This window comes from Scardinius erythrophthalmus, assembly GCF_964197995.2.
Source record: "Scardinius erythrophthalmus genome assembly, chromosome: 4".
Lineage (NCBI taxonomy): Eukaryota > Metazoa > Chordata > Actinopteri > Cypriniformes > Leuciscidae > Scardinius > Scardinius erythrophthalmus.
In genome coordinates, this window is record NC_138224.1 from 41,712,688 (window position 1) to 41,855,882 (window position 143,195).

A 143,195-nucleotide genomic window follows, 5' to 3' on the forward strand; every position below is an offset into this window, starting at 1 on the left:
AAGAAGATTTCAGGTGGAAGCCCATCCACACCAGGGGCTTTGTTTTTCTTCAGAAGGCTTATGGTTTTTTTAACCTCATTGAGAGTGATGATGTTGTCAAGCTCAAGTATTATTGGGAGTTGGGGAACAGCAGATACTATAGCAGCTTCACTAGCTGTTACAGGCTCAGCATACAGTGAACTGTAGTGTTCCACCCAGCGATTTAGCTGATCGTCGAGGTTTGTGAGTATTTCACCTGTTGCAGATCGAAGAGGGGAGGACTTCTTCACAGGAGGACCTAGAGCTTGCTTAAGTCCCTGGTACATACCACCAGTATTACCAGTGGCAGAGCAATGTTCTACACGTCTGCAGATGCTTTCCCAGTAGAGGTGTTTTGCCTCCCGTGTTAGGCGCTGCACCTCTGAGCGGGTCTGTTTCCAGTGAGCAATGGTATGAGGGGAGGAGTCTTGTTTGACAGCCAGGCGTGCCGCACGCTTATTCGCAAGAGATGGAAGGAGAGTGTCTGCATGACACCTAAACCAGTCAGGCTGTTTTCGGGTGCGTCTGCCAAAGCTGGAAAGTGCGCAATCCCTAACTATGTTACGAAAGCGCAGCCAGGCCAATGTAGCATCCTGGGTGGGGGCGGACAGAACAAAATTGGCTTGCAGTGAAGCCTGAAACTGTTGGCAGATTTCCTTTGACTTGGTTGCAAGAATGTCGAACGTCGGAGACGGCTTTGGACTAGACAGGTGGATTCTCTTGGGATTAAGTTTAATCTTGCAGCGCACAAGTGAGTGATCTGTGTCACAGTCAGCAGAGTGCATAGACCTGACATGAGTGAGGTCCTTGAGGTGGTTTCTTTGGATGATCACATGGTCAAGTTGATGCCAGCGTTTAGAGCGTGGGTGTTGCCATGTCATCTTGGACCATGTTGAGCCTTCAAAAAAAGATGATGGGATGCACAGCTTATGTGTAGCGCAAAGCTCGAGGAGGCGCTGTCCATTGTCATTCAATGAGCCCACACCATGTGGACCCAGCACGTCTGGCCAGGCGGTGGTGTTACTACCCACACGAGCATTGAAATCGCCAAGGATGAATATGCGGTGGCCACGACTAATGTTGGAAAGAGTTTCACTCAGCAGGAGATAGAAAGAATCTTTCTGATCGTCTGACGAAGTTAGGGTCGGGGCGTAGGTAGAAAGTAATGTCACTGGACCCGCGGTGGTGTGTAGTCGCAGTGACGACAGCCTGGGAGAGATGGAGATGGGAGTTTCAGTGAAACATAGCAGCTTATTGCAGATGGCAAAACCCACTCCATGCTTTGGTCTTTCATTGTCGGGATAGCCAGTCCAGTAAAACGTAAAGTTAGCTTCACGTATAGAGCCACTTCCAGTGAGCCATGTCTCGCTTAATGCTGCGATGTCCACTCTGAGTCGTAGGAGTTCCCTGTCTATAACTGCAGACTTCCGAGGATGGACTCCGTCGAGACAGGAAGTCACCCCGAGAGAGCGGACATTCCAGCAAGCCAAACGCAGTTGGGAGGCAGTAGCAGGATGACGATCGAGACGTGCCTGCCTAGAACGCGAGCCCTGCCGAGCAACGACAGCACCCCTGTTTACAGGGGGCTCCCGAGTTGCCAGTCGCTGAGAGTTTTTTTCAGACAATTCCATCGTAGTTGCTTGAAGCGTCAAACGCCGGGGCAGAAAAGTTAGTGGATGAATGCATGCCCAGAACAAATCATCCACCTCTGGACCCAGCACTGCAAGCACCAGCGGAGCACAAGTGTGCGACAGCTGGAGCAGTGATGGGTTGCCCCGCAGTACCCGCTAACTGGGTGTTGATCCCTGATCGTTGATCGTGAGACAATTCTTCCGCTCAGTTATCTGCCATGGGAGACCGGTAGCTGAATCCTTCAACTGCGCTCGCACCATGACTGCCAACTCCTGCTGCCAAGATGGCATATAGCTATTTAACCCATAGATGGGATCTGGATTGGTGAGAGTCAGGGCATGTCCACACGCCGGTGGGCCATGAACTCAGCACCTCTGGGGTTCCAGACTACTCCGAGATCCCTCATGCACTTAGCCTGGGGCCGCAAGGAACCCAGTTTGCCATGGTGCACCACGTGGAGGTGGCATGAGAGTCTTGACCGACGAGACGCTCTAACCATCAGTGAGTTGGACTTACATAACTGCCTCCCCTTCACTCCCTTGAGTATAGATGGCGGTAGCTGCTGGAAGCGAGAGAGACGAAGCACCTGAGAGCCAAGCAGCTAAGCACTCTACGCAACTGCGCTGCGACACTACACGCTCGAAGGCCCTGTGTGACCAAAACACACCACACCACAGGGGGTGCTAAGCGGCCGCTTACCTTGCTTATTGGTCAGCCTCTGATTATAACATAGTTAATTATTTTAAAACATTCACCTCAGTATCTCCAGCTGATAGTTTGGACTCTTCAGTCCATCAGAAAGAAGCTTCACTCCAGAGTCCTGCAGGTCATTGTTACTCAGGTCCAGGTCTCTCAGAAAGGAGTTTGAGGATTGTAGAGCTGATGATAAACTCTCACAGGACTGAGCTGTGAGATTACAGCTGTGTAGCCTGTGTAGAGAACCAAACAAAGAACAGTAGTAATGCTTATTTACGTTTATAATTTGGAGCTTGAAAAAAACTTAAACTGTAGTGAATTAAGCACAGATAAAACAATTATCTCTTCATAAAACATCAAACCAGCATTTATTTTCACACACATTACTTTTATTCATTTTTCTGAACTGTCTAGGCCTGTGAGATGTTTTTAATTGACCTTTTTGAGAAAAACTCACCCTCTTGGCTTTTTGTATTGACCCCTTGGAACAACTGGAGTTACAGTTTTGGAATAACTTTATCATTAGCCTTCTACATTCAGCACTCACAGCCTAGCTCGAACCTTGGTCCTTACAGTCAGAATGTATATTTATATTAATACAGCCATATCCTGTTCTCTCAATAATGCATTGTTAGTATTAATTTAAAAAAAAAAAAATCCCAGCAAACTGATAAGTAACTCTGTTTCAGTTAATTGCCATTTGGTGTGTGGTGTTAATTTTGAACCCTGGCTGAGATGCTAACTGTGTCCTGTGCACAGCCACTAGATGGCGCTGCTAGCTTGTTCAGTGCTGTCAGAAGCAAATCATGCTTGAAATAGAAGCATTTTACACTTTTAGTAACTATTGCAAATTCAATCTTCATACAGTCCATTCCCTTCCCCTCACCCCAAACAATATTTTTATTAAACTTATGCAGTCCATGTGGGTCATAAGTCTGTATAAATATGGAAAAATATCACTTTCCTGCAAATGTTTTGTCTCTTGGGGGTGCTAAGCGGCCGCTTACCTTGCTTATTGGTCAGCCTCTGATTATAACATAGTTAATTATTTTAAAACATTCACCTCAGTATCTCCAGCTGACAGTTTGGACTCTTCAGTCCATCAGAAAGAAGCTTCACTCCAGAATCCTGCAGGTCATTGTTACTCAGGAGTTTGAGGATTGTAGAGCTGATGATAAACTCTCACAGGACTGAGCTGTGAGATTACAGCTGTGTAGCCTGTGTAGAGAACCAAACAAAGAACAGTAGTAATGCTTATTAGCGTTTATAATCTGGAGCTTGAAAAAACCTTTAACTGTAGTGAATTAACCCTCTGAGGTCGGCAAACGCGCCGGCGCGTTTTGCCGGATTTTCTCCACATTGTAGCACTATAAACTTAAATTACTCCATCATTTATGGTCATACAGAAAAAAGAAATATAAAAAAAGAATCTGTGATATTTCTCCTTTTGTATGTGTCCACTTACAATCAAATCAAAACATTGTGCTTTTGTAAAATAAAGAAAATAAACAGGGTGTGCGTTCTGCCTCTCTGTCGCGGTGAACTTTTTTTTCTTGAGCACGTCTATAAACTGAAACAAAACTCAGCGAATACTTGTCACACATTTATGAGCCATATACCTTTATAAACATTTAAGTGTGTACTTTTAAATAATCGGATTCAAAACGAAAACAAATATTCTCTGTTTAAGTAATTTGTATAAAACCAACAAGATGTCCAGCTTCTCAAACGCTTGCTCATTACAGTTAATTTGGCCACGCCTACTCGCGCAAAAGATATTCACATGCAAATCTCCACATAGAACGCGAACACGCTCGTTACCTCAACAACAAAACACTTCACTTCACTTTTCGTCAAGTTTGAAAGACGTGCCTGATAGGGCTGTACCAGAATATTCGAGTATTCGAATATTCGTTCGGTGGGTTGGTATTCGATTTTCAAATTTGACATTCGAATATTCGTTTTAATTTTTTATTTTTTATTTTTCACACTTGGCATCCCCCTAGAAACGGTTCCCATTCGCGCTTGAATGGGGCTGTCATGCGTTTTCTCAGATGGATAGCTCTCTCTGATTTGTCAATATGAACAATGAACACATAAATGTGTTTTTGCAAAACGGATATGAATCCGAACTTCAAATCCCGCGCTATAGGCAGATGTAATGGAGTGCACGTCACCAACAGCTGCATTTTACTGATCGTCAGCTAAAATTTCTAAATCAAAGACCGCAATAAGAGAGCGGCAACAGCCCTGGTAAGATCATTTCGGTTCTTTACTTTTAATGAAGTTGATTGTGTGTTAAAGCATCTGCGACCCACTTTCACTTTGATTAGTTTGCACGTTGGCTTGATGAATAGATGCTGATCTGCGGTGACGCGTGCTGTAAGCGTCGTCATATCTGGCTATAACATGATAGCCTATAGCCTAAAACGCTCTCACACGGTTATTTTTTTAGCATTTTTGGGCGAAATACAATACTCTTATTTTAGAGCGCAGACAAGCGGAGTTTGTATGGGCAGAAGTGCATGCCTGAGCTTGTAGGCTATAAGCTGTGTTGCTTTGACATTGTGGAAATAGAATAGAAACAATATATTAGCCTACCCTTTACTGTGTCAGTAATTACTGTGCTGCTGATTTCTGATTTGAGAGTTATTTGTTACTCAGAAAAATATTAGGCTGTGTTTTGTATCACTAGTGCAGTGTCCGTTCTCGGAGCCCTGCGCGTGAGGCACGCGCGCTTCCCGCTCGCGCTGTTCTGTATTAAAAGTTTATTAATTCTGAACGTGTCACGTCTCGCGTGTCTATATTGCACCAAATGTGACACTGCACTCGTGAAGTCGATTGGATGAACGGTTCAAAATGCAAGATAAATAATCTAAATGCAAACAGACAGACACATAGAGATTCCTGCCTTTATTAGAGAGAAGAATATGTTCAGCCCCCTCCCTCCGAAGCTTCGAATATTCGATGTTAATTCCTATCGAAGCTTCGAAGCTTAAAAAATGGTATTCGGACCAGCCCTAGTGCCTGAGCTTACATTGGATTTAGGCTACCTCAGAAGAAGAAGAACGCGATTTGAAGACAAGAAAGATAAGGTAAGAAATTCTTACATAGCCTAGTTTGTTATTGTTGCATAAATGTCACGTTGCAGTTGAACTGTTGCTAGATAAAGGTGGAATATTTTAATATTTAGACCCGTGTTTACTGTGTTTGTGGATATCTGCTCAAACATAGATATGTTTATGGTAACCATAATGTTTTATATTTGAGCGTGATCGCGTTTGAATGTATCACATTTTGCAAACGATTGCGTTTGAATGTATCATATTTTGGATGAAAGCAAAACGCACCAAACGGCTTCATGTTTTTATTATTATCTCATTTCATATCATCATAACGGATGGAAACATTTGAAGTAACATGATAATCAATATATTTTTCTCTAGCTTAGTTGTTACTGAAATCTTTTGGAAGATTTATAGGCTGCTATAGGCTATTTATTGTTATTATTATTTTATCCGCACTGTGCATATACTGTACCTTATGCCTACAAGGCACAACAAACCTGGTGTTCATTATATTATATATCGTTGGAAACGTGTGTGTGTGTGTATTCTGTGAATTTTACAAAGGAATTTTAAAAAGCAATTTTAACCAGAAAAATCTAATATTTATTTCCAAAATCGTGCAGGCCTTTCTCTTGATATCAGTATGTTCACTTTTTTTTTTCAGGGCCCAGATGCCACTGAGGATTTCAACATTCACATGAGTCTCAGTACGTGAACATGGTAAAGTGAAAATCTTGAAAATGAAAGGTATGTACAATGTTTTTAGGAATGGCACAAAGGTCTCTGTCTTTGAAGTGCTTTTTGGCATTTGTTGTGTATCTTTGGATTATGTTGTGTTGTAAATAAATCCAAACAATTTAAAAGCCATTCTTTTTTTAATAAATTGAATAAATACACGTGAATGCTGTTCATTGAACTTTATATTCATCTGAAACTGTTCTGGTCAGAAATAGCCCAGAAACTCACTGAGACTTTTTATTTAACATGTGATCAGCCAAAGGTGGCAAGAGCGTGGGCAACTCTGGAGGACGCCTTTAAGAAAATTAAACACGAGAATAAATCCACTGGACGAGGTGTCATTAAATGTGAGTTTTACAGTGAGATGGAAGAATTGATCGGATATAATCATGACGTTGACTTCACAGAAAACTTTACACACTTCTATAATCATTTCTGGAAAAGCAGTAGAACGAACGTGTAACTAACAAAATGTTAGTTGTTCAAAACCTTTATGATTCTTCTGTTCAACACAAAAGAAGATATTAAGAAGAATGTCAGTAACCAGACAGCAAAATAAAGAAATTCATACAGGTTTGGAAAAACTGTAAGTAATGACAACATTTTCACATTTAAGATAGAGTTCACAGTGTTGAGCAGACCAACATTGTTCTGTCATTTTCATTTACATTGTTTAAAGTGCAATAAATGGAAATGCAAAAAGTGAACAATAGTTTTAAAGAAGTAATAAAATAGTTTCTTCCATTACAGAAGATTGTTCAACACCTTTTGACATCACAAAAATGATAAATATTCTCTGCTACAAAATTGACAAATTTCAGGAAAAGCCAAAACAATTTGAACCGTTGGGTCAGCAAGTGTCAGATGTTCTAGAACGGCTACAGCACCTTTAATGAATGTTCAATTAAATACATTTGCACTGTTTATAAGAATCTAACTGTAACACTAACCTTAACCCTAAGTGTGGATTTCTTTCTCCACCAGATTGTTGAGCGCCAGATCCTCGAGGCAACTTGGAGATCATTGGAGTGTCAGAAGATGACAGGATGCTCATCCTTCTGGACAGTGAATTGGAAGATTACACTGTACCAAGTCATTTTTACTCGGGCAATATTAATGACTCGGTACAGCAACATCCAAATAAATAAAAAATTTGGCACATTAATAACCGTATGCTGAGTGTTCAACACCTTGAGTAAATTCAGACCGCAGAATCCCTGGATACAATTCGGGACAGTGAAACAAGTAACAATGAATGAGGCTTAACACTGGTTAAGTTTATGTCATGATCATTGACTTTTATTTTTATTATGTTTTGTTTTCTTAAGTTCTGGTTGCTCTGTTTATGGTTTCCTTCGATTCTGATTGTGTTCTCGTTTGTTCCTTTGGTTACATATTATCTGCATCTGTCTGTCATTGTGTTAGCCTTGTATTTTTAGTCTAGGGGAGAGCCGGGACAGTTGAAACACTTTTCAGATAAACGTTGTTTTTTAGGATAAGGTTACAGATAGATTTTTTTTTTTTCTTTTTTTTGTGATCAACAACTCACATTTGTGTTCTCTTAGTATCATGTGTTACTTGGTACAAATATAGAATGATTTAAGTAAAAATTGACTTTGAAAGGTAGTTGTGCTTCAGGCGGGACGATTGCAACACAGGGGTGGGACGGATGAAACATAACAGTTTAAACGGTACCTATTCATCTAATGCTTGTTTTTATGAACAATACCTGACAAGTAACTTATGTACATATTGTTACAAACATATTTTGTAATTTAATTTAAAGGTTCATATTAACATTTTTGTTCTGTCGCCCAATAAACAATAGGCAATAAGCCCATGCGCATTTTGCGTAATCTTTCTAATAGGCTATTTTGACGAAGACAGACAAATCCGTTTACGATTCATTTTCTTACATTTCTTCCTTGATTTTTTTTTTTTTAATTGTTTATTTAAAAGGGACAATGCACATCAATTAACATTTTTTGTTTACACTCAAAATGTAAATGCGCCAGAGTTAGCTAGAGAGCTAATTTTCATCTGAGTCATATTGAGTGTTTGCTACAGTTAGTACTCAACCAGAATAATACTTTTACCAAATTGGGGATGTGTATTTGCTGCCCTTTACTGCCAAGTGGCGCTGTAATCACAGAAAAGCGTCAGTTTATTCTCTCTATGACGTAATCTGCCGCGGCTCATTGAGAGCTGAGGTCGCAGATAAATGCAAGTTAAACATTATAGCTAAACGAATTCATAATCACAGTACTGAAAAGAAGTACAAATTTAGAACTGAAAAAAAAAAATAGGTTTCTATTATTGCATCAAATTTAAGCAAAGTAGGCCTAGGCACACGTTAACATTGTGTGTCCAGTTTTTCTATAATTTAGAAAGGCTATGCATGTCAATAGGTTACTTGTCTTTTACTTCATGTTATTTTAATTTGTTAGATGATTTAATAACTGAAACATAACAGTGAAATAAATTAAAATAAATGATCGATAAAATTAAAACATTGTCAGGACTTGCTAACTTTGTGTTTTTGGATTAATTAAGAATTAAATAGACTTACTTATAGGTTGTTATTATTTGCACAATTTTCTTTAATAAATAATGAAAACATTTCAACATAAACATTACAATAGAAAAATGTCACATCAATGAGGCTTTGTGTAAGGATAAGACGATAAGCTCACGCTCATGAGACAGCGCTCAGACGATAGCTGTGTGGTCAACGCTTCAACAAATGCCTCGCGGTGCTTCAAGCGTTCTGAGTTTGAATCTCAGCTCTGTCATATTCATAATTGTGTTTCTTGTTTAATATGCTATTTGGCAAAAATAAAAACTTCTGAAAAGTTAATTTATTGATTCTAAACACTTTTCAGAGCATTGTTAGCCTATTCATTGTCTGTCCTTATTATTTATAGGCATTTACATGACATTGTAGCCTACATGATATAACCGCTGTTAGCCGACAGCGTTTATGTTTTACCGTTCTTAAAGCTTAAATAGAACAGATTCAGTAGAAATAGAACAGAACAGAAGTCAAGCATTTTGTTTAATTAGTAATGGCACATCACAACATAAATTTGCTACATTCAGTTGAGCCTCTGTTGCGCTGTAGCCTACAGAGGACAAAACCCGAAGGTGCTGTTGAAGGAGATTAGGCTATCAGCCGATCGCACTAGAAAATGAAGATGACGAGGCTCGAATTGAGACGATTGACAATTCGATTGACAGTGATACCAGGCCATAGCAACGAAAGAACATTTTCAAAACAGATTTGCAACATTTTAAATTTGTATTGACAAAGAAATTGCAGCTTTGTTGTGTACAATTAAAACAGTACAAAATGAAAATAGTAGTCTACAAAGCAACATTTAAGAACGGGCGTTTTTTTCTGCCTCTCTCTCGCTGGATCTCTTTTTAGCAAGTTTCTTTAGTCTCCCTCACTGCGTGTGCCGGGTGTCTCTCGATATTAAATGTTTCAGGGTAGAAACACATCATAAAGCTGATAATACTGTATTTCGCTGCGTGTCATCCACACCAATTACAAAAAATAACTGTAAAAAATGATTTAGCCTTTGTTGCTTTAAAGAAAAATAATGCTTTTTTGAATTCACCCACGAGGTTGATCGTGAATTAAAGAGCTCTGTATCTGCTGCTCACTCGCATTCATTTAGGCCCCGTTTACACGTACATGGTTATTTTGAAAAACTGAGACATTTCTCTTCGTTTGCGCCCTTCGTTTACACGCAAACGGAGGATTCGCCAATGAAACCGATTCTTTCTAAAAACTCCGGCCAGAGTGGAGATTTTGAAAATCTTCGTTTGCACGTTTGCACGAGAAAAACTGAGAAAAACAGAGTTTTAGGCAGCGACGTCACAGAATGTGACTATTTTCGGGATTCTGATTGGCTAAAGTGGGCTTGAGCTTCTCGTTACACTGCCACCTACAGGTTTGGCATGCTCTTGACAGCATATACACAGGTTCGTGTGCACGATGTTATTTTTGAAAAAGAAGAGGGGTGAAATGTCCGTTTATGAAAATAGCCATCCACGTGTAAACGTAGCCTTAGTTGGCATGAACTAGTTTCGTCAACAGGTCATGTTTATACAAGGCCAGATTGTTGACAATCATTCACACTGCTTCTAAAACTCTACAAAACCAGTTGAAACAACTGGATTGAACCCTTCAATTTATTTATTTATTTATGGAAAACCTATTTGGACACATCGAGAGATTTATCCTGAAACGAATTTTGCCTTTGCCTGTTCTGTATCATTAGGCTGGCTATCCGACACTGTCCATATGAAAGACGGGACATTAACACTTGGCTATTGTCCTGCACCCCCACGATAACTGAACTGACCAAACCCCCCACAGGCTCTGAGAGGAGTCTGAGAAAAAGAAAAGTCGCAGACAGTAGCATTATTTAAGTGTTGATAATGAAGGAATAAAATAATTTAGGCTGCATGTAGTAATATTTCTGTCATAAAAAAAGTTTATTAACTAAATATTTTATTATTTTAATAGGCTAATTGAATTAAAACACTACTTCGGTTTAGGCCAAGCAAAACGAAACACAAACATCAAGCTCATGATCACTTGTTGTCATGAAAAAAAATTTAAACTCAATATTAAATTCCACAGGCATCTTTCAGTCGGGCTGGATCTTTGGATCCTTAAAACCAGGGTGTGATTTGTGAATTAAGCAGAGGAATAAATCTCAAAACACAGTGGGTATTTCGTGCTGCTGTTAAACTAAATAACATTTAGGCCTATAGAATAATTATGAACTTAAATGAAACAATATTGCAATATTTCGACAAAGAAATTATTTGTTGAGGTTGTTTCATAATTGTACAGTGAATATCAATAACTCTTTTTTTATTTTTCATGTTTGTTGTAGGCTTATAGGGAAATTACCATAGTTGCAGTATTTCATCCTTACTGTTAATTGACATTAGCCCCACTTACGTTTCAAAATGCAGCAATTGCTGCTGTTTTGCACAATGTCCCCTTGCGCCACCTCATTTCATGAATGACTTTGAAATGCGACTGGTTTATTTTTGCCACGGTGACTTTGCCGCGGTGACTTAGCGCGGCGGTAATAGGTATTCTGGTTGACTACATACTGTAAGCGTCCTCAGGTTCGCTCCTGAGCGAAGCTGAGGACGCTATATGTGAAAGAACGCTATATGTGAAACGCGTTGTTCACTTTGAATAAAATAAAAGAGTCAACAGTGTGCGGTAGAGTGGTCTTATTTTTGTCATTTAAATCCGTTCCTGCTATCTACCTGCACCTACCAGGCTGTGCTTGGACCTTGGTTTGAACTGAAATATAAATGAAAATGATTGTGACAGATGTGAAGGGGGAGGAGAATTTATACGTGCATCACGTTTAGTCAATAAAACTCTTCTGCATAGGATACACCCGTGTATCCTCACTCATGACTCCTCTGGAAGCTCCTGTCACAGGTCAGGATGGGCCAAGCCAGACTGCGCCCACCCCTGAACCAGGACCACCTCGAGCAGCGTGTCAGAGGGAGGAGTCGGAGACACAGAATAAATTCAACAAATTTTTATTTAGAAGTAAAAGCAATTTGAAAATCCTAATCTAAAATCTTCCTTCTTGCCCTCAGGGATCGAAGGTGAACGGTGCAACAGCCGGGGTCTCTCCCGCTCTCTTCCTCAGTGCGGGCCCTGTAGTGGATGGGACAGTGAACAGGTAAGTGGTCAGGTAGGTCTTTCACAGGTGGGGATGCAGTGAACAGGCGAGCGGTCCGGTAGGTCTCTTCTGGTAAGTAGATACTTCCAACCTTCCTTCCTTCTTTCACAGGTGCAAGATTTGAGGCAAATGGGTATCAGTCGAGTACGTATGCAGCAGGTACACGGTCGTGTGATGGGGCGGCTGGGGAGTCTTCCTTGGGTAAGTGAATGATTCCCACCTTCCTTCCTCCACAGGTACGAGATCTGGAACAGATGGACGTCGGTCAGGTACGTATACGGCAGATTCACAGTCTGATGATGGGGTGGGGAGGGAATCTCCCTGGGGTAAGCGAATAATTCCAACCTCCCTCTCTTCACAGGCACAGAAACTGGAGCAGATGGACACTCCAGGCAGAGTGTACCAACCTCACGGTCGTGACAGAAGGACAGCCACTTCTCTCAGCACAGGTGGCTATAAGGATACAGTAGACTCGAAGTCGACAGGCTGCACAGGGCTTCTACTGAGACAGACAGAAGGAATACTTCAAAGCAAGCATAGAGTTCACATGAGTTGGAAGGGGACGAACACTTCTCACGATACAGATGAGTTACAGGAATACAGCAGACTCAAGTCGACAGGCTGAACAGGACTTCTTCTGGCATAGATGAGGTGGATATTCCAGACAGAGCGGGCCAGCCTTACGTTCACGGCAGAGGGACAGTCACTTCTCCCAACACAGGTGGGTTCCAAGGATACAGCAGACTCAAAGTCAACCGGCTGCACAGGACTGTTACTGAGACAGACAGAAGGGATACTTCGAACAAAGCATACAGTTCACATGCGTTGGCAAGGGCAAACACTTCTCACAATACAGATGAACTGTAGGAATACAGCAGACTCAAAGTCGACGGGCTGAACGGGGTTTCTTCTGACATGGACAGAATGGATATTCCAGACGAAACGGGCCAGCCTTACGTTCGTGGCGGAGAGGACGATCACTTCTTCCAGCACAGGTAGGCTACAGGGATACAGCAGACTCGACGTCGACAAGCTGTACAGGGCTCCTACTGAACAGGCAGAATGGATGCTTCAAACAAGTATACAGTTCATATACGTGGCAGGAAACGAACACTTCTCACAATACAGCTGAATCGCAGGAATACAGCAAACTCGAAGTCGACTGGCTGAACAGGGCTTCTTCGGGCACAACAGAATGGGTATTTCAGACAGAGCGTGCCAGCCTTACGTTCGTGGCGGAGGTACAGTCCCTCCTCCCAGCACAGGTGGACTACAAGGATGCAACAGACTCGAAGTCGATAGGCTGCACGGGGCTTCTACTGAAACAGACAGAAGGATGCTTCACACAAGGTATACAGTTCATATGCATAGAAGGGAGCGAGCACTTCTCACAGTACGGCTGCGTTGCAGGAATACAGCAGACTCAAAGTCAGCGGGCTGCACGGGGCTTCGACTGAGACAGACAGAATGGATATTTCAGACAGAGCATACCAGCCTCACGTTCGTGACGAAGAACAGTCACTCCTCCCAACACAGATGGGCTACCAAGATACAGCAGATTCGAAGTCGACAGGCTGCACGGGACTTCTACTGAGAACTGAGACCATTTCAACAGGGCATCTCCTCTCCTATTAGCTCAAACAGAGGGGTTAATTCAAATTCCAGATGATAATTCTCCAACATCCACACAGTTAGAACAGATCAATGACACAGAACTCTCACTATTGACAGTAGACCAGCGTAGCACAGGGAGAGTGCACGGCAAAGGGAATGTATCTTCCACACACAGCAATTCCACTTCTAGCATATAATGTGGGGGAAACGTCAATCTTAAGCACTGCAACTCACTTCACAAAGTGCAATTTAAAGCCTGCACTCACCCTTGAGTGGGGGGGGGGGGCGTGATCATCAATACTGCTGAGGATGCTTTAGGATATTTTTCTTCACATACACAAGCAGAGTTCACATTACCATTTTTAATGGAGAGAGAGATACAAGACCGGTAATGAATCCATACAATCCACTCAGTGATATTTATGATCGTGATCCAAACACTCCCAGCCACATCCAATTCAGTGTCAACACATGCAATTACGAGACTCAGTTCTCAGTTACTTAGCTCTTCTCCAATGCAAACGGGGTATTTCACTCTCCCTCTATTGTCCTCAAGTCTCTCATCAGCTCACACTCTCCTCTTCGTTCGCCCGTCCTCAAATAACTGCAACCGCCTAATAAAACAACTTCTCACGGGGGAGAAAGAACCAACCTCAACCACCTCTCTCTCTTGCTTTTTATCCTCTCAAATGCTGGCGGGGTTTCTTCCAGACTCTCTGGGTAAATTCACCACACCTGTTGCCAATCTGTTCAGGTTGTCATGGCAACAGACGTACACACAGGCCTGTGGACGGAGTTTCACCCATAAGTGTCCCACCGGAAACACTTCTCAGCAAAAATAGGTTCCATATACTTTTTGTCACATCGTGACACTCCTCGATCCTCGCGGTGCAATTAGAGAATTGAGATGTCCTTCAAGATGGCTGAGCTCGATAGGTTTCCAGGTCATAGGATGGAGGACGGAGGAGAGAGGAGACAAGGAGGGATATTGAGAAGCACCCAATGTGTCTCCTCTGACCGTCTGTCTAATCCTGGCCTGTCCCTGCTCTCTTGACTGCATAGCAGGCTCATAATTATATGGCTGAGGTCCGTCATACGAGCAAACATTTAGGCTACAATTTCTTCAGCGTCCGAACTGTCATTGCGAACTTGTTTAGCGATGCTAAATAGCATTTTATAAGTATATGTTTAAATTTAATTCCTACATTATTTTTCTATACATTGGCTCACTGGGTACTCTAACCTGCAATGTGCCCTTTAAAGCTGATGGCCAGGTCAGATATTAGATGATTAGTGCATTGCATTTAATTGATTAAACTCGCAATGGGTTAGCAAAAGTTGCTTTTATGCATGTTTGGCCTGATTGATTTTTTGTTGCATTTTCACTCTTCTGACCAGCAGGGGACACCTCTGAATCAACCAACAATTGGTTCAACTGATTCGGAAAAGCATCATTTCTCCCATCACTACTATGTAGTCTTAACTCACAGTGAAAATACATTATTAAATGTTCCAGTAGCACTTTATTTTACAGGCCTGTTCCCCATGTACATACCTTGTACTTATTATAATAATTGCAATAAATGGGTAATAACTAAATACTAACCCTAAACCTACCCCTAAACCTTACCTTAATCCATGTAGCTACCTAATATTAACCAATATCTTCTTAGGTAAGTATACTATAAGTACATGTAAGTGCACATACTGTAAAATACAGTCAACCAATGTTCCATACATGGAATAGGGAGAAAATAGACATTAATAAATGATGACGTGGCCCGTGCTGTTCTCTGTGCCAGGAGTTGTATTGACTTGTAACAGACAAAAAGTTACTTGTTAAATTATTGTATTTTAGCACCTCTGTTGTTGTTGATTTCCTAGTGTGATGTATTTGGGTCACATGTATTACCACTAGGAGCAGCTGGACGGCGCTATTGGCTGGAGGTAATAGGATATATAAGCTTGGCCACCATAGAGTAAGTGAGTTTGTTTGGTAGAGGGAAACCACATGGTTGAACTGAAGCTACCTACTTATTCATCTAAAGTAATTTATAGAGAACTCTTCGAGTTTTGAGAGCAAAACCACGAGAAAAACAGAACCGGAAGCAACCATAACATGTACAAGAACTGACAAAGTAACAAGTGAAACACAAGGGCTATAAATACACTGGGGCAAACAAGCTTAAAGGGGTGGTATAATGCCCTTTTCACAATGTAAATTAAATCTCTGATGTCCCCAGAGTGTGTGTGTGTGTGTGTGAAGTTTTAGCTCAAAATACCACACAGATATTTTTATATAGCATGTAAAAGTTGTCACTTTTTGAGGGTTAGTAAAAACGAACCGTTTTGTGTCTGGCCCTTTAAATGCAAATATGCTGCTTCTCCCGACACAGAGGGCGGGGTTTCAAGAGCTTGTGTGTTAGCAGCTCCGATTACCTCACGCAGACACACACTAAAATGATAGAAACTGTTCTGCCTTTTATGTTTAAACGGAGTCAAACAAAGATGGGGAGACTCAAGAAGAAGTGACGCAGAATGCAACAGGACATTTCTTAATGGTTAGTTGATGAATTTATGTTGCTGATGTGGAGTTAACTATCTTCAATTAGCATATTCTGTCATGATAAGCTATAAATCGCTCGTATAGGAACTGTTGTGAGATTCACACAGAGTGACTTTCTATTGCATGTGAAAAGACTGATGTTACAGTTTGAGCTGACTCACAAGTGTGCTTGACTGTGTGTTCCTGGGGGTGGGTTTATGTAAATTTCAGGGTTGGTGATGTCACTAACCCGTGAGGAATGTCGTGTAGTCCCAACCAGCCATTTGTTGTAGTCCTTAAAAAATGATTTCTTTAAAAGCAAATATGTCCCTTTGCTTTGAACTTTGGGTGTTGTAACTTTGCATATGTTGTTTATTAGGGGTGTAAATCGGACAGTTCATCACGATACGATTCGATATCGATTCTCTCAGCGAGCGATACGATTTTTTTCGATACTTAAAAAAATTCTTCGATACGATTACGATTCGATTCGATTCATGGCTATATCGATCGATTAATCGATATTTAGATATTATGCGCCACTTTACACAACCAGTTTCATTTTTATTAACTCACAAATGCAACCAAAAGATATATAACATGAATGTTTAATTAAACACTTTGAAAATGGCACCCTCTTTCCCAATTGGGACATTTACAACAACACAACAAAAATAAAAATAAATAAAAATAAATAATGGATGGGGGATTGATCAAATCAATCAAGCTTATAATGGCAACAGTCAATAAAGCCTTCCAGTCTTTTGTGCCAACATGTGCAATAGTGCAAATAACTGAGGTACTCTAGTTAAATAAATAACTTTTAAATTGTTAAACTGTTTAACTGTTAAACTTATCTGACATTTGATCTTTCACACAACATAAGATCTATGAATCAAACAAGTGCTACAGGGCAGTGGTCTCTTTTGAGAGATTTTTCTTTAAAAAAATCAACTGATCAACATGTTCAGGAGAGAGGACACTGCGTTCTGAATTGACAATGTCACCTGCAGTGCTAAACACGCGCTCAGACGGTACACTGGTACCAGGAATGCACATGTATGTTTTGGCAAGGTTTGCCAGGAGGGGAAACTCAGTTTGATGACTTTTCCACCACTCCAACACCTTACCCCCCAAGTTCAAAGATGCAGTGTCTCTGTACTTAACAACTTCAGCATGGGCCAGCTCTTTAGGGGTCTTGACAGTCTGGCTAGGGTCCACAGTGCAGAATGTGTCACCAAAGAGATCTTCAAAGGGTTTTGACTTCTTGAAAGGAGGGACATGTTCTAAAATTACAACAACAAAAAAAGCATGGCTTAGTTATGTCAGAGAAAATATAATGTGTGCCTCTTACAGTTGTTACTTGATAAATAAAAGCACATATCACATTTTCAGGCTGTTAACAGCAAAAAAGAATAGAATAAATGTTTAACTACATTGTGTACATACATACCTTCTTCAGTGGTTTCAGCCTGGAACACTGGCATCAATTCAGGGTCATCGTCACCATCATCATCAGAAGTTTTGTCAGCAGATGAGTGAGCTGTTGCATTCTCAACCTGTGACACTGTGTCATTCTGTAGATTATAACACAGACATACATTCTCACACACATAGCAAATGGAGAGGCAGTGCATTTTAATGAATTTATAAAACATTGCGGAAACTAAAAAAATATATTCTTACTTTCTGGATCATCAATTCTGCAGCCTCATGGATGAGAAACTGTAAGGTTGCATCTCTTTCCTCTTCACTTAAAAAAGGCAGCTTTTTAAATCTGGGATCCAAGGCAGATGCTCTATATAGAACTTGTCTCACATCAATATATCGACGTTCTAGATCCTCTGCCATTGCCTGCTTCATCTCTGTAATCACACTGGAGTCTTCAGCCGTGACAGTGAAATGTTTCAACAATTTAGCTTGAAGAGGTGCAATGACAGATACAGTTGGCTGCTCTTCCTCGCACATTATGGTGGTGGCAGTTTTCACTGGTGAGAGTAGCTTAACCATATCTTCAGCTACAGTGATGTTAATTTCATTGAGGGTATGCTGCAGGTCATTTGAGAGTTTCCTTAGTTTTTTGTCCAGCAGTGAAGCACACACTGCAGCTTGTTGCTCCAAAAATCGTTCCAGCATATCAAAGGAGCTGTTTCAGCGAGTGATCACATCTTGTTTAAGCTTGTGTTCTGGAATTCCGAGCAACCCCTGCTTCTCTTTTAAAACAGTGGTACCAATCGTGCTGCGGTGAAAAAATGACACGATTCGTCTCACTCTTCCCAAAAGACGTGTTGCACCAGCACATTTCAGGCCTTTCTGTGTTGCCAAGTTAATGGTATGCGCAAAGCATTTAATGTGAGGTGACAGATTTGCCTCTGCTCCAGCTATTGCCATATTGCTGGCATTATCGGTGACCAGTGCAGGATTTTTGTCAAGTATATTCCACTCTTCACAAGCTTCCCTCAAGACTTTACCAAGATTTACCCCGGTGTGTGAGTCATTTAAAACACGTGTCTGCAGAACATAATTCTTCATTTGCCAGTCAGTGTCAATATAATGACAGGTCAAAGTTACATAACCTTCGGTTGTACAGGATGTCCATCCATCTGTTGTGATTGCGACTCGTTCTGCATCAGTTAGTGCATGCTGTATATTATCTTTCACGTGTCTGTACAGCTTCGGAATGCAACTTTCACTGAAGTGCTGTCTTGATGGAATGCTATATTTCGGCTCCAGAGTATGTAGTAGGTGACGAAAGCCTTCGTTTTCAACTACACTGTAGGGCCTCATATCCTTGCATATAAAAAAAGCGATCGCGGACGTAATGCTAGTTGCTCTTTTGGAGTTGTGGGCTAATGTCGGGGTGAAGAAGTTCTTCATGGGGGGTGACAGAGGCTGTTTTTCGTCAGCCAAATTACTCTCCTCGATTCCATGTTTTCTTTTCAGATGCGCTGACAAGTTTGTGGTGTTTCCCGAATATTTTAGCTCGTACTGGCAACGTGAACACATAACATGGGTTTTATTTACCTGACCATCTTTTTTGGAAAATACAAAATGTTTCCAAACCCACGATTTGCGCCCGACAACAGTGTCAAAATGTTCAGCGTCTGTCTTTTCCATGGTCTTTTCGCTGCTACAGCCGCTTTGTTGCTGCATCTCATTCGCAATCCAACACACACAAGTGGCTGGCGCAGGCAGTATGGTGAGAAAAACAAAACGCGCACTTTGGCGGAAATGCGTAAACGGATGTTACGTGAGGACGTGGAGACTGTCAAAATAAAGGTACCTCATATCGATATTTTGCGTGTGGCATCGATGCATTGTATCGTTAGACGTTTGAATGATGCATCGATCCATATCGATGTATCGTTACACCCCTATTGTTTATGCTCAAAAAGCAACACTACACACTAACTAAAGTTAGAAAAGTGAAATCATAATCAACCACCCCTTTAACAAAGTAATGAGGAAACAAGATACTCCTGGGGAGACTGATCAACATGAAAAACTACAAAGAAGTACAGAACATGACACGAGACAGGAAATATCAAAAGACAAGGAGAACACAAGACAGGAAACATAGAAAATCACCAAGCATTATTGAAAAATCCATATTAAGGTCAAAGTCATATGGGGATTCGGACAATTTTCAAACTTGATCAGACAAGTAAAAAAGCATCTGTTATAAACTCAGCATTTCATTATTTATATACAGAGGACCAAGTCATTCATAGAGACTATACCTATAAATCAAGAGACTGTAGAGAAAATAGCAAAGTAGAAAATCAAAAAACCATATTGATATTTGAATCATCCATTAATTTAGAAAAGGTCTAATATCAAAATCCTCATTGAGGCCTCTGGGAGCTAAAGTGTTTAATGTGTAAATCCAGAAAAGTTCCCTTTTTAAAAGCAAATTATCCACATTACCACCCCTTCTAGGACATTTGATATTCTCAATTCCCACATATTTTAAACTAGATACATTGTGTTTGGCATTCATGAAGTGTACAGCCACAGGGCTAGATGTCACACCATTTCTAATCGCACTACGATGTTCTGAGTTTCTAGTTTTTAATGCTCTAGTGGTCTTGCCTATGTATGATAGTCCACAAGGGCATGTCAACATATAAATTACATTCATAGTAGAGCATGTGATTATTTCTTTTATCTTGTATTTAATGCCATTATGCGGATGGTTAAATGTATTAGTTTTGTAAGTAAAGTGGCATTGTTGGCATCGTCCACAAGGGTAGTTACCTGTAGGTAGATCGTTTAAGAAATGAGGTGTAATCAAAGAAGGTACATCAGCTCATACTAATCTATTGCGTAGATTAGCTGTTTTTTTAAAAACCACTCGAGGAGGAAATTGAAAACAGGATTGTAATGCTGGATCTGTATTAAGAATGTGCCAATGTTGTTTTATGGTACCCTCTATAGCTTTAGCTACCGGTGAGTACTGAATGGCACAAACTATTCTATTCTCATCCCTCCTGATCTTTTTCTTTTTTAAACAGTCTGATTGTGATACATTTTCAAAACGTGTTGATGCCTCATCTATCCAGGATTCCTTATATCCCCTTTCTATAAAACGTTTTTTCAAAATCGATCCCTGACGCATAAAATCATCATCAGAACTACAGATTCTTCTGATCCAATTAAATTGAGAAATAGGTAAATTTCTTTTAAGGTGAATAGGATGGTATGACTCACCATGTAAGATGGAATTTCTGTCTGTGGGTTTTCGATAGAGATCAGTTTTCAACCTGCTATTCTCCTTAACAATCAAAATGTCCAGAAAGTTCGTTTTTTATTTATCCGATGCAATAGTGAATTTTAAATGTTCATTCTTGGAATTGACAAAGGAAAAAAATTCTTCTAACAGTTTTTCAGATCTCGCACACCACCATTGGTCGGTCGGTCATGTAAGTAAGGCAAACATTGGTCAAACTGCATCTCAGTCATTACCCTCAGCAGAGAGCACAAGGGAGAGACAGAGCAGCGCTTGCTTATCAACAGTGGCACATGGCTCCTGAACGGTGTAAAAAAGCCCAAATGTAAATTCACAGATGATTTACAGAGAAAATTCTGGTGTTTTCGTTTCGGTCGGGATCCGTGTAAAGCAGAATGCATGACCTGCAAAGCTGGCATGTACGTGTCAGTGTCAAATAAAGGTGCTAGCGACCTAGAAGCCCACATAAGGAAAGTATACAAGAGAACAAGGTTAGGGTTAGGAAGTGGTGGAAATCAGGAGATCAGGAGGATTTAAATTATTTGTTACTGAAATAGTGTAGTAGATTTTTTATTTTATTTTAACCCATGGCCATGAAAAGAAAGAGTGTCATGTAAAAGGTATTAAAAGCTAAACTATTATTATTGTTTCTCTATATTATTCTATTGTTGCGGGCCAAACGTTGAATGGAAAGGATGTATTACTTTATGTATAGTTGCAAGGTTGTGAATGCATTTGTCAAGTATTTTTTGATGCATTCATCCATTCAATCCTGTTTCCTTGCTGCTGCAACCAGAAACTTAACAAAAATATGGTCACTCTATTATATATATATATATATATACCTCAATTAAATATGTTTTGAAAAATATTTAAAAAAACCAGCAAGGCTCAATCTGTCACGGAACGCACGACAGCGCCTCCTCCTGGTTTCACTAGGTCCCTCTCTCCTGCTTACTAGGACTGCGATTCATCCGTTTCACCTGTGCACCCTCAGCTCCCCTTTATCTGGACTGTTCAGTTCTGTTCTCATTTGTGAAGTCTTGTTTTACCAAACCTCTGTCTCAGTTTGTTTCTCTTGCTACTCAGTATTTTGACTTGATCTTGTGTATTTGAACTTGGACTCTGAACTCGTTTGTGAACCTTTGCTGCCTGCCTCTGACCATTGCTTGTTTGACTACGATTCTGGATTGCCCCTGTCATCTTTTGAGTTTGTCATCATCTTTAATAAATATCTGCACATGGATCCGACCGTCTCTGCCTCTCCGTCACACAATCGTCCATTTCATAATATATTTTAGCACTTCCGTCAGTGAAACAACACACTACAACCTGTAAAACCTTGAAATAAATGTAAGTAAATAATAGTAATCTAAATAAAATAAGATTATTATTTACATTAAACATTTGTAGGGCTGGGCGATATGGAGCAAAAAATTTATCTCGATATATTTTGCTATATCTCGATATACGATATATATCTCGATATCTTTACAGGAAAAATAACCCCCCAAAAACTACTGCAAAAACAAATATGCCAAATACCACAAAGTCTTTTTTTATTGAAGTGCAAATAGGTAGGCTGTTCATGTAGGAACAAAGTGCTTCTGCGACATTTAAAAAATAAAAATCCCTGTATACAAAAATAATATTTTTAATAAACCTGTATAGAAATATCATTACTAATTTTGGCAAAAAAAAAAAGCCATATATCCCCCAAAAACTGCACAACTGTAGAGTAAAACATTAATTAAAAAAAAAAGTGATAAAAATGCATCTAAAAATTGACATGATTGTTACAAAATCACACTGTCTGGGGCCTCTGGGGAACTCAGAACAACTGCTAGCATAAAGTTTAAGGTAAAAATAACTGCCATTAAATTACAGTATCTTACTACTATGCAATTAGATAAACTGTTCATTCATTACATCACTTTACCTCTGTCTTTATCCACCTTTATCCTCTTCTCTTCTTTTTGGCACTGTATATAGCAGAATAGGTCACTTAGGCTAATGCTAATTTATAATGTGTCATGTAAATTCGGCCATCCGTCACAACCAGGAAACTTTCACCGTGTCTAGACCTTGCGCGAGCTGCTAGGCCCGTTTCTAAAGGGGAGCATGTTAAGTGTGAGTGCGCCCCAAGCGGCAACCTCTCCGTCTTTCTCTTGAAACCAACACGGAAGTGAGTTAAACTGCAATTCGTTGACTGGCCGCTTGAGGCTGATGTCAGAAGTGAGTCAAATCTGTATCTCCCCCATGTTAAAATACCACATTTTACAGCAGAAAAAAACGTGTTTACAGCCTGGTGTCTGTATGTTTTTTGGTCTATAAAGCTATTTTTGCCCTTCATGACAACTGTGAGAGGGGTGAATTTTTTTATAACTCATCCGTTTAGTTGATTAATATTTAAAGTTCTGCATAATTAAGGGTGTGGCCACTTGAGTGACAGGTGGGTTGTCGCTGATGTCAATGCTAGCCGCTTGTCTGTTGTTACTAGCCGTCACTTCACCTCAGCAAATGTTAGCTGCTGAACTTGCCATCTCTGCCGTGTTTTGTGCTTTTTTTCGGGATTATTTCATACTATTGAATACACCCATTAAGTAACGTTAACTTCGCCCACGGCTTAGGATTGTTGTCGTCGAGTATCGTTCGAGAGAACAACCAGCGCTGTATTTCAGTTTTCCTCTGTGAACATGCACTAATGGATGTCTGACAATTTCGTTGCTTTTTGGAGTTTTCAGATTTAAAAACGTCAATAAAGGTTCGTTCGTTCTGATCTCACGGAACAGATATAGATTATAATATGCTTATGTACCGTCAGATGAAATCATGCAGGCGTCGGCGCTTTCTCCGTCCATGCTATAAAATAAATGCACATCCATGAATGAGCGCGGATTTTCTAGCGCATTTACTTTAACTTCATAGTACAGAATCACAATACACAGTCTCACTTGTAGCCGTGTCTTTTAAATATTATAATATTTCGAAGGGCAAAAACAGGAACTTTTAATTGGCTTTACATCATCAGCTAACTCAATCACGTCGAGCCATAGATATAAACAGTGTTTATAGATATATCATAGATATAAAACTGTGTTTATATCTATGACGTCGAGCTAGGTGATTTCGGCTCCTCAGCTCCACTCACGCCCCGCCTGTTTGCCTATTTTCTGTTATCCGGGAGTGACGCGAGGCCAAGATGGCGACGGCCGGCTCCGCCTACTTTAGGCTTCAAAAATGCTCTTCAGAAACCTACGGGTGACGTCACGGACACTACGTCCATATTTTTTTACAGTCTATGGTGCGCCCTCAAACAAAAGCAATGCGGCGAGAGGCGACGCTACACAAAAAATTACCAACAACCGATCGCGCGCGCTGTTTCTGACGCACTTCAAGCACTCGCTGGGCGGGGAAAGATTGATGTGCCTGACCGGACTCGGGGGACTTGGTTGAATGAGACAACATGCGAGTGGAGGGGGAACAAAAGCAAGGAGGCGGAGGAGGGCGGGGGCGAGCACAGCACAGAGAAGGCAAACAAGCAAATTGGCGAAATCAGAATTAAATATAAACAATATATCGATATATACGATATGCCAAAATCCATATCGAGTTTAAAAAATATCTCGATATATCGTAAATCTCGAGATATCGCCCACCCCTAAACATTTGTTTTATATTTCCCCACAAGATGTGTAATATAGCTACCGCTCTGCGCTTTGAGAGGGATGTGGGACACGAGCAGTAAAGACCATATCTAAGTTTTCTAATATCTTCATGTTTTCTCCTGATGTTCCAAGCAACTGTGACACTTATTGTAAAAGGTCTAAAGAGCAAATTTTATCTTCTGCACATTTAGGCTATTTTTGCACATTTTTGCACACTGCACATTCAGTGTTTATTTTTGTGCTGCCATAGAAAGCTAAACTAAACTGAAACTAAAATCACCATTGTGTGTGAAATGCGCTATACAAATAAACTTGACGCCATGTCTAACAACCCATACACAAAAAAAAAAAAAAAAAAAATAGGTGAGATGTGAGTGAAGATTTGGAAAAAGAAAGGATTTCATGTCCAGTGAAATAACTAGCCTAATGGAATACTGTTAAATTCGCTGATAATCGGGTGACCAGATTGCAAAACAGAACAGAAAGCCGACAAAGCTTAAATTTATGGGCTCACGTGACGTACCTCTCTTATTCGGCATGAATCCAAATGTTTCCATGGCTCTGATGTAACATTTAATTGCTAACCTATTATTTCTTTTGTAAACAAAGTTTTGTGCTGTAATCTCATTATGACGCAGAGTTGCCATCCTGCAGTGTTTATATAAACTGCCGAGCACGATCGATCACACAAATCACATGACATGCACTTGGTTGGAAGACAAAAATTTAGTAAATAATATTATTATAATATTTAGTAAAAATACAGCTCTTATTAGTGGTTAAAAGTATACTAATTACTATTTAATCCAATGTCAAGGAAGATAAAAATAGTTTTTGTGCCATAAGGTGAAGTGAGAGCTGGGTGAGCAGGGCATGGCAGGGGGCAGGGTGCGTTCGGATCGACATGAGTATCGCGGTTCTTACCGTGGGTGGTGTATTGCATTTTTTCGGTTTGGTTTGAATATCGTTACACCCCTACTTATATGTAATGCTGGGAGTCAGATGCAGCCCATCGTTTGGCAAACTTCCCATTAGAGGCTGAGTTAGTGTCAACCTTCACTCTTAATTGTACATTCTGTGGAAAATACTTCAGAAGTGGCCCTAAGGTGCGAAGGACATTGGCAACGCAGGTAATTCTAAATTCATAGACTATCACATGAAAATCATTAAGAAATGATTTGCTTCTTGCAAATCTACTCTTTACAAGAAGATTCCACTTGTTAACATTAGTTAAATCTTAATGTTAGTTAGTTAATAGACCTGTTTTGGGCTAACATGAACTAATAATGAACAGTTGCATTTGTATTAACAACTATTAATGAAGATAACTTAAAGCAATAATAAGATAACTTAAAAGGTGACAGTGTTGATACATTGACGCAGCGATCCTAGAGGCGATTTTAGGATTTCAATATTAGGGGAGCTCAGCCCCCAATGAGGGTATGATTTAAATAATGTTTATATATAATTTAATATATTGTTTGTATACTAGGGTAGGCATGAACAATACAGTAGGTTCAACACTAGCTATCAAGTTAATACCTTAGTATTGAATTATTTTCTAATCATTTTAAATAACCAGCTAATATTCATTGATATTTTTTAAAGAATATAGACAAATGTTATATTACTGTAATTTTCAAGACTGGCAAAATGTGCGTAAAATTAATACATTTAAAGGAGACATATCATGCTTTTAAATCGTTCCTTTTAACATATAAATCATACATTTGTAGTCTATATAAAGCAGAACTGCAATGCTTGGGTCTGAATTCCTCATTATTATAGCTCCACAGGCCCCCTTTTTACCCCTTTTCTGGTGTGCGTCTGACATCAACTCGTTTTGGTGCGGTCTCTTTAAATACAATTGAGACACATCATACCCCGCCCCCTCTCCAGTTTGTAGAGGTTCAACTCCACCCCGTTCGGCCATTTTTGTAGTTTAATAGCAGAGATACGATTATAGCGGCACAGAAACTTTTTATTCACACGTTATTAACAAAATGTCAACAACGGAAGACTTGTCCAGCCAGCCTTACATGTTCGAGCCAGAGTCCGGAGACGGAGCGAGATGAAAATGAAGACGACGAACCTGCAGAAGAACGTCTTCATATGGATGTATCGCAATGGTGTGTTACTTACTGTATTTACACATGAAACTTTGGTCTTCCGACCTTTTACCACCGTGTCGATTTATTTTGATTAATATGTGCGAGGGAGAGAGAGCAAGACAGCGTCTAGTATGGAGAAGGTTTACACTTTCGCCAGGGTCTGAAGAGAGAGAGTGAACGCGCGCGCGACCGGGTCTCTCTCTCTCTGCTCGTTCTTTCAGTTAAACATGCGCACTGTCATAAGCGCGGCAGTTCATCTACATTAGACGGTGTAATGAAGCGTATGGGTTACTACATCCAACAACCGAACATTTTAACTTACCCTCTCGTAACTTCTGCATCTTTTAGCTTGGACTACAAAATTGCAGCGAGAAATAATAATGGCGGATCGCTCGAAGTGTTGGGCTGGAAGTCAATGTCCTTATTTGGCAGTTCCGCTGCAAATACTGTGACGTGATTGTTCACAAAACGTCATAGATAACAGAAAAATCTGAACAGGTTGAAAAATATGACCAAAACAGAATATAAAGATATCAACGAAGCACCTGAAGAGAATAATTTCAACTTTTCTGTACTTCTAAACACTCCAAATATACAACAAAATGCATTTAAGGGCTAAAAAAGTGGATTTAGCATGATATGTCCCCTTTAAGAGTGTTTTAAGACCGTTGCAGTGTGTGTTGAAATAATTTGCCCACAAGATTGTTCTGTGTTTTTATTTCCTGTCGTTGTGCAGGCTCATGGCAGTTTAAACAGCCCCCTACCTCCATTTCATTTGATACCACTGATGTCTGTTCTAGGATGCAATAGCGTATGTTCCGCATCACTTTTAACAATAAAACCCACGTCAAAATGTTCTTCCAGGAACCAGTAACAAGGCCCATACTTTGAAATTGAGATGGAAAACTATGCATATATATATATATATATATATATATATATATATATATATATATATATATATATATATATATATATATATATATATATATATATATATATATATATATATATGATTTAGTAACAGGACATATATTTTGGATTAAAAGTCATGTGTAATTTTATGTTGTTGTTGTTTCAGCAAAATGCTATTATTATTATTATTACAACTACTACTGACAAACGTGAAGGGAACTTTTGCTCAATCATTTTTTTGACAGATTCAAACACGTTTTGTCATTCATGGATAATTATTTAAGACCCATATTTGCTCAGTGGTAATGTTTTCTCGTTGAATATGAGGGATTCCCTAATCCAACCAAATAGAACATTTCATGACTTTTTATAACTCTACGATATATAACTTGAGCCCAATGTCTGATTGGCGTTTATGTAAAGTGTAACTATGCTTGGACAGATCATATGTTGTTTAACTCCAAAAAATAGAAGGTTACAGGAAAAGGATGAGTGGCACTCTCCTACTATTGGCCAATCACAGCCCTCTGCTGTCAGGATAGACCAGTCACAGTCGTGATAATACTTGTTATTTGATCCTTCAGATCCTTTAAGCTTAGAAATCGAAACCAAAAGTATTTGGTAAAACGCCATTTTAGACTCCTGCACCAACGACTACAAGTTCTATCATATTTATTGGTAAGTCCAGTAATGTCCTTCTCATAACTTCCATGACGTTTTCATATAAATATCTTGACGTGTGTGTGCATGCGTGTGCGTGTGGTATTTTTATTTATGATAAAACTCGATTGAGAGTTTACTGCAGGGTATACTCGAGGCATGAGGCAAAAGAGAACGTTTATCATATGTAGTACATTTCTGCAAAACATGAATCAGTCCAGGTTTTAATGAGGTTTTCCCAACATTCACATCGAGGTCAACATTTTTTTTCTATTTCCCTCAGTGTAGCCACAGGTTGGGTTGGGCCTTCCGAGGAAACGTGCTTCCATTCTTTAATTGTTTGCTGTTACCATGCTACATTGTCACCATGGAAACATTTGGATTCGTGCTGAATAAGAGAGGTACGTGAGAGCCCATTAATTAATATAGAAATTAAGCCATATGTCGGTTTATTCTGTTTTACGATTTTCCACAAATTTAACAATAACCTATTCCATGAATTAACCTGTTCCCCTGGACATTGACTCTCGTTTCTTTTCCCAAATTGTCACGTCTCCTTTGGGAGAGGATTATTTTCGTTTATTTTTAATCCCTGCATTTGCTATGGCAAAGGAGGAAAACACTATCTTGTTAGTTTCAATCTTTATTTCACATCCAATTACATTTTTATACAGTTTGTGCTTGTTGAACACAGTAAGGTATTTCAAGTTTATTTGTATAGCACAGTGCATTTCATACGCACAGGTAAAAACATTTTTTTTTTGTTTTGTTTTTCCGTCAGCGCAACAAATAGCTATTCATATCTTGCTCAAGTGGAAGATAAAATTCCCTCTTTTGACCTTTTACAATCAGTGTTCATTGCTTTGGAAAGTTGGAAGAAACCGCAAAGATATTAGACAAGAGATGGGCTCTGTCCTTGGCTTACTTCCAACATTTTCTATTGTTTCCCTATTCAATGACTTTGCCTATTGTTTTTATTTTTAATACACTTTTAAAGTTTGAATCACAATAAAAGCGTAATTCCATCATTGTTCATTTCTGCATTGCATTCTGCATAACCATTGGTGGTTGACTCTTTATATTAATGTTTACTAATGTGTTCGAAAAAAAGTTTTTTTGAAGTGTTGTTACAGGCCTATGTGTGCGGGTGTGTAGTCAAAAACCTGTTTCACATTTAAAAAGAAGATCTTTTTATCTTTTTTCTTTATGTATCTGCAGTTGGTTTAGCCAGTCTATCTGTTTTTTTTTTTTTACCTGGGCCCCTGTCAGTCAAGTTTCAAGTTCAAGACTACGTCCCATATACTAGAGAGAAGAGCGGCACCACACCTGTACAGTGTTATACAGCCTTGTTGGGCAGGCATTCTTCCTCAGTGGCTACGTTTACATGCACAACTTTTGTTTCAATCGGACTGAATTCATTCCAAATGATAAATCCGAACGTAGTGTTTACATGAACTCTAAACATGTGATCGGGTTAATGTGCGTTTATATGTCACAAGCTTCAAATCGGAATATATTTTTGACATGCGCACACTGTGCGAATATACAGTTTCCTGCTGTTTGCGCATAATAACCATTCTCCTACATTGGTTCTTTATTTGTTTTAAACATGCGTGCGGACAAGCCCTGATAAGTGAAGCCAAAACGTCTCGATCGCCCCCCAGTGACTGGTGCTAGTATAGGTCATAAGCCCCGCCTCCCTGTGTTATTCAACGGGACGTGAGACCAACAAACAATTAAATACACTTCAAATATCTTTTTTCCAAAGGTGTGTTCTTTCATTTGCTGTCGTTTTTATCATGCTGATGTAAGTTCAAGTGTCTGTTTCAAAAATAAGTTTGTTTTTTAGTTACGTGATACGGTGGTGTAACGTCATGGTTGACAGCTGTGATTGACAGGTTCTCTGAGCGAAGTAATCACTGAAGCACCAACAGACTTTTTTTGGGGATCTTATGGACTGAGGAGATTGTATTTACTTTATTTTAACAAGCCTCTTGTCGTACTGCAATCAATTTTTAAAAAAGTGTGCAGAAAGCACTCTCCCTGAGTGCATTCTGCGAGAGTGAGGGCGGAGCGTTGATTTCGCGGCTTTACTTCCTGCTCACTACTGCGTAGGTCTGGTCCCGAGATCGCTACTGCGCAGACTCAAGTTCCAAGATGTCAGCGCCATATCGGGACACTGGCGGCTTCAGTTCTCATCAATGGAAGAGAGCGAAGGGGCGTCGTCCATCTTTTTTTGCAGTCTATGGTTTTAAACAGCAGACTTATAGTAATTTTAAGGCGAGACACTACAGGTGAATAGGGTAAAATTTTAAAATAATAGATATCACCATGAAACTTCCTCAGTTGATTACTTACACAAGTATATATAAAAAAAATTACAAGTTTTAGAAATTTGTATGTTTAATTATGCAAATTAGGCAAACAGATCTCATTAAATATGCACTATTTTGCATATATTTTCCGTAGATAGATCTGAACATATGATAAAGCCAGGTGCAAAATTCTTTTTTCATTTTGTTTACTCACATTTTGTTTTGTTTGCACTGTTAACGATTTTCTTGTATTTTTACAGTACAGTACTGGCAGCAAGGTTGCCAGCAAGTTACTGTATTTTGATTTACAGTAACTGTAATTTACTTTACAGTATACAAGATCAGTACTGTAAACTACAAAACAGTACTTTACTGTATTTTTACTGTATTTTTGTAATGTTTCTGCTTCTGCTGTAATTAATTATACAGTATTGTACTGTAATATCTATATTAATAAATTAATGCTAAATATAATAATTTTCAAATTACTAATAATGATATGATATGATCCTCCTATGATATTATATTTATATAATAGGAAGATATTTAGGAGAATGTCAATAACCAGACAGTTTCTGGTCTCATTGACTTCCATAGTATATAATTTTTCCTACTATGGAAGTCATTGAGACCAGTCTGGTTATTGACATTCTTCTAAATATCTTCCTTTCTGTTCAGCAGAAGAAAGAAATTCATAAAGGATGAAACAACATGAGGGTGAGTATATGATGACAGAATTTTCATTTTAAAGTGGAGTATCCCTTTAAAGGGATAGTTAAAGGAACACGCTGACTTTTTGGGACTTTAGCTTATTCACCGTATCCCCCAGAGTTAGATAAGTCCATACATACCCTTCTCATCTCCGTGCGTGCCGTAACTCTGTCTTACGCACACCCACCGCTAGCCTAGCTTAGCACAAAGACTGGAGGTAAACGGCTTCAGCTAGCATACTGCTCCCAATAAGTGACAAAACAACACCAACATTTTCCTATTTACATGTTGTGATTTGTGATAGTCACAGCGTGTACACATAACAAGGTCATAAGAGTAGCAGAGTATCCAGTAGCAGACTACCTCCAGTCTTTGTGCTAAGCTAGGCTAGCGGTGTGGTGCGTAAGACAGAGTTACGGCACGCACGGAGATGAGAAGGGTATGTATGGACTTCACTTATCTAACTCTGGGGGATACAATGAATAAGCTGAAGTTCCAAAAAGTCGGTGTGAGAGGTTGAGAAACTGCATGACCTGCAGCTGTAGCTGGACATACTTTAAAATTTGGCTGGGACTTTGAGGTGGTACTGGAACCTGGCGGTGACCAAAACTGAAAAAGACATGACACACAAAAACACGAATGACAAAACCTGTTATCCACAGCACCAATAAAGATGAGCAGACAGTGTAAGAGAGAAATTGTAAAAGAAAATTCTGTAGAAATAAAAAAACTAACAAAACAGCCAATTAAAAAAAACAAAACAAAATTTAACCTTTAAATTTTAAAACGTACTCGGTTACTAACGTAACCTCGGTTCTCTCTAGAAGAGGGAACGAGTACTGCGTTTGAAAAACGCTATGGGAAAAGTCTCTTTTCACGAAACACTGAAGCAAAAATTATCCTTTAATTTTCATATATGTAAAACGCGTTGCGGCAGCAGCAGACAGCTGAAGCAAGACGGCTTGTCCGCTCATTGGCTGCTCTGCGGCAACTGCATAAGAGCGCGTGCAGATCGCCTATGCGCTTCACTGAAGCGAGAGCCATCAAAAACACTGTTTTGAAAGACAAATGTTTGAGGCTGATTGACTGGATAGGCTCGAAAGGGGCACCTTTCATGGCCGCCAGGACCGTAGAAAGGTCCCACATAGGGACTGACGGAGGTCTGGGTGGATTCAGTCTCCTAGCTCCCCTGAGGAAGCGGATGACTAAATCATTCCTTCCCAGTGACTGACCCAGCGTTGAACCGGAGAACGCTGAAATAGCCGCCACATACACTTTGAGCGTGGAAGGGGATCTGCCCTTATCCAACAGCTCTTGTAGGAAGGAGAGAACCTCCGTTACCTCACATTCGAGGGGTGAAAGGCTCCGAGCTGTACACCAGCCGGAGAAAACCGACCACTTTGAAGCGTAGAGCCGCCTGGTCGACGGCGCTCTAGCCTCCGTGATGGTATTCATGACTCCCTCTGCGAGACCAACGGGTATCCGTTGAGCGCCCACACATGAAGGGACCACAGTTCCGGGTGTGGGTGCCAGATCGAGCCCCTGGCCTGCGAGAGGAGATCTCTCCTCAACGGCACTGGCCATGGAGCGATGTCTGCTAACTGCATCAGAACTGGGAACCATGCCTGGTTCTTCCAGAACGGTGCTACAAGCAGCACTGGGCATTTTGTTTTCCTGACCCGTTCCAACACCTGAGGCAGGAGGGAGATGGGGGGAAAAGCGTATAGCGGGCAGCGCGGCCACCTTTGGGACAGCGCGCTGTCGGTCTTTGAAAAGAATGCGGGACAGTGAGCGTTTTCGTGGGACGCGAATAGGTCCACCTCCGCTTTGCCGAATCTCTCCCACAACAGCCGGACTGTTTGTGGGTGTAGAGACCATTCGCCCGTAGGAACGTTGTTCCTGGACAGTCTGTCCGGGCCCACATTCAGCAGCCCGGGCACATGTACTGCTCTCAGCGAGCGTAGGTTGTGCTGAGCCCATAGTAGGAGGCGTTTCGCCAGCCTGTACAGGGATATGGAATTCAGACCGCCCTGGCGATTTATGTAGGACACCACTGCCATGTTGTCCGAGCGGACTATGACGTGCTGGTCCTTGATGTGGGGACAAAAACGCGTCAGCGCGTTGTGCACTGCCAGCATTTCTAGGCAGTTTATGTGTTGGAGCTTTTCTCGTTCCGACCATAGGCCGAAGAACGGTCTGCCCTCGAGCAGCGCTCCCCATCCCGAGGTGGATGCGTCCGTAGACACCATCCTCACCCTCGAGGAAGTCCCTAGGCTTACACCTGATTGGTAACAGTCGTTCGCCATCCAAGGCACCAGGGCTGTGACACAGTCCTGATCGACCTTGAGGTGTAAATGACCGGACACCCACGCTCTGCGCGGAACCCGCGCTTTCAACCAGAACTGCAGCGGGCGCATGTGGAGCAAGCCCAGCCGGAGAACTGACGATGCTGAGGCCATGAGACCCAGCATCCTTTGAAATTTTCTGAGCGGGGTGAAAGCGCCGCGGCGGAAAGACTTCGCCGCGCGCTGAATGTTCAGCACGCGCTGTGGCGACAGCCGCGCTGTCATAGACTGTGAGTCCAGAACTATACCCAGAAACGGAATCGTTTGACTGGGGTTCAGTGAACTCTTCGCCCAATTGACCGTGATACCAAGATTCTCGAGGTGATTGAGTAAAATGGCTCTGTGCTCTATGAGCTGAGATCGTGATTTGGCTAGGATCAACCAGTCGTCCAAATAGTTCAGCACTCGCATGCCTCTGAGTCTGAGAGGAGCGAGCACTGCGTCCATGCATTTCGTAAATGTACGAGGTGCCAGGGACAAGCCGAAAGGCAGGACTGTATACTGGTATGTCTGACCCTCGAAGGCGAATCTCAAGAATCGCCTGTGATGTGACGCTATCTGTATTTGAAAATACGCATCCTTCAGATCTATCGACATGAACCAGTCTTCTCGGCGAACATGCGCGAGAATTTTGCTGGTTGTGAGCATTTTGAAACGGCGTTTCACTAATACTCTGTTCAGTCGTCTTAGATCCAGAATGGGTCTGATACCGCCGTCCTTTTTGGGGACTAGAAAGTATCTGCTGTATATCCCCTGTTCGCTTTGAACTCGGGGAACAACCTCTATCGCCCCTTTGCTTATCAGTTTTGATATTTCGGCGCGAAGTAGGTGTGCTACATTCAGCGGTACCGAAGTTTCGACGCGCGCTGTGAAGCGCGGAGGGCGTCGATAAAACTTTAGCGAGAAGCCTCTCTTTATAATGCCTAAGACCCAGTCCGAAACCCCTGGAAGTGCTGCCCATGCATCTGCATGGTTGGCTAAGGGCCGGATACAGAGCGCGCTCTGTTCACCGTGCGACAGAGGTGCTACGGGGCTCACAAACATAGGCGTTATGCCTGCGGCATTTGAGGCGGGGGGCGCGCTTAATACAGCGGGCGGAGCGCTCGCCCTCGACCTTACAACAGTGTTTGGCTGAGTGAGGGAGGGCTGCGCGAGTCCCGTGGGACTCATGTGTGCGAGTAGATGTGGGCTGGGAGCGGGCACATTTACTGCTTGGGGCGCTCACAGGTCTCGTTTTTACAGAGAGCCTGTGATCTGATAGACATAGTGTTCGTGGGCACTGAGTAGTGGGCACTTTTACTGTGTGGGGAGCGCAATCGACCTGAGTCGATTTTATTTGCGCGAGCCCTGAGTGCAGGGCTGTGCTTATGTGTAGGGATGGGCACAGAGGAGTGGGCATCGACACTACATTTATAGCACCATCGGCCGTGGCCGGGACCCCAGAAATCACACTCTTTTCGAGATATATCTGGGTAGCCGTAAAAACGGCTTTTGAGTGCAGGCAAGCGGGCACTTGTACAGGCTTGCGCTTTGCAGAAAATGCTGGAACAGCCGCGAAACTTGGGGCTGAAACAGCGAGGCGCTTGGGTGGGAGGCCGGCCGCAACGGGACTCACACACCTGCGCTTTCCTAGGCGGGCTAGGATTTCTTCGGGACCTCTGGTTTCACCGCAATCCTCGGTCGGGGCACCGGGCGCTCGATCGAGAGCGGGGTCTCGAGCTGCGCTGTTGTGGCTGCTGCGAAGAGGAGGCCGAAGGCTGAGGCTGTGAGGTTCGCGGGGTCCGTTTATCTCGACCCGCCGCGGAACCAGAGCGCCTCGGTAGGAAGTGCTTGAAGGCTTGGGACGCTTACTAGGCTTCGGTAAATCTCTCCACAAACTCAGAGAGAGAAGAACCAAAGAGGCCAGCGGAAGACAGCGGGGCGTCGAGAAACGCGGTGCGCTCGGAATCGGCCATCTCCGTGAGCGTCAGCCATAAGTGCCTCTCAGCGACAGTGGCGGAAGCCATACAGCGTCCCATGGCTTGTGCGGCAGCTTTGGTGGCTCGGAGCGTGAGGTCCGAAGCACTCCTCAAATCCGCAACACAGACAGCATCAGGTCCAACCTCGTCCCATTTACGGAGGAGATCACCCTGGAAAGTCTGTAATGTAGCCATGGTGTGTAGCGCTGACGCGGCCTGCCCAGCGGCGGAGAATATTCGCGCGAGCAGCGTCGACGTCATGCGGCAGGCTTTTGAAGGCAACACCGGTTTAGTCCGCCGTCCAGCAGAGGGTCGCTATAGCCTGTTCCACCGGCGGCAGAGAGAGGTAGCCTCGTTCATTCGCCTTGTCCAGTGAGGAGAATGCAGGCGACACAGATGAGCGCGTATGCGCAGAGTAGGGCGCGTTCCAGGCCTTCGCAACTTCTTCATGTAACTCAGGAAGAAAAGGAGCGGGCTTAGATTCCGGAGAAGTGCGCTCACCAGGGAGGAAGCTACCATCGAGCCGGGTGCGAGAGGGGGGCTCCGGTGCAGACCACTCGAGGCCGAGGCTCGCCGCGGCCAACGCGAGTACTCGCATGAGCTCCGTCTTAATGCTGGCTCTCGCTGAGGGCTTTCGGGCAGGAGGCGCGAGATCCTCAGAGCTCGCCCAATCCTCGCTGCCTGAAGCCAGGAGAGAACAGGAATCCTTTTCCCCCGACGCGGCCTCTGAAACAACTTCCTCTGATGAAGCGGCGGCAGGCTGCGGGCGCTGAGCATCAGGAAGTGATTCGGGCGAGGCCGGTGAAGCTGGCGGGCGAACCGGCGAGCTTGGTCGGGTTGGAGTGGGTTCCGGGACCCGCTGCGAGCGGCGCTTCTTACGGCGCGGCATCGCGGCGGAGAATGCAGGCTTCGAGAAGGATGCCAGGCGGGTCCTCAGAGAGGGCAGCCGCCGTCAGCGAGCGCGAGCGCTGCATGGTCCTCACCGAGGCAGGAAACACAGATGACGTGGTCGTCTCCCCCGGCGAGTGGGGCTCTGCACGAGCCGCAGGATTTAGGCATCTTTAGAAAGACGCCGCTCTTTTAGGGGGTGAGTGCTACGAGAACACTCACACACACACACAAAACAGAGCACAGTAAAGGATATGGGCGTCGGAAAGCGCAGCAGGTACGGCTGTAGAAGGCGGCGTTGGGCCAGCGGCTTCGAGGGCTCGTCCCGCTGAAGTGCTTGCTTCGAACGACGCTGCTTCCGTGATCCAGCGATGCGTGCGCTTCGCTGAAGAGATTAAAATCAAGTGAATCAGCCTTCTCGAGCTCCTTTTATAGAGGTAAGCCACGCCCGCCTCGGCGGGAAGTGGCGAGGAGGGCGCGAAGCGCCCTCATTGGTCTGATGTTGCATCAGCCTGCGCTCGATAGGCTTATGCAGTTGCTGCAGAGCAGCCAATGAGCGGACAAGCCGTCTTGCTTCAGCTGTCTGCTGCCGCAACGCGTTTTACATATATGAAAATTAAAGGATAATTTTTGCTTCAGTGTTTCGTGAAAAGAGACTTTTCCCATAGCGTTTTTCAAACGCAGTACGAGAGAACTCTCGTAAGAGAACTTTAAGTTTAAAACATTGTATTAACATGGCTAATACTTACAGAAAACTCCTTCCCAGGCTGCAAATAAAATTGTCCCACACTGTAGAGCTGTAAGAAATCAAAATACATATTATTCAGTTAACTGTTATGTTTCTTGTTGAGGGCATATATTTCATACATCTGCTTACAATACATCTAGTTAATAAAAATAAGCTTCACTTTAAGCTTCACTTGACCTCTCTAAATATTCTAACTTGCTTTTTTTTCATGCATTTTACTTGTCTTTGTTGCCTAATAGATCATTATTTACTCTGATAGTTTTTTTTTATTTAACAATTTACACCTTTATTCATATTTTTAATTATTATAATAATCATTATTTGTCATTACAGATCACAATGCTACAGAACTGGGTCTCTAGCCTAAATAGAAATTAAATAAAAGGCTAAACTGGTAGGCTACCAATAGCCAATCTCTCTTAGCCCAAATCACCCATTTTGCGTTGCAAAGGAAAGTGCAGTATTTTTAACCCTAGTTTTCGCGTGTTTTTGCGTCTAAACGACTTATTAAATTTGGTCCAGTATTTATCATAAAAGTTCGTAAAATCATAAAATCATCAAGTTCGCCATCCGAGAAACGGACTGCAAATATAACAGTTTGAGCAAAATAACGTTAGCTGCTATGTCTATTATGCTTGTTTTTACCACTGACGGGCTCGGATGTTATGGAAAGGATCCCTAAAGATAGATAACAGTTAACGTTAGACATTTTTGTTATCATAAGATCCTTCAAACGTAACATGTCAAATGCAGTAATTTTATCTCGCAGACCATCGTATAACACATTTAACGTTAATTAACCACCTCGATTTGTCCTTCCACCGTTCCAACAATCACCAAGTCGAAGGCCAGTGTGCTGAAACGCGTTGGAGTCATTTTAAAAGTCTTTTTTTGACTATGCCATAAAATAAAGGCATTTTTAATATTCCAGGAGAGTGCCTTGGAGTTTTTCTTTTGTTTAAATCTATTCTACCTCGTCCAAAGAGCACCTCTACCAAGATAAGTGAATCCGGGAAGCGCTCCTGATCTACATGTTTTAAAAATCACCAAGTCTGTTTTGGTCGAAATAAACCGTAAGGTAATGTTAATTCAATGTTCAAATCTCGAGTTAGATTTGAAAATGTTCGGACAAGCAACGGGGTGAAAGAGCAGATCTAACTAATGGTGTTTTTGCAACAGTCTCTGGCTAAACTCCCACTGTCATTTGTACACTATAGTGTAAAATCCTAAAACCTTATTATAAAATTCTAAATTAACTTACCAAATTTCCAGATATCCGCAGAGTGAGATCCATCCATCCAGCGAGTGATCTGCGTCTGCCTGCAGTTGTGCCCTGACGTCAGTCGGGCGGCGCGCGCGCGCTCTCTGTTTACAGCAACCCTGTATTATTGCCTGGCATATTACAGCCAGCTTACAGCTAGGTTACAGCAACACTGAAATTTACTGTAAAATGTTCCCGCTCAAACAAAATTACCCACAATACAATGCAAATTACGGTACTTTACTGTAATATAGAAATGCAGTATTGTACTGTAGGTTATTACAGTACTGTACTGCTAAATCTACAGCAACATTTAACAGTGTGTCCATAGCCTTAAAAAATTGATTTTCGCCATATTTTTTTTATTAAAATGTCACATAAATCAGGTCTGGAATGATTTATTAACAAATCCTTCTGAAAATATCTTCAGAATACTGCTAAGTGTATAACTGGAAAGTTTGGTGTACATATGTGCTACATAGGCTGAGATGTTTGTACTGGAGAATGACAAAAAACTCATTTTGAGAAAACGGCAGTTAAAGATTTAAATAGCTCTAAATGAGATTTCGTCATTAACTTTAAATCCCCCTTTGGACATTCACGATTGGTTACTGATAGAAAGGAAATGCCCATATTTGGTTTACATAGCGTTGTGCAGGAGACTCAGAGCTTTACAGCGATGCCGGTCATGACAGACTTCAGTAAACAGACGGATCTCAGCATGTCGCATTGGAATGCTAACTTCTTGGTAAATTCGGGAGAAACTTACTGCCGCAAGTAAACAAAATGTAATAAAATAAACATCTTAATGTATATTTTCAACGTTTTCTTTTTGAAAGAAATAACAGTAAAATACTTAATGTTAAGGTCTAAATGGAACCCATTTAGGCTACCCATGAGCATTAATACATAGAGGCAGGAAGAAGTACTTTAGAAACCAGGCTTTATTAATTATTATTGCAGAGATGGGGTTTGGGGCTGGGTCCGTGGGATTGTTTCTGGGGATTTACTTTTTATTTATTACTTATTATTATTTTATTTTACCTTTACCACTTTTGTCTTCTGCATTCTCCTTACCATTGTCTCCTGTTCTTGCCTCAGACTCGTCCCCCAGAAACAGTCCCACGGACCCAGCCCCAAACCCAGTCTCTTAAAAATGAATAAAGGCTAGTTTCTAAAGTACTTCTTCCTGCCTCTATGTATTAATGCTCATGGGTAGCCTAAATGAGTTCCATTCAGACCTTAACATCAAGTATTTTACTGTTAAGATTCAACAAGACATTTTCCCCTGGCTATACCCAATGTTTAGATCTGTTGTGGTATTTATGCAAATTAGCACATACATAATTAGATTATGCACCGTTTGTCCATGTTAACAAACAATTTCAAATAACTTGTAATACATTTTTTGTTTATCTTGATGTAAGTAATCAACTCAGTAATTTTCATGGTGATATCTAAAGGTTAAAATTTATAAAAAAAGAAAATAAAAAAAAAAGAAAAATTATGAATAGGCTATATTTGGGTCTTTTTCGAATCGTTCCCCAAATGGGATTCTTCTGGGCTTTTTTTTCCTTACTCAGGACATATTGAGGATACAAAATCAGTTGAGTTTGACTTTTCTGTTGCAATTTGTTTAACTTTTTTTCATAAAATGACTGAACTATTCATATTTATCCATTTCTGGTCATAATTTGGAGTAAATGAGCATATGAACTGTTCTGTCGTGCTGATTATGTTTATCACACAGTAAAAAATGCCCCTTGTCATCTGTGGGACAAACAAGGACTGGTGGAACATTGTCCTGCTCAGTTACTGTCCACTTCACAGACGCAGTGAAAGGAGAATTTTAGAATGACAGGACACACATTTATATGACACTTTATTCTACAGGGAAAAACAGCTCGTTTTGCGCGTCATTTGTCATTACGCTAGTTCAGCGTCATTGCACATGCGCAGTCCTTTCAGTTTCGGTTTTCTTTCCGATCAAGTGTTTACATGTTCTCTTGATCGGATTAGAAAAGGAATAAACCAACCACTTACAATCCGATCGAAATTTCATTCGAAATTACAATCCGATTACAAACGGATTATTTGGTTGCATGTAATTGTAGCCGGCGTTGGTATTGACATTATTTAGGCTACTTAATTCAATGTTTTAATAAAATAAATTAACTTCATTACCAAAATCTCTCGGCATATCTCTGATCTGCTGCACTTCTCCTCTACTCTCCCCCAAACAACCACTATAATTTCGCAATAGACAGGTGAGTGAGGGTACTAGAACTCAGAAAACAATAAAAATAAAGAAAAATCTAACTTAATCTAACCATATTTTACATATGTTGTCGGCAATAAAACAAATGCATGTATAGAGTAGCATGCGCATTCCATTGATCCAGTATATGGAGCTTTAGATTCCATTAAAGGGACAATAAGTAACTTTTTAGGTATTTTATTATCTAAAATCAATATTTTTATTCATAAATATGTCCTCAATGGTGTCCAAATACCTCTGCCAATGATCTGACTTATCCTCGTAAACGAAGAATTTATTATCTTTATATACATGGGACGGGTAGGTCCACGGAGGCTTCAATGTAGTTCCGCCATCTTGAAAAACTATAATAGCAGAGAGGGACAAAAAGTACTAGGCCAACGCGTTTCCACAACGCGTTTTCGTTCAGAGCCCGCGTCAAGTGACTGAAACCAGCAGAAACGAAGCAGAGCAGTGAGAGGCTGGTGAGAGGCGCTTTTGTCACTGCCCCGGCAAGTTTAAAAGGCTGCACTGCACGGTTAAGTCAAAGGATAACGAGTCCTCTTAGTCGAAAAACTCCACAATAAGACCGTAAAAGGAAACGTGATCGGAGATTACAAAAACAAGGGTTATTAGCTATAATGTCGGGATAGCTAATGCAGGAGAAAGCTTTCAAAAGAGACGCTGAAGTTGCCTGCTTTCTTCTCGACAGGTAAGTCAATGTTAAGGTCTTAATTACAGGCTTTTTATTTTTTTATTAGCCTATATAGACCAGCGTTTCCCAGCGGGAAACTGTGTAAAAAAAAAAAATCTTTACCATCAATCTCGGATCGTCGGAAGTCTCTAATAACAACAAATAATGCGCACAAATGTATAATACAAATGCAAATCATAAGTTTTTGGCGTTGAATTGCGGAGGTTGCGCTTGCATGTGATTTTATTCCCGTGCCTCATTCCCAGTGCGTCCACATAAAGCTGCCTATTTTTCATTGATGCGCTTACAGTCAAATACACACGAAAACATTGTCACAACGTCCGTCTTGCCGCGTATTCACATAAACACATCGGTTGTGCTGCTGTCAACGCAACGCGTGCGATTAATATTTTTCAGTTTAACAGGTTAAAAATATTTAACGCAATTAAAGCAGCATTTTTTTTCTGTCATCCTTTGGCTAGCGTTACATTATATAATCACGTTCTTCTTCATGCAAATGCTTCTAACCATGCAAGCGAGAAAATACAAAAGAGAATGCGCTGTCCTGTGATGCTGACACGACGCGCGCCAGACTCGACTTCTCTTTCACGCTTTCGCTTTGAGTATCATGAGAGCAGTCTTAAATTAGTTAAATAAAGTCTTAAATGAACGTTAAGAGTTGTAAGAAAATGGGACGCTTGTGGGATCCACATGTGACAGTGCAGCAGTGACATCAGAATCAAATAACACTTCATTCATAAAAAGATGCCATTAAACAATTATTTGAAATATACTGTCTTTATGATGTTTCTACATTAATTTGGAGATTTACTGTGAAATTATTAGGCTACATAAAATATAGTAAAAACAAGCTATCTTGTGCAATTATAACAAAATTATATATGATATAAAATTAAAAATGTTTAATTCATTCATTCATTTGTAACATGCATGAACGAAGAAAAAAAAAGGAACAGGAAGAAGAAAATCTTATGGTAGCCTACCTTTCATTTATTTGTGCACATCAAAAATAATGAAAAAAAAACAAAACCAGCACATTTCAAAGTATAGTATCAAAGTAGTATCGTGACAACACTAGTGTAGGGTGCCACACATTTTTTTTTTTTAAATTTCAAAGGGTGCCTTGACTGAAAAAAGGTTGGGAAACACTGATATAGACAGTAGAACATAGTTAACAGTTAAACAGGCTCTTTGATGAATAGCAGCTATTGAGTAAAGTAGAGATGGTCCTATAAACAAGGTTGTAAGTTTTGTTTGTTCAAAACTGTAACATTCGTTTGTTCGTTGTGTCAAGTTGTAGTTTGTTTGAAATAACTAACCAGTTCACCAGAAGGAAAACTCGACGAGGTGCTATTAGAAGACATCCTGTCAAAGCTTTTTGGTACATATCGCTTACCGTAGATGCAACGCGCATTTGAAAACGCGAGGCGCTGGAGAGCAAAATTAGTTTGATTGCAAAATACAAATTCACCACTAGATGGGAGTAATTCCTACTTACTGCCCCTTTAATACTTCATCTCTAATTTATATACTATAACAAAAGCAAAATAATATTAAATGAAGGTACATAACCCATTAATCCTAGAATTATTTTTTAGTGGGTTACGTTAGTGACAGAGGTTCTTCATGCCACAGTGGATTTATTCTACTAATCCACAACAAAATTACCACCTGCCTGGCATGTGATACTGTGAAATTCACAGGACAAAGATAACAATTCCCTGGCAAAAACACTTTCTTCATTTTCTTCATGTAATCTGTCATGCTGTTCACAGCTAGTTATGTAGTAGTCACTTTGCAGAGTGCAAAGAAATTTGAAAATCCTATGAGCAGATTTCTTGATTTATTTTTTATTTGTATTATTTGTTTTCTTGTTAATTATGTGAGATTCAGGAACCCTGCATAATAGAAAGATGTTGTTTATTAGAATTGTTTTTAATTTTCCTCTTATGTATCATTTATGTTCTCAGTGTTTCTAAAGGGCTGAAAACCATGATTAAATCGTAGGAGAACACCGCTTGTTAAAATGAGTCTCTACGAGGAGAGAGAGGAGGGAGATGTGGTTCAGAACCAGAGAGCAACATCTCCAGAGCCCAGCTGTGTATCTATGAAGAGTGATAAATCCATGAAACTCCCTGTCACCTTCAGTGATGGAAAAGAGATCCCCAGGTGAGACAATAAGACAGTGAGACAGTACTGTGGACAAGAGAAATAATTATTCATTAAATATCAGTGCCAAATAGAGATCATCGGAATTACTGATGTTTTGTTAGTATCAGAATGCATCATGTTCAGTATCTAGCTGTGTCTATGAAGAGCAGGATTGGGAGAACTGGGTATATGATGTAATTACTTTTGGATTCCTTCAAGGTCACATATGTAAATAAAGTCAAGTATAAAGCAATATCATAAAAGTACTTTTATTAAATATGAATTTTAAAATAAAACTAATAAAAAACTAGGCTATTAAAGTCCAACTGAAATCAAAATTGACCCTATTTAATTGTTAGCGCATATTACTAATCTTGTGGTGAAAAATGAATCCGTGCAAGTTAATACACAGAAAAAAATAGTTTGCCGTCGTAATCTTTAATCAAAGTCTGAAAAGTTACTTCCGGTCTGGAAACGCTTAACCACTCCCCTCAAACCGTTAGTCTGCTATGAGCAGAGATATGGAAAGGAGGAGCGCTAAAGTAAAACCCTGCCCTCTGTTCAATATTCCTTTTCACTGGGAAATACGTCACAACACTGGAGAAAAGTCATTTGCAACTTCCGGTTCACGCAGACTTTAAAACTAAGCAACCGTGTCTTGTTTCACCAACTAGAGATTACACAACCCTGTATATGTATTTATATAAAAGGCTATACAGACATGTAGTGGCTACAGTATTATATAACAGATGTTTTTTTGAATTATTATTTCTTTAACGTACAAGGAAAAAATAGTTATAGTTTAAACACATTAAAAACTCTACACCATCTACATATTAGTCTTTTTCAAAATACATGGCCGTGAACTTTATTAATTTCACTGACTGACCCTGTGGCGTTAGCGGTGGGAGTTGCCCTTTGTGGGGACTCTCGTGTTAATTTCTACATTTTCCATCTAATTTTCTGCTAGAAAGGTTACACAGAACCAGGAACTATAATCAATCAGCACTTAACATGGGCGTAGATTACGTGGGGGCGAAAATTCAAAGTGTCAAGATAGTCTATACATGACTTTCACGTTTCCATGGTAATCAGTCACTCGTGCATCACAACACGCCCATGCTCGCACCCACGCTGTATCCATCACTTTCATAGAGGTCGCAACGAGTTCAAAATGGCAAAAAACTCTTCACTCCTTTTTGACGAAAAAGTCAAGCACTGTAAGTTATCATGTGGTATCCGAAATGTGTTGCACAATGATGAATAACTCTGCCTATTTCTCGAGTTGAATAATTAACAAGTTTTGTTGGAAATTGAAAATATTCACTACCCGCACATACGTGTGATTATTTTCAGTCTTTTTTTTATTCATAATGTCTTTTATTTTCACAGATATGTTATCAAAGCCCTTCCAATTAGAATAAAGATGGTGATTGTTAATGCTGAATTTGGATTTTCATGCATTAACATCCACTATATATCTGCTTGAATCAGGCAGCGTTGTAACATGTGTAGCCTACATGATGTTTACCATATATAATTCGATAACTTTACAATTAGATAAAAAAAAGTTTGTAGACAAACTTCAAGTTGTCTTGAAAAAGCCTAACCAGAAAGTTTGAAGTAGTTTTAAAAGCTTGAAGTTTGTATAATACAGTACAGTACAATATACATAGTATACAATGTACAATACAGTACAATATACAATACTATGTGCAATATATAGTACAGAACATCTTTCTTTCTTTCTTTCTTTCTTTCTTTCTGTTTTATTTCTTTAAACATAAATAGCATATTAAGCCAATTAAGCAAAAACATGTCAACAAAGGTATAAGTATAACGCTTGATATTCTGTCTCCCTAACTTTTGAAATGATGGCTACGCCCCTGGTGCTTAATATATCATTATGTTAAAATACAATTTTTTTTAAGTTTTAAATAAAACCATTGTAATCCTGATAGCATTCCCATTTTTTACAAAATGTAAATGTAATCTGATTACTTTGTTTTTTGAAGTAACTGTAACGAATTACAGTTACTTTTTTTGTATCCTGATTACGTAACAGCGTTACATGTATGGTCAACAATATTATGTTAAAGGCCATTATGAAATTAAAATAATGTATATATTGTAAGTTATGATTGCACGGTACAATTAAATACATTTTAAATTCAAACTGAGGTACATGGGGTGACAGAAGGGGGTATGCGAACAAAATGCAGAGTTTTACCATTCATTTCATTTTACCCGACCTTAAATAAAAGTAAAATGCTGTGAAAACATGACATCCAATCAAATTACCTCATATTTTGCGGTCAAAACTGACTGCATTCATACAAGCAGCATGCATATGATAGGTTGCGTGCAGATTACGCTGCCTTCCCTTACGAAAAAAAAGTATACTTCAAGTTAATTTTATGAAATATACTTGAGTAATGTTCAAGTATATTTTTAAGTATACTTTATGTAGTAAGTATACTAATGTCAATATGTACTAGTAGTAAACTTGTAAGTGTACTATTTTAATACCGCTTGGGACTAAATTGGCCCACTTGAAGTATATAAAAGTATATGTTTAAGTGTACTACAAGTGTAACAGTAGTAAACTTTAAGTGCACAACTAGTTCATAATTATGTTTCTCATTTGTACTGCAAGTGAACTTATGAGTATACTAGTAGTTTACTATTTTAATACTTGTAGCAACTTTGAAGTGTACTCTCAGTAAACTACTAGTTTTAGTAGTTTTATACTACAAGTTTTCTTTTAATGTACTCTCAGTAAACTACTAGTTTTAGTAGTTCTCTTACGAGAGTTCTCTCGTACTGCGTTTTATCAAAACGCTACGGGAAAAGTCTCTTTTCACGAAACACTGAAGCAAAAATTATCCTTTAATTTTTCATATATGTAAAACGCGTTGCGGCAGCAGCAGACAGCTGAAGCAAGACGGCTTGTCTGCTCATTGGCTGCTCTGCGGAAACTGCATAAGCCTATCGAGCACAGGCTGATGCAACATCAGACCAATGAGGGCGCTTCGCGCCCTCCTCGCCACTTCCCGCCGAGACGGGCGTGGCTTACCTCTTAGAAGGAGCTCGAGAAGGCTGACTCACTTGATTTTAATCTCTTCAGCGAAGCGCACGCATCGCTGGATCACGGAAGCAGCGTCGTTCGAAGCAAGCACTTCAGCGGGACGAGCCCTCGAAGCCGCTGGCCTACGCCGCCTTCTACAGCCGTACCTGCTGCGCTTTCCGACGCCCATATCCTTTATTGTGCTCTGTTTTGTGTGTGCGTGTGAGTGTTCTCGTAGCACTCACCCCCTAAAAGAGCGGCGTCTTTCTAAAGATGCCTAAATCCTGCGGCTCGTGCAGAGCCCCACTCGCCGGGGGAGACGACCACGTCATCTGTGTTTCCTGCCTCGGTGAGGACCATGCAGCGCTCGCGCTCGCTGACGGCGGCTGCCCACACTGCCCACAGTTGCGAAGGCCTGGAACGCGCCCTACTCTGCGCGTACGCGCTCATCTGTGTCGCCTGCATTCTCCTCACTGGACAAGGCGAATGAACGAGGCTACCTCTCTCTGCTGCCGGTGGAACAGGCTATAGCGACCCATCTGTGCCCGCCCTCTGCTGGACGGCGGACTAAACCGGTGTTGCCTTCAAAAGCCTGCCGCATGACGTCGACGCTGCTCGCGCGAATATTCTCCGCCGCTGGGCAAGCCGCGTCAGCGCTACACACCATGGCTACATTACAGATTTTCCAGGGTGATCTCCTCCGTAAATGGGACGAGGTTGGACCTGATGCTGTCTGTATTGCGGATTTGAGGAGTGCTTCGGACCTCACGCTCCGAGCCACCAAAGCTGCCGCACAAGCCATGGGACGCTGTATGGCTTCCGCCACTGTCGCTGAGAGGCACTTATGGCTGACGCTCACGGAGATGGCCGATTCCGAGCGCATCGCGTTTCTCGACGCCCCGCTGTCTTCCGCTGGCCTCTTTGGTTCTTCTCTCTCCGAGAACGTGGAGAGATTTACCGAAGCCCAGAAAGCGTCTCAAGCCTTCAAGCACTTCCTACCGAAGCGCTCTGGTTCCGCGGCGGGTCGAGACAAACGGACCCCGCGAACCTCACAGCCTCAGCCCCCGCCTTCGGCCTCCTCTTCGCAGCAGCCTCAACAGCGCAGCTCGAGACCCCGCTCTCGATCGAGCGCCCGGCGCCCCGCGACCGAGGATTGTGGTGAAACCAGAGGCTCCGAAGAAGTCCTAGCCCGCCTAGGAAAGCGCAGGTGTGTGAGTCCCGTTGCGGCCGGCCTCCCACCCAAGCGCCTCGCTGTCTCAGCCCCAAGCTTCGCGGCTGTCCCAGCGTTCTCTGCAAAGCGCAAGCCTGTACAAGTGCCCGCTTGCCTGCACTCAAAAGCCGTTTTTACGGCTACCCAGATATGTCTCGAAAAGAGTGTGATTTCTGGTGTCCCGGCCACGGCCGATGGTGCTATAAATGTAGTGTCGATGCCCACTCCTCTGTGCCCATCCATACACATAAGCACAGCCCTGCACGCAGGGCTCGCGCAAATAAAATCGACTCAGGTCGATTGCGCCCCCCACATAGTAAAAGTGCCCACTACTCAGTGCCCACGAACACTATGTCTATCAGATCACAGGCTCTCTGTAAAAACGAGACCTGTGAGCGCGTGCGCTGCTTACACAAGCGGCGCGCCCCAAGCAGTAAATGTGCCCGCTCCCAGCCCACATCTACTCGCACACATGAGTCCCACGGGGCTCGCGCAGCCCTCCCTCACTCAGTCAAACACTGTTGTAAGGTCGAGGGCGAGCGCTCCGCCCGCTGTATTAAGCGCGCCCCCCGCCTCAAATGCCGCAAGCATAACGCCTATGTTTGTGAGCCCCGTAGCACCTCTGTCGCACGGCGAACAGAGCGCGCTCTGTATCCGGCCCTTAGCCAACCATGCAGATGCATGGGCAGCGCTTCCAGGGGTTTCGGACTGGGTCTTAGGCATTATAAAGAGAGGCTTCTCGCTACAGTTTTATCGACGCCCTCCGCGCTTCACAGCGCACGTCAAAACTTCGGTACCGCTGAATATAGCACACCTACTTCGCGCCGAAATATCAAAACTGATAAGCAAAGGGGCGATAGAGCTTGTTCCCCGAGTTCAAAGCGAACAGGGGATATACAGCAGATACTTTCTAGTCCCCAAAAAGGACGGCGGTATCAGACCCATTCTGGATCTAAGACGACTGAACAGAGTATTAGTGAAACGCCGTTTCAAAATGCTCACAACCAGCAAAATTCTCGCGCATGTTCGCCGAGAAGACTGGTTCATGTCGATAGATCTGAAGGACGCGTATTTTCAAATACAGATAGCGTCACATCACAGGCGATTCTTGAGATTCGCCTTCGAGGGTCAGACATACCAGTATACAGTCCTGCCTTTCGGCTTGTCCCTGGCACCTCATACTTTTACGAAATGCATGGACGCAGCGCTCGCTCCTCTCAGACTCAGAGGCATGCGAGTGCTGAACTATTTGGACGACTGGTTGATCCTAGCCCAATCACGATCTCAGCTCATAGAGCACAGAGCCATTTTACTCGATTACCTCGAGAATCTTGGTATCACGGTCAATTGGGCAAAGAGTTCATTGAACCCCAGCCAAACGATTCCGTTTCTGGGTATAGTTCTGGACTCACAGTCTATGACAGCGCGGCTGTCGCCACAGCGCGTGCTGAACATTCAGCGCGCGGCGATGTCTTTCCGCCGCGGCGCTTTCACCCCGCTCAGAAAATTTCAAAGGATGCTGGGTCTCATGGCCTCAGCATCGTCAGTTCTCCGGCTGGGCTTGCTCCGCATGCGCCCGCTGCAGTTCTGGTTGAAAGCGCGGGTTCCGCGCAGAGCGTGGGTGTCCGGTCATTTACGCCTCAAGGTCGATCAGGACTGTGTCACAGCCCTGGTACCTTGGATGGCGAACGACTGGTACCAATCAGGTGTAAGCCTGGGGACTTCCTCGAGGGTGAGGATGGTGTCTACGGACGCATCCACCTCGCTATGGGGAGCGCTGCTCGAGGGCAGACCGTCCTTCGGCCTATGGTCGGAACGGGAAAAGCTCCAACACATAAACTGCCTAGAAATGCTGGCAGTGCACAACGCGCTGACGAGTTTTTGTCCCCACATCAAGGACCAAGACGTCATAGTCCGTTCGGACAACATGGCTGTGGTGTCCTACATAAATCGCCAGGGCGGTCTGAATTCCAAACCCCTGTACAGGCTGGCGAAACGCATCCTGCTATGGGCTCAGCACAACCTACGCTCGCTGAGAGCAGTACATGTGCCCGGGCTGCTGAATGTGGGCCCGGACAGACAACGTTCCTACGGGCGAATGGTCTCTACACCCACAAACAGTCCGGCTGTTGTGGGAGAGATTCGGCAAAGCGGAGGTGGACCTATTCGCGTCCCGCGAAAACGCTCACTGCCCGGCAATTCTTATCAAAGACCGACAGCGCGCTGTCCCAAAGGTGGCCGCGCTGCCCGCTATGCGCTTTTCCCCCCGTCTCCCTCCTGCCTCAGGTGTTGGAACGGGTCAGGAAAACGAAATGCCCAGTGCTAGTTGTAGCACCTTTCTGGAAGAACCAGGCATGGTTCCCAGTTCTGATGCAGTTAGCAGACATCGCTCCATGGCCAGTGCCGTTGAGGAGAGATCTCCTCTCGCAGGCCAGGGGCTCGATCTGGCACCCACACCCGGAACTATGGTCCCTTCATGTGTGGGCGCTCAACGGATACCCGTTGGTCTCGCAGAGGGAGTCATGAATACCATCACGGAGGCTAGAGCGCCGTCGACCAGGCGACTCTACGCTTCAAAGTGGTCGGTTTTCTCTGGCTGGTGTACAGCTCGGAGCCTTTCACCCCTCGAATGTGAGGTAACGGAGGTTCTCTCCTTCCTACAAGAGCTGTTGGATAAGGGCAGATCCCCTTCCACGTTCAAAGTGTATGTGGCGGCTATTTCAGCGTTCTCCGGTTCAACGCTGGGTCAGTCACTAGGAAGGAATGATTTAGTCATCCGCTTCCTCAGGGGAGCTAGGAGACTGACTCCACCCAGACCTCCGTCAGTCCCTATGTGGGACCTTTCTACGGTCCTGGCGGCCATGAAAGGTGCCCCTTTCGAGCCTATCCAGTCAATCAGCCTCAAACATTTGTCTTTCAAAACAGTGTTTTTGATGGCTCTCGCTTCAGTGAAGCGCATAGGCGATCTGCACGCGCTCTCCGTGAGCCCGACGTGCTTGGAGTTTGGTCCTAATGACTTTAAAGTCATACTCAAACCTAAGCACGGCTATGTGCCGAAATCCCTCAACACGCCTTTTCGGGCTCAGGTCATTTCCCTGGCTGCCCTGCCGGCGTCGAGTGAGGAAGAGGACTCAAGTTTTCTTTGCCCTGTTAGGGCTTTAAGAACTTATATGTCCCGCTCTGCTGCCTTTAGACAGACAGAGCAGCTCTTTGTCTCGTTCAGCGGACGTTCCAAAGGAACGGCTGTTTCGAAACAAAGTCTATCCAGATGGATAGTTGACGCCATAGCGCTGGCTTATACTGCCAAGAGCATTCAATGCCCGTTGGGAGTCAGAGCGCACTCTACGAGAGGCGTTGCCTCCTCGTGGGCTTGGTCCAGCGGGATTTCCTTACAGGATATATGTACGGCGGCAGGCTGGGCCTCTCCGTCTACATTTATCAGGTTTTATAACCTAGAAGTTCCCGCCTTACAGGCTAAGCTTTTGTCGGTGTAATACTATACCGACTATACTGGGCTGAACTGTGTAAGACCCACGTTTTCCCACATTAGTGCAGGCTCCCTACCCTGGCTATGTGATGTCATATTCGCGTCTGTGGACATGTCTATATAAGGACGGAGGAAACCCCTCCTGTCCTGTAGACTCTCCCTGTGAGGTCATGTTAAGCCTGCGGACGCTACAGTATAGGGAATTAAGGCTTCCCCCCCTTATTCCCTGACTCTGTGTGAGTCTATCTGGTGATTATGCACTGTATGCCTGAAATAGCTTCCGGTGATCAGTGTTTTTATCCCAGCACGCGCGGCGTTTTGCAAGGGGTTCCCGTAGCGTTTTGATAAAACGCAGTACGAGAGAACTCTCATAAGAGAACGTACTCGGTTACTAACGTAACCTCGGTTCTCTCTAGAAGAGGGAACGAGTACTGCGTTCCCTTGCTGTGCGTTTGGTTCACTCTGGTTCGCTTCGGCGATCAAAATAAAGTGAGTCAGCCTTCTCGAGCTCCTTTTATAGAGGTAAGCCACGCCGTCTCGGCGGGAAGTGGCGAGGAGGGCGCGAAGCGCCCTCATTGGTCTGATGTTGCATCAGCCTGCGCTCGATAGGCTTATGCAGTTGCCGCAGAGCAGCCAATGAGCAGACAAGCCGTCTTGCTTCAGCTGTCTGCTGCTGCCGCAACGCGTTTTACATATATGAAAAATTAAAGGATAATTTTTGCTTCAGTTTCGTGAAAAGAGACTTTTCCCGTAGCGTTTTGATAAAACGCAGTACTCGTTCCCTCTTCTAGAGAGAACCAAGGTTACGTTTGTAACCGAGTACGTTTTATACTACAAGTTTTCTTTTAATGTACTCTCAGTAAACTACTAGTTTAGTAGTTTTATACTACAAGTTTTCTTTAAGTGAACTTAACATTATACTTATAGTTTACTATTTATATACAATTTTTGCACTTGCAGTAGGCCCCTATACTACTTATGTTCAAATGTTATTTTTTATACTTGAAAAATACCTTTGACTCTACTAATTTTAAAAACATTTTATTAGCTTTATGCATTCTTTTTTATCAACACTTGAATGTCGGTAAGTTTCATAAAGAAAGGCAACATTTTAAACAAAATAGTTGAGAAAATCACATTTTTGTCAAAGACTACGCCTTGATCAGATTCTGAACGATGATCAAACACAGATGGAGTAGATCCAACACCCCCACAGCTTTAGTCGTTTTCTCTTCATGGGTTAGGCCTACGCTTCATTTCATTTGGAAACATTAAGCAGTTTTGATTTACAAGCTGTTTAATGTTTGATGATCACATTATTTTACATTTGAGTGAGCAATCTTCTATCGCTTGGTTCAGTTTCTTCTTCTCCTGTGTTTTGATCTGGATATTCTGTACTAGAAGATGTGTCATAGCGCCCCCTACTTCAGTCAATGGTGGGGATAAGTTGAATTAAAGTAAATTCATATGCACACCAGTGGACTAGCCTACACAAAAATTCAGATACGCAAAAGAGTTAACACAACTACAAGCCAAGTATACTTTGAATAATTAAACTTTTAAGTATATCTCGATCAAAAGATTGAGTACAAGTATAGGCCAAATATTCTTGGACTTTTCTCTCAGTATAAGTCAAGTACACTTAAGTGTAATTAAGTATATTTTTGAGAAGTATATAAAATTTAGACTGAAAGTAAACTTTCTTCTTTTTAGTTGAAAAGTATACTAATAGAACACTTGAATAAACTTATTTTCCATGCTTATTTTATTTACTCTATAAGCTATTCCACCCGAAAGTTTGATAAAGCTGAACATGTTAGTTTATAAGACAGTGTGTAATATTATGTTTTTAAAAAAGTATTTAATAGGCTACTCAATCAAAATAGTAAACACAAGTACAAGCCAAGAATACTTAGAATACTTTATTATACTTTTAAGTATATCTCGATCAACAAGTATAGGCCAAATATACTTAGACTTTTCTGTCAGTATAAGTCAAGTATACTTAAGTGGAATTTGAAGTATATTTCTGAGAAGTACATAAAGTATATTTCTGAGAAGAATATAAAAATTAGACTGAAAGTATACTTTCTTATTTTAAGTTTAAAAGAAGTACACTAATAGCACACTTGAATAAACTTCTTTTTCGTAAGGGTTGGTAACTCGCACTATACTGCCGTTCTCGACAGTGTACCTTTGTAAAAGTGGGGATTTAGCACTTACTAGCACAAAGAACAAATATAGACACAGACTGCATAGAGATCGATTTAAGATTCAATCTCTATTCAATACAAAAACATACCCTGTGTGAGTTCCTGTGTTTAATGTTGATCACATTATACGAATATCCACACGATTGCAAATGTGACATTGATTTTATACAACAGTTAAATTAAACGAAAGGTATTAATATTAAGTAATGTTCATTACACAGAACATAAACACAGTATTGTCAGTATTTTTTGCAACAAAATAGTAAACCACAAAACGAAAGCCACAGCAGAACTGCAGCACACAGCAGTGTTTGTGAACGAATCTGCAGCTTTGAACAATTGTGAGTCAATGATTCATTCATAATTAGAGCTACTTGCTTCATTACTGAATGAATGACTCGATGACTCACTCGTAAAGACAGTGACTTGCCACCACCTACTGGCGGTTTTAATTTAATATTTAAAAGCATAATTTCGTTTTTACCATCATTGCCTATTTCTCTATTGAACATTTTTGTATTTATTTAAAGCATTATTTTTTTTATAGAGGTATTTGTAAAGGTAAAAAAATGCACTGGGAAAAATTGATTTATGGGGGCAACTATTGTCACTTATGCCGAGTTCACACTGAACGATTTTAGGCCAGATTTTTGCTCGCCGACAGGTTTTGGGAGATTGCAGACAAATGCCCGAAATCATAAGCAAATCGGTGCTCGTTCACACGAGTGACAATCACGCAGTGTGCATTATCAAAGACGTTATCTGAAAGAATCGTTGACAAGTTGCCGATGCCTGTGAGATATTTGCCATGCTAAATATCTGGACCTGTCGGTGATACAAAATCCTGCTGTTTGAATGTGTTCTGACTGAAACCGTCTCAGGTTACGTATGTAACCCTGGTTCCCTGATAGGGAACGAGACGCTGCGTTTGAGACGCGGTGGGAATGCCCTGCTTGATTGCATCGTGAAGCACGTGTATAATCAGTCCAATGGAAAGACGAGACGTCATAGGCCGATGACGTCATCGACCAGGAAACTATAAGGCAGCCCCCGTGACACAGATTGCATTAGCTTCTGAAAAGCCTGAAGCAAGTCGATCAGGGCATGCAGGAAGTATGGCAGGCGAACGCAGCATCTCGTTCCCTATCAGGGAACCAGGGTTACATACGTAACCTGAGACGTTCCCTTTCAAGGGAACTCGAGCTGCGTTTGAGACGCGGTGGGAACCCCATACCCACTACGCCATAATGCCAAATGCTCGTTCTGTGTGAAGTCCTTGAGCACACTAAGAAGCAAGCAACCTGGCCTCAGGAGTGGAGAGGTCTAGATCATAAAATCTGACAAATGTATGTGGTGAGGACCAGCCCGCCGCATTACAAACATCTTGAAGAGAAACTCCTGAAATTAAAGCCTTAGAGGCAGTCATACTCCTCGTGGAATGAGCCCGAACAGCCAAAGGTGAAGGCTGTCCGGCCGCTTCAAATAGCCTCAACTACCCACTTGCTCATCACCTGTTTAGATGCAGGGCAACCTTTCCTAGTTGACCCAAAGCAGACAAACAATTTTTCTGATTTACGCCACAGGGCAGCTCTGTGGACGTAAGCATCCAAAGCCCGCACAGGACATAACAGATTAAGATTTTCCTGATCTGGGGTATTAAATGGTGGAGGATAAAAGGCCTGCAGCACTGTTGGCCCCGCAACACTAGTAGGGACCTTAGGGATGTAACCCGGTCTAGGGTGAAGAAATGCCTTCACCACACCAGGTGCAAACTCCAAACATGAAGGAGCAACCGACAAGGCTTGCAAATCTCTAATTCTCTTAATAGAAGAAATAGCGAGAAGAAATAAAGTTTTTAGAGTGAGGAACTTTTCTGAAACCTCTTCAATGGGCTCGAAGGGAGCCAAGGCCAGACCCTCAAATACAATGGCCAAATCTCAAGCCGGTGCTTTAGAGTGCAATGCAGGTCTCAACCTCAATGTACCACGGAGAAAACAAATAATTAGTGGATCTCTCCCAAGAGAAGTGCCCCCTAGAGGGGTGTTGTAGGCCGATATAGCCGCCACATATACTTTCAAGGTAGAAGGTGATAATCCAGCAGAGAATCGGTCTTGCAAAAAATCAAGAACTGAACCAACAGGGCAGTTAACAGGATCTAGGTGACGTACACCACACCAGGTAGAGAATAATTTCCATTTCAGTGCATAAAGTTTTCTCGTGGAAGGTGCTCTGGAATGGAGAATGGTCTCAACGACCTCAGTTGAGAGACCGGATTCTATAAGCCGGGCCCCCTCAGAGGCCAGGCCCACAGTTTCCACAACTCCGGATTGGGGTGAAATATTGTGCCCCCTGCTTGGGACAGCAGGTCCCTCCTGACAGGAATCTCCAGGGGAGAGCTGTCCAGAGGAGACACTAAGTCCGAGAACCACACTAAAGATGGCCAGTGAGGGGCTGCCTGTAACAGACGGACCCCTTCCCGGCGAACCCTCTCCAGAACACCCGGAAGCATTGATATTGGGGGAAATGCATACAGGTGTAACCTCGGCCACACCTGCACCATCGCATCCAGTCCGAGAGGAGCTGGGTGCGTTAGGGAGAACCACATGGGACAATGTGACGTCTCTGATGATGCAAACAGATCGACTTGAGCTTGACCAAATTTCTCCCAAAGGAGCTCCACCACCTCGGGGTGAAGTCTCCACTCCCCGGGCCTCAGCCCCTGCCTCGACAGGATATCCACTCCCAGATTCTGATGCCCCGGAATATATACTGCCCTCAGTGACAGCAATTTCCCCTGGGCCCATAGGAGGATCTGATGGGCCTGCCTGCATAAATGACGTGACCTCAGACCCCCTTGATGGTTGATATAAGAGACCACCGATGTGTTGTCCGTGCGGACAAGCATATGGCAACCTCTCAGGTCTGGCAGGAAGTATTTGAGAGCTCGGAATACCGCCATCATTTCTAGCCGATTTATGTGCCAAGAACGTTGATGGTTCTGCCAAAGACCTTTCGCCGAGTGCCACTCATGACCGCCCCCCATCCCGTGAGGGAAGCATCCGCCGAAAGCATTACGCGTCGACAAGAAGCCCCCAGCACTGGGCCCTGGGCGAGGAACCAAGGTTTCTTCCACATGACCAAGGCATGAAGGCATCGCCGCGTGACCTTGATCGTGCGAAATGGATTTCCCCTCGGAGAAAACCCCTTGGTCCTGAGCCACCACTGCAGAGGTCTCATGTACAGAAGGCCAAAAGTGATTACTTTGGACGCAGCTGCCATGAGCCCCAACAGTCTCTGAAACTGTTTCACAGTGAGTGACTGGCCTAGTTTTACCCCCTTTACGGCTGTGAGAATCGCAGAAATACGTGCAGGAGACATACGTGCTTGCATTGTTGTCGAATCCCAAATTAGACCTAAAAAAGTGGTCCTCTGAGCTGGGAGGAGCACACTCTTCTTGGTGTTGAGCCGCAACCCCAACCTCTTTATGTGAGACAGAACGACATCTCGATGGGTAACGTCGGGGCTTTCAGAGATGACGCTGTCTCGGGGGAGAGATGGCTCGCAAGTGTCTCTTCCGCCGGAGGCATTGTCAAATAACCATAGTGAGAAATATCTTTTATTTTACTATAGTTAGCTATCTGTGGATTATGTACTCTGAATGACACTGGTTTATTCCACGATCTCGACACCTCGGTGATAAACTCTTTCGATTTGATTCACTCTCAACTTCATCTGCTGGCCAGTCAATATTTAATTTAGCAACAGCATGAGTCAAATCCTCCATAAGCTCCTCATCAACATGGGAATAAGCTGGCGAGGACTCATATTCCCTTTCTGTATCAACACTGACGACATCCAATTCCTCAGAACTGGATAGCCACAACATTGGTGCCTCAACCTGGGAAGGGGAAGCCGCAGAGCGGGCTCCTTCCTGGGCAGAGGCACTGGATTCAGTGGGTAAGGGTTGAAAAAGGCCGGTGCCCGTCTCAAACCCCGCTACTAAATCCATATGCGAACCCCAAGATGAGAGCCTCCTCAAAGAACGCCCGGCGAGAGCAGAGCGTCCGCATGGACAGCTTTACGCAATGCTCACAGTCAGCTCCCTCGAGAACTGACTGGGCATGCTCCACTCCCAAACAAGCAACACAAAGCTGATGTGTGTCACCACCCGTGATGTAACGAGGGCAGGGAACAACACATTGCTTAAAATCTTGCTTGCTCGCCATTATATATTTATTTATATATATATATATTAGGGCTGTCAAAGTTAGCGCGTTAATAACGCGTTAACGCAAAATCATATTAACGGCACTAATTTTTTTAAAGCTCGATTAACGCAGCGCATATTTTCTGTTTAACCCATGGCCCAAAACCTAGTTGGAGAAATGGAGATACACAGTGTTGCCAACTTAGCGACATTGCAGACCCATTTAGCGATTTTTTTTTCCCTTCAACAAAGCGCCCAAACCTTATTTAGTTTCTGAGAATCTACCGGTACTGAATCTACCGCAATCCGCCGGTACTGCTCTCTCATCACGCGCGCGCCTCTCTCTCTCTCTCTCTCTCTCTCTCTCTCTGCGTCTCGCAATGGAGAGAGGAGCAGCGCTTTAATTCAGTTAAACACAGAATTTATGTTGCTTCTCTAATTTTACATGCAAGTATAGCCGAAATCAGAGCACAGATATTGTCTTTATTTTATGTGTATTTGATTTCACCAGACGACGGCTCGATTATCAGGATTTTTTTGCAGATTAACATCTTGGAAGGGAGAGCTGGTTATGTCTTAATGGGTCGCGTTTCAGTCACCATTTCATATTCATTGCATTGTTTGACAACAGAAACAGCAAAATATACCAATGAAAACAGTTTTATTGAGAATTTAGCTTCATCAAAATGGGCACAGAGAGAGACAAACTATAATGTAATAATAAATAATAAATGTACATTTAGCATTTTCAGAAGAGCTGCCCTGTCATGCAAAAATCTAAACATGTTTGTGTTAATTGCTCAGTGCAAAGAAAGAGAAGTAATGGGAACCTGGTATTTCTTTGTTCTTTCTACATGTGTCTAATAGACATGAACTAGTTCTTTGAAAAACATCTATGACCTTTGAAACATGTCTCTTCATGCTCTATGTTGACTATGGTTTCAATAATAAACATACATTTGCATAAAGCATCCATATTTATCCATGCCCACATTGATTAGAGTATTACAAACTTGAAAAGTATTAATTTAAGGTACATTTAGAACAAATAAAAAAAATGTGTGATTAATCGCGAGTTAACTCATGACAATCATGCGATTAATCACGATTAAAAATTTTAATCGATTGACAGCCCTAATATATATATATATATATATATATGTGTGTGTGTGTGCTTGAACTCTGACAGACAACAGTAAATAGACAAGGACAGATATACAGAGAGCGCTTGCTGAAGGAACAGAAGCTAACGCGATCTGTGTCACGGGAGCTGCCTTACAGTTTCCTGGTCGATGACGTCATCCGCCTATGACGTCTCGTCTTTCCATTGGACTGATTATACACGTGCTTCACGACGCAATCACGCAGGGCGTTACCACCGCGTCTCAAACGCAGCTCGAGTTCCCTTGAAAGGGAACTACATTGGCGATGATCTACAGCCAATAAGAGAGCAAAAAACAGAACAGCGGGATGTTCGGCGAGGAGTTATAGATCAGAATATCAGTATTTTAATATATATATTTACAATTATAACAAAGATAAACAAAGCACACACATTTGCTTGACCAGCAGCAACAGCAGCACATTGCAAAATTATATATTTACCCCCAACTCTCTTTGCAGAACACACAATCTTTGTTCCCCTCGTCTCCCCAACCATTTCCTCCTGCAAAATCTTTTCTTTTTCTCCTTTTTGCTACAAATCAGCACACAGACAATTTGGATCGCAAGCTTCTTGCAGGCTATAATTTTTAATAACAATTTCATTCTTGTGCGAGAGCTCCGGTCTTACACACCCATGAACTTGCGTTATTTCCTTATCACTTCTTGTGTGTGTTTGGTTGTGAAACGTAGTTTGAGGACAAGACACAAGTTGTCTGCGATTCTTTCTTTTGTAAAGTCATGCAGTGGGAAACCTCCTGTCGCTGATCAATCGTGCAGTGTGAACACAGCAGCAACTGAATACTGCCCCAGATAGTTGTGCAGAGTGAAAAGAACAGTGACCTAACTTTGAAAATTGTGCAGTGTGTACTCGGCATTACTGAAAAAGGTGTGACTGCAGAGAAGGGGGTATGCAGAAGGATGTCACACCAAGGGGGTACGCCACTCTAAAAAGTTTTAGAAGGACTTTGCCTCAGAGCATACGTTAACTGAATTAATTGAGAATCTCACCTGAAAATCCAATAACAAATAAACTCCCAAATACACAAGTAAGTGGCTGGCGAAGTGCGAGAAGAATAGAGTCAATTTTATAGTTACCTACACAATGTCGAAACACGTCATTAATTTATAATTTAAAGGATTGTTATTGCCGCTTCCACAGACATCAATATGTATTTTACGAACTATAAATGTTGTTTTACTAGTACTTGTGTATTTTAATGTCTGAAACCTAAAATAAAGCTTGTGTGGTTGAAAACACTGAATAGTTGTCATGACACAACGCTGAGCGCGTTGGCTCAGCGCCAGCCAACGCGTGAACACAGATTTGAATTTAGAAGTTGATGATCACGCGATCTGAAGTATAAGCACACCATTGTGAACAATCATATGCGTCAAAGGGTTAACTAGCAATCACATGCAATGATGATGTTTCTTACGTCCTTTTCGGAGAATCAGAGGGCAGTTATTTCAACCGACAGCTGAGGCATTAAGTGGCACTGAAATCTGCGTTTTGATTCGGTCCAGTTACATACCGGTTACTTAGATACCGGCTCTATATCGGTGCCCGGTTTCGGTACCCAACCCTAGAAGAGACAAGGTATTTTTTTACATAACTCTGATTGTGTTTGGCTGAAATAATAAAGTCATGTACACCTAGGATGGCTTGTGGGTGAGTAAATTATGGGATAATTAAATTTTTTGGGTGAACTATCCCTTTAAAGAGGACCTACTATGGCCTTTTTTTTTTTTTTTTACAAGATGTAAGTCTCAGTTGTCCCCAGAATGTGTATGTGTCAAAATATGCTACAAATCACTTATTATTCCATGTTCTAAATGCACTTTTTGTGCATGAGTGTTTCTTTAAATGAAAAATAACCTGCTGCTTCCCACCCCCCTTTCCAGAAAAGGTAAAAATATATATTTTCTTGTTTTCTTGTTGATTGTCTGAAATTCGGCAGAATGATATTGTTTATTAGAATTGTTTATTATTTTCCACTTATGTATCATTAATGTTGTCAGTGTTTCTAAAGGGCTTAAAATCCTAATTAAATTGTAGGAGAACATCAAGTCTCTACGAGGAGAGAGAGGAGGGAGATGTTGTTCAGAACCAGAGAGCAACATCTCCAGAGCCCAGCTATATGTCTATGAAGAGTGATAAATCCATGAAACTCCCTGTCACCTTCAGTGATGGAAAAGAGATCTTCAACCTCAGGTAAGACAATAACCAGTACTGTAGACAAGAGACAGAATTACTCATTAAACATTTCCAGAAAAGGGCTGTGCCTTTACAGCTCAAGCTTCAGATACATCAGTAACAACAAACAAATCATCTGTGTGTTTTTGATTATCATTTCTATCGCACTCATGCTAACATGACATCGCAGTTATTTTTCATCATTAAAGTTTATTATTTGCATGGGTTTTAAAACCTTGTTGGTTTAAACTTCTGACATGCAATTTTCTGAGGCGTGTGCACAGAAAGCCGGCTGTCACACTTCTAGTGTCGTGAGCAGTGTTGGGGGGTACGTTATGTACTTCATTCAAGTAATTAGTAAATTAATATATTACTTTTAAACTTACAATAAAATATGTTATATATTTTATATATTTGAGTTCTTTTGTTTCTTCTCCCATTTATTGACTGACTGGTTTAAAAACAACCGATGATCAGGGCTGATATCCTATCAATCAAAAGAGTGCAGGAAAAACGTAGGTCTGGCGACAGGTTTGGTAGTAAGTACACACTTTCAAGTTCCTAATGGTGATAGGCATCCATTTTTTGAATTTCGTTTAGGCCATCGCTCTACAGGCACCAGGTTGAGCTCTGCAGGTCTCCTCCCTGTACAAGAATTTTTAGTAAGGTTGGACAGTAGACCCTGTTAAAAAGTATTAGGTATGTGTTAGGTAGGGTTTTTATAGGATAGGTAAAAATAGGGCCCTGAAGTTCCCATATCTAGGTAGGCTATGCATACCTTTCCCATAAGCCTCCTCTTATTTAGAGTCGTCAGGTTTATATAGTGGGTAGTGCCAATCTGTGTTAGTGAACAGGTTGGCTTTATTATATGGAAAATTTCTAGTGAGGCCAGCGTTCATCCGAGCATCAAACAGACATTTCTGTGTGAGATGGCTTCCTCCCTGTTGGAGTTATTCTACTAAGGCCATCGCTCTGTCAAGCTCCAGATAGAACTACAAAATCAAGCGTTGGCCCTTGTCGGGCCACCTTGATAGCCACCTTGTACTACAGCAGTAGTTCTCCTCTCACTATAGAGAGTCGTTTTGAGATTATAGCTTTGAACTTCCGACAAAGCCCGCCTTTTGCATTAGGTGAAAAATGCTAGTGGTATTACAGGGTAGATAGCAGCATAGGTAGCAGGCTATCTTCAAAAAGCCTCCCATGCAGATATCTCATGGGTGTTGACAGGCCTTTCTCTCTAGAAAGTAAGAAGCAGAATGCTCAGGCCTCCACCCTTTACAGCATCGAGTATAGTAGCTGGTATATCCAGCAAGGTTCCTTAAGTTGAAAAATGATTTTTCCTCTGAGCCCCTTGAATGAAAGAATTCAAATCATAAGGTTGAATGCCGTTGACCAGTTACTGAGGTCTCCACTTCCATGGGTTTAGTAGAGAATATAAAATCTGTCTTGTAAAAAATACAAGATAATAGGCCTTGACCCTGATACATTCCTCTGGGTCATGCTGATAGGGTCATTAATTAGAGTACTTTGCTAACCATAGCTCGTATGTTATCATCCTTCACCACCCAGACTCAGAGACAGATTAGTTAGTCCCTCCCAGTTGGGATGTTTGAGTATGCTCCCTTAGAGCAAAAGCACTCCCCGGGCTGACGCCTGTGGCATTCAAAGCTGTAGGACTTACAATAGGCCTCCTCGATAGTCCGGTAGCATAAGATTGTACTCCCCTTGCTTTAAAGGGTCGATAGCACTTCTGCTGAGTACACTGCCTCTTGGCAATGTCAACTCTAGAGATCCCCTTTTTAGAGTGCCCAGCCTCTACAGGCACTGTGTAGATCCAGGATCGAGTAGAGTTACCCCCCTCGTTTGCAAGGGTTAGAAAGCGCTGCTGAGATCTACTCTCCAGGATGCCCGTCTCTATGGTCCGGTCTGTGAGAGATTACTGCTACTATCTGCAGTCCTCCCTATCAGATGCCTCCAAAAGTGAGGCATTTAATGTTAGAGACTCTGTTGTAGAAGCTGTAGGCCTTACAGTAGGCCTCCTCGATAGTCCGGTAGCGTAAAATTGTACTCCCCTTGCTTTAATCTTCTGAGGTTTGAGGTGTTTTGAGGTGTTCTGACATGCTTTGACATTTGTGCTTATTTCTGTTACTTGTGAAATTTTCATGGCTAAAGTCTGATTACACTGTATTCAGCACAAACTCTGCAAAAATACAAAAATATGTAAGCAGCATGTATTTAAAAGTTTGTAGTTTTGAGATAATGACGTTTATGCGTGGTTTGTGAAAAAATACAAATAAATTGTCACTGAAATAAGGTCATGAAACCCATACTGATTATTTCTTCACAAGACTTTTGAAAATTGTATCACGTAGACTAGAATATTTGCTTCAAAATTATGTGAAAATCATCCTGCTTACTGATTCAGATAAAATTATATATTGATTTAAAATTTGTAAGACATGTTTTGTGTAAGAAAGCTTGATGAGAGGAGGTGTGAATCATCATGAATATTGATGTGTTTCACACCTGAGAAAGACAGAGACCCTCCCTTATTGGCCCTATCAGGTGGAAAATATAGGGCTGCACGATTTTGGGAATACATTTTAGATTTTTCTGGTTAAAATTGTGATTGAAAAGTTACTATATATATATATACAGTGAGTAAAATAAGTATTTGAACACCCTGCTATTTTGCAAGTTCTCCCACTTAGAAATCATGGAGGGGTCTGAAATTGTCATCGTAGGTGCATGTCCACTGTGAGAGACAATCTAAAAAAAAAAAAAATCCAGAAATCACAATGTATGATTTTTCAGCTATTTATTTGTATGATACAGCTGCAAATACGTATTTGAACACCTGAGAAAATCAATGTTAATATTTGGTACAGTAGCCTTTGTTTGCAATTACAGAGGTCAAACGTTTCCTGTAGTTTTTCACCAGGTTTGCACACACTGCAGGAGGGATTTTGGCCCACTCCCTCCACACAGATCTTCTCTAGATCAGTCAGGTTTCTGGGCTGTCGCTGAGAAACACGGAGTTTGAGCTCCCTCCAAAGATTCTCTATTGGGTTTAGGTCTGGAGACTGGCTAGGCCATGCCAGAACCTCGATATGCTTCTTATAGAGCCACTCCTTGGTTATCCTGGCTGTGTGCTTCGGGTCATTGTCATGTTGGAAGACCCAGCCTCGACCCATCTTCAATGCTCTAACTGAGGGAAGGAGGTTGTTCCCCAAAATCTCGCAATACATGGCCCCGGTCATCCTCTCCTTAATACAGTGCAGTCGCCCTGTCCCATGTGCAGAAAAACACCCCCAAAGCATGATGCTACCACCCCCATGCTTCACAGTAGGGATGGTGTTCTTGGGATGGTACTCATCATTCTTCTTCCTCCAAACACGTTTAGTGGAATTATGACCAAAAAGTTCTATTTTGGTCTCATCTGACCACATGACTTTCTCCAATGACTCCTCTGGATCATCCAAATAGTCATTGGCAAACTTAAGACGGGCCTTGACATGTGCTGGTTTAAGCAGGGGAACCTTCCGTGCCATGCATGATTTCAAACCATGACGTCTTTGTGTATTACCAACAGTAACCTTGGAAATGGTGGTCCCAGCTCTTTTCAGGTCATTGACCAGCTCCTCCCGTGTAGTTCTGGGCTGATTTCTCACCTTTCTTAGGATCATTGAGACCCCACGAGGTGAGATCTTGCATGGAGCCCCAGTCCGAGGGAGATTGACAGTCATGTTTAGCTTCTTCCATTTTCTAATGATTGCACCAACAGTGAACCTTTTTTCACCAAGCTGCTTGGCAATTTCCCCGTAGCCCTTTCCAGCCTTGTGGAGGTGTACAATTTTGTCTCTAGTGTCTTTGGACAGCTCTTTGGTCTTGGCCATGTTAGTAGTTGGATTCTTACTGATTGTATGGGGTGGACAGGTGTCTTTATGCAGCTAACGACCTCAAACAGGTGCATCTAATTTAGGATAATAAATGGAGTGGAGGTGGACATTTTAAAGGCAGACTAACAGGTCTTTGAGGGTCAGAATTCTAGCTGATATACAGGTGTTCAAATACTTATTTGCAGCTGTATCATACAAATAAATAGTTAAAAAATCATACATTGTGATTTCTGGATTTTTTTTTTTTTAGATTATGTCTCTCACAGTGGACATGCACCTACGATGACAATTTCAGACCCCTCCATGATTTCCAAGTGGGAGAACTTGCAAAATAGCAGGGTGTTCAAATACTTATTTTCCTCACTGTATATATATCTCAAATGCAGCACTAAGATCAAGTAACACTAATAGAGACATACAACCATGATCGGATGATAAAAGCAAATCATTTGTAACTCTAATGAGAGCAGTTTCAGTACTATGATAAGGTATACATCCTGACTGGAAATCCTTGCAGATACAATTTCTCTCCAAAAAGGAACATAGTTGTTAGGATTCTGCTTTTCCTAGTATTTTTGACAAAAAGGGAAGATTTGAGATCGGCCTGTAATTGACTAATTCTCTAGGATCAAGTTGTGTTTTTTTAATAAGAGGTTTAATTATAGCCAGCTTAAAAGTTTTCGGTACATATCCTAGAGACAAAGAAGAATTAATGATATTAAGAAGAGGATCTATGACCTCTGGAAGCATTTCTTTCAGTAGCTTAGTCGGTATAGGGTCTAACATACAGTGCAATGCATAAGTGAATACACCCATGCTAAAGTTGACTAAAAAGAGGAATAAAAAATCATATTTTGTAAATTTAACTTAATGCCTTAATTTAAAAAATTAGGAAAAATCCAACCTTTAAGGACACCAATTTTCTTTGTGAATGAATAATGTATCGTAAATAAATAAATGTTCTTCCTTAAAATACATGGTGCATAAGTGAGTACACCCCTATGTTAAATTCCCATAGAGGCAGGCAGATTTTTATTTTTAAGTATTTTTAAAAAAAAAATTTAGGATACTATGCATCCTGATAAAGTTCCCTTGGCCTTTGGAATTAAAATAGCCCCACATCATCACATAGCCTTCACCATACCTAGAGATTGGCATGGTTTTATTTCAGTTAGCCTAATAGCTAGTTTGATTTGCATTGAGAGATGATCTTATGGAAAGTACCCCATGCCAATCTCTAGGTATGGTGAAGGTTATGTGATGATGTGGGGCTATTTTAATTCCAAAGGCCAAGGGAACTTTATCAGGATGCATAGTATCCTAAAAAATTTTTTTTAAAAATACTTAAAAATAAAAATCTGCCTGCCTCTATGGGAATTTAACATAGGGGTGTTCTCACTTATGCACCATGTATTTTTAGGAAGAACATTTATTTATTTACGATACATTATTCATTCACAAAGAAAATTGGTGTCCTTAAAGGTTGGATTTTTCCTAATTTTTTTAATTAAGGCATTAAGTTCAATTTCCAAAATATGATTTTTTATTCCTCTTTTTAGTCAACTTTAGCATGGGTGTATTCACTTATGCATTGCACTGTACATGTTGTTGGTTTAGATAATTTAATGAGTTTAATGAATGGATTTTTTCCTCAGGGACACTACAATGCACTGCAATACTGTAGTAGATGGTTGCATAGTTATAATTTTCTCTCTAATGTTATCAATCTTGTAAGTAAAGAAGTTCATAAAGTCATTACTGCTATGCTCTTTGGAAACTTCTGAAGTAGAAGCTTTATTTCTTGTTAATTTAGACACTGTGTCAAATAAATACCTAGGGTTGTGTTTGTTTTCTTCTAAGAGAGTCGAAAAATAAGAAGATCTAGCAATTTTTAAGGCTTTTCTGTACGCAATCGTGCTCTCTCTTTCCACGAAATTCGAAAAACGTCTAGTTTTGTTTTCTTCCAGTTGTATATAATAATAGATTATGATGGAATTTTAATATATGACACACACACACACACACATATATATATATATATATATATATATATATATATATATATATATATATATATATATATATATATACATACATACATACATACATACATACATACATACATACATATATATATGTATGTATGTATGTATGTACATTAGGGCTGACTTCTAATAGTCGAGGATTCGACGATTCGATTCGGAGAGGTCTGATTCGACTATGAACCTCATAGTCGAATACATGGGCGTCAGTTTGGTTTGAAATGTGCTGGGGACAGAGACGCATTCGCATTTTCAGAAGGGCTGGGTACCATTTTTATTTTATTTTTTCGCTTTCGCGCAGGTCATGTTTTGAAAGACGATGTCCTGTAGCTTACTAATGTAAATAAATAAAAATGTATTCAAAAACCTGCTTCACGTTTTCAGCAGGGCTGTGGAGCGGCTGTGAGTTGACTCCACGGTTCTCATGTGCGTTAAAAAGCTTTACGTGGTTTAATGTACCTAAACAATGATTACCAAATTCCCCTCTCATGTTGCTCCTCATAACCACTTAAAATGGTAAAAAAATCGAACCCAGAGTCCAATTATTATGGACGTTAACAGATATTAAGCGTTTCTGCTTTACATTTTCAGCAGGGCTGCGGAGCGGCTGTGAGTTGACTCCACACGGTTCTCATGTGCGTCAAAAAGCTGACTCCACACGGTTCTCATGTGCGTTAAAAAGCTTTAAGTTGTTGAATGTACCTAAACAACAATTACCAAATTTCCCTCTCATATTGCTCCTCATAACCACTGAAAATGGTCAAAAAATCGAACCCAGAGTCCAATTATTATGGACGTTATCTGATATTAAGCGTTTCTGCTTCACATTTTCAGCAGGGCAGCGGAGCGGCTGTGAGTTGACTCCACGCGGTTCTCATGTGCGTTAAAAAGCTGACTCCACACGGTTCTCATGTGCGTTAAAAAGCTGACTCCACACGGTTCTCATGTGCGTTAAAAAGCTTTACGTTGTTTAATGTACCTAAACAACGATTACCAGATTTCCCTCTCATATTGCTCCTCATAACCACTGAAAATGGTCAAAAAATCGAACCCAGAGTCCAATTATTATGGACGATATCTGATATTAAGCGTTTCTGCTTCACATTTTCAGCAGGGCAGCGGAGCGGCTGTGAGTTGACTCCACGCGGTTCTCATGGGCGTGAAAAAGCTTTACGTGGTTTAATGTACCTAAACAACCATCACCAAATTTCTCTCTCATATTGCTCCTCATGTTTATGAAATGTTATGATATATGTGTGATATATATGTGTTTTTAGCTCTTTTGTTTGAAATGGAAAAAATCTAGCTGCTATCTAAAAAAAAAAAAGAAAAAAAAAAAGGTTTGACTATCAGTCGACTATGGCAAAATCTAACGAATCAGATTCGACTATGAAAATCCTTAGTCGAAAACAGCCCTAATGTACATACATACATACATACATACATATATATATATTTGGGACCAGCATTGGAAGCGGGAGTGCTGGTGGATCAGCTACATCTGCTCAGTTTTGATTGAGAACAGCATGACTGTGTTGGTCCACTAGCTAGACCAGCATTATGCCAGCTCTAACCAGCCTCGACCAACATGAAATTCATGCTGGGTTTTTCAGTAGGGTTGTGTCTCAGTTGGTTTTGAGAGTGACACACATGGCTTTACTCGAAGATTTTGTTGCTTGTGCTCTTATTCATTCATTGTGTTTTTCTTCTTGTTTCTGCTGTGTGGATAGAGATGATCAGGCTGGAGAACTGCAGGATTCTCAACTACCAGTATATGATGAACTACAGAAAGTCAAAGACCAACACAAAACCAGCATGAAGAAAAAGTATGAGGGGTTATTTGAGGGAATACAAGAGAATCAAACTCTCCTGAACAGGATCTACACACAGCTGTACATCATAGAAGGAGAGAGTGAAGGGGTGAATGAAGAACATGAGGTTTTACATATGGAGAGAACTCCCAGAACACAACACTCACAAGACACTCCAATCAACTGCAATGAGATCTTTAAACCATTGCCTGAACCAGGATGTGAGGAGAAAAAGCAAATCAAGACTGTTCTTACTAAAGGCATCGCTGGAATTGGAAAAACTGTCTCTGTGCAGAAGTTTGTTTTGGACTGGGCCGAGGGAAATGCCAATCAGGATGTAGATTTCATGTTTGTGCTTCCATTTCGAGAGCTGAACTTGATTAAAGATTATCAGTACAGTCTTCACAGACTTCTGCTGGACGTTCATCCTGAACTTCAAGATCTGGACTCAAAAATGTATGAGGAGCGCGAAGTTGTGTTCATCTTTGATGGTCTGGATGAAAGCAGAATTACACTGATGTTTTCAGACAGTGAGAAAGTTTCTGATGTAAATGAGTCTTCATCCGTGGGTGTGTTGATGTCAAAGCTCATGAAAGGAGAACTGCTTCCCTCTGCTCACATCTGGATCACCTCCAGACCAGCAGCAGCCAGTCAGATCCCCCCCAAATACATCAACCGTGTGACAGAAATTCAAGGATTCAATGACCCTCAGAAGGAGGAATATTTCAAGAAAAAAATTTGTGATGAGCATCAAGCCAGAATCATCTCACACATTCGAAGATCAAGAAGCCTCCACATCATGTGCCACATACCTGTCTTCTGCTGGATCTCAGCCAATGTGCTTCAAAATCTCTTGAAACAAGATGACAAGGCAGAAATCCCTCAAACTCTGACTGAAATGTACATCCACTTCCTGCTCATTCAGATTAACACGAGGAATCAGAAGTATGAAGGGAGAGATCCAAAGAAACTAATGCAGTCCAACAAAGAAGTGATTTTTAAATTTGCTGAACTGGCTTTCAAACAGCTGATGAAAGGCAATGTTATGTTTTATGAGGAGGATCTGAGCGAGTGTGGCATAGGCATCAATGATGGATCAGTGTATTATGGGATTTGCACTGAGATCTTTAAGGAGGAATCTGTGATTCATCACAGGAAAGTCTACTGCTTCATACATCGGAGCTTTCAGGAGTTTCTAGCTGCTTTATATGTTTTTTACTCCCATCTGATGAAGAAAATGGAGCCATTGCAGTTTTTTCTGGATAAAAGAAAACAGAGCTACACGTCTAAGCTAAAGTCTTTGTGTGAGCTTCTAAAATCAGCAGTAACTAAAACTCTTCAGAATAAAAATGGTTACCTGGATCTTTTTCTGCGGTTCCTGTTGGGCATCACACTGGAGTCTAATCAGAGTCTCATAAAGGATCTACTGACACGTACAGAAAAAAGCTCAGAGACCATAAGAGAAACCACACAGTACATTAAAGACAAAATAAAGGAAAGTTATGGTCTCTTAGCTGACAGATCCATCAGTCTGTTCCTCTGTCTTCTTGAAGTAAATGATAAGACTCTGTACAGAGAGATTCAGGAGTTTGTAAAATCAGGTGAACATTCAGATAATAAACTCTCCCCCGGTCAATGCTCAGCAATAACCTACATTCTTCAGATGTCAGAGGAAGTGCTGGATGAATTTGATCTCATGAAATACAACACATCAGATGTGGGTAGAAGGAGACTGATACCAGCTGTGGTTAACTGCAGAAAAGCTCTGTGAGTATTTATTTGTAGACTCAGTAATTTTTTGTCAACCACACAATACAGAAAACATTAGCCACCCATCTCCTCCTCACTCCATTGTTATCCTTTGCTACAGACTAAATGGATGTCACCTGTCTATTCAGTCCTGTGAAAGTTTGTCTTCAGCTCTGCGATCATCAAACTCCTGTCTGACAGAGCTGAACCTGAATAACAATAACCTGCAGGATTCAGGAGTGAAGCTTCTCTGTGTTGGACTGAATAGTTCAGACTGTAAACTGAACATACTGAGGTTTGAGTTTTACATTGATTCATTCATTATGTTGAAATATATTAATGAATAGTTTGTTTAACCTGTTAAGCCTTACCAGTGCGTCGGCGCACTGAAGCGTTTTTTTTTTAATTTAGTTCAAAGTTACTATCAGATTTAATGTTATACCTTGACAAACTATACATCATTAAAAAGATATGACTCAAGTTTCAGTATTTGACCAATATTGTATTCTGAGAAACTTATAGTGACAGTTATGTCTTAATTTGTGTCAGGAGTTATGAAATGAAAAAATGAGTCGATACCTTTAATATGAATTATGCGCGTCCAGCCGCTTTCATTCATAAAAAACTCCCATGCTGTCGTCATGACAGCGATTCACAAAACAACGTCCTTCAGGGCTTTAGCTCAAAAATATGCAGACTTGGAGAAATATTGATATATTCTTATAGATTCACGTCATATTTCTAAAGACAGGAATAATATTTATTGAATTTATACCCAAATGCGTCGATGTAATCATTGTGAGCGCTTCTTACTGAGATGTGCTGTCTTTTCAATTCATACCAATAGCCTGAGGGCGCTATATGCACAATAATAATCCATATATAGAACATGAAGAAGAGCCATGATCATGTGACATTCCAGGACGTCACTGATACACACAAAGCTACAGAGATTGCGCTGTAATATGCAGATAAATATGTTTTGAAGACAATAAACATGATTGCTATGATATTTGATTTGCCTGTGTTCTTCAAGCCATGCCAGGTATTTTCATAATAATAGATTATATTTATAATGTAATGCTAATCGATATAGACTTTATCATCGTGCATAAAACTATAAATAATGTTTTCTGTCTGATTTTTTTTTTTATCTGAAGCCAAATTAGATCACAGAAGATTATTTAAAACACTCGATTGCGTTATGAAGTAAGTTTGGAGCACAAACATGGTTTTAATCTCATAAATGGTCGTGTATTGATGGTGTGCTAAGCTAACATGCTAGCTAGCCCAGGTGCACCTGCCACCAGGGGTTATTCTTTTATGAATTTTGTTCTAAATAAGAATGCTTACTGATATGTTTTAGTGCATTTGACCACTATTTAGTGCACTTCAAATGTGAAGTGAGAACTTTGAGAAAAGAAATTAGGGATTGAAACCCTACGAATAGCCTGTGAATAGCCAGTCGTTAGTAACTATAATGCAGACAAAAGAAATGCATATTTAGAGCCATAACCAGGCTGGAGAGGTGTGAATGTGTGCATGGGGAGACTGAGACTGAATGGGGCTTGTCTGCACCACAAAACAATAGAGACAAAAGACTGAATGGATGCTTAGATGATGACTAAACATCAGTAGCATTTTTAGAGTCTAATCAAAATAAAGTAATTTGACATGATCTTGAAAAACATTTAACTAAATACAGAGTTTTAGACTTATCATCTTCATATTTTAAATATAACATGGTCACACATGTGGCTTTAGCTGCAGTGCATTTCTAGATTGCTACAGTGCCAACTTCAATTTTATTTTCATGAATATGTTTCATAAAAAAAATTCTAATAACTTTACAAAACTTTGAAGCTATTTAAAAAAAAAAATTCATTATGACAATAATTAATTCTACATTTACAATAAACGACCAGGTGTCAGCTTTCAAATGAGATCATACTTGTGCTTTTAGTGCAAAGGGATCATGAACTGTATCTGTTTCAGTTTGGGTATGTCATTTCTGGGGATTTTTCAAAAGTGGGATTGCAGCTTAACAGGTTAAATAAACAAGTTAATGTCATACTCGCAAGTTGAAAACATGTTGCCTACCTAGATATGCTGCATTTGATTATTACAGTTCTCAATCAGATCCTCCGAACCTCATTTCCAGCTGCTTGACCATTTTTAATTTTCCTCTGTACCACAGCTCAGGATGTTCGTAGTTCCTTGGTCTTTTAAGACATCAGTAGCAGTATTAGTTTCAATGATACTGGCCTACATTCATAAAAAATTACAACAAATATTTGTTGAAATAAAAATATAAAATATACTGTCTTTAATAATTTGGAGGGTAACTGAAATTATTATAACAATATAAAAATGTGATAAATTTTTTTAATCGATTGACAGCACTAATATATGTGTATATATATATAGACAGAGAGAGAGAGAGAGCACATTCATAAGTTATGTAATGATAATGTTAAGTATATATAGTGTGTAATACTGCTTGTGAATGTAAAATATCAAGTGCATGACAAATGTCATATCTACCAAAAGAAAGAACCGATTCTGCCTGAAACGCGTTGTCAGTAATTCCATAATTCTTAAAATCATTAACTTACAGACCATTTATTTTTCAAGAAAAGTCTGGGCGAATTACTTTTATAAAGTCAGTCAATTCTTTTCCAAATAGAAAAAAAAAAAACGTTTTTCCTTCTGCCTCATTATCTCTATAATCAGCTGCGGCCGCCCCGCCCCGGCGCGATTCACATGTAAATAGTTAGGTGATCTAGTATGCATCGCATACGCCCCCCGATCAATGCCATAAAAAGTTTCTTCATCAGACTTACTGATAGTTCATCGCGTTTTGAGTATGACACGCTTCTCCAGTAATAAAGACGCCCTTCAGATGATTCTGGACAGTGAGGAAGAATGCACCTTTTCCTCAGAGGAAGATTGTAACTCAGACGACGAACGGCAGCATTTTGAAGAGCGAATTCCGCCGAGAACACAATTTCGGAGTAAGTTTTACTCAAAAGTCTTTTGTCTTTTATTTTTCGTGTTTGCATTTATGAGGAAAAAACAATATTACGTGACAGTTCTCCATTATGGACGCGAGCGCTATAAAAAAAGCACTAAAAGACTTTCAAACTTTCACAGAGACCTCAAAACTGAAAGTACAAATCCTTTCTTTAAAACGAATTTCGTTTTGTATCAATTGTATCTTACTTTTAATAATTTTTTCATTAACAAATTTCCTGGATTTAAACTGCAAATTAACATTTATATTTCTTATAATAAAAATGAAAGACCTATGTTACAGACATGAAAGACAACATTTCGTTGATTAGTTTTGGATAGATTATACATTTTTAATGTCAAATATCTGCCACCTCAAATAAGCTTTTGTTTGCCAATATTTGCTTATGTTAAATATAATATGTTTTGTCAAAAATAAATTTATCAAATAATCAATCAAATCCTTAACTTTGAAATATGTATGATAAAATGTATACTTTAGTTTTTACAAAGAAAGATTACACTTGAATTGTTGTTGTAATTTTAACCTTTTTAATAAAAAAAATATATTTACAAGGTAGATGTAAACAAACTATTAAAAGGTAAATATAAGCCTTTTCTTTAAATAACTTTTATTGTGTTTTATTATTGACAAATTTGGGGAGAGGATAAATATTCCAAAACTGAAAATACAGTATGAGAATTAACTGCACAATTACTAGACATGTTTTCCTTGGATATTATAGGCCAAATTGCAAGCACAATATGTGGAAAAATAAAAAAGAATTGAGATGCTTCCAACTGTTGCTCTTGCATTCTTGTGGCTCAGTGACTCACCTGAATGAATGGCTAATTAAGTATGCGGGCCCCCACTGTCTCCTAAGGTGTGAACCACTACATATACATGACCGTTGACGCCCACTCCGCATATTGGCTTTCCAAACAGAAAGTGCTTTGCAAAATTCAAATCAATGTATTGTGTTATGTGAATGATTAGGCAGGGTGATTTTCACTTCATTTTGAAGAAAAAACACTAGGCGATGACATCTTTTAGACAAAAGTCTTATTGGCATATATTTAGAATGTGTTTTATGGCCTTATTTCAGAAACTTTAGTTTTTAGTTTTTTCAATAACCATGCATAAACATTATTCTCTCAAAAATGCAGACATGTACATTCTTGTTACTCACATTTCATGGTTGCCCTGTTTGTGCCAAATAGTGTGTAATTTTTTTTTGCCATTAATATGTTTATAAGCAACTGAAAAAAGCAAAAATGTCAGGGCATGTCAGAACATCTCAAGGACCCCAAAAACACCTAGACCCCAGAGGGTTAACAGCCTGTCATAAAGTGTTTTTTGATTTAACTCTTTATGTGATAGTTAAAAAATGACATCTTATAATTATCATTTATTTCTATTTTAAATTACTGTACATATCTGTTGGTTATCTATAGTCCTTATCTTAACAAAACATTTATATACTAAAGTATTTTAATATCCAATCCGAAAAGGTGATTTTTGTTAATACAGATTTAGTATCACATTTTGTAATTGTGTACTCACATGTTATAATTACTTAAACCCTGTTAAATTAATAAACCCTGTTACAAATTACTGATTAATTTGTTTTTCTCCAGATTGACAGGTTGTAGATTGACTGGTGAGTGCTGTGAAAGTTTGTCTTCAGCTCTACAGTCACATCTGAGAGAGCTGGACCTCAGTGACAATTGCCTGCAGGATTCAGGACTGAAGCAGCTCTCTGTTGGACTGAAGAGTTGTCAACTGAACATACTGAGGTTTGTCTTTCACATTTAGTTCTAAATGGGAGATTTTAACAAACAATAGCTTGTGAGTAAAAAAAAAACAAATTCAGTTAAAAAAATAATTGTCACACCCATGGTTGCAGCACAGGAAGAAGAAGCAAACTGAAATGCTATTAATAACATATAATTTGCATCACACTCTGCCCAAAAAACCTACTGCTGCAATTAAATATAAAAAAGAATATAATTGGATGGGTACACACAAAATCTAGTAAAATAATATATGTATGTATTATGTATATATACTTTCCTATATGTACAGTTTCCCATAGCTTCAGCTACTGATACAGCATTTCGTCCCCTCACTGATAGGCTAGAATGGCATGCTGCAAGTCCTCCTATATAGTGCAGCCCTAAGGAGTCTAGCACTGCTGAAGGAAATTGCCAACCCTAATGCACTGGACCATAGGGGAACTTGTGGTCGACAGACTACCCTCCTTTACTTGAACCAAAGCTTCCCGCCACTCCATTACCTTCACTAAGCTCTTTCTCACCGCAAGTTATACTACTCATAATGTCAAGTTATTCAACTACAGTTCCTTTACAGAAAATTTGAAGCAGTTATCTACAGTACAAGCTAATGATGTCTAAATTAATGTTACTAATTTATGCCAAAATAAAAAAGATGTGACAATACCGTGATTGATTCCGATGCTAGGTCCCAAAATGGGATATTAGCAAAGTGAGAGGGCCCGAGCCATCTGGTGTCCCTTAGGTATCTGCTGACCAAGGGATGTCTGCCACTGACAAACTGTCAAGAAGGTCATATTCAGCTGTTATGGAGCAGCATTATATCAACAGGATAAGTGACTGAATTTCCACATATGATGAGAGGTACTCTTGAGTTAACCTTGCACTGGAGAGGTCTCATGCATAAACAGGCATGAACTGCTATCCACTGGAACATTCACATCAGAAGAGCTATGTCAGACCTTGGTCAAGCAATGCAGAATGGACTGGAAATGAGTAACAAACCCACATGATCGGCTCCGAAGCGAAAGACAACTGGTGCTTGCATCCACTTCTGTATTTATACCCGCGCTGCGGGGCGGAGCGTGTGATGCAATTCATGCACGACAAGGTTGACTGATAGTCAGGGTCGTCTTATATTCAGAACTATGCGGTAATACGCTGTGTTCTCAGTGGCTCAGAGACCGGGGATTTGTGGAGACTCTTACGTCCATTATGACAGGCAACAATAGAACAGTTATGTTTAGGTAGCTGAAACATTATATCACTAGCTGCTTTAACAAGGAGATAAACATGGCGGATTGTGTGCGGCTCACTCAGAGCGTGATCTATGCTAATAGGATAGAAATCGTCTCCGGTCGTGGGCGGGGCTTGCTCTACTGTAACATCACAGTAGGCAAAAAAACTGGGAAGCTGGTTTTGAGACATTGTTTCTAATTTATGGGATTATAAAAAAAAAGTGTGGATTTTTGCCATTATTTGGTGGTTACACACTGCGGACACACATTTAAGTTCAAACACCATGTAAAAGTGAATTTTACATTATAGATTTCCTTTAAAGCTGCACTCCGTATCTTTTTGGGGTTAAAAATTATCCAAAATAATTTTTTGAGCAAGTACATAACCAGCCAGTGTTCAAAACTATCTGCTTGCCGTAGCTCGATTCAAAATGGTAAGCCTGTAATAATGTTTTTCATTCCAGTGGTACTGGTGGATTTCCACAGGAAATTCGAGTATGTCTTTGCGTCATTACGTCACATCTGTACACATAAAGAAGGTGTCTCAGCTCGTAGGCTATATTGAGTGTGAGGATGTTGGTGGTAGAGTGACAACTGGAGATTCACCCGTTGTAAAACGCGAAAGACTTCGGACTTGGGAGAAAAAAGAGACTGCAACCGGGCCCATGCGAAAACAAGGACAAATATCGGAAGGGCATTAAATGTAGTCACGCAATGCTGATGTTGTTAATATTAACAATTTGAGAACAAAGTATAATTTCACGGTTTGATGTGATATGATAAGCGTTAGATTTAATCGGCGCGATTTACTGCAATGCTTTTTCCCCCTTAGTTCGTCAGAACAAAAGTGGATGTTACTTACTTGTTCAGACGTCATTTTCCGGTGAAAATTCTTATGTTGGTCATACTTCCAAAAAGTAGAATCTGTTATTGCGAATGACAGTATCCACACCACCAGCGCGGTGATTGACAGCCGTACATTCTCCTCAAAACATTCGATTCATCCGCACTGTGCCATGCCGAGGCACAACGCATGTAAAGTTGATAAATCCGCGAATAACTGCAATTGCAGATTTCGAACAGAGATGGCGACAAAGAGGAAAAACTGCAGACTGCAGCTTTAAGGTAGAAGTGATCACTGCAAATGCCAGTCAGAATGTGTCATTAATGGTTATTGTGACAGGAGTTTCTTACTGCTTTATTGTTTTGCTTAGATTGGTCACCTGCAATATCACTGGTCAGTCCTGTGAAAGTTTGTCTTCAGCTCTACAATCACCAAACTCCCACCTGAGAGAGCTGGACCTGAGTAACAATGACCTGCAGGATTTAGGAGTGAAGTTGCTCTCGGCTGGACTGGAGAGCTCACACTGTAAGCTGGACATACTGAGGTATTTAACAGATTAAGATGTACTCTTACATGTCAGTTTCATTAACTTCCTTAATGGTCAACTTTACAGATATAGCATATTTTCATGCATAGTATATGGAGACTGATGATTTGAGAATCATGTTGAGTTGAGCTACAACTGAGCAACTAAGCATCAGATATCAAAATGCACTCTGGACTCTTATTTTTTAGATATTTTTAAAATATACAAAAGAGATAAGACATGCACCAGATTACTAAGTTTAGTTTCATAAACAAAGTGATATTTATAATAGGGCTGTCAAAAATAACGTGTTCATTTCTGACTAATATTTGTTGTTTAATGCATTAAAAATTATTAATGCAATTAGTTTTGGTTATTTTTTGGTTTCTGTGTGCTAATGCTCCTTTCCTCACATCCTTTGACTAGCAATACTGTATTTGATCATGATCTGTAGACTCTCATCAGCTTTGTGAAGTGAGAGCGAGCAGCCATTATCAGCCGGGCACACCACGTAAAAGACCCACATATAAGATGCCTGAGCATTGCAAGGTCCATCTGGCTGCTTGTTTTTATGTCATTAACATGCTTGTCTCAATGATTAAGATACACAGGTGTTAGTTCACTTCATTTGACAAAATGCATTCATTCAGAACACCCTGCAATGTCATTAAACTAATATGAAGCTCCAATAGTGCATGTTAGAGAAGTTTGAGGTATGATGGCATATACTTTGGTGAGTAAATACAGAATACATTGCAGCTTCAACTTTTTTTTCACTGCCTTTATTTTATTCATATTTCTTCAAGTGCTGGAGTAATGCTGTTAGCAGTGCCTTTTTAACTGAACAAGAACACAGATTAAAATCTCACCTAAGGGTTTGAGAAGCACTGATCTATATGAACAATATACATCAAATTACTAAGTATGTGCCATTGTTATTGAATACCTCCAGTTTTGCAGACCACACTACATCAGAAAACAGCATTTTCCCTGGAGAAAGTTTTCTCCAGCATCCCTCCCCCTGGGAGAGTTTTTTCAATAAGCTCTGTTTTCACCATTTCAGTCTGGAAGGAAGGCCAAAACATAGAGAAAAATATGCATTTTCAAATCTATCCAGATCAGTAGTTCCCAACCTTTTTCAACTCGCGATCCAGGTTGTGAAGGTACTTGTTTAGCATTTACTAAGTGCTGCATGCAGTGCAGGCTGAAGAAAAGAAAGTTGCAATTGGAGATCAGGTTTGACATGAAGCTTATTCCAATAAAATAATGTGGACAAGCTTAATTTTTGTGATAGCTGCTCGTTCTCCACTCCCACACGTGAAAACTAGTCACTACTGTAATTTCTGTTTAGCTTTTTCGATATCAGGCATTGTTTAAGATTTATTCTTACTTGTAATGAGATTGTAGATGTATTTTTCCTGTTCAACGATATTGTTTATAACCATTATTCATGTTTAAATCTATTGTAGCCTACAATTACTGTATGTCACAAAAGTTTGGTCAGTAAATTGACGAATTATTCTTAAAGGAATAGTTCACCCAAACAATTAAAATGTTGTCATAATTTACTCACCCTCATGTCATTCCAAACCTGTATGAATTTCTTACTTCTGTTGAACACAAAAGAAAGATACTTTGAAGAATGTTGGTAACCAGACAGTTGATGGACCCCATTTACCTCCATAATGTTTTCTTTGCTACTATGAAAGTCAATGGGGTCCATCAAATGTCTGGTTACCAACATTCTTCAATATATCTTTCTTGTGAGGATGAGTAAATTATGGAAGAAAAAAAAACATTTTTGGGTGAACTATCCCTTTAACACAGACCATTTAGCAAGTTTGTAAAACTTAAAAAAAAAACACACACAGTAAAAGTTTAACATTTATCATTATTTAATTATATATTGAATTAGGATATTTAATTATGACAGTTTTACATATATTACCAAAATTATATTTATTAATAATAATAATTTCCTGCCCCCCTGCCATACCGTTGCAACCCACTGGGGGTGGGACATAACCTGTGTGAACTGCCAAGGCCAACTATGGTAGCAAGTTCCGTCGTTACCAATAGAGTTCAATGGAACTTTCGACCATAGTTGGCTAACAATGCTTTTGGGAAATGCACCCCAGGTAAGTAATGATAAGTAGTGATTTTTATTTGACAAATTGGACTGTTGTTGTGTATGTCTGTAGATTGTCTGGCTGTATGGTGACAGAGGAAGGTTGTGCTGCTCTGGCATCAGCTCTGAGTTCAAACCCCTCACACCTGAGAGAGCTGGATCTGAGCTACAATCACCCAGGAGATTCAGGAGTCAAGCTGCTCTCTGGTAGAATGAACAATTCAAGCTGCACATTAGACAAACTTAAGTATGTTGACACTACTGTGTATGCTTGTGTGTGTTTCATGAATGTATCAGATCTGCAGAATGTGTGTTTTACATTTGTGTTTTACAGTGTGGATCATGGAGGAGAGTTGAGGATTACAGCAGGACTACACAAATGTATGTCCACACACACACACACACACACACACACACACACACACACACACACACACACACACACTTACTTGTATATGTGGTTTACAGGGACTCTCTATAGACATAATGATTTTTATACTGTACAGACTGTATATTCTCTTCTCCTACACTAACCATACCCCTAAACACTGTTTAGTATTTTTAAGCCATTCGGTATACAAGGACACAGGGAGTGTTATCATAAACCATGTTTATGTTGTAATATCCATGTCATTATACACATCTGAGTCCTCATAAACCATGTATAAAAGAACACACACACACCTTTTGTGATTGTTTTATGTTTCTCTTTTTATGTTCAGATGCCTGTGATCTCACACTGGATCCAAACACAGCACACACTCGTCTCATTCTATCTGAGAAGAACAGAAAGGCAACACATGTAGAAGAGGATCAGTCATATTCTGATCATCCAGAGAGATTTGATGGGTGTCCTCAGGTTCTGTGTAAAGAGAGTCTGTCTGGACGCTGTTACTGGGAGGCTGAATGGAGTGGAAATGTTATTATAGCTGTGACATATAAAGGAATCAACAGGAAAGGAGGAAGGTGTACCTGTGAATTTGGATACAATAAAAACTCCTGGAGTCTGATATGCTTTAATGACAAATGTACCGTCTGGCACAATCTTATTTCAATTGGCATATGTTTCCCTTCACACTCCTGTCGGAGAGTAGGAATATATGTGGATGTGTCAGCTGGCATTCTGTCCTTTTACAGTGTCTCTAACACACACACACTCACACACTTACACACATTCAACAACACATTCACTGAGTCTCTCTATGCTGGATTTACTGTTTTTGATTCATTGTCTCTGTGTCAGTAAGTAACAAAAAAGCCAATGAGTAACAACAGAGGCATCCCAGAGGCATCCCACATTCCTGACTGAAAGAAAATACTCTCACTTTATATATGTTTGTTTATTTTTCCAACTGAGCTGCCTTTCTCCCTTCTGCCCCAGACTGAGTTGATGTATTCATGTGTTCTGTATGTTGTATGATTGTATTGTGATTGTGAAATCTTGACTGGAGGTAAAGTTTACTGGAACTGAAGCCCAAAAGTTGTAACTACTCTTTGCTAAGCTAATTGTTTAAAGCTTACTTGTGGTTTGACTTTTTTAACTGCGAGGAAGATATAAGGAGTTGAGCACCATTTACTTGTGTTATTTTTATTTTGCCTATTTTTTCTGTTGTTACAAAAAACATTAATGTGTGGTCTAAAAAGCTGAGATGGGAGCTTAGTAGGGAAAGCCAAATCATTTACTTATTTATTTGTTGCTTCTCCCAAACCCTAGATTAGGAAGGATGTTAAAAATATTTAACTTGAATTTGCATATATAATACAGTAAGGGGCGGTTTCCCGGACAGGGTTTTAATTAAGCCAGGAGTAGGCCTTAATCTAGAATAGTTAATTGTGTCTTAAAAAATGTCTTACGGATTAGTTACACCTAGACTATGGAGTCCTGAACTAAAATGAACCAGATTAATTTAAAACCAACTGTGCTAATCTGAATTAGCATGATAGAGGTTGCCTTTAAAACATGGAATGAACCAAGAAAAGCTTAAAATTGCATGGAACTGAGAAGCAAATCCAAGGAAACAATGGAATCAGAAAAAGACTGCAATCAAAAATTTTTTTACTAAACAAGAGAAAATTATTTTAAGCAAGCTAAATAAACTGCACACACCAGCTGTGGAATAAAAGAAAAGAAATGCTGTAAGTCTGTTTGTAAATATTATGACAATTTAAAATGACTGTTTTCTATTTTAATATATTTTAAACTGTAATTTATTCCTGTGATCAAAGCTGAATTTTCAGCATCATTACTCCAGTCTTCAGTGTCACATGATCCTTCAGAAATCATTCTAATATTATGATTTAATGCTCAAAAAACATTCATTATTATCAATGTTGAAAACAGTTGTGTACAAATTTTCTAAATTATTGGAAAAAAAAATGAATAGAAAGTTCAAAAGAACAGCATATATTTAAAATTGAATATTTTCTAACATTATAAATGTCTTTACTGTAACTTTTGATCAGTTTAACTCATCCTTGATTAATAAAAGTATTGATTTATTTTATTTATTTCCCCCAAAAATAAATGCTGTTCTTTTGAACTTTCTATTCATCAAAGAATTTTGAAAAAAATGTGTACACAACTGTTTTCAACATTGATAATAATGAATGAATGTTTCTTGAGCATCAAATCATCATATTAGTATGATTTCTGAAGGATCATGTGACATGATCCTGGAGTAATGATGCTGAAAGTAATGGGGTAATGATGCTGAAAATTCAGCTTTGATCACAGGAAAAAAATACACTTTACTGTATATTCACATAGAAAACAGCTGTTTTAAATTGGAATAATATTTCACAATATTACTGTTTTTTTGTTGTTGTTTTTTAATCAAATAAATGCAGCCTTGGTGAGCAGAAGATACTTCTTCTAAAAATTTTACTGACCCCAAACTTTTGAACGGTAGTATGTATATATATATATATATATATATATATATATGTGTGTGTGTGTGTGTGTGTGTGTGTGTGTGTTTGTGTGTCCAAGTAATACACGTGTCCACTTTGAAACACAATGTTGATCTGAAGTTAAACCTGCCTCCTGGTAGGTTTAATTTAAGCCTTGATTTAGTCCTGGAGTAACTCTAGTCTTCCTCCAGGAAATGAGTTTATTAAACTCTGGACTAAACTAAATCTAGGACTATTTAAAGCCTTGACCGAGAAAGCAGATTTCTGTTAATCTGGTTTAAAGGGCAATTTTAGTCTAGAATTAGGCTTAATCTCTGTTCGGGAAACCGCCCCTAAATGTTTAGGCAAATGATTAAGCTTTCAAATAATGTGTCTTGAGCTAGGAATAAGTATTTTTTCAACAACAATGCTTGCTTAGAAGTAACGAGGTCATATTTATGTATGTATAATGTCATTGCCCCAGTCTTTATGTGATTTACTTTTTATGTCTCTATATATAATATTCCATGTACACCCTAGCTACATTATATGTCATAAGGTGATAGCCTGGTTTCAGAAACGGGGTTTAGATTAAACAAGGATTAGGCCTTATTTCAATTAGGACATTTAAGTAGCTTTTATAAACGTGCCTTAGAAAAAAACATTAGTGGTGTTCATCTTGACCCAAAACAAAGATACTGACAGATATGTCATTGCAAGTTTCTTTCTGTTAAACATATCAAACATGCATTTTAATCTGGGACTCGGTTTTAGCCTGGTCTGTGAAACCAGGGGAACATCTCAGAATTATACATCTGTATATTACTGTACTATAGTGCATGATTAAAATGTAGTTTTCTTGTGTTATATTTCATTTTTGTGTAATTCATATGTATGTCTGCACTTCCCTTCTGCACCGTAAACTCCTGTCACTAAGACAAATTCCTTGTGTGTTTGTTTGTTTGTAAACATATTTGGTAGACTGGGTAAACCCAGCCTGATCTGCTGGTGATTTGATTTCACCCTGGAGCTCAGGCTAGAAACCTATACATATATCTCAGCTGCTTCCTTTACAAATTTGCAGAAACCAATCACAAACTGGCTTATCCAATTGGTGGGTTTAATCAAATCCAATTCCAGAGCCATTACGGCTCTGTCCAATTCCTTTTAACCTCTCAACGATGCATAATGGCTTCTTTTTAGCAAACAAATCGCTCAAGTGGGTGTAAATACCACCAACTTTCATGTTTGTTTTTTTTGCATAACCTGCAAAAATCGCTTGATTCCATTGCTGCTTCTGCAAACCGCTGATCAACACATTTGGTTATGCATTTCTTGCCTGGAGTTTCTGCGTCGCTCTGCAAAGTAACCCGGATCGTTGGTGTTACGGTCTTGGACCTGTTAGCTCCTCCTCCTCTGCGGTTTGCCTGTTTGTTGCGTCTCCCCTAATAGGTGAGCGGAGCACAGGTGTGGCGTGTTGCGGGTGATTGCTCCAGGACCGCGGGTGCTTGTTTCCAGTATCCTGGGTGTTAAAAGCTCTCCAGATCTGGTTGAAGGAGGCCGCCGCTTCTCCTTCTCTCCTGTACCGTTTTGCTGATTTTGTTTCCTTTTACAGGACACTTCACATACCCTGATTGCATACGTTTTCGTTTCTTAAGTTTAACACTTACACTGACTTTATTTATTTTACGTTGCTCATTCTTTATCTTTAATAAATATATTATTTGAAATCAAATAATCCGCGTGGTCTCCCCTCTCTGTTGCATGGCCCGGCACAGGCTGTATGTAACAGATTGGTGGCTCGTCAAGGGATTTGAACGTTTGGGATCTGAAACGACAAACAGACTGGGGGGTTCGTCAAAATAAGGATTTGGAACAATATCGGTAAATATGTTTTTGATGCTTATAACTAGGTTTTGAATAGCTTAGTCTTTAGAAGCTTAACATAAGGACCGTTTTCATTCGTTTGATTTTGAAAGCGCTTAGTTCATTGAGTTGAACGTTTTGTTTGAATCATTGGGAAGACGCACGTGGATTAGTTTGGAAATTAATTGCGTTCGAAGCCAGGTTTAAGAAATTGCGGTGAGCTATTGTTTGGTAAGTGTGGGTCTGCACTGCGCGTTCAATATTGAGTCTATTGATAAAGTATTCGATAAAATAAGTAGCGGAGAGTTGCGATTGCCCGTCAAGTTTTTTTTATTTTTTTTTGTTATTTTAGTTTGTTATTTTTGTGCTATCCTGGGCAGAGGGCACCGTCGTGGATGCCTGCTTTAACGACATTTTGTCGGGGGAGTTAAGGCACCGCTGATATTGTGTATTAAAAATCTCTGTCCTTGGGAGATGCATGAAGAGGATCGCTGTTTTCTTGTTTTTTTTCTCTTTTTTTTTACAGGGCAGCTCCGTTTTGTCTCGTCTTGATGCGCATTGTTGTGGCCACGCTTACATTTTAAAAGGTGAGCTCGTTTTTCTGTAGTATCTGTAAGAATTGTTTGCTGTAGAATTAGTTAAATTTTTATGGCTAGTTTGGAGGAATTTTTTGTAGCTCCATCTGTGGAGGTTCTGAATAATTTGACAAAGGATCAGTTGCGTCAAGTTTGTGAACATTATAACTTTGACCTGGGTTTACCCAGAACAGCGAAATTAACCCAGATCAGAGTGTCAGTTCAGGCGGAATTGGTCGTTAGGAATATTCTTTCGTCACCTGCATCTCTAATTATGGAGGAGTTAGAGTTCGGAGAAGCAACGTCGACACCTCTTTCGACAGAGTTTTCTAAAATGTCACTTACGTTTGAGCAACAAAAGACGTTGATAGAAATGCAACAGAAAGAGAGAGAAGCTCAACGTGAGGTAGAGCAGAAAGAGAGAGAGGCAGAACGTCGAGAGAGAGCAGCTCAACGTGAGGCAGAGCGTCAATTAGAGATGGAAAGAATAAAAAGTGAACGTGATGTGGCTTTAGAACGGCTGAGACTGAGCGCTGAAGGTAGGCTTCCAGTTGATGGGGATGAGGGTACTCTTCCTAGGGGGTCTGTGCGATCCCCTGATATATCTAACATGGTTAGGTTGCTGCCGAAATTTAATGAGAGAGATCCAGATATTTTCTTTTCTTTATTTGAGAGTGTCGCTGATGACCGTGGCTGGTCTGACTCTGAAAGAACGTTGTTACTCCAAAGTGTTCTTGTAGGTAGAGCACAAGAAGCGTTTATTGCGTTGCCTGTGCCAGATAGGAAAAAATATGTCAAAGTAAAAGAGGCAGTGCTTAAAATTTATGAATTAGTTCCTGAGGCTTATCGTTTGCGGTTTCGCAGCTGGAGAAAGGGAGATAAACAGACGTATACAGAGGTAGCGAGGGAATTATACAGTCACTTTAATCGTTGGTGCTCTGCGGTGGGAGTCACTACTTTTGAAGAATTGTCTAACCTGATTGTTTTAGAACAGTTCAGAAATATCCTTCCTGAGCGTGTCGCTACCTATGTATTTGAGCATAAGATGAAAACCGCAGCGGAAGCCGCAGTCATGGCTGATGATTTTGCTTTGACACAGAAGTATAGTTTTAAAGAAAACTATAATACAGGTAAGGTTTATCAGGAACAACGTTTTGGACGTTTCAATAGAGTTTTGGGGTCTTCGCTGGGTTCATTTGAGTCACCTACTCAGAGTAGAATAGATTCTCACTCAAATCAGTCACACAGAGGTGCTGTGAGTTTTCGCAGAGATTCTAGGTTTTCTGCGTTTACACCTGCTAGTCAGGCTAAGAATGATGCTGATGTGTGTCGATACTGCTTGGAAAAGGGGCATTGGAAGAAAGACTGTCCTGTTTTAAAGGGGAAAGGTCAGAGAAAGGGTACTGAGGTTGTTAGGGGGGTCACACTTGCTGTATCTGAGTCAGTGATACCTGCTAAAGTTGTGGTGGGTGAGACTGAGGTTAAAACCGAAGGCATTGTGATTTCACCTCAGCTATCGGGCCTGAGTTCTGCTGAAGTTAGTGGGAGAAACGGTAGGGCTGATTCAGTTATAACGGGTGGAAGTGGTTACTTTCCTTTCGTTACAGATGGTCTTGTTTCACTGGTGGGTAGTTCCATCCAGGTGCCAGTTAAAGTACTTAGGGATACAGGAGTCTTTTATCTTGGAGTCTGTTTTGCCTTTTTCTGCTGACTCGAGTACTGGGAACAATGTTTTAGTCCGGGGGATTGGGTTGCAGGTTGTTTCTGTTCCTTTGCACAGAGTTAATCTGCGGTCTGATTTAGTACAGGGCGAAGTAGAGATAGCAGTCCGCCCTTCTTTACCTATAGAGGGTCTCCATCTTCTCTTGGGTAACAATCTGGCTGGAGAGCGTGTCTGGCGTGATATACCGCCCCCTGTAATTGTTAAGAATGTTCCCTCTATTCCAGATGACAGTGATGTTTGTGGTCAGAATTCTGTCTTTACCGCTTGTGCAGTGACACGGGCTATGAGCCGTGCCTTTGATGATGTTTCCCATACTAGAGAGTTCAAGTCTGTTATTGTGCCTAATTTACCTTCTCCTCTCTCTCATAGTGATTTTGTTGCAGCTCAAAAGGAGGATGTGACATTGAAAGATCTGTTCATTGGGGTGTTACCACCTGAGGAGTTGCGCAATGCAGTGAGGGGTTATTTTGTTCAGGACGGGTTGTTGATCCGGAAGTGGTCTTCTCACACTGATGGAGGAGTTGAGGATCCGGTGTTTCAGGTGATAGTACCAGTTAAGTTTAGAGATTTGGTCCTACAGACAGCTCATGGGGAGGTAGCTGGGCACTTGGGGGTAAGGAAAACCTATGACCGTCTTATGAAGTACTTCTATTGGCCTCGCCTAAAGAAGGATGTGGCATCCTTCATTAAGACGTGTCATGTATGCCAGTTAACAGGGAAGCCTAACCAGGTGTTAAAGCCAGCTCCACTCTACCCTATTCCAGCTGTAGGAAAACGTTAATTGATTAATTGACTGTTAATTGACTGTGTGGGACCATTGCCTCCATCTAAGTCAGGGTGTGTTTACCTGCTGACGGTGATGTGTCAGTCTACCCGATATCCTGCTGCCTATGCTTTGCGTACGATAACAACTAGATCTGTGGTGAAAGCCCTTTCACAGTTTATCTCTATTTTCGGTATCCCTCATACTATACAGAGTGACAGAGGCTCTAACTTTACGTCACGTATGTTCAGAGAAGTGCTTGAGGAGTTGCGGGTGAAACATCAATGTAGTAGTGCTTATCACGCCCAGAGCCAAGGTGCTCTGGAGCGTTTTCATCAGACGCTGAAATCGCTTCTCAGGGGTTATTGTGTGGAGCTTAACAGAGACTGGGAAGAGGGGCTCCCATGGCTAATGTTGGCGGCACGAGAGGTTACCCAGGAGAGCACGGGTTTCTCGCCTAATGATCTGGTCTTTGGCCATAGAGTTCGTGGGCCTTTAGCAGTCTTACAGGGGGAGCTGAGGTGTCCTGAGTCTCCTGTTAATTTGTTGGACTACGTGAATGGTTTTCGGCGTAGGCTGCTTTTAGCCTGTGAGATGGCGACGGACAACCTGACTAAAGCCCAACAGAGAATGAAGAGTTGGTATGACCGTCGAGCTGAGCCAAGGGTCTTCAGTCCTGGTGATCAGGTTTTGGCCTTGTTGCCAATAGCAAACTCTCCTTTCCTTGCAATATATACAGGTCTTTATAGGGTTGTTCGACAGGTGTCAGACCTGAATTATTTACTCTCCACACCAAATCGTAGGCGTTCCACTCAGCTTTGTCACATAAATCTGTTGAAGTCCTATTATAGCAGGTCTCCGGTCTCTGGGACAGCAGAGTCTAGTGACCTGGTTATGCCCGTTTCTTTAGCCGCAGCTGTTGAGGCTCATAGGGCCTTTGAGACTCCCTACATGGTGGCAGCACGTAGTAGTCAGGGTGTGTTTACCTGCTGACGGTGTGTTGAAACCTCGTCTGAGGAACTCTGAAAAACTGGCGGAGTTGAATACACTTTTTGGACATTTGCCAGAGGAATGTGCATCAGAACTGTCGTCTTTGTTGTCTGATTTTCCTTCTTTATTTTCAGATACACCATCATGTACTCCTTTAATTGAGCATGATATTGATGTTGGTGACTCAGAACCGATAAGACAGCGGTTCTATCGGGTGTCACAAGACAAACAGCGACATCTAGAGGCAGAGGTGAAGTACCTGTTGGACAATGGGTTGGCTAAGCCTTCCTATTCGAGTTGGGCTTCACCCTGTATATTGGTCAGTAAACCTGATGGGACACACAGATTCTGTACCGATTATCATAAATTGAATAACATCACGAAATCGGATTCTTTTCCTCTTCCAAGAGTTGAAGATTGTGTTGATCGTGTAGGGTCTGCAAGGTTTGTGAGTAAGTTTGACTTGCTGAAAGGTTATTACCAAGTCCCTTTGTCATCTAGAGCTCAGGAAGTTTCAGCTTTTATAACACCATCTGGACTATATTCCTACTCCGTTATGAGTTTCGGTTTACGAAATGCTCCAGCCACATTTCAACGACTTATGAACCGTGTCGTTTCTGGTTTGCAGGGATGTGCTGTGTACCTTGATGATGTGGTTGTGTATAGCGAGGAGTGGTCTGAACATCTGGACCGTATTCGGGCTCTCTTTACTAGGCTTGCTGATGCTCGACTCACTGTAAATTTGGCCAAGTGCGAGTTTGCCCAGGCCACAGTTGTATATTTGGGGAAGATCGTGGGGCAGGGGCAAGTGAAGCCGGTCCATGCTAAAGTGGTGGCGATTGATAAGTTTCCTGCTCCTACCACCAAAACCGAGTTGCGGCGCTTTTTGGGGATGGTAGGGTACTACCGTAGTTTTTGTTCCAACTTTTCTACGGTAGTAGCCCCTTTGACTAACCTGTTAAAAGCTAAAGTGAAGTTTGAATGGACTGTGACCTCTCAGACTGCTTTTGATAATGTCAAGTTGTTGTTGACCTCTGCTCCAGTTTTGATGGCACCCCGTCTAGATCAGCCTTTTCGGATGCAGGTTGATGCAAGCCATGTGGGGGCTGGTGCAGTGCTCCTGCAGAGTGATGAGCAGGGGGTGGACAGGCCTACATGTTACTTCTCAAGAAAGTTTAATTGTCATCAGTTGAATTATTCAACTATTGAGAAGGAAACATTGGCTTTAGTTTGGGGTCTACAGCAGTTTGATGTATACTTAGCTGGGGGTGCTGTTCCTATCACTGTCTATTCGGATCATAATCCATTGACATTTCTCCACTCTTTAAAGAGTCCTAGTCAGCGCCTTATGCGCTGGGCTTTATTTTTACAGCCATACAATTTAGAGATACGGCATATTCGGGGCGTGGACAATGTTATGGCTGACGCTTTGTCCCGTGCTCCGGGTGGGCTGGAGGGAATGTTTTGTCTTGTCCTATCTTTCTCTCTTCCTGTTTCTACACTCTCTTCTGCCTAGTCTCCTTAACCCTCTGGAGTCTGAGCGGTTTTCTGGGCCCTTGAGATGTTCTGACATGCCCTGACATTTGTGCTTTTTTCAGTTGCTTATAAACATATTAATGGCAAAGGTGTAAATTCACTCTATAAAGCACAAACAGGGCTACCATAATATGTGAGCCACGTGTATGTACATGTTTTAATTTTTGAGAGAATAATGTTTATGCGTGGATATTGAAAAAACTAAAAACTAAAAATTCTGAAATAAGGCCACAAAACACATAGTAAATATGTGTCAATAAGACTTTTGACCAATGGATGTCGTCGCCTATAGTTTTTTCTTCAAAATTATGTGAAAATAGTCTTGCTTTATCGTTCAAATAAAATCATACATTGATTTAAATTGATGTAAAACAGGTTTTGCTTGGAAAGCCAATATGCGAGGGGGCGTGAACGAGGAGTGGTTTTCACCTGAATTACCACCCACTCTGCATAATGATGAGCCATTCACACAGGTGTGAAACTGGCTGAGCCACAAAGGACAAAAGATATTTAGAAGACTTATATTGACCATTTAAGATTTTGCTTACATCTATCTTGTACATTTGTTGTGCTATTTTATTAAAAAGGTTACAATTACAACAATAATTACAATTTCAACAATATTTCAAGTGTACTCTTTCTTTATAAAAAAAAAAGAGGGAGATTATAGGCCTACATTTTATCTATGTATTCATTACTTTGAATATAGCCAACATTGGAACAGCTAACATCTTAAGTTGATGACTTTATTTTTGACAAAAATATTAGGCTATTTTATATATAGAAATTGCTAAACAAAAGCTTATTTGACGAGGCAGTATATTCTACAGTAAAAACTGTACCCAAATCTACTAAACAAAATGTTGTCTTTCATATTTCGCCTGACTGTAAAGTTGTTTTCATGAAATATTAGGGCATATAAATGTTAATTTGCATATTTCAGTCGATTTTTACTCATCTCAGTATAGCAATACAGTTTGCTAAAACATCATCATTCGTTGACGATAGGCTTATTTACTTTAAATCCAGGAAATTTGTTAATGAAAATATTATTAAAATTAAGATACAATTGATACAAAACGAAATTCGTTTTAAAGAAAGGATTTGTACTTTCTGTTTTGAGGTCTCTGTGAAAGTTTGAAAGTCTTTTAGTGTTTTTTTTTTTAGAGCTCGCGTCCATAATGGAGAACTGTCACGTAATATGTTTTTTGCCAGCTGTGGTAAACAGCGCGCATCTATGCCGTTCATTCGTCAATAAACAGATACCCGAGAAGGAAAAACTTACTAGTATTCCTCAGCTCGTATTCCTTGTATTCCTCATTATTCTTCACAGCGCTGCGAGACGGTGTAAGCAAGTAATGTTCTGAATAAACTTGTGTTTTGGTTTTCTCGAGCTGATACGGGGGCGTTCATAGGATTGCGCGGATTACCTCAGCCATTTGCGTTTGAATAGCGTGCGCTCTCCGTGGGCGGAGTCACATTACATTTGAATTAGCTCTAATTAGGTCGACTGGAATCGCTCTCTTTTAATACAGATTTCACAAGATGAGAATATTTGTTTTTTATATAAATTACTTCATTTAAAAGAAGAGATTTCAAGCTTCATAAAGACATATATCACGTGTATGTGTGAGAAGTATTCACTGAGTTATGGTTCATTTTCGGACGCGTTTCAGAATGGACTACACGGACAGAGAGAAGGCAGAACTCGCTTCGTGTTTATTTTTCTTTATTTGTCGAAAAGCACAACACTATGTTTTTATTGTGAGTATACCCAAAAATAATACACATTTAACAGAATCGATTGATGTATGGAACTCCTATGGAAAATCAAAGTCAACAGAGTATTCATGATTTTCTTTTACACTGATAAAAAAAAAGCGAGCTGGTATCGCCGGCGATACCGTCGACCTCAGGGGGTTAAATGTAGCTTTCCAGGTACCAGGATTTGCTGGAGTTCTGGCATGGGGGAGGGTGATTGGAGCTGCTGGAGGGTAGAGGGGTTGGGGGCCTGTGGACAAAAGAGTTCTTCTGTCCCGTCCATGTATGCAGTTTATCTACATCTCGGAATTAAAGTTAAGTGCTCACTTTTAGATATAGGAATTATTTTTAAGACTGAAAATTGTTTTTGTTGTGTGGGTTTTTGCAGAGGCCTTTTTCTTTTTGGGGCCTCTGTCTTAAGGGAGGGGGTGTTACGGTCTTGGACCTATTAGCTCCTCCTCCTCTGCGGTTTGCCTGTTTGTTGCGTCTCCCCTAATAGGTGAGCGGAGCACAGGTGTGGCGTGTTGCGGGTGATTGCTCCAGGACCGCGGGTGCTTGTTTCCAGTATCCTGGGTGTTAAAAGCTCTCCAGATCTGGTTGAAGGAGGCCGCCGCTTCTCCTTCTCTCCTGCACCGTTTTGCTGATTTTGTTTCCTTTTACAGGACACTTCACATACCCTGATTGCATACGTTTTCGTTTCTTAAGTTTAACACTTACACTGACTTTATTTATTTTACGTTGCTCATTCTTTATCTTTAATAAATATATTATTTGAAATCAAATAATCCGCGTGGTCCCCCCTCTGTTTCATGGCCCGGCACAGGCTATATGTAACAGTTGGTCTGATTGGTTGAAGGACTATCCAATTGCGTACAGAGTCATTTGAACTATGCCCGTTGATCACGCCTCTTGTGCAGTAGAAAATACATAGCAGACTCTCCAGACCAATGTTAAATCTTAAAAGATTGAGCTTGGTCTGGTGATAGCCAGTCTACATATTTGCCAATTTTTGGCAACAATCAAAAAAGCTCTTTCTGATTCGGATTATTTATATTTGAGAAATGCCGAGATGAGAAAGGCAGAGATGTAGAGTAATTGTTTGATTTTGATTTGAATTAAGTCACAAGTTAACAAAACTGTACAAAAAAACAAATTTAAAAAACCGTCAAGGATAAAATAAACATAATAAAGCCAATGCTTATTTCCATTGCAGTCCTCAATGTTATTAAAAAGAATGGAGGCATTTACACAGGAGATGAGGCAGTATCCCTTCCGGTACTAATTCTAAAGTAACAACATCACATACTGTGCATTCAAAAGTGACCAAAACAACCCATACAATATACTATCTATAATCACCCAAAATCCTCATCTTTTAACCACTGTTTATAAACTTCCAAGTTATTACTTGTTATTTGTTAGTTATGGACTGTATATGTATGGGCCCCTCCTTCTCATGGGTAAACACGTACATAACTAACAAATAATTCTGACTGCCAGCACAAAGAAGTGTGTTCAAGGACACAAAGAACTGTGGTTCTGCTGCCAGAACCTTAAAGCTGCAGTCGGCAAGTCTGGCAGATTGAGTGGACTTAGCCAAAATTTTGAATGTTTACAACTCTCATGCCCCTCCCCCACTACCAACGAGCACCCGCCCATCGTCAGTGCGTGTGTACCTGATTTTCTGTGAACGCGTCCGTCTCTTCAGCATCGATCAACACCATGGACTCGGAGGTAGGCTGCCCTGGCTAATCTATCCATAGATAGCAATAACGTCGTGTGCATGTGATATTGTAATGTGCGCGTCTGCGCGAGGGAGGGGGGATCTGTGGCGTGTGCACGAACTGTGATTGACAGTCAGATCTCACACCCCCCTGCGCTGATTGGACCCGATGAGACGGGAGCGGTGGATTTTTGCAAAACAAATAACACGCTCCAGGTGGAGTTAGAAGCTCGGGTTTTTTTCTAAAACCACCTTATTTATGTTGTTCTGTCGGATTATAGTGTCAATTTCACTTAATTTGATCAAAAAAATTTTGCCGACGGCAGCTTTAAATGAACTTCAGACATCTTGGTCGGGTTTGTGGGAGTTCAGGATTGTGAGGAGGTGAACATTGCTCCTCTGAGTTCTTGAGAAGGATCTTGGAAATAATATTGGAAGAAGAATTGTGGAAATGTTGGGAACTTATGTGAATCAAGAAGATGACCTAATGTCTGTGGTAAACAACAGGAGTATAAAAAAAGCTGATTTTTGGATACTGAAACCTTCATTGCACCCAGAGCTGAAGACAAGAAGACCAGAGCTGACTACACCTTTGATAGAAACTGTGATTATTGTATTTTATACTTAAAGGTTGTATCAGTGATTTCAGGCCCAAACATAAATGATCACATTCATTTAATCTTTCCTAACGATCCGCTAGCTGCCCGCCCCATAAGCAGGCTGTCAAAAAAACACGTCTCTGTAGGCAGCCTAGGCTCTGAGATCTGCACACAAAAATAATCGGTTTCACAAACTACTCAAAACCAAAATAAAGTGTTCCAACCAATCACCGACAGGGGGGGTGGGTGTTGTGAGGTTTTGTGCTTGTGCACGGCTGCATGCGAAAACCTCACAACACCCTCCCCTGTCGGTGATTGGTTGGAACCATATTTATTTTGGTTTTGAGTGGTAGTGAAAGCAATTGTTTTTGTGTGAAGATCTCAGAGCCTAGGCTGCCTACAGAGACGCGTTTTTTTGACGGCATGCTTATGGGGTGGGCAGCTAGCGGATCGTTAGGAAAGATTAGATGAATGTGATCATTTATGTTTGGGCCTTTTTTGGGCCTGAAATCACTGATACAACCTTTAAAATTTTTGTTTGCCTCTTGTAACATCTGCATCCACCATCCATTCCTCCAACCTCCAGAGGGAGCCATCTCCTGAACACTGCCGGTTCTTCTTGCATCCCTTCCTGTTCCTACCTGTTATAAGCCATGTTTTTTGTGGTAAAGACTAGAAGGGATACAGCAATGGCCACCGGCATGCGCACATCAATATTGCGTCATTTAATTACTGTATTTACAGTATTGTATGGGTAGGTTTAGGTTTGGTGTAGTAATAAAACACAATCTGATAATTAGTCATTTTATTTATTTTAATTTTATTGTGAAATGTTGCCTCATTTCCGGCCGTTCTTGTATTCCTTCTAGCCACTAGCTGTTTTTTGTGCATCATGTTGCTAAGTATTGCCAGTCTACCCTGTCTTTACAGAGCGTTTCTGATACCTTGTTTGTTTGTCACGTTGATGTTTCTCTACCTGTTCTTGACTACAGCTTTTGGATTACAGACTTGGGTTGCGTTTCCCGACAATGTTGTCTCTTGGCGCACTACGAAGACTCTTAAGGTATAACTTAACCATAACCATATACCATTTCTAGGCGTGTTCCCCGAACCATACCCAGTGTTGGGAAGGATACTTTCAAAACGTATTTCGTTACAGAATACATGCCCCAAAATGTAATTTCTAGCATATTCTGTTACGTTACTCAATCTGAGTAACGTATTCTGAAAACTTGAATTACTTCCACATTGAATTGCATTTTATAAGTGTAGGAATGTGGTGCGGTGATACGGTGGTGATGCGTTCATGTAATGTAAAGCACCTAAAATCTGTCACAAAGAACCAACAAAAGTAATGATTATGAATATGTCAAATTTAGCAAGGAGATATTTTAATTGTTTTATTAATAAATAAGTGTTTTCTGTGTCAGTGTCGGCGGGTAGGCTGTTTGATTTATAATGTGCAATAAACAGTGCATTGTTTGTTCTTGTGCGTGTATGTTTTGTTTATTTCGTTGTAGGAACAAACTTGGCATCGCAGTCGCTGACTTGATATGACGTTGTGAGGAAATCAGAACGGATACAATTGCAAGTAAAAGGCGTTTATTGAGGTGGTCAGAAACGCACAACACAGATCGGGGAAAACAAACACTCAGATGATGATTGTGGCGCAGGGACTTTGATGGCATCCGGTGGTGGTGAAGTGATCGGCGTGCTCGGGAAACCAGGAACCAGTGGAAAATCCAGACGAGGTGACGAATAACAACGAATCCACACAACGATAATCCACAGCAGGGAAACAGAGAGCCACACTGGAACAGGACACGACACCAGGGGAAACCACAACGATCTGACAACATGAGATGGGAATTACTGCACATATAAAGGGAACGGGGATTGATCACAGCTTGCGACACTAATCAACACAATGAGTAACCACACCCACACACAGACACACACATCAGAAATGAGACAGCCGATTCATGAACCGTGACAGTACCCCCTCCCCTAGGAACGCCTCCTGGCGTTCCCAGACAACCTTACCTGTCGATTGTAATCATCGATAAGGGAGTGATCCAGAATGTCTCTAGCAGGTACCCAACTTCTCTCCTCCGGACCGTAACCTTCCCAGTCCACCTAGTACTGAAATCCGCTTCCCCTCCGTCTCGAGTCCAGAATACAACGTACCGAATAAGTAAGTTCCCCATCTACGAGTCGCGGCGGGGGAGGAACAGGGGCGGGTCGAATTAATGCGAGAATAAAACACGGGCTTGATCTTTGATACGGGAAAGGCGGGGTGAATTCTTCTGTACGCTGGAGGGAGTTTGAGTCGGACTGTCACCGGACTAATAATTTTGGTGACAGGGAACGGGCCGATAAATTTGGGAGCTAACTTGTTAGAAACGGAACCGAGCGGAATCTTTCTGGTACAAAGCCACACCTTTTGACCCACGACGTATACGGGAGGCCTTGACCGGTGGCGATCAACCTTGCCCTTCATGCGCCCCCCCGCTTGGAGTAGAGTCTCACGGGCTCTAGTCCAAGTGCGGTGGCACCTCTGGACGAAAGCGTGAGCGGAGGGGACCGCGACTTCGGATTCCAGACTCGGAAAAATTGGTGGCTGGTAACCTAAACTACACTAAAATGGAGAGAGGCCCGTAGATGATACTGGTAACGAGATATGGGCGTACTCCACCATAGAAAGTTGTTGGCTCCAGGACGAAGGATTCTTGGCTACCAAACATCGCAACATTCTCTCAAGATCTTGGTTGGCCCGCTCAGACTGACCATTGCTCTGGGGATGATAACCCGAAGACAGACTGACCGTAGCCCCCAATAATTTACAGAACTCCTGCCAAAATCTCCCAGAGACCACATCCGTCAGGAGGCCATGTAACCGAAAGACGTGATCAGTGACCGTGACCGCTGTCTCCTTGGCTGAAGGTAATTTGGGCAAGGGAATGAAATGTGCTGCCTTCGAGAACCGGTCCACTACGGTTAAAACAACCGTCATGCCATTGGAGGGCGGGAGGGCGGTGACAAAATCTAGCGCGATGTGGGACCAGGGTCTCGAAGGTACAGACAGCGGTCGAAGTAACCCATCCAGAGGTCGGTTAGACGTCTTACCAGTGGCACAGACTGAGCAAGCCAAAACAAAATCATGAATATCACGAGCCATTAACGGCCACCAGAATCGTTGCTTAACTAAATAACTGGTGCGAGTCACTCCTGGATGACAAGCCACGTTGGAGCAATGACCCCATCGAATAACGTCGGACCGTAACCCCTCTGGAACAAACAAACGATTTGGTGGGCAACCGGGCGGAGGCATTACCCCTTCTAAGGCTGTCTTGACCTTCGACTTGACCTCCCATACGAGTGTGGAGATAACTACTTTCTCAGGTAAAATGCACTCAGGAGTCACCGGGCGTTCGGATGGATCAAAAATACGAGATAAAGAGTCGGGTTTGATGTTTTTGGAACCCAGGCGGTACGAGAGAACAAAGTCAAAATGTCCGAAAAAAAGTGCCCACCGAACCTGCCTGGAGTTGAGTCTTTTAGCAGATCTAATATATTCAAGGTTCTTGTGATCGGTCCAAACGATAAAGGGTACCCCTGAACCCTCTAACCAATGACGCCACTCCTCCAACGCTAACTTGACCGCCAACAACTCTCTGTTACCAATGTCATAGTTACGTTCGGCAGGCGATAATCGATGAGAAAAAACACACAGGGATGTATCTTGTCGTCTGAGGAAGCGCGTTGTGAAAGAACTGCTCCTACCCCCACCTCTGACGCATCCACCTTCACCACGAACTGATGTGTGGGATCAGGGGTGACAAGAATGGGGGCCGAAACAAAGCGGCTCTTGAGGTTGACGAACACTGCCTCAGCAGTGTTCGACCACCTGAACGTCGTTCGGGGGGAGGTCAAGGCAGTCAGAGGTGCGGCTAGTTGGCTGAAGTTGCGGATGGACCGCCGATAGAAATTGGCGAACCCCAGAAACCGCTGTAGGGCCTTACGGGAATCTGGGCTTGGCCAATCCACCACAGCCTTAACTTTGTCAGGATCCATACGCACTCCCTCAGAAGAGATGATGTACCCTAGGAAGGGAACAGACTGTGCGTGAAAAGCGCATTTCTTCGCCTTGATAAAAAGCCCATTCTCTAACAATCTCTGGAGCACTCTTCTGACGTGTTGAACGTGTTCCTGGAGAGACGAAGAAAAAATATGTCATCCAGGTAAACATATATGAACTGATCTACCATGTCTCTCAACACGTCATTAACGAGTGCTTGGAAAACCGCTGGGGAGTTGGAAAGCCCGAAAGGCATAACCAAATATTCAAAGTGCCCCCTAGGGGTATTAAAAGCGGTTTTCCATTCATCCCCCTTCCTGATGCGAACCAAATGATAGGCGTTACGTAAGTCCAATTTTGTGAAAATGGATGCTCCCTGTAACCTCTCGAAAGCTGAAGACATCAACGGCAAAGGATAAGTATTCTTTACCGTGATGTTGTTCAGCTCTCGGTAATCAATACAAGGTCGCAGAGAACCATCCTCCTTCCCAACAGAAAAGAACCCCGCCCCCGCAGGAGAAGAGGAAGGCTGAATGAACCCAGAGGCTAGAGAATCAGAAATATATTTCTCCATGGCCTCTCTCTCCGGGACAGAAAGAGAGTAAAGTTTGCCTTTTTAGGGGGAGACTTACCTGGCAGTAAATCTATAGCACAGTCATAGGGATGATGCGGAGGAAGAGAAGCAGCACGAGACTTACTGAACACCTCCTTCAGGTCGAGGTACTCCGCGGGCACGTTAGACAAATCCGTTGCCTCACTCTGAAACACAGAACCAGACACAGAAGAACAAGCAGACACCAAACAGGACACATGACAGTGGTTACTCCATGTGGAAATAGTGTTAGTGCACCAGTCGACACAAGGATTGTGCTGAGTGAGCCACGGGTGTCCCAGAACCACTGGGGCAAGTGGTGAGTCCATGAGGAGAAATGATATGAGTTCAGTGTGATTGCCAGAAGTGATGAGTGTGATGGTTTCAGTAGAATGAGTAATCCGGGGAAGTTCCAGTCCATTGAGTGCGTTGACGGTTATCTTGTGCGGGAGGGGAGTGATGGGAATCTGAAGCTTGAGTGCAAGTTTGAAGTCCATGAAATTACCTTCCGCTCCCGAATCCAGTAGTGCTTGAGTGCTGTGTGTGGACGTTGGCCATCTCAGTCTTACCGGGAGGAGGGTCGATGATGGTGATGAGGTCTTCTCGGCGGAGATCCCACCCGATAGTAGCCTCATACTTACTATCGGGCTTGCTCTTTTACCGGACAAGAGTGGATAAAGTGACCAGCCCGGCCACAGTACAGGCAGAGTCCTTGGGATCTCCGCCTTTCCCTCTCCTCCCGGGAAAGCCGAGCTCTCCCTACCTGCATGGGCTTGTGGTCGAAAACAGGGCTGACCACGCTCACTCCACTGGGCTGGTGGTCCTCCGCGCCGTGCTGGGGACAATTAGGACGTGCCAGTCTTGTCACACGATTCAGGCGGACATCCACTCTCAACGCCAGCTCCACCAGTCCATTAAGTGTCTCAGGGAGGTCCAAAACGTAGATTTCCCTTTGAACGCAGTCAGCCAGCCCATGCAGGAACCTGTCCCACTGTGCCTCCTCGTTCCAATGGCACTCTGCGGCCAGGGTGCGGAACTGGATGGAATAATCCAACACCGAGCCTTCACCTTGACGCAGATCGGCGAGTAATCTGGCCACCTCCTTACCCGCCACTGCGCGATCGAAAACCCTCCTCATCTCCTCGGAGAGTGCCTGGAACGAGGTGCAGCATTCGTCCTTATTCTCCCACACCGCCGTTCCCCAGAGAGCCGCCTTTCCTGACAGCAGTGTCAGTACGAACGCCACCTTGGAGTGTTCGCTATGAAAGGTACGCGGCTGCAATGCAAAGTGCATGGAACATCTCGTGAGAAAAGCTCTGCAGTAATCAGGCTCACCAGAATATCCCTCCGGTGTGGGTAGACGAGGCTCAGGTTGATTCTCTGGTACTGGTACTGGTGCTGGTGGGGGGGGGGGGGGTGTGGGCGGCGCAGTGGGAGCTCGTAAAAGTTGTAACTGTTGGGTGAGCTCGGACACCTGCGCCATGAGTGCTTGAACCGCGTTGGATATACTCTCCTCTTGTTGATCCATACGCGTGATACTGTGGGAAATGAAGTCGCTCAGACGAGTCGCGCTTGCTGTATCCATATTTGGTCAGATCGTTCTGTGAGGAAATCAGAACGGATACAATTGCAAGTAAAAGGCGTTTATTGAGGTGGTCAGAAACGCACAACACAGATCGGGGAAAACAAACACTCAGATGATGATTGTGGCGCAGGGACTTTGATTGCATCCGGTGGTGGTGAAGTGATCGGCGTGCTCGGGAAACCAGGAACCAGTGGAACATCCAGACGAGGTGACGAATAACAACGAATCCACACGACGATAATCCACAGCAGGGAAACAGAGAGCCACACGGGAACAGGACACGACACCGGGGAAACCACAATGATCTGACAACATGAGATGGGAATTACTGCACATATAAAGGGAACGGGGATTGATCACAGCTGGCGACACTAATCAACACAATGAGTAACCACACCCACACACAGACACACACACACACACACACACACACACACACACATCAGAAATGAGACAGCCGATTCATGAACCGTGACAGACGTGTTCAGTCTAATATAGGAAACATTGTGGAGGTAATTTAATGTATTATATGTTTTTATATTTTATTAAAAAACATGTATAACCAACTGAAATGTATGATCTAAATGTAATCTGTTTATTTTAATGGTGTATGAATGTAGGTGTATTAAACATGTGTATTATGTTTTGGCAGACTTATCTGGGAGCTGATTGTGAATTGTTTCCCAAACCTTTTTTTGCCACGGCACAGTTTTGATAAGTAAAAAATCCCACGGCACACCACTATATAAAAATTGCTAAATTTTACAAACATTCATTGATTCAAATGGCATATAAAAACTAGATATATTAAAAGTAGGACTCATTTAATGTGAAACATTAAGTCAGGTAGGAACACAATAAGATCATAGTAGGTATTGTTGATATTGTTGATGATGTTAACCCTCTGGAGTCTGAGCGGTTTTCTGGGCCCTGGGGGTGTTCTGACATGCTCTGACATGTTTATGCGTGGTTATCGAAAAAACTAAAAATGAAAGTTTTTGAAATAAGGCCACAAAACACATACTAAATATGTGGCAATAAGACTTTTGACTAATGGATGTCGTCGCCTATAGTTTTTTCTTCAAAATTATGTGAAAATAGTCTTGCTTTATCGTTCACATAAAACCATACATTGATTTAAATTGATGTAAAACAGGTTTTGCTTGGAAAGCCAATATACGAGGGGGGCATGAACGAGGAGTGGTTTACACCTGAGAATACAATGTCCCACCCACTCTGCATAATTAGCCATTCATTCAGGTGTGACACTGACTGAGCCACAATGCAAGGACAAAAGATATATTTAGAAGAAGACTTATATTGACCATTTAAGATTTTGCTTACATCTATCTTGTAAATATGTTTTGCTATTTTATTAAAAAGGTTACAATTACAACAATAATTACAATTTCAACAATATTTCAAGTGTACTCTTTCTTTGTAAAAAAAATGATTATAGGCCTACATTTTATCTATGTATTCATTAGTTTGAATATAGCCAACATTGGAACAGCTAACATCTTAGTTGATGACTTTATTTTTGACAAAAATAGTATTTTATATATAGAAATTGCTAAACAAAAGCTTATTTGACGAGGCAGTATATTCTACAGTAAAAACTGTACCCAAATCTACTAAACAAAATGTTGTCTTTCATATTTCGCCTGACTGTAACGTTGTTTTCATGAAATATTAGGGCATATTGTTAATTTGCAGTTTAATACATTGCTTATACAAATAGCCTACATTTTATTTCAACATATTTCAGTCGATTTTTACTCATCTCAGTATAGCAATACAGTTTGCTAAAACATCATCATTCATTCACACACGCAATTTAAATTTAAACTGTCTTTGCCAGCTGTGGTAAACAGCGCGCATCTCTGCCATTTATTCATTCATAAACAGAAACCCACGTGAAGAAATTCACGTGAGAAGGAAAAAAACTTACTAGTAATCCTCAGCTCGCTCCTCGATATACCCGCACTTCTGAGGGACATTTTCCATTATTATTATTCCTCACTGCGCTGCAAGACGGTGTAAGCAAGTAATGATCTGAATAAACTAGTGTGTTTTCTCGAGCTGATGGGGGCGTTCACAGAATTGCGTGGATTGCCTCAGCCATTTGCGTTTGAATAGCGCATTACACATTACAGTCACATTACATCTGAATCAGCTGTAATGAGGTCGACTGGAATCGCTCTCTTTTAATACAGATTTCACAAGATGAGAATATTTGTTTTTTATATAAATTACTTCATTTAAAAGAAGAGAATTCAAGCTTCATGACTGTGTGTCTGTATGTCTGTTTGACTGAGTATTCGCTGAGCTACAGTTCATTTTCGGACGCGTTTCAGAATGGACTTTACTGGCAGAGAGAAGGCAGAACTCGCTTCGTGTTTATTTTTCTTTATTTGGCAAAAAGCACAACACTTTGTTTTTATTGTGAGTATACACAAAAATAATACACATTTAACAAAATCGATTGATGTATGAAACTCCTATGGAAAATCAAAGTCAACAGAGTATTTATGAGTTTCTTTTACACTGATAAAAAAAAAGCGAGCTGGTATCGCCGCCGCCGACCTCAGGGGGTTAAAACAACAAATTTATATATCGTCATTGTCGAGTGGAAACCTCGCATTTAAACACTGTCGTCGAAGTTGGTATTATGGCTTTATATAGCTATCACAAATACAAATTGTGGATTTCTGTACCTGATGGTCTGAATGCTGTGCTATCAATACAATTAGTTTGGAGTTGCTATTTTCAGTGTGCGGACTTCCCGCTTATATATATATATATATATATATATATATATATATATATAAGCTTATATATATATATATATATACAACCCTGGACCACAAAACCAGTCATAAGTTGCACGGGTATATTTGTAGCAATAGCCAACAATACATTGTATGGGTCAAATATATCGATTTTCCCCAAAAATCATTAAGATATTAACCCTCAGGGGACCACAGTGTTTTTGGGGCCTTTGAGATGTTCTGACATGCCTTGACATTTGTGCTTTTTTCAGTTATTTATAAACATGTTAATGGCAAAGGTGTAAATTCACTCTATATAGCACAAACAGGGCTACCATAATATGCGAGCAACGTGTATGTATGTAGATGTTTGTATTTTTAAGAGAATAATGTTTATGCGTGGTTATTGGAAAAAATTAAAATGAAAGTTGCTGAATTAAGACCACAAAACACATTAAATATGTGTCCACAAGACTTTTGACTAATGGATGTTCTCCATTTGAGTTCTAGCTTCAAAATTATGTGAAAATAGTTTTGCTTTATCGTTCACAAAAAAAATACATTGATTTAAATGGTGTAAAACAGGTTTTGCTTGGAAAGCCAATATGCGAGGGGGAGGAGTAGTTTACACCTTAGATTACAGTGTCCCACCCACTCTGCATAATGACTCTGCATAATTAGCCATTCATTCAGGTGTGACACTGACTGAGCCACAATACAAGGACAAAAGATGTATTTAGAAGACTTATATTGACCATTTAAGATTTCGCTTACATCTATCTTGTAAATATGTTTGCTATTTTATTAAAAATTTTACAATTACAACAATAATTACAATTTCAACAATATTTCAAGTGTACTCTTTCTTTGCAAAAAAGAAAAAGAAAAAAGATTATAGGCCTACATTTTATCATATGTATTCATTAGTTTGAATATAGCCAACATTGGAACATCTAACATCTTAGTCTATGACTTTATTTTTGACAAATATATATATATATATATATATATATATATATATAGATAGATAGATAGATAGAAATATAACGTTTAACTCATCTCAGTAGGCTATAGCAAAGCAGTTTATTCTTTCACACACAGACGCGCGATTTATATTTAGGCTAAACAGTCTTTACAAATATGTACCCTTCATTCATCTCACAGAAAGGCGAGTCATATTATAGAAATGCGATTCATCTTTTTGCGGTTTGCATAGGCCTACACTAACGTTATTCCATAACGTTATTCCACACGTGAGAAAAGAAAACAGCCTACCTCACTCCTCAGCGGGATCTGCTCCTCATATCAGGAGATATTGCTCCTCATATCAGCACTGTTCTGAGGAATCGTTTCTCCATAAGGTAGGCTATATTATGCCTTACTCGATCGCGACGCGCTGTGTTTACAGCTGATGGGCGTTTCACAGATCTTCTTCTCAGAATTTGCGTTTGAATAGCACGCGCTCTCCGGGGAGTGGTCACATTACTGTGAATTAGCTCGTAATGAGCTCGACTGGAGTCGCTCTCTTTTTATACAGATTACAGAAGCTGAGAATATTTGTTTTTTATATAAATGACTTCATTTAACAGATGCGATCTCAAGCTTTATGCCCGTGGGTCTGTTTGCCTGTTTGACTGAATTTTCGCGGAGTTATAGATCATTTTCGAACGCGTTTCAAATGGGAGTTCACTGAGAGAGAGAAGGCAGAAATCGCATCATGTTAATTTTTCTTTATTTGTCAAAAAGCAAAACACTTTATTTTTATTGTGAGTATTCAGAAAAAAATAGAAACTGAACAGGATCGATTGATGTATTACACGAAAATGAAAGATCAAAATTAACAGAGCATTTAGTGTTTATTTTCATTGCTAAAAAAAAAACCGAGCAAAACGCGCGGGCGCGTTTTTGGTCCCCAGAGGGTTAAGTAAAGATCATGTTCCATGAAGATATTTTGTAAATTTCCTACCATCAATATATCAAAAATTAGAAGTGGATGCGGCAAAATTGCAAACAAAAATGGCCGGAAACACGCCTACAAACTTCACTCGCTGTTGCCCGCTCTTTGGGAATTACCCACTCAAGTTTGGGATCTCTGTAAAGCTTTCGGTTTCATCTATTCTCCACAACGTCATTACAGCGGTAAACCAATAGATATTTAATTTATTCCCTTCATTAGTAATATGCGTTGCTAAGAACTTCATTTGGACAACTTGAAAGGCGATTTTCTCAATATTTAAATTTCTTTGCACCCTCAGATTTTCAAATAGTTGTATCTCAACCAAATATTGTCCTATCCTAACAAACCACACATCAATGGAAATCGTACTCTTTATAAGGAGCTCTTGGTCCAGTTGACCATAAGACCCAGGCTTTCCAGATGGCTGAGAAGCAATGTCCTGTGAGATATAAGCTCTATCTCTGACTGTGCCAAAATCAGCCAATCGTCCAGATAGTTCAAAATTCGCATACCCAGATTTCTCAGGGGAGCGAGAGCTGCGTTCATGCACTTCGTGAATGTACAGGGTGCTAAAGACAGGCCAAACGGAAGGACGGTGTATTGATACACTTGACCCTTGAAGGCGAATTTAAAGAATGGCCTGTGACGGGGTACTATCTGAATCTGAAAGTACGCGTCTTTCAGATCGAGAGAAATAAACCAGTCCCTCGGGCGAATTTGCGCGAGTATCTGTCTAGTTGTGAGCATTTTGAACAGTCTTCTCATGAGAGCTTTGTTGAAATATAATACTAGAGCTCTGTCCTTCTTGGGTACGAGGAAGTAAAGGCTGTAAAAGCCTGACTCGCTCAGAGAAGGAGGTACGGTTCTATGGCCCCTTTGCACAGCAGTTTCGCTATTTCTGCGCGAAGTAGGTGTGCTACTTCCGTATTCATTGTCGTCTCGGTCCGTGCTTGAAAGCGCGGGGGGGGGACCGCGAGCAAACTGCAGCGAATAGCCCTGTTTTACTGTGCTCAGCACCCATTCTGACACACCTGGAATAGCTTCCCATGCTTCTGCATGTACAGCTAAGGGCAGAATGGCCTCCGGGTTTCGATTGCCGCACTTCGTGGGCTCGAGAACCTGAATCAGAGGCATGATTCGGTGAATCGGTGCTTGAATACAGCGGCTCGCTGACAGCGATGGCTGGTCGTTTTACACACGATGTCCCGGTTGCTTTGGACGGGGAACATTTTATGGGGAAACCGGGACGCTGTATTTTGACGGTGAACGCCATCCCGCAGAGGGCGGACAAAGGTGCGCTGCTACCGCCTCCTCCACTGGGGGGATAGTGATGTACCCCTTCTCGGCGGCGCCGTCAGCCTGGGAGAGCACCGTGGAGACATGAGAGTGGAGTCTCGCAGAGAATGGTGCATTCCACGATTTAGAGAGCTCTGCGTGGAGTTCCGGCGGGAAGGGGGCAGATCTGGATGCGGGCGCTTGGCGGCGGCAATGCAGAAAACAGCCGTCGAGTCTGTTAGGTGCGGGCTCCTTAGGCGGCGACCACTCAAGGCCAAGCTGGTCAACGGCCTTAGAAAGGAGGCGCATTAGTTCCGCATCCACGCCGGCCCGTGTCTGGCTGGAATCACCGGCGGCATCTCCTTCTGCTTCGTCCCCTGAGGCGGCGGCAGTGAGGGCCGAAGCCGGCAGCTGCGCGTCCGGAAAGGGGGGCGGAGAAGGAGAGAGAGAAGCTCGAGGGCAGGGTTCTGGCGAGCTCTTGAATGGCGCCTCAGACTCCGGCGGTCTCTGGGAGTGGCGCTTCTTCCTGCGCGGTCCAGCAGGGACAGGCGGAGTGACAGCTTTAGCGTCAAACACTTCAAGTCGAGCCCGCAGGGTCGACATTGAAAGCTCTTCGCAGTGGATGCAGCCTCCTGAAGAGAGAGCGAGGGCTACGTGTTCTCGACCCAGACAGAGAGCGCAGATCACGTGGCGATCTCCGCCGGGGCTCGGTAAGAGCCACAGGAACTGCGAGGCATTTTTAGAAAAAACGCTTGTGCTCTTTTAGACAGAAAAAGTGTGTGTCGCAGCGGCAAACACACACAGAAGAGCAGAAAAAGGATACTTGTCGCCGGATAGCGCGGCAGGCACGGATGGCTGAAGGCGGCGAAGACGACGCAGACGCTTTCCTCTGCTTTCCTCAGGATTCAGTGATGGGTAGAGCTTCGCTAAGGAGATAAAAATCAGGGTAGCAGCCCCCGAGCCCTTCCTTATATACGCTAAGCCACTCCCATTCTGGCGGGCTCTGACGTGTGAGGGCGCAACGTCACGCGGGGCTCAGTGGTTGGCTGCTGCAGTTGCCACAGGGCAGCCAATGAGCATGCTAGACAGCTCACTCTAGGTCTGCTAGCTGCTGCACTGCGTTGACAATAAATACAAAAATTAAGGATCATTTTTTGGCTTCATATCTCGAGAAAAGATGACTTTACTCGTAGCGTAAGCAACTTATGCAATTCAAGAGAACCTCTCGTAAGAGAACTTATTTATTCAGCTCTCATATGATGCATACACTCACCTAAGGGATTATTAGGAACACCTGTTCAATTTGTCATGAATGCAATTATCTAATCAACCAATCACATGGCAGTTGCTTCAATGTATTTAGGGGTGTGGTCCTGGTCAAGACAATCTCCTGAACTCCAAACTGAATGTCAGAATGGGAAAGAAAGGTGATTTAAGCAATTTTGAGCGTGGCATGGTTGTTGGTACCAGACGGGCTGGTCTGAGTATTTCACAATCTGCTCAGTTACTGGGATTTTCACGCACAACCATTTCTAGGGTTTACAAAGAATGGTGTGAAAAGGGAAAAACGTCCAGTATGCGGCAGTCCTGTGGGTGAAAATGCCTTGTTGATGCTAGAGGTCAGAGGAGAATGGGCCGACTGATTCAAGCTGATAGAAGAGCAACTTTGACTGAAATAACTAGAGATGCACCGATTACAATTTTCTGGGCCGATTCCGATTTCCGATTTTTCATTAAGTTTGACGTGCCGATACCGATTTTAGCCGATTTCGATTTCATTTTTTCTAACCACTTTACAGCACACACAAATATTTATTTTATATCTTTTCTGTAATAGAACATTTTACAATTTGCACTGTTCACACACATCTAAAGTTCTGCGATGGTTGTTTCTCACAAGGATAAAAATATGATTGAAAACAAACTTAGCTCAGCACTTCTAAATGTTAGTATGTGGATGGCTGATAACAGATTATCACTTCACCTAGGGAAAACTGAATCCATATTGTTTGGAACAAAGATAAAGTTAAAGAAAGCCTCCAGTTTTAAGGTCCTAGCTGGAGATAATGTAATTACTGCCAAGGAATCAATCAGTTATCTTGGATGTATGTTAGATTGCAATTTATCTGGAGTAGGTCAGGCCCAGAGCATGTGAGCGGAGTGGAGCGGGAGCGAGCGGGGAGCGGGAGCGGGCGGATCTTGGTCAGAGCGCAGAGCGGCAATTTCAAAAGGACGGAGCGTCGCATTTCCCGCTCCAATTTCGCTCCGCTCACACCTATTTTTTTACAGTCTAGCTATGGCTCACACCACGAGTCTGAAGCATGCTCAGTCAAGCCTGACTCCATTTGTCTTGCACAGTCATCAACAGTAGACTATTTTCAGGCAAAACTCGGCTCAATAATGGAATTCAAAAAGTAAAATGAGAATTCATACAGCCAGGTGTAGCCTATCAATAGCCTATAAGTCGCTCCGGAGTATAAGGCACATCAGTCAAAAAATTCGCCATGAAGAAGAAAAAACATATATAGGCCTAGCCTCGCACTGGACTATAAGTCGCATTTATTTAGAAATCTATACAAAAAAAGAAAAAAGAAAAACAATGTTATGAACGGGACAGTTATCCGTTACGGACGTGAGCGCTCAAGCAGCACTAAGACTGCTTTAAAACTTTCACTGAGACCTCAAACAGAAAGCACAAAGCCTGTCTTTAAATTTAATTTCGTTTTGTATTAATTGTATCTTAATTTTAATCAAGGTTTCATCAACCAATTGTCTGGATTTAAGAAGTAGGCTAAATATATTAGAAATAGATAACCATGATACGAAGGCGCCGGCGTGAACCTGGAGTTTGTCTCATGAATGAACGAAACTCAGCGTATAGCCTACTTGCCTCACAGACCCGGCACATATATATAAAGCTTGAAATGTCTACTTTTAAACAGAACAATTCAAAACGAAAGAAAACAGACTGCTCTCCCGTATGAAATGTGCATTTCTCTCAGGCACGCTTCACTACTGCGAAGAACACGAGTCAGCATCTTTCCAGCCGACAGACCTAAAAAATTTTTAAATGTCTTCTGCTATATTTTACATATTCACAATTATTAATTTTGCAATTATTAATTATTAATTTTGTTCGTTGTGACAGCTTTTAGGTGCTTTATTGGCAGCGCCACCCTTACATGTTACATGAACGAGATTTTTTTCTTTTGGGGTCATTTTGTTTGTGTTCAGAATTTCACATTTGCCTGCGCGATGTTAGAGGACGCTGTTAATAAAGTTGCGACTTGCGAGTAAGCCACATTGGATTCACGTTTTTTATTATAGGCTATTTAAAAATACCCCAGTTTTTATGCCAGCTAGTCGTATCATTTTATTTTTGTTGTATTTATCCGCCACACACCTTGAAGGCCGGTCCGTGAAAATATTGTCTGATATTAAACCGGTCCATGGCGCAAAAAAGGTTGGGGACCGCTACAATTGATATAGGCTACATGTAGATTTTTTCCTTTTTTGGAGCGAGCGGGGGGTGATTTGAGTGGAGCGCGAAGCAAACTGCGTTGAGCGCTGAGCGGAAAATGAGCGGAGCGGCCTGATGTAGCTTTGAGCGGGGGAGCGGAGGGGTGAACAGTTCATTGATTCTCACCGCTCCACTCCGCTCACATGCTCTGGTCAGGCCCATAAGGTAATTACTAAAGTAAATCAGAGAGTCCGTTTTTTGGCCAGAATATCAAAGCTTTTAGATGAAAAAACAAAGCTAATTCTGGCAGGAGCTTTAATTCAGCCATATTTTGATTATGCGTGTGGATCATGGTACAATGGTGTCACAGGGAACCTGAAACATAGGCTTCAGACGTCTCAAAATAAATTAATAAGGCTTATTTTAGACCTTCCCATAAGAACTCATCTGGAATCTTCCCACTTTGAAAGAGTGGGATGGTTGAAAGTTGAGGATCGCGTGTCTCAGATGCAGCTGGGTATGGTACATAAAATTGTTAATGGAGATGTTCCCAAATATTTTAGAAATTATTTTAAAAGAGTAAGTGAAGGTCACAGTTACTCCACTAGGGGTAGCTCAACAGATTTTGTACCCCCCAGATTTAATACGAATCTGGGCAAACAGTCTTTTCTTTATGCTGGAACTATCCTTTGGAATCGGCTACCTGGTACACTAAAGACAGTACGAAGCATAGGCAGTTTTAAACAGGGTTTGAAAGTATGGCTTAGATGCCAATCATAGTTTTTATTATATCATAGTCTATTTTTATTGTATATTTTTCTGTATAATATGTATGAATTTGTGTAATGTATGAAAAATGATTGATGTGTGAATTGCTGCAACTTGTCCTTTGCCCTTGCCCTTATAGGGACCACAATGGAAATAAGTCTTTGGGCTTTATTGTGTTATCCCTGACTATTTATGTATTTTAATATATGACACAGAGTACTGTTTTCATATTTTTATATTTAAGTGGTCAAATAAAATCAATCAATCAATCAAGTGCAGTGTTATGGAAGAACCATTTCCTTTTCACATTCAATATCCAATTATTTTTTTATATATGTATTTAGCAAACTAAATGTCTGTATGAAAACGGAATGACAATAAAATAATATATAAATAAAAAATAAAATAAATATAGCCTTGCAGTATAAAGATATTTCTCAAAGCACACACACACATTGCAATCACTTGTACAAACTGAATAATAAAACAAGTTTAAATGGGTACATTTTCTATAAATATTAGTCTTCGTTTTCTTTTCTGACATAGCCTACTCCAATTCTTGTTAAAACACGCAAATTCTGTGCATTTTGGGCACTTTTTTTGTGAAACCCTATTTAGGCTATTTTGTCCATTAAAAGTGTGCTTTCCCTTTAATTGAGCGTGAGCAGTGCAGCAAATAGACTCGGCGCCGAAACACGTGCTTCACTGCTCGCGACGCTCCTGCTTGACGCTCACGCACTGCTCCCGCTCCCGTTGTGAATGCACTCATTGATTAACATGCACGGCGAAAAAAAAATACGCGCTTGCGGTCTGAACGGACGTAATTAACGAGGTTTTCTACATGCGTGTTCTGTGTGCACGTGTGATGCTGATGTTGCGCGATGTTAATCATGCGGCGCCCGAGTGCATTTGACCGGCATAAAATCGGCATTTGTCAGACTGACCGGCCGGTCGCCGGTCACGTGAAAATCGGCCAATTCCGGTCACCAGCCGATCAATCGGTGCATCTCTTGAAATAACCACTCGTTACAACTGAGGTATGCAGCAAAGCATTTGTGAAGCCACAACACGCACAACCTTGAGGCGGATGGGCTACAACAGCAGAAGACCCCACCGGGTACCACTCATCTCCACTACAAATAGGAAAAAGAGGCTACAATTTGCACAAGCTCACCAAAATTGGACAGTTGAAGACTGGAAAAATGTTGCCTGGTCTGATGAGTCTCGATTTCTGTTGAGACATTCAGATGGTTGAGTAAGAATTTGGCATAAACAGAATGAGAACATGGATACATCATGCCTTGTTACCACTGTGCAGGCTGGTGGTGGTGGTGTAATGGTGTGGGGGATGTTTTCTTGGCACACTTTAGGCCCCTTAGTGCCAATTGGGCATCGTTTAAATGCCACGGCCTACCTGAGCATTGTTTCTGACCATGTCCATCCCTTTATGACCACCATGTACCCATCCTCTGATGGCTACTTCCAGCAGGATAATGCACCATGTCACAAAGCACGAATCATTTCAAATTGGTTTCTTGAACATGACAATGAGTTCACTGTACTAAAATGGCCCCCACAGTCACCAGATCTCAACCCAATAGAGCATCTTTGGTATGTGGTCGAACGGGAGCTTCGTGCCCTGGATGTGCATCCCACAAATCTCCATCAACTGCAAGATGCTATCCTATCAATATGGGCCAACATTTCTAAAGAATGCTTTCAGCACCTTGTTGAATCAATGCCACGTAGAATTAAGGCAGTTCTTAAGGCTAAAGGGGGTCAAACACAGTATTAGTATGGTGTTCCTAATAATCCTTTATGTGAGTGTAAATCTCAATTTGTAAAAAATTTGACTGGTTTTGTGGTCCAGGGTCACATACATAGCTATGGTCAGACACTTACATGTATCATTATAATATTTACATTTTATTAAAAATCAAGCTCAAATTGAGTTACAAGATTTTTGACCAGCAAATGACAGATATAGTGGAATATAGGATATAGTTTATTGTAGCTATATGCAAGGTTACAAGGTTTTGGTCCTACATCCCGATGATATTCTTATTTGTAGCATTTTTTTTTACTTATTTTTTGGAATTTGGTCATTTTCCACGGCACAACCTGTCATGGCACAGTGGTTGGGAAACACTATGGGCCCTATCTTGCACCCAGCGCAATTGACTTTGTACACCAACGCATGTATCATTCCTATTTTACACCCGCGCAAAGCGCGCTTTTCCCTCCACAGAAGCACGTCGCTAAACTAGGGAATGAAGTTGCGCTCCCTGGGCGGTTCAGCGCAAAAAAGGAGGCGTGTTCCGGCACAAACAATCCCTGGTGCTATTTTGCTGTTCCATAAAACAATTGCGCCACTGACCAGAAAAAAACTAGTCTAAAGTCAGTGGCGCGTTACACATGTTATTCATATGCTATTTTAAGGGCGCATACTTGGCCATAATCAATGTAGCGTGTGCACAACGCGCATGCACTTTGATTCTCTCATCTACACAGAAGCAGCAGTTTTCATTTTTGCAAATCATACATTATTACGATAGATAGATAGATAGATAGATAGATAGATAGATAGATAGATAGATAGATAGATAGATAGATAGATAGATAGTTTATTAAAGCATACATATAGCTTACACATTTACCCAAATTATCAAACGCCTGTTTAACCGAAGTTAATTCGGGTGTGTTTCTCCATCCCCAATGTCACTTCTCCGACGAGAACGTCGGTCTCCTTGGCTGTGAACCGCTCCTGGCGCGCGCCTCCCATATGGAAAAGGTTTGCTAAAAACATCTGTGATTCTTATATGTTCCAACAGAATATTGTAAGGGACATATATGCTGCAAAAACCACATATATAAATTGCATAATATTAATGTATTTTAATCATATATGTCATATATGTCCTACATACAACTAAAGCCATATAGATTTTCATGATGTAAAAACATAGGAAAATAATGCTAATTTAATATGAATGTCCAGCATGGATGTGTATAAAACACAGTGCACTTTACCAATCAGTATAAGGCTGTACTTCATTCATGCTTGATCTTATCTTGTCCTAAAGTCGAGCCCTATGCCTGTAGTCAATCATACTGTATAATCAGCCTTAGATGAAACACATTTAAACTACACAAGCACACATTTTAATTAAATTATTTATTAGAGTATATTCTAAAAGATACATTTGCATATTTCACATATCAATAGTTTTCATTTTAAATCCTGCATCACCAGATTTCATTTTCATTTGTGACAATTTCTCTAAACTTTATCACAGAACAACTATGGTATACAACAGTTCTATTCTTAACCTACAAACATAAAACTTTCCTAAATGTCGAAGTGATTCTTATGCGTATCACTCTAAAAAATAATTCAGTGGCTTAGTAAATATCACAGTAATAATCAACTTTATTAACTTAATAAAATCTCCGAATATCATTTACATGATAGTTTGAGTTGAACATACCGAAATAATTGACTAAAACTCCAACAATTAATTAAGTTGGCTTGAGAAAGCCAACTTACTGAAATCCTATTTAAACTTATTATTAAGTTGGCTTGAGAAAGCCAACTTACTGAAATCCTATTTAAACTTATTAAGTTGGCTTGAGAGAGCCAACATATTGAAATCCTATTTAAACTTATTATTATTATTAAGTTGGCTTGAGAGAGCCAACATATTGAAATCCTATTTAAACTTATTATTATTATTATTATTAAGTTGGCTTGAGAGAGCCAACATATTGATATCCTATTTAAACTTATTATTATTATTATTAAGTTGGCTTGAGAGAGCCAACTTACTGATATTGTATTTAAACTTATTATTATTAAGTTGGCTTGAGAGAGCCAACATATTGAAATCCTATTTAAACTTATTAAGTTGGCTTGAGAGAGCCAACATATTGAAATCCTATTTAAACTTATTATTATTATTATTATTATTAAGTTGGCTTGAGAGAGCCAACATATTGAAATCCTATTTAAACTTATTATTATTATTATTATTATTATTAGTGGTGCTTGCTGAAAGCAAGGCATCACTATTGTTATTGCTCATACTTATTATTCTTCTTCTTATTAGTGGTGCTTGCTGAAAGCAAGGCATCACTATTGTTATTGCTCATACTTATTATTCTTATTATTATTCTGGACAAAGTTTGGCGCGTAACTCGCCCCGCACCGTTTGTCTCAGACCCCTGAGTGAGGCATCAAATCGACCGGCTCATTGAGGAGAGGTGTGCTATGACTTTTCTAAGCGATCGGGTGTACGATGTTCGCACAGCGGACGAAAAAGCGGCCAAAAAAGTCCCATTGACTTTACATTGGGAGTTCTAAAAATATTTGAATCCCAACTGCCGTTTTCACACACACAGACTCCAAAGGGCCTGACAGCCCTGCGTCTCTTCCTCTCTCTCTCCCTCAGAGGATTTATATTATCAAGCAACCAGTAAGTAATGGCCTAAAATCTTCATAGCCACACCCTAGCAACCAGTTTCAGCACCCTAGCAACCACTAAGAGGTCCCTAGCAACCACCCTAAACCAATAAATAATAATAAAAAAAATTTTTTAACATTTTTTAAAGCAATATCACACTCGTCGCCTTGTGATATTGCTCCATGCTTGTGCATATTCGGCCAAAGGCACGAGGCCGCAGGCCTCGTGCCATACTGAAGGCACTTGTTATTAAAGATTTTAATAACTCTATAAAAACTCCATAGTAACCATCTTTGACAACTACCAACCACCTAGTAACACCATAGCAACTACCAAACATACCATAGCAACCACCCTGAACACCCTAGCAACATCTAGAAACACTCTAGTAACCACCAAAAATACCAGAACAGACACCCAGAACACCATAGCAACTGCCTAACAACCACCCAGAACACCTAGCAACCACCTAGAACACCCTAGCAACTGCCTAGCAATGCCCTAGCATCCACCCAGAACACCATAGCAACTGCCTAACAACGCCCTAGCAACCACCCAGAGCACCCTAGCAACTGCCTAGCAACGCCCTAGCAACCACCCAGAATACCCTGGCAACACCCTAGCAACCACCCAGAATACCCTAGCAACCGCCTAGCAACACCATAGCAACCATCCAGAACACCAATGCAACTGCCTAACAACGCCACTAAACACTAAGAACTCCCTAGCAACCACCCCAAAGGACTTACTAAGTGTTAAGATATGTTAATAACATGCTAAGAAGTCTATAAAAACTCCATAGTAACCATCTGTAACAACTATCAATCACTTAGTAACACCATAGCAACCACCAAAAATACCTTAGAAACCACCCTGAACACCCTAGCAACCACCCAGAACACCCAAGCAACTGTCTAGCAATGCCCTAGCAGCCACCCAGAATACCCTAGCAACTGCCTAGCAACACCATAGCAACCACCTAGAATACCCTAGCAACTACATTGGCAACACCATAGCAACCACCCAAAATACCCTAGCAACCACCTAGAAGTCACCCATAATTTCCTAGCAATGCCCTAGCAACCAGCCAGAATACCTTAGCAACCCTATTCATTTGAATGTTATCATAATGAGGGTGCTCAACGCCCATCTGTGAGTTTGAGAGTTTCTAACAAACTAAAATAAAAACTAATAAATACAATAAACAATAAATACATTAAATAATTTACCACTGTTAATGTGTTTATTTTTGTTTGTTTGTTTGTTGTTGTTTATAGTATTTAATGATTATACACACATTAAGCATGATTAACTAATTCAATTGATGAAACTACAAAGGTGGCACAGAGGTATAATTACAAAATAAAGTCATTATGTTATTAGTATTATTTTATAAAGTAAGTAACATCTAAGATAAAATAAGTTTAATCACGTGAATACGTGACGAAGCCGTTTCTGTGACAGCTCAAGCTCTCTTAAGCACCGTGTATCAGCGACTGAATTCACTCACTTCACTTTGTTCATTCCTTGCAGATATATATAATGCACTCAGATGCCATACACTATATAAGGATTAGTTAATGAGTGAACGAGTGTTTTTTTTTCGGACAGAGCTACCCCAGATAGCAAAAAATATCCGCACGGCTTCTTTTTACCGCCGGTCCTAAGCTGTCGGCTATAGGTGCGTCCCGCTGGCGGGGATGAAACGTTTGCCGCCGAATACGTCACTCCCATTTCTTGCGAGATGCCGCCGGCGGGCCGACTGCTTAATTTTCTTTGGCGGTTGCCTCCGCCTAATGGACCGCGGCCGGCTGGTGGCAGGCCGCTTTGGAATACAAGGATTTCTACTCTAAAATCGACCAGCCATGTTGGCTATGTTTGGCATGTTGGGACCTTGGGACTGGGAGTTAGAATGGAAGTGGAACTGACAGCATTTTAACTACTTTTCACATTTGAAGCGATTATAAAATCATAATAGCCTATGTGAATTATATCAAATATATATATATATATATATATATATATATATATATATATATATATATATATAATTTTTATTTTTTTTTTTTTTATTTTTTTTGCTCCAAAGCCATTAGGGTTTATAACAGATTCTTGACTCTTGATTCCATGATAAGGTAAGGTTTAGGAAATGACATTTAAATTACTTTGAAACTCTGAAGCGATACAGTAATAGGCTATATTTAAAATGTATCGAATTATTTTATGCACATTAGCTGAATAAATTGAAGTTAGACTTTTCACTAATGCCTGGCTAAATCAGTGAACAGCGAAAGACATCTGCAACATGGCCAAAATCTTGGGTAGGCCTATACTTTATATGTTTTTATTAATTTGCAACCATGGTAGGCCTACTATCTATAATAAACATGAAAATCTCTGTTTTGACCTGAAGGATAAACTCAATGAAAAAGCTCAAATCTCCTCTGGTTTCACAGCTGCGCTGGCAGATTTGTGAAATATTTAGAAATATTTTGTCTCGCTGCCATTCCAGGAAATTTCGTTTATGTCTTTCATTTTTTTCCAACTTCGATTTTTAAGTTATTTGACCTTTTACATGTATAAGGGATTAATTTGCAATTGCTACCTGTACAAATGTTTAAGAAAGTGTTAAAGTCCCTGTAAAGGCAATGCAAAAAAAAAAAAAAAAAAAAAAAAATCTAAACACATTACAAAATGTTAGATGTAATGTAAAATGTTAGAAATGTATTGCTAAAACACATTACAAAGACTGTGAACTGTGAAGTACTGAATTGTGGAGATCACCATTGGTCAGGATTTTTTTGGGCGGGGCTAAAACGGTGGCTCGATGACGCACTGGAGCCACTGAGGCTGCCCCCTCCCCAAACAATAACTAGAGCACATTGACATTCGCCGCTCAATCGCGTGTTGCTGTCGTATTTTTATGGTTGCTGTCGACTACCATCGTTTAAGTAAGTACATGTTTCCTTTTTGTGTAACGCAGTATTACGTTTACATTGTTTTTAGTTTATCTTTGTTCTTGCCTTACTAGTCAAGCTAAAGTAAGGCTAAAGTAAGTTAGCCTTGTTCACAAAGTTGCCGCCATGTTGTTACTATTAACTTTCTGAAATTAGTTTCTTCCAGGCGTTTAGTTTTTCTTCTCTTCTAAGATACTAATGTTTGTACGATTGTGAGTACAGTATGTGTTTTAAGTTAGTTTTGGTCAGTCGAATTAACTACGTAACCAGTTCCTGAACTAACAGTTGTATGGTCAATGCTGCCGCCCATGTGGTAATGTGGAACCAGTAGGCTAGTAGGTAGCGAAACCTACGACAAGAAAGACTGATCAGTATAACTTGTGTTGTTTTCTAACTAAACAGAATGATACCGTTCACAGTGTTAGCTAACACATGCTGTTTCGCCTTCTTTACACACTTCACACAGTAAGTTCAATCATGTTCTACCTTTTAAAATGTATCTAGCTACTACAGTAGGTAGCCAAAGCTTTACATATAGAAAGAGTGAGTTTAACTTCTGGTGTTTTCTTGCAAAAATAACGTTGTATATAGGTTGTTTAAATGATTTTGTTTGTCTGAACAAGTAGCTGTGGGAGGGACCTAAAGACAACCATCTGACGAATGCTTCAGAGTATCTTCTCTAATCACCTTTCCATCGATACAACCTGGACTGCAGTAGGGGATAAAGCATGTTATAGGGACATGTTCCTGAAGACCATTGTTCAAAGTAAGTTGGATTTTATATATATATATATATATATATATATATGTATATGTGTATGTGTGTGTGTGTATATATGTGTATGGCATTATGGCATTCAAATGGCATGACAGATCTGTATTTTCTACAGGAGCCATCCGGAAGAACCCGGCAACACAGGATGCCACTGATGAAGCGGTCCAGTTTAACGTTACACGTTACCTGAAAGGAGCATCTGACCGTGAAGGCGGAAAAAGGCACCGCACAGCTGAGACGGACCTACAGCCGACCCCTTAAACCTAGGCTGACTACTGACACCCCAGCATCACTGACAACTGGAACCCTTTATTTATCCTGCTGTCAGTAACATCAAGACCCCTAAAGAAGCCAGAAGTGTCAGACTACACTCACCCAATCCACACTGGAGGTCAAGGAAAACCGGAGAACCCATAGTCAGGCTTGAACCACTGATTATCATGACTTGGACTGTCCTGCAATTCTTAGCCCACTATGCCACGCAGACCCCAACCACTCCAGACATTCTGATTGGCGGTGTTCTCTACAGCCAGATTTCCTGCTGTTAATTGTATTTGTTCCCAATTGTAGTCATGTGTAAATTGAATGTTAAAATGTATATTATACCTGGTATCCTGCACATTCTTTGATACCAAGGATCTCAATAACTTAATATACAATTTGCTGCTTATTTCATTCCGTCAGTGCTTAACTATTCTATTTTTAAATATAGCATGTAAATCCTTGATTCTACCTCTAATACTTGATATCTGTACATTAACTAGTACCAAAATTCTACTTTCATTCCATCAGTGTGCTTAACTGTTATTCTATTAAAAATAGCTTGGAAATCCTATTTTATACCTCTGATACTTGATATTGCACATTACCTTGTCCCAGATAGCACTCAGACTGACTGACTGTTTTTACCTCAGTATTTTTTTAATATATATGTCAAGTTGTTTATCACAGATACAAGAAACGCAGATCTTATTGCAGTACAGTGAAATCTTGTACCCCAGGTCAGCAATGCCATTATAATGGTCGATTCTACTTCAGAGCTTTACTCTAAATTATTACCACTTATCCTATTGTTAGAAATGGCTTGTAAATGTGATGTTATACCTCGATTTATTTGGTATCCTGCACATTCTTTGGTACCAAATATCCTCATTACTTGTTATAATGTTTACTGATAATTCTTTTCATCCCAGAGCTGACCTCTTTATATGATTAACAATTATTGTAAGTGTTATAATTTGCTTGTATGCTAAGGCTGTTTTTTTTAACCAAAATTTAATTGGAAAACTGCATGTTCTTTAGTGTGTAGGCTATAGCCTACTTTTTTTTTTTTTTTTTGTCTGTTATTTATATTTCAATGATCTGACATAATGTTTCATTGACAGTTACTGTACTTTGAAATGTGGAATTAAAACGCCAAATGGAAATTTGTCTGGTTTGATCAATCATTATTCTTGATAAACTGCATGCCATATGAATAAATATATATATACATATATATATATATATATACAATAAGCGGCGACAGATCGCTCGAAAATAGCGTTTGACGCGGAAGGGCCGCCTTCGGTATAACGGCGGCGGGACGGCGGTTGGCCCGCGGGCCGGCCGCGGAACGAAGGCGGTAGGAAGGCGGCTGCCGCTTTTAAAAAGCGGCTGCCGCCGGCGGTGCGCCGTCAAACGTGTTTGCGATTACGCCATTCTGACGCTTCTACTGCCTCCGGAGCGCCGCCGGTGGTCCGCCGACTCATTGCTATCTGGGACTTTACTTCATTCACTCCTTGCAGATAGTGCACTTAAATTCCACACACTATATAGGGATTAGTGAATGGGTGTACGAGTGAGCGGTAACTCGATAATCCCGAGTCACAGATTTGTTTTCAGTTAATGAATCATTCATACTGATTCATCACTAGAAGGTGCGATTCTATTGGTTGTGCAGTCAAAGCTCGCCGCTGATTGGCTGCGAGATCGACTTCACTGGAGCACAACTGGTCAATTGCCGCATTATTCTCTTGAGGTAAGTGGAGACGGTTGTTTTCAAATATGCTGTTTTATAAAGCCTTGTATTGTCAAATGCAGCTTTTTGAATTAAATGTAGGTAATTATTCGTATTTTAATGAGTTGTAGTTAATATATTATTGTTTGCACAGGTACCTTTTTCTCTGTAAAGAGGGTGCTAATGTATGCTGTCATATGTCATACAGCTAGCCACACTTAAATCTTTTTTTGTGAAAACGTAACATGATATTTTTTGTGTGTCTGATGGATATTACGTCCTTTGGTTTTTGTTGTTTGTGTAGCTTACAATAGCTTAAATACTGCGTGAGGAGTGTGTTATTTTGGCGCTTATTTTAAGCTAAAGCATCCTTAATGGTAGATGTGATGTACAAGTATAACGTTACTTATGGTACTCGCCGTTTGTTGTATTTTGCATTCATGCATATTATGGACGCAGAAATATGAAAATTGTCGATTGATGCAGGTCGCTTCATGTCAAAGACAGCGTCGAAGTTTCCTATCAAAGGCGTCACCGGTGAGAGAACCGATTTCAGTGCGCGCTCACTGACAGAATTCTCTAATCATAAACCACAAAGTGCAAATATAATGTATGTAAGATATTAATTTTGCTCTGTATTTAGCTTTTAATATAACGGGAGTTCCATGAGTGTTTTACTGGTATTTCTCAAGAGTGAGTTGATAACCTTCGCGCCTTGCGGTCACGTGCTTCATGTTACACAAATCCCCGTTTGTGTTAAATCTGTTTGAATGGGTTTCAAGTAGGATAGAGACGGCAGCTTCACTGTATTTGCAGCAATTTTGGTCAATATTAAAGCATGATGTGACGCATAACGCATCGAGTACTACGTTGACGAGATTCACAGTATTTTGAGGAGTGATGGAGAGACAAAATATATGTTTTTCTTGTGTTTAACCTTCAGATATTCCTTATAGATTGTGGGTCGGCCTCAAAACCGACCAAACACCTTGAGTGTAACTTTTATCAATTAAGAATAAATTCACTATGTTTTCGTTCAGTTATAGTTAGAATATATTTTATGGTAATAAAGAATTATGATCAAATAATGTCGATTGGTGCGTTACATCAGTGTTCATGTCTTTCAAATGCAGTGTTGAGCACTATAGCCAATCACACGCGTTTCTGCTGAGTTTAAAATTACAACGTCCAATCAAAGGCGGTTAGATTAGTCCCCGGTGAAGAAATCCGGTGAGAACTTTTTTCAGTGCGCGCTCCGTCACAGAATTCTCTAATCATAAACCACAAAGTGCAAATATAATGTATGTAAGAAACTCATTTTGCACTGTAGATAGATAGCTTTGTTTCTGGGTTTTTACTACATTTGGCGGCCGCCGAATCGAATTTTTGTCCTGCCAGAGCCTTATTTGATCGGTGAGTGATGACTGCTCTGCTGCGCTTGTGAAAGACCGAGCAGAGAGAGAGAGCGCGCCCCGGTGGCGCGCGCGCATTCTCACGTCTTCAAAGCGATGTCTTGCTGTCTCTCCCTCGCGCAATTTATCAAAATCAAATGACACGATGGTAAACTATTCAGTGATGTTTAACATGATGTTTACATGGTTTGTGTTCTGTGTTGACACAATTTTGTGCGATGTCCTAACTGCTGGGGTAATCACTCAACGCGTACACGTCCGATCGCAAACTAATTATTCTTTTGAACCGATTCACTTTAATGAATTGTTAAAACAACTGATCTGTCCAACACTGAACTCACAAGACGTCTGAATCGGTGTATAACAGACCTGTAACACTTTACAATAAGGTTCCATTTATCAAACTCTTGTTAACTACGTTAGTTAACATTAACTATTAATAAACTATTAATCTTTGTTAATGTTAATTTCACCATTTACTAGTAGCGTACATTATTGAAATCAAAAGTTGTATTTGGTAACATTAGTAATGCACTGTCTGTGAAGAAACATGAACAAACAATGACAAGCTTTATTTTTTATTAACTAAGATTAACAAAGATGAATAAATACAGGAACAAATGTATTGTTCATGGTTAGTTCATGTTAGTTAGCCTAATACATGAGCTAATGTTAAATCAAACCATACTGTAAAGTGTTACAAACATAGTTTACTCAGAACTCAGAAGTGCTTACCCCATTTTTTTTTATTAATAGTGGTTAGCAAGATTTCACCCTAAACTACAGTATTTTTAGGTTATTTATATAAAAATTTGTAGGTTTTTGTAGAAAATGACGTGAAGTGAACATTTTCAACTTTTTCCAGTTTTATTTGCAATGAAAGTTCAAGTTACATAGTTTGTGAGTGTGGTGTTGAGTTTTATGACACTCTTTCTTTGTTTCAGAATACTGTTTTCACACGCATTCCTTACTGCATTTCAAAGGTAAAGTTTTAATTAGGGACATGGCCACAAAATGCTTCAGATTTGGCTTGTTGATAAGTAAATCGTTATAGTTTCAAAAATGATCAAGAATATAAAAGCTGTTAGAAAAAAATTGTTTTGTTTATGCCACAAATAATTAAGATTACATTTACCCATCCATTCTCCAAACCACTTATATAGTATATAGTCCTATATAGTAAACCTGCTGGATGGTTGGTCCATCACAGATTTTTGGGCCGCATATTTGACATAACTCGGCTTCTAGAAAATATAAGAGTATTTAAAAAAAAAAGACTTTCTTGAGATAAATTCCTAAATTTATCTGTATTCTTCATATAGATAAAATATAAAGTATAATCATTATCATAAAGTCATATTTCATTATGTTGTCGTAATTTTTTTCAGACTGACTGATCAGAGCACAACCTGCAATTTCTGCTGCACTTTTCTCTCTGGTTAGTATTAATATTGTTTCTTAAGCTGTACTATGGTATTTTCATCCCATCGCCATAATTGTAGTCCCTGTGCCTTAATATGTCTGTTTTTATATCTTTTTCAGGTTCCTTGGGTTTTGCCGAGAGCAGTTAATTTCATTTCTTACCCCACATCCTCTACCTTTACCACCCACCCACCACCTACCCCCTCCACCTTCACCCCCACCCCACCACACGACCTACCCCCTCCACCTTCACCCCCACCCCACCACACGACCTACCCCCTTCACCTTCACCCCCCCCAACCCACCAACCCCCCCCCCCCCCCCAAAAAAAAAACTTTATTTAAGTTTACACAGTGTCCCTTTCGTTGTTCTTGTTTAACTGTTTGTTTTCTTCCTGAGAGTACTACAGGTTTTATCTTTTAAGGCTCAACACCTGTTACATCTGGAGAACGTTCAAAGTATGTGCCTACCTAAGTGAGAATGTCCAATTAAAATGAATTTGACTTACAAATGAGTGCATTTAAATATGTATTACTTAAAAAGAAAAAAAATTTATTAATTAAAAAGAAAATCATGGCTACTTTTTTATGATTTGAGACTTGAAAGTAAAATCTCTACTTTTAGAAGTTACTTAATTTACTCAAATAGTGAGTTAAACAGATAAATTTGTCAAGAATAATTTTTTTGTCATTTCTTTTTATCTCTTCATATTTTAAAGGATGCCGCGAAAAGGAAAGAGATCTCAGGCTCAAAAAATTCGTTGGAGAAAGTTGGACCTGGAGGATGAACAGACCAGACCCTCCAGCATTAACCAGGTACTATTAATATCTGTCTTGCAACATGCTCATTTCAGGGCACCATAATATTTGGAACTAGGGCTGTCACGATTTCACAAATGCGACCACATCAAATTTTAATTCGCACATTCTCAAAAAATGTGACAACTATTTTGGTCGCAGCCTTGAGCCCTGCCTTGCTAATCATAATGACTTTATCACCCAATACATAATTTCTGCATTATTCTATGATTTTCAAGTACACCTTTTATAAGTGACCCAAATTTACAGTGCTTGCAGAGATGGAGTAACATTTACTGTGAACCAGTCGATCCGCTTTGATCTCTGTGCTGCGCATAAACTTATTTAATTAAAATATTGCAATTTTTTAAATAAATCACACTAAGCCAAATTGTGATTTCAGTTTAATCTCTTACTCGTGCAGCTCTAGATACATACAAAAAAACAACAATGCTCACTTGCTATAAGTATATGAATATCAGTAGATTGCCGATTGATAATCTCCATAACTTTTAGTCGACCTCACCGGTGTAAGCGACTGTTGATTAAGACTAGAGCAACGGGTAGTGTGAGTAATTCATTCATAAAAACAGATTTACAAACATGGAGAAAGCTTAGTTAATCTGTGATGATTATGAGGGCCTGTATATATATATATATATATATATATATATATATATATATATATATATATATATATATATATATATATATAAATATGGAAAAGCTGATAAAGACACATAAGTAGGGGTGGGGGAAAAAATCGATTCTTAGATGAATCGCGATTCGGGACGTGGACGATTCTGAATCGATTCACAAATGTCAAAAATCGATTTTCTAAAAAAAAAAAAAAATTCTAATAACGTAACATTGACGGAACGCAAAAGGCGGAACTCTGAAGCGGACGTGCATGTGCGCGGACAATCTGTAGCGTGCACATAACAGAGACGCGCACATAACGGACGCATGATGGCTGAGCGCCAAATGTGCAATGCCAGTCACAAAAAGTTACATTTTGACTGTAAGTTACTCTCTGCAGATGTTCATTCACTTTCTTTGTATAAGCTGTTTTTGATTGTGGTATACAGCAAACATTTCAAGTCATAACTCTTTATTATTTAGTTGTGTATAAGTCAAAAGCGACTTTGTATGTTACTAATTATTCAGAATAAGTCCACAAGCATTATACGTTATGATAGCTTCTGGTACATAATTCTATATTTTTGAACGAAAACTGTTTGTGAATTTGCTACAGCAAAATGTTTTTTTTGTCTGAAGGATTATGTTGCTCATTGGAAATAACAAGAGGATGTTGGTTAGAAGTCTATTATTAAATGCTACTATGCTAGAGATTCAGAATATGCTGAAGTTTGTATTAATTTACTACAAGTATGCTGCTAGTACAAGCACACATTTATTTTCCTGTTGGTTGGTTCTCAGCAATGTTGGGACATATGCTGGCAAATGTAACCTTACAGTTGACTTGCCAAATCACTTCCATTTGTTTTATTAATAAAATTAATATTTAAAATCCGTTTGTCATTCTGTATAGCAAAGCAGATAAGAGTAGATCATGATCAGAAACCTGATTAGAAATCATTATGAATAAAATCGAATTGTTTTGAATCGAAAATCTTTTTGAATCGAAAATCGATTTTGAATCGAATCGTGGCCTCAAGAATCGGAATCGAATCGAATCGTGAGATGGTAAAAGATTCCCACCCCTACACATAAGCCATGTTTACATTTGAATCTTCACAGTTAGTTTTGTACATGTAAGCAGCTTTCTCTACCATGAACAAGATTATAATATTATTATGTATATTCAAGTAGTGCAATTCAACAAGCTTTTTTGTTTAAAAAACATTTGTCATTATTTTACTTCAATACAAGCGGTTCTGTCTCACACACATGTAAATCTGTATCGCACATTACAATTTAAATTGTTAAATGTAATCACTAATCAAATAAATTAATAAATTAATCCAATACAATCTTAAAATTAACATGCCTTTTCTTTAGTTTTTTAGTTTATCTTTACTAGGCCTACTGTTTAGCAAAAAATGTCTATGTCCCAAACACTATGAAGTGCAAGTTAAAATTGAACAAACACAGATTCTATAACACTAATTTTTACCTACAGCCTAATTCCATGAATGATGATTTACAGGTTGAACAGGCAAGCACCAGTGCAGCTGTAGCTCAGTTATCGGGTAGAACGTTTTCAGAAGGTGGTGATATTGCACCCAGGGTTTTGTCTGTGCAGGCATCTCATTGTCAAGGTGATGATAGGTATGACAGTTTCTCTAGAAATCATCAGTGCACGTGCGTAGCGTTAACATTTTTAGCTAATCAGAGTGAAGAGATTACGTTCAAGATGCCTGACCTTGATAGAGTTTTAGAGGAGGGAGATGCGTTATATGTCTATACTAAAATGCAGCTTATTGCTGAAGGGAGGTTTAATCGCAACCATCTGACCATGGAGGAAGTACCTCTAAGTGTTTCCTCATTTCACCGGACACATAATGTGCTGAAGTCAGGAGTGATGTTTGGATACCTCAGAGCCACAGGGACCCCTGGCACTAAAGAGTGGTGGATTCCTCTCTCTGAAAGGCTACAGTGTCTCTCAACAGATGTCAGGCATGCTCTGCTCCTTGTCGCTCCAGAGTGTATTGCTGTGTTCAGAGACAGATCTGGAAGGTATGGATACTTTGATTCTCACTCGAGGACTGCTGCAGGCTTGCCCCATCCTACTGGCCATGGAACTGCTGTCATGTTGACTTTCACCCACCTGAGTGACATGGCAGACAGAGTTCTCAAGATCTTCCGGGATCGTGGTGATGAGACCAGCTATGAATTCATGCCTGTATCATTTGAAACAGAGCAACAGTCTGTCCAACTGCCTTCAACATCTGTTTTTGAACAGGTATCACAAGTCACTTCAGCTCTACCAGAACCAGCAACAAATGTTGGAGCCAAAGTAAATTTTGTTGGCTCAGGAGCTGAAAACCGAGATGTGGTAGATAAAACAAATAAGCACAGAAGAAGAAAAGAAATGCGTAAAACATTTAAAATCTCAAAACAAGGCAGAGAACCTAAGGACACGGCTGCACCTTATGCCACCAGAAAAGATAAAAAAAGGGATTGTGAGAGACGGAGATATGCCACTTCTTTGCAATACCAATCAAAGAAAAAAGAAGCAAATAAGGTAAAGTATAATCAAGATGCTCTCTTCCGAAACCAAATGAAATGGTCTATAGTGAGAAGATACAGCACGGATACAGTCTTCCAGAGGAAGATGAAAGAAAGCATGAAGAAGAGGTACAGCACTGATGCTCTCTTCCAGAAGAAGATGAAAGAATACAGTAAGAAGAGATACAGCACAGATGCTCTCTTCCAAAAGAAGAAGAAAGAGTACATTAAGAAGAGGTACAGCACAGATACTCTCTTCCAGACGAAAATGAAAGCCTACATGGTTAAGAGATATGCAGGTGACCCAGAGTTCAGAGCACATCACATCCTGCGATGTACACTACGCAAGACCCAGAAATGTGCCAGTGATGTTACATATCACGTTCTTCATCGGTTGCAATGCACACTGCGGATCAAAAAGAAATATAAACCGTACATCCGTCCCAGCCAGGAAACACCCCAGCCTTGTGTTAACAAAGTGATGGAAAGTGCCATACATGCATTCCGCTGTAAGATTCAGCATGGCCCTACACATGTCTGCACAGTCTGTCACAGAGCCCTGTTTCCTAATCAAGTCAAGGTCTGTAATAGAACAAGTTATAACAAAAACGTTCATGTTGCAGCGTCTTGCCTAACCGGGAAGTATGTTCACGCTTGTGATAATGCCTGCTCAGGTTCCTGCATAGTTCCAGAAGAGAGAAGACAGGAATGGATTTGCCACACTTGTGACAGCCACCTCAAGAGAGGACAGATGTCTTCAATTGCAGCAGCCAACAAACTGGAGTTACCACCAATCCCTGCGGAATTGGATGAACTAAATGTCCTTGAACGTCAACTCATAGCAAAAATTTTACCATTTGCAAAAATAGTTGCATTACCCAAAGGACAGCAGAGAGCAGTACGTGGTGCCGTTGTGTGTGTGCCCTCCGAGATGGAGAAGACTGTCAACTCTCTGCCAAGACCAAGAAGTGAGGCCCAGCTGCTGCAGGTGAAGCTGAAGAGACACGTTAAGTTTAAAGGATACCAGCAGTTCCACACGGTGAATATGCAGAACGTGCTTGCAGCTTTATCGAAGCTGAAAGCAATGCATTCGGAATACAGGGATATCTCCATAAGAGAAACTGCTGTATCTGAAAGTCTCCTAGACGAGGAAGCTGAAGTCTCTGACATGCAACAAGAAGTCGATGTTGCTGAGCAGGATGAGCAACATGTTAGCGTCGAGGAAAAGGATGAGCTTCGACCCGGGCTCACATTAGACACGTGCATGCAGCCGCCCGACATCGGACAGGAGATCTTGTCGTACGGTGAGGGAATATTTAGTATCGCACCTGCACAAGGACAGAAGCCTGTTGGATTTTTCAAAATCCCAAAGCTGGAAGCCATGGCGTTCCCTGTTCAATTCCCCACTGGACAGAATTCCATTGACGAGGAAAGACAAATTTCAATATCTCCCAGTATGTATTTCAACGCGAGATTGTTCAGCGTGGACACGCGTTTCGCAAAAGATCAGAGTTATCTTTTCTTTGCGCAGTTTGTAACGGAAACGCAACTGGCTAGAAACAGCATGTCTATTCAGTTGCGAAAAGGCAAACCTGTCACAAGAGACGGCCGAAGAATTTCTAACAGGCTGCTTCAAGACAACCGGGAGATTGAAAGATTGGTACACAACAGAGACGCCACACGGTTCATGCAACCACTGAGAGGCTCTCCATCGTATTGGGAGAAAACTTTGAGGGATCTACAGGCTATGATAAGACAGTTAGGAACCCCTACGTTTTTTTGCACATTCAGTGCAGCCGAAATGAGATGGCCTGAAGTAATTACAGCAATCAAGGCCCAGCAAGGTGAACACGTCGACTTTTCCGAGCTTGACTGGACGACAAAGTGTGAAATCCTCCGAAGCAATCCGGTCACGGTCATGCGTATGTTTGAGAAGCGGGTGGATGCGCTAATGACTCATCTGCTTTTGTCGCCTGCCCAACCCATTGGTAAAGTTGAGGACTACTTTTACCGAGTGGAGTTTCAAGCTAGAGGAAGCCCACATATCCATCTTCTTGTTTGGATAAAGGACGCACCCGAGTTTGAAAAGGACTCTGATAAGGATGTTTGTGACTTTATTGACCACAACATAAGCTGCCAGTTGCCCGATCCCTCGGCTGATCCTGAGCTTCACCAGATCGTCACAGAGGTTCAGCTTCACAGCAGGAACCATTCAAAGTCCTGTAAGAAGGGAAATCTATTGTGTCGATTTGGGTTCCCCAAACTACCGGTGTCTAGCACCACGATCACTCGTCCGCGACCACAGCGTCCTGAAGAAGAGGATGACACAGACACTTCTCCATCTGGAAGCTGCATGTTTGCATCTAAACAACCACAGCAACCTGAAGAAGAGCATGAGAAAGCCCAAAAACAAGCAGAAAGAAGGAAGTTGAGACGGGAGGCTGCTCAAAAGGCAATGAGCGAAGCCAGGGCAAAACTCAAGCCGGTGTGGGATCAGTTGAATGACCCCCAAGCTTCCTTTGACAGCTTGTCAGACCTACTGACAAAGAGTAAGTTGTCCATCGATGACTACAATGAGAACGTCAAAGCATTGTCCAATGCCAACGTGATTCTGCTGAAGCGTGATCCAAAGGAGTCTTGGGTGAATGGATACAATCCCGATTTGTTGAGGGCATGGAACGCTAATATGGACATTCAGTTCGTTCTTGACGCTTTTAGCTGCGTTATGTATATGCTTTCGTATATTTCCAAGCCGGAGCATGAAATGGGCGATTTACTTAAGAACGTAATCAAGAGTGTGCGTGAAACAAACGTTAGCGAGGAAGATGAAATGAAGCAGATAATGCAAGCCTACTCCAAACACAGGCAAGTTAGCGCTCAAGAGTCTGTGGCACGAACATGCAGCTTACCGTTGAAGAAGTGTTCACGAAGTGTTGTGTTTCTACCGACGGATGATGACGCACTAAAGATGAGTCTTCCCCTAAGCGTCCTACAAAATAAAAATCCCGATTCGGAGGATGTGTGGATGTCAGGGATGATGGATAAATACAGAGCAAGGCCTCAAACGCGTGACTTTGAAAAGATGTGTCTGGCAGAATTTGCTTCGGAGTGCCGCATCGTGTACGGTCAACAAACGAAAGGCAAGAACGTTCACCAGCTGCTCAACGGCATGGGTTTTTTTCAGAAAAGAACTGGAAAGGCTGCAGTTATTAGATATGCACGTTTTTCGGAGGAAAAACAACCCGAAAAGTTTTACGGTAGATTGCTTAAGCTTTATATGCCACATCGAAGCAACGAACAGCTAAAACCGCCTAGATTTCCGACATATGAGACATTTTACAAGAGTGCAAAGGTGGAACTACCCTGGACAAATCCTGGTTTGCTTTTCCCTGTCTGCGGCGTAGTGCAAGCACTCAAGGAAAAGTTTGAAAAACACAGCGACGAGGTGGATAAGGCGTTCGATCAGCTGCAACAGCAAGGGCCACCCGAGAACGCATGGGCCGCCTTTGCACCTGAAATTGAAGTGGATCGTTTAGAGTGCGTTGCAGAACGACAAGACATCAATCCAGATGATGAGGATGTACAAGATGATGTCCCAGAATTTCAGATTCTTGAACATGGAGATGGAGTCGTGCCACAAATAGAGGCCCCGCAGATGAGCATCGAATTTGTTAGGAAGATGTTCAGAAGTCTAAACGAGACGCAGGCAGCCATATTCTACACGATCTGCGAGTGGTGTCAGAAGCGTGTGTGGGGTCAGAATCCGGAACAGTTTTTCTACTTCATGTCAGGTGGTGCTGGATGTGGCAAATCACACGTCATCAAGTGCATATACACGGAAGCGACCAAGATTCTGCGACAACTGCCTCGACTACGGGAGGAAGGAGATCTATCCGTGCCTACGGTGCTCTTGAGTGCGTTTACTGGAACGGCAGCGTTCAACATATCCGGTAAAACTCTGCATTCCATCTTAAAACTTCCAAGGAATCTGAAGCCACCGTATCAAGGACTTGGAAATGCCCTTGATGAACTACGAGCAAGACTACGCGACGTGGAGATCCTTATCATCGATGAAGTGTCCATGATTTCGAAGGATCTTTTTGCCTACATAAACTGGAGATGTCAGCAAATCAAAGGCAGCAAGAAACCTTTCGGGGGAATCTCTGTCCTCGCCGTGGGCGATTTTTACCAACTGCCACCTCTGGGTAAAGCCAAACCACTCTGCGTGTATGAAGAGGATGTTTTGGACTTCTGGAAAGAACATTTCCAAATGATTACCCTCACCGAGATCATGCGTCAGAAAGAGGACCTGGCGTTTGCCCAACTTTTAAACCGTCTACGGGTGAAGAAGAAGACCGACGATCTTGCCGAAGAAGATAGAGCTTTGCTACTCCAGGCTGTGAAGGACCCCAAAGACTGCCCGTGTGATGCACTGCACATATTTGCCACCAACAAGGAAGTTCACGAACACAATACTAAAACAATCCATGCTCTTCACACTGACATCATTACCATTGATGCAGAAGACTACAGGAAAGACCCAAGAACAGGAGGGATGAAGAGACAAATGAAGCCCATCACCGGAAAAAAGGACGACTTGCCTGACACCGTACAAATTGCGTTGGGAGTACGCATAATGGTGACTAGGAATCTGGATGTTGAAGATGGAATTGTCAACGGGTGTTTTGGAAAGATTGCAAACATTGTCAATAAGACAAAAGATGGAATCGACACCGTGCAAATGTTAGGACTTCAGCTCGACAATCCGAACGCAGGCAAGAAACACCGCAAAAGGGTGCAAGGAGATGAAGACGACTTTGTTTACATCGAGAGATCCGAAGAAACTCTTAGGAAAGGAGCAGTTCGTCGACAATTCCCCATCAAGTTAGCCTACGCCTGCACAGCTCACAAAGTCCAAGGCATGACAATGGAGAATGCCGTGGTGTCACTGAAGAAGATTTTCGAGCCGGGAATGGCCTACGTTGCCCTCAGCAGAACGACCTCACTTCGTGGATTGCACATCACAGACTTCAATGAGAAGAAGATATATGCTGATCCTGCAGTAACAGCCTCGTTGGATAACATGACCAGAGCAACATTCGAAGGAATCATGCCACTTTTGCAGCAGGTGAGGGAAACCAACATGGATCAAACGATTAAAATCATTCATCACAACACAGAAGGACTTTCATCCCACATTGAAGACATCAGATGCCATCATGAACTGCTTCTATCGGATATTCTTTGCATGACGGAAACTCACCTGACCGGATCATTCACTACACCTCATGTCCAATTGGAAGGATACAACATGTTTCTGCGTAACAGACATGTCTCCTACTCGACACACCAAGAAATTGCACAGAAAGCTGGTGGTGGAGTCGCAATCTATTGCAAAGAGCATATATCAGCTCAGGCTAGGCAGTTTATACAAGATGTGACTGATCTGGAGTATGTCGTCATCAAAGTAGATAACCCGATCAAAGCGACAATCGCTGCTGTCTACAGGCCACCACACTACGGATTCGAAGGATTCCTGGAAAACTTGAAGAGTCTGCTGGATTATTTGGACATCGTGGACGAACATCCTGTAATAATCTGTGGAGATTTTAATGAGGATCTCTGCGCAGGGAAAAAAACTGTTCTGGAATTGTTTCAATCTAAAGGATACACGCAACTGATCACCACACCAACAACCAAAAAGAACACTCTATTGGATCATATTTACATCTCTCATCCGGATTTGTGCCTTCAGTCAGGTGTCTTGCATAGTTATCATAGTTATCACAATCCCGTGTTCTGTATTTTGCGTAATTAGGCTTTTTTTGGTGGACAGATATTGTTGTGTGTTGCGGTAGGTAGTATGCCATACGGAACCGTTTGCCACTGCTGAAACTGCTTTATAACGCTCCAGTGGGGCTTCGACAGCCTTATTCAAACGGTTGGGCGCGTATGGTCGTGTTGCGGTGAGATTGGCGTTAGAGATTGTGGTTAGGTGATGTCAGGGGATTTATGCCACTGAGCTACAAGGAAGGAGCAACCTCAGCAGCAGCAAGGTTGGAGGAGTAGTGTGACAGCTCCAGGGAGGACACAGACAGTCAGAGCAACAGTGACAGTAAGTTATAAAAGACACAGCAAGGTAAAGGGAGAAGTAGCAAGGCACCATTGTAATGTATTTGATTTGATTTGATTTGATTTGATTTTGACATTATAACATTGTACCTTGAATTTATGTTCAATTTATACAATTTGTGACAATCTGTACGGGGTATGCAGTCCCTGCTATTCTATGATTGATCTGTGCCCTTCTGTAAAGTTGCAGGAAGAATTGTGAGACAATAGGAGTCCTGTCCGGATATGAGTGTGCAATATATCTTCTAAAGCTAAGTGTTAAAAGATTTTTCTTAAGTCTGTGTACTACTGCTTTTCATAACCACATTTGAATGGAAATGTTATATTTTAATCTAATTTTAAATTTGATGTTTTTCAGGAACCGGCCAATTGAAGTCAGATTATCTGAGAAGATCACGTGTGCTACTACAATGATTATGGCAAGCTGGTGTTCATTTCTTTCCGTAAGTTTTATTTCTGAGTACTTTCTTGCCTTTTTTAGTTTATTAGTACTGATGTATGTAGTAATTCCATTATTCATTCATGCCCAGAGGACGGGACCAACTGTCTATGACATTGAGGACAATGTTGAAGAATAAAGAGGCAGAGGAAGAAGTACACTGAGGTAAAGTTTGTCAATACTTCTGGTAAGGTCTAGTGTTTCAGTGCATTTTATTATACAATGGTTTTAGGGTTTTTCCAAAAATGCAGCAGTCATCTACATCACTCGTAATAAATCTCAATAACTGATCAAATAAGTTTTTTTTTTTGTTGTTGTTGTTTTTTTGATGCAGGAAAAACCCTGGGGTTTGTTCAGAGACATGTGATTTGATGTGAAAGCTTAGATTTTAAAGTGTATGATTGTTCTCAGAAGTGAGAGAGGAAAAATTGTCTCTTGAAAGAAACTTTATGCTCCATGAGTCTTGGAGAATCAGAAAAAAAAAATCACTAACATTATCATATCTGTCATATCTGTGTACCTCAGGATATCCAGCCTGTATGCAGTGTCAGATCCAGCGGCTAGATGGCGGGAGATTCTTCATTAGACCACTGATTGCATCTCATCATTGGATGCACAATTAATTTTAATATATTTATAAATGTTTTTTTTTATTATATTGAATAATTGTTTTACATTTCTAGATATATATCATATATTAGCTTGAATAAGAAAGTTATTAATATTATAATGTGTACGCCATGCCATAGGAGGGATGGGCTTCCCCTGTTGAGTCTGGTTCCTCTCAAGGTTTTTTTTATCTCCCTTAAGGAGTTTTTTCCTTGCCACTGTCGCCATTGGCTTGCTCACTGGGGGTGTTGTGCCAGGTCCTGTCCCTCCCGGGTCTACCGACCAGGGTTGCAAAAAAAAAAATATATATATATATATTGACAGATATTATCATTTAAATTATAAAAATGTACATTTGATTCATTTTACATCAAAATTAAATAATGTTATAGCTTAGTCACTTAAAGCAGTAAGCCCTGTGAAGCCATTGTATATAGCGATTTCAGAACAGCTTATGGGCTTTGTTCAAAATGTTCTGAAATCAGTGTAGATCATGACATCACTGGGGTTATGGTCTTACTCCTTTTATAAATACGTTCGCAGCAATAGACTGAGTATAGTAATACAGAATATTTTAAAATGTACTTTTGTGAGTAGAAACGTTTACCTTTATTCTGCCAAAATTAAAGTTTGAGGGTTAGAAATGATAAAAGCAAAGAATTTAAAACAAGAAAATTAAAAGTGAATAATTTAAAACAAATGGTAGTATTGTGTAAAATAAGTTATCAAATAAGCTTTTATACATTATAAATTATATTATTAATTGCAACAGTAATGCCTTCCATTTTTATAATCTTAGGGGTAATGCTGTAAAGATAATTTTAATATAAAGTATATCTAATAACTAGTAGGATCTAATCTAATAGGATCTAATCCATTTGCTGGGTGGGATTTGGCACAACAGGCGTTTAAAAAAATCTTTTAAATAAACATTTGGTTTAATTGGCACATACTGTGTTTTTGTCTTTATTGAATTTTATTGAAAGTTACTCATTGGCACATTAAGAATATTTTCTTGTGAACTTCAGAGAAGATCCAGGTATATTCACAGATGGTTCTTTAAGATGGTAAGAGGGTCATTTAAAAGCTTACATTTAAATGAGCTTCATATATTCAACATTTCTAAAATCAAGACCACAACAAATTGTACAGGATATCAACGATCAATTAATGTTGGATGCTTTGAAAAGAATAACATGCATTCATATTCAGACACGTCTGTCTTCACACAGCTTCACTGAACAACTTTTAATCCAGAAGTGTGCATAATTGGAGGAATATTGATACATTTAGAAGTTTATTTCATTTATTTAGACAAAATCATTATTTCTATTCATATTCCAATAAACTATGCGATCTGATGAGCATTGTGGCTGCAGCGATCGCTGTTATGAAGTAGATTGGTGTGGTGTTGTCATAATTTTCTCATTCCGTAATTCTAAACTTTACAGTACAGTTTTTTAATTCAACTATTTTTTGGGGGGAAAACAATTAAAATGAACACACCTGAATGATTAGTTCAAACCAAAAAAAGAAAAATGTGCAGGGCGATCGATGGGGTGTCAGAGTTAAGTGCCTTTTATAAAGTAACTACGCATGATGCGTCCTCTACTTGGTTCCTTCACACAAACGAGTCTGCCGTTTAAAATAATACAAATGATGCACTGTTGCTTAGTATTAAGTTATAGCTTGGGCTGTATGATTTTTTATTTGCTACCAGCTGCAGGATACACAAGAAGCTCGTGCAGGGACGCACAACCGTCTGAGTTGTCGTGGTAACGAACACAATATAAACCTCTTGCGCGTCTGTGCTGAGCTTCCGGTGGAATAACAACAAAATGCACACTTAAGTGTCTCTGTTTGATATGCAACCACTAATGTGACTATTCTGTTTGGTTAGTAAAAAAATAAATAAATACTGATTGCCGATTAGAACAGAGAACCTCTGACATCCGTGGCAAAAACATGACCACTGGCCCAGTAATTTATAGAGACAAATGACGCGGATCTGCATTTATACACGTGAAAATTCTTGCCATTAACGATACTAGTAGATCTCATTAAACGATAAATCCAACCCAATGTACTGTTTCTAGATTTCTGGACATCGTAAAGTTATTTAATTTTAAAAAAACTGTTATTACAGGCAACCATAAACCATATTACCATATAGACACTGCAACGTAAACATTAATTGTCACAAATCATAAATATTAGTTCATAAGCAATCAGTTGGCACAAATGTGCAATATGATTCATTGATTGTTCAGAAGTGCTGTTGGGTGGAGCCTGTAGAATACGCAACAGCCAATCAAACGTGCAGCACTCATCATAACTACTGGTGGTAAATTGCAGTTCCCACACTCTTCTTTGAGATGGCACCACCACGAGTTTGGATCGTCGGTAGCTCTATCATTCGCAGGCTGCATTCTTACGTATGTGAGCAGCACCTCGATGAGAACCTTGATCTGCGCTGTGAGATCACCTGGGATGGCAGAGGAGGTAGACTCTGGGAGCAGCTGCTTCCAGCTCTGCATTCTCTTCTGGCAAGAGCTCCAGCTCCGGATATACTTATTATCCACCTGGGTGGGAACAGTTTGTGTCGCGGGGGCCGCGATCGTCTGAGTTTCCTTCGGGAAATAAAGCGTGACCTGGTCACATGCTTCATGATGTTTCCCAGTACCAGGCTGGTGTTTTCCCACATTCTCCCTCGTCTGATCTGGAGAGGTCAGAGAGCCAGGACTGGCTACGGCGTGGAAAAGGGCCGACGCTGGATCAATGGGAAGGTTACCGGCTTCTTGGCAGAGAGACAGATGCGCGTCATTCGCCAAAGAAACATCTGCCTCTCTCATCTGTGCAGAGACGGAGTCCACCTGAACCCAGAGGGAAACCAGCTTCTGCTGGGCAACCTCAGAGAAGCTCTGCGGGTGGAACTCCAAAGCTGAAGCCACCATCCTTGTCTACCTCTGCCATCCCAGGCAACAACGGCTCTTTTAAGAGCCACCACTCATTCAAATAAAGAGCATTTTTACAAATGTGTTAAATTATTTGTTCTTCACATTACTTGAGGTCAGGTGGCGGATACTTGTTATAAAATAAAAATGTCGATGACGCACAAATCTAAGAAGCGCGGTCACAGAAAATTTTATTTTAAATAATTTCAAGCGCGAAACGACTCGCGCGCTGTTTATGTGCTGCACACAACCAAAACGTGCCAACAGAAAAGTGCTTTTAATGTGATTTTTAAGCCATTCAAGACTCGTGCGCTATTTTCTGTGCCACACACACATCCGAAACGTACATACTGGGAAAAAGTGTACGTTTAATGATTTTTTTAAAACCATTCAAACGCGAGAAGACTTGGCGCTGGTTTCAGTGCTGCAGGCATTTTTGGATCCGTTCAACTCTTAAAGTGACATACACGTTGTTTCTTATAAATAATTTTCTTTACAAAAATATCATAGACAATGATAGTAAATGTTGTTATGCTTGATATACAACCACTGGTAAACCTATCTGGTTTTGATGTGAAAGAAAAAAAAAACTTATACGAGTGGGGATTATTTAGAACACAGAACCTCTGACATGTTTGGCATAAATGTTACCACTGGACCATTAACGAAGACAAATTATATGCTGCGGATCTATGCATTTGTTCACGTCAAAATTCTATGCACTAATAAAATAGGCTAAACTAGTACATCTCATTAAAACAAATGATAGAAAATCATATGACTTTATAATAAATAAAAATAGAACTTAGTTTAAATCTATCGATATATATATAGGCTATAGTGTTCACCCAGAACAACATAACAACCGTTTAGAGCCACCTAGAAACCATATTGCAACATATAGAAGCCATATCCACAATATCTTACAGACATGGTTGTTGGCTCAGCCGAAAAAAGTCCCATAGATTTAACATTGGCACACAATTTGTGAGATTATACAAAAAGACTTGGGGTTGGGCTCTTTTGACTCGGCCTATCAAGTACCGGCCACCAAAGCCTTATTTGAATAGTGATAGATGACTGACTGCAGCGCCCGTGACAGGGCGCTTGTTTCTGAAAGAACGAGCATAGAGAGAGAGAGCGGTCGCGCGCGCGGGCGCACTATCACTGTATTCAAACTGCCTTGCCCTCCATGGCGCATATTAATCATGTAGCCCTTTCTCAAAAACCATTCACCCTTTTCTGACAAAACGTATAGGAATATATGCTTTATCTGATGACATTGTGTGTATTTTCACAAACGTGCGATAGCCTATCGATCGCAAAGGATACGAGTTGACAGACCTTTTTACCAATGGCGTAGCAAGTGAATACAAAGAACTAAAGCCCCGCCTCACCCAGTTTGGGTACCGGACCTGGTTGAAACACTCATGCATGTGTGTTTCAACCAGGTCCGGTACCCGAACTGGGTGAGGCGGGGCTTTAGCTCTTTGCATTCGTTTTCTAGGTAGTCTAAAACGCGCTCCCTACTGAGTTTCAAAGGGAAAAGCACTAGCTGCGTTTTTCTCGAACGTGAGGAGTGACACCTTCGAACACGAATCTCAGGAAGTGCCTGTAATGAGAGCTATCTGAGTGTGAATATGCGTCTTTCAGATCCACCGTCTGTCCAGGAAAATGCATTAATACAGATTTTCCAATAATTCTAGAAGACACAATGTCATCAGATATAAGCATATTCCTGTACGTTTTATAAGAAAAGGGTGAATATTATTTGAGAAAGGGCGTCTACATATTGCTGGCATAGCCAAATCAATCCTTTAAAATGTAAGAAATATTTGTGTAAGGTTACTTTAACCTCTTAGTGTTATTTTACTTGAAGAGAGGTGTGCCGCTCCAGTTTTGCAGCTGCACAGCTAGCACAGTGTCTGGCTCGCTCATTGGCTGTGCTGCGGCAACTGCACATCCAATGGCGCGGGCGCCTCTGAAGTGTGCGCCAATGAACTAGCATCACGCCATTACACGTCAGAGCCCGCCAAGGGGGCGCGGCCTTAGCCCATGTTATTATTCTTTTTACTGTCTATGATATTTTTAGTCCCCGAAAAATGCTATTTTAGCAGGTTTAACGACTGAAGTGACAACTTGCCAGGTTACTATTGTGCGGCCGGCTACGAAATACTTGTTCCTACTCTAAGGGAATTGAGGTTACGATAGTAACCAATGAGTTCCCTTTCGTGTGTGTGTGTGTGTGTGTGTGTGTGTGTGTGTGTGTGTGTGTGTGTGTGTGTGTGTGTGTGTGTGTGTGTGTGCCCCGCACCGTTGGTCTCAGACCCATGAATGAGGTGTCAAATCGACCGGCTCATTAAGGAGAGGTGTGCTATGACTTTTATAAGCGATCGGGGGTGCGGTGTTCGCCCCAGGGGCGAAAAAGCGCCCAAAAAAGTCCCATTGACTTAACATTGCGACGAACTTTGACCACACGTAGCTCTGAGCGAGGATTTCGCAGAAATGTGTGATTTGCCACATTTGAAGAGGCTGACAGGCTCTGTAAGAACATACCTCACAATGGGGTAAAAGTTGCACCCCTGGGGGGCAGGAGATGCCCAAAGTTGCCCCATTGACTTACTATGGGGAAGGAACGTCCCGTGAAACACACATGCTTTTCCTACTATGGTAAATTGCATAGGGACTTTGTATTGAACGTAGCTCTGGATCACAGTGTCATAGAGACAAGGGGGAGGGCTCATTTTACTCAGACGACCAATCAGTCTCTCAGGATCATTGTGAAGCTATCAAGCCACGCCCTAGCAACCATTTAGAGCCCCTTAGCAACAAGTTATATAGACTTCCATTGAAAGAGTTAAAAGAGATATCCCCAGACTGAATTGTCATAGAAACATGGGGGTGGTCTCATTTGACTCGGGGCAGTAAACAGCCAATCATGAATCACCTCAACACTTCCAAGCCCCTCCCTAGCAACCATTGTCGAGCACCTTAGCAACCAAAATCCAAAGAGGGATATCTTCCATTCTGAATGTCACAGAGGCATGGGAGTTGGTTTATATCATTCATAGTGACAAGAAGCCTTTGGAATTGCATCATTGGCAGCTGCCAAGTAACTCCATAGCAACCAAACAGAGTACCCTAGCAACCAATATCCAAAGAGGCGTATCTTCCATTCTGAATGTCACAGAGGCATGGGAGTTGGATTATATCATTCATACTGACAAGAAGCCTTTGCAGTTTCATCATTAGCAGCTGCCAAGCAAGTCCCTAGCAACCAAACAGAGTACCCTAGCAACCAAAATCCAAAGAGGGATATCTTCCAGTCTGAATGTCACAGAGACATGGGAGTTGGTTTATATCATTCATAGTGACAAGAAGCCTTTGCAGTTTCACCATTGGCAGCTGACAAGCAACTCCATAGCAACCAAACAGAGTACCCTAGCAACCGTTTATCAAGACCCATGTCTCTGCATCAGAACATCGTATAGAGATGGGGGTTGGCTCTTTTGTTTCGGTTGGGAAACAGTCTGTAAATATCACCATGGTAACTGTGTATTCACACCCTAGCAACCATTTAGAACCACCTAGCAACCATATTGCAACATATAAAAGCCATATTTCAGCTCCACAACATCGTAGAGACATGGTTGTTGGCTCGAATGCAATCATGTACAACACCCTAGCAACCAAGTGGAGAGTTTTGCCACTGCAAGCACCACTTCACATTTTCTTCAGGAAATGTACATTCTAGTTATTATTATTATTCTGGACAAAGTTTGGCGCGTAACTCGCCCCGCACCGTTGGTCTCAGACCCATGAATGAGGTGTCAAATCGACCGGCTCATTAAGGAGAGGTGTGCTATGACTTTTATAAGCGATCGGGGGTGCGGTGTTCGCCCCAGGGGCGAAAAAGCGGCCAAAAAAGTCCCATTGACTTAACATTGCGACGAACTTTGACCACACGTAGCTCTGAGCGAGGATTTCGCAGAAATGTGTGATTTGCCACATTTGAAGAGGCTGACAGGCTCTGTAAGAACATACCTCACAATGGGGTAAAAGTTGCACCCCTGGGGGGCAGGAGATGCCCAAAGTTGCCCCATTGACTTACTATGGGGAAGGAACGTCCCGTGAAACACACATGCTTTTCCTACTATGGTAAATTGCATAGGGACTTTGTATTGAACGTAGCTCTGGATCACAGTGTCATAGAGACAAGGGGGAGGGCTCATTTTACTCAGACAACCAATCAGTCTCTCAGGATCATTGAGAAGCTATCAAGCCACGCCCTGGCAACCATTTAGATCCCCTTAGCAACAAGTTCCATAGACTTCCATTGAAAGAGTTCAAAGAGATATCTCCAGACTGAATTGTCATAGAAACATGGGGGTGGTCTCATTTGACTCAGGGCAGTAAACAGCCAATCATGAATCACCTCAACACTTCCAAGCCCCTCCCTAGCAACCATTGTCGAGCACCTTAGCAACCAAAATCCAAAGAGGGATATCTTCCATTCTGAATGTCACAGAGGCATGGAAGTTGGTTTATATCATTCATAGTGACAAGAAGCCTCTGGTGTTTCACGATTGGCAGCTGACAAGCCACTCCCTAGCAACCAAACAGATTACCCTAGCAACCAAAATATAAAGAGGGATATCTTCCATTCTGAATGTCACAGAGACATGGGAGTTGGTTTTTATCATTCATAGTGACAAGAAGCCTTTGGAGTTTCATGATTGACAGCTGACAAGCCACTCCCTAGCAACCAAACAGAGTAACCTAGAAACCAAAATCCAAAGAGGGATATCTTCCATTCTGAATGTCGCAGAGGCATGGGAGTTGGTTTATATCATTCATACTGACAAGCAGCCTTTGGAGTTTCATGATTGGCAGCTTACAAGACACTCCCTAGCAACCAAACAGAGTACCCTAGCAACCAAAATACAAAGAGGGATATCTTCCATTCTGAATGTCACAGAGGCAAGGGAGTTGGTTTATATCATTCATACTGACAAGAAGCCTTTGGAGTTTCATGATTGGCAGCTGCCAAGCCACTCCCTAGCAACCAAACAAAGTACC

The 143,195-nt window shown here is 41.0% G+C and overlaps 1 protein-coding gene across 1 annotated transcript; it reads left to right on the plus strand.

Annotated features, from left to right (window-relative positions):
• Window positions 1-28,054: 28,054 nt before the first annotated feature.
• On the plus strand, window positions 28,055-82,173 carry LOC308689670 (NACHT, LRR and PYD domains-containing protein 3-like). Its single transcript, XM_081363504.1, has 11 exons — window positions 28,055-28,141; window positions 28,407-28,524; window positions 43,292-43,490; window positions 60,877-61,032; window positions 68,686-70,533; window positions 70,637-70,810; window positions 75,166-75,324; window positions 77,774-77,947; window positions 80,131-80,304; window positions 80,392-80,438; window positions 80,780-82,173. The coding sequence occupies exons 3-11, from the start codon at window positions 43,348-43,350 to the stop codon at window positions 81,301-81,303; spliced, it is 3,399 nt and encodes a 1,132-aa protein (XP_081219630.1). The 5' UTR covers window positions 28,055-28,141; window positions 28,407-28,524; window positions 43,292-43,347; the 3' UTR covers window positions 81,304-82,173.
• Window positions 82,174-143,195: the final 61,022 nt, after the last annotated feature.

Coding starts and splice junctions, on each gene's coding strand:
- LOC308689670 (XM_081363504.1), top strand. CDS start 43,348: ATGAGTCTCTACGAGGAGAGAGAGGAGGGAGATGTGGTTCAGAACCAG. Junction 70,534..70,636: donor GTTAACTGCAGAAAAGCTCT/GTGAGTATTTAT, acceptor CCTTTGCTACAG/ACTAAATGGATGTCACCTGT. Junction 80,305..80,391: donor TGCACATTAGACAAACTTAA/GTATGTTGACAC, acceptor TGTGTTTTACAG/TGTGGATCATGGAGGAGAGT.